The sequence below is a fragment of the Dermacentor albipictus genome, chromosome 10, assembly GCF_038994185.2.
Source record: "Dermacentor albipictus isolate Rhodes 1998 colony chromosome 10, USDA_Dalb.pri_finalv2, whole genome shotgun sequence".
In the NCBI taxonomy this organism is placed as follows: Eukaryota; Metazoa; Arthropoda; class Arachnida; order Ixodida; family Ixodidae; genus Dermacentor; species Dermacentor albipictus.
The window spans coordinates 47,055,410-47,185,638 of NC_091830.1; the positions used below are offsets into that span (position 1 = coordinate 47,055,410).

At 46.0% G+C, this 130,229-nt stretch overlaps 1 protein-coding gene and 6 long non-coding RNA genes across 7 annotated transcripts; 5 read left to right on the top strand and 2 right to left on the bottom strand.

The window, feature by feature from the left end:
• Positions 1-5,058: 5,058 nt before the first annotated feature.
• Positions 5,059-6,596, top strand: LOC139051087 (uncharacterized). The gene is made up of 2 exons (XR_011509222.1): positions 5,059-5,363; positions 5,446-6,596. It is a non-coding gene; the product is annotated as an uncharacterized lncRNA (long non-coding RNA).
• An 8,486-nt stretch (positions 6,597-15,082) lies between these two features.
• On the top strand, positions 15,083-15,798 carry LOC139050311 (uncharacterized). Its single transcript, XM_070526544.1, has 2 exons — positions 15,083-15,466; positions 15,661-15,798. The coding sequence occupies exons 1-2, from the start codon at positions 15,083-15,085 to the stop codon at positions 15,796-15,798; spliced, it is 522 nt and encodes a 173-aa protein (XP_070382645.1).
• A 44,810-nt stretch (positions 15,799-60,608) lies between these two features.
• LOC139050933 (uncharacterized) lies at positions 60,609-65,689 on the bottom strand. Its single transcript, XR_011509155.1, has 4 exons — positions 65,635-65,689; positions 64,523-64,597; positions 63,284-63,500; positions 60,609-61,060 (listed from the first exon to the last, which is right to left on the bottom strand). It is a non-coding gene; the product is annotated as an uncharacterized lncRNA (long non-coding RNA).
• A 2,982-nt stretch (positions 65,690-68,671) lies between these two features.
• LOC139050289 (uncharacterized) lies at positions 68,672-77,660 on the bottom strand. Its single transcript, XR_011508840.1, has 3 exons — positions 76,786-77,660; positions 71,945-72,117; positions 68,672-69,780 (listed from the first exon to the last, which is right to left on the bottom strand). It is a non-coding gene; the product is annotated as an uncharacterized lncRNA (long non-coding RNA).
• Positions 77,661-87,670: 10,010 nt separating this feature from the next.
• On the top strand, positions 87,671-89,273 carry LOC139050381 (uncharacterized). The gene is made up of 2 exons (XR_011508855.1): positions 87,671-88,054; positions 88,135-89,273. It is a non-coding gene; the product is annotated as an uncharacterized lncRNA (long non-coding RNA).
• Positions 89,274-100,230: 10,957 nt separating this feature from the next.
• Positions 100,231-102,738, top strand: LOC139050443 (uncharacterized). The gene is made up of 2 exons (XR_011508879.1): positions 100,231-101,317; positions 101,406-102,738. It is a non-coding gene; the product is annotated as an uncharacterized lncRNA (long non-coding RNA).
• Positions 102,739-118,342: 15,604 nt separating this feature from the next.
• Positions 118,343-121,581, top strand: LOC139050630 (uncharacterized). The gene is made up of 2 exons (XR_011508986.1): positions 118,343-119,251; positions 120,683-121,581. It is a non-coding gene; the product is annotated as an uncharacterized lncRNA (long non-coding RNA).
• Positions 121,582-130,229: the final 8,648 nt, after the last annotated feature.

Below are 130,229 nucleotides of genomic sequence, written 5' to 3' on the forward strand. Positions count from 1 at the left end.
CGCGCTGCCTTGCGCTATGTCGGAAGATGTATAGCCATAAGTTTAACAAAGGGCAACCATGTCCACACCATCAGCCGAACCAAGGCGCAACCAAGGGTATTGCTTTCGCAATCTTCCAGGCTTAACCAAGCTAAGCCTTTAGCCAATTTTTTTTCTTGTTATTGAGATCAGCTCTCTGCTTTGATACTGTTAGGCCTACACAGACGGCGCCGAGAAATGAAGGGGGTTTCATTTTAAGCTAGAAGATGGCCCCACATCCTTTGCGTTGACGATGCGGAACGCTTCAAAAACCTAATTGTTCATAAGATTACTGTTTTCAACTCCTTTCTTGCACGGCACGCAATGAGGATGACGAACAGACGCTAATTGGACGCCGAGCAAATGACGCGGTGTGGGTGAGCATGTTCAGAAGTATTTTTCTGTTGGCTATGCAAACCTCAAGGAACTGCCATCAAAAATTGCACTGGAAAACGAACGAAGCGCCAGCATTCAAATTAACGCGGTCTATATTTACGGTGCCGGAATATTTGTTGTTCAGACGTGTCACCGATGCTGGCGTCTGGCTGCGTTTTCGCACCGATTTCCTGGTCATACAGCTCTTCTGGGGCTCCGACGCGCGCGGCATTTAGCTCGTAAAAGAAAAGAGCTTGCATTCGTGGAGGATAGTCTGCCTCTCAAGCGGCGTTTAGAAGAACAAAGGTTGCGAGGTTTGGGAACGCAGGTGCTCGCACAAGGTGAATATATGTTTGGTGCATTCTTGCGCTACGACGGGTGGCGCGGACACTTAAGCCCCAACTAGACGTACGCGCTGGAACGCGGCCGCATGCGCAGCACCGCGTCTGAACGCGTACGGCGTCAGGTGCGGAGGCTGCCTCGCATGACGACGCGCATGGGCGTGAAGACCTTGCACTGCCAGGAGTCTTGCGCCCGCGCCGGAAGCTACCGCTCGCGTCACCTGCCCATCGCGCCTCACGTGACCACGCCGAACCAACGTGACTTCCGGAACGATTCATCGCGCGGCGCGCACGCAAGCACGGGCAAACTGCGTGCTTTGTGTTCTGAGTTCAACGCGGATTTCGCTCTTTTATGATGGCAGCCGCTGAAGCCTTCAGCCGTAACGGGTGCATTAGTAACGAAATGTTCATCGCCCGAAGTTCGGGACCTGACAAAGCAAGTAGCACGCGTAAGGCACAGAGCATGCGAGTGACGCTATGCCGACGGTGCTACAGGTATCGCCGTGTTAACAATACTCGGTATTAAGTCGCAGTTGAGCTGACTGAAACATTAGCAGCCCTGCAATATCTTTTTTGAATATAAAAACTAATTTTAAGTTAACATTTATTGTGCTTTATTGAGATTTTAGCACATTGCTTAGCGTGATCGTTAAGCGAAGCTCGGATTGCTTTGAACACAGGCACCTCGCAACATTGCACCACCACAGCACAGCGCCCGGCGACGCGCGCGGCAACTCGTGCATCGTTTGGGTGCGCGCCCTCTTCTACCTCCGGGCGCGACGCGAGGTCGAGTGAGCGCGGCGCGTGTGGACGCGTTCCAACGCGTACGTCTGGTTGAGGCTTTACGTCGTTATCTGCGTCTGTCGCAGGCAACAATAGGCGGACGAAAACATTTTGATGTATTCGTCTTCCTCATTGTCCGAGGCTCCAGTAACTGTGAAAGAGTTTCAGTTAGAAGTGTGCGTTGTGTGCTCAGAGACTTTTAACAGCGAAGCTGTATACCTTACCGTGCAAGGAAATTTTCGTGTCATTGGCGTGTTAAGCAAAAAAACTCCCTTACATGGGCCGATCCCGAAGATAGCGCAATGCCGGGCTGTCACGCGGTGGAGGTGAGATGCCTAGTAGAATTGAGAGGGCGCTGTTTGCCCTGCGAACCGGCCTGGAGGTGAGATTGCGTGGCGAATGGACGTCCTTGTCGGGCCTCCGTGGCGGCGATGAAATCATAAGTTTTTGTGCATGCTTTGAGCTTGATTCTGCTTTTGATTTGGTGATTTTTCTTGCCTTTAGGTAAATAGTGATTGGGTGGTTTTATTCATTCTTTTTTGTCGCTCCGTCGGTCCGTCCGTCCGTCCATCCATCCATCCGTCCGTCCGTCCGTCCATCCGTCCATCCATCCACCGGCAGTTGCTTGGAGAGCGACGGCGTCGCACCAAGGCCTATTGTCCCCGCGTATTGGCAGCACCCTCCTGGGAGCTTCAGTACGAACCTATAGCTTGCTATCAGCTTCAGTGCTTGAACTTTCAGGCGGAACTGCCAATTTTATCTACAAGGCTACCCCACTCTTGCGGGAAGCAAATCGTCATTATATTTGCTAATATTTTTTCATCGGTAGTTGGCTTGGCGTTTTCTGCCTGCAAATATTTTCCCTTCTAGATGGGTTGCCATCAAGCTTCTAATTTCAACAATGGTCGTTAGGACAGTTGCAACTATAGGATGAACTTCAGTCAGTAAAACCAAAGTTAGGCCTCGTTTCTATTTCCCTGCCCACATGGATTGCATATCCGGTTCGAAACATCAGAGCACAAAGTGTCTCCATACGGAGAGATACTTTTGAAGTTTTACAGAATATATAAAAAAATGCCTGTGATCAATAGCATAATTCGCCTAATTGAGCCGGATTATTCAAAAAAGCATGTATTAAATGCTGGAGAAAGCGGAACAAATATTCAACAAATGACAAACAACCACGAATTAATTTAATTGCGTCACGGCACAAACCGAATCAGTGAGACATTGTGAATAAAACCGCGGCAGACACAGGACTGAGGTTGCAAGAGAACGGACAGTTGTAAGTACCGCCCTGTGTTATCGTCTCCCTCCGTCCTGTGTGTTGGGCTGCTGAGCACGAGGTCGCGGGATCGAATCCCGGCCACGGCGGCCGCATTTCGATGGGGGCGAAATGCGAAAACACCCGTGTGCTTAGATTTAGGTGCACGTTAAAGAACCCCAGGTGGTCAAAATTTCCGGAGTCCTCCACTACGGCGTGCCTCATAATCAGAAAGTGGTTTTGGCACGTAAAACCCCAAATATTATTATTTATATTATCCGTCCTGTGTGTATAGCGGTTTCGTTCACAATAAATACACGGGCGTTCCCGTTACGTTCGTGCTTGAATGCATAGTAACGCGTCTTGTTAGAAAAGGGAGTGGAAGAACAGTTCATATTCACGGCGAGTTTGTCGACGCGTATCTCGAAACCCGTTTCCATTGCCCTAATTTGTTCTTAATTAGCCCACCCTGCAATCTCGCAATCTCACCGGCTACTATTCGTAAACTGATATATGTGGCATAATTTATTGAAGAATGTAATTAGCGAACCTTCGTCAATTGGTTAATTATGTGCTCCGATGCCTCGCACAGGTAATGTCCGCCCTCTCTTTTATCTCCGCAACCGGCGAGCGTCATTGACGGCAGCGCCGCGATAGCGGTGCGGGGCTGCTCCGGCCACGGTCGCTGCGGCTTCGTAACTTTTAACGCGATAGCGTTAAGGAGCTCGTGTCGCAGAAAAGCCGGTGTCGTCGGCGTCGGTGTCGGCGTCAGTGTCGGCGTCGGCGTTTGCGGCGTTGACCGTGAGCGATAAATCACGGCAGGCGCTTCATAAATAAAAAGCAACTTCCAAGATTGGCCCGGTGGGAATCGAACCAGGGTCTCCGGAGTGTGAGACGGAGACGCTACCACTCAGCCACGAGTTCGATGCTTCCAAGCGGTGCAAACGCGCCTCTAGTGAATGCGGTGTTGCCTTCGAAACGAGCCGTGGAAAGTTATACTGCGGTGTATATCGGTAATTATGAACATGTAACGTACAGAAGTAACAATTACACGAGTTGCGAAGTGCGTTTTCGCTGCATTTCTTCTGCGCTTTCCGCACACGCAGAGCCATCTTGCGGCAAACACAGAAGACCCCCTCCTCTCAATGTACGGCGCTGCCCCGACAGGAGGCGCGCCGCGCGCGCATTGGGACCACTGCCAGGCGCGTCGCGGGACTCCCTCTCCCCTGACGACGCTTCGCCGTGCTCCCGGTTTAGATTACTATCTATCTCTCTGCCCGTGCCGATCACGACGTTTGGCTGGCGTAGATCGTTTCCCCTCCGAGACACCGAGTTCTTTGGTTCGTTCCGTTCGCTCAGGCGCACGTTTCGTTGCCGCGCCGAACGCTGCGTTGCTCGACGCTCACCGCGTGATAGGTGGGCGCTAAGTCCGATGCGGGGCGCATCGTAAGTGATCGCTGTGCCGTAGCGCACTGTCTTATACCCCTTGGCGGGTCGACGGGAACGCTATCGCGTCCCACTCTTGAAGGCGAAGCTTAAGCGTCCTCCAATTTTTTACCAAGACTGGACGTACATTATGCTCGAGCTCCTCCGACGTGAGATAGGAAACGTTTGTGCCGCTCCGAAGGTAGTCAATTGGGCTGGCTCGCTCTGGCGTGACATTAAGCTGTAAAGGAGGAACTTTTTGCCAGCGTATTCAGTTCAATTTAATTTCCTTGAAGACCCTTCTTCAAGGGGTATTACATAACTTGCTTTTCTCACGTCTTCTTTCTGCTTTTATGCAATTGGGAAAATGCAGCTTTCTTGTACAACTTTACTGTATACATGTGCTTATGTTGTAGTATCAACTGTACCCACCCGTTATGTGGTGCCCCTAGCCAGCGTATAAAGCAACAGCTTCGGTGCGCGTGCGAGTTTATACCGCACAGTTTTGGCGCCCTTGTTTAAAAAATTGTGGGGTTTAACATGCCAAAACGACTTTCTGATTATGAGGCACGCCGTAGTGGAGGACTCCGGAAATTTCGACCACCTGGTGATCTTTAACGTGCACCTTAATCGAAGTACACGGGTGTTTTCGCATTTCGCCCCCATTGAAACGCGGCCGCTGTGGCCGGGATTTGATCCCGTGACCTCGTGCTCAGCAGCACAACACCATAGCCACTGAGCAACCACGGCGGGTGCCTTTGTTTGAAGCGAGTGCAACATCTCGACGATCACGTGCTACTGCTTGCGTTAGCTTTCACGTCACAGCTTGGCAGCTCATAATCAGTTCCAACATTAGCTTCGATGCAGCCGCACGGAGATGCAAAAGTGCGCCGTCAATTTCACGTAGCGCCTTTTTTGGAGGGTGTTCGCACATGCGCTACGTGATGGTGCTGAATTGTGTTTTCCCGCAACCGTCAGCTTCATTCGGGACTCCGCTTCTGTCCGCCAAGCATAAATCCCAGGACAGTCTCGGCTTAACCGATTTTCAACGCGTGCCTTCTCCGAGGTAAAGCGGCCTATCTCCGAGGCACGTAAGAGTGGCCGACGACAAGGTGTTGTGCCAACAACTCGAAGCACTATCTTGAGAGAGGATTCCCGTAAGTACCAACTTCACTTCTGAACGCCGAACAAGTATTCACCGGCCGCAAGAAACTGTTTTCTCTGTTTCGTTCACGCCAGGACAAGATGCAAACAGCCCTATACGTATCGCAAGCAAGAAACCTGCCAGGTGTCGACTGCTAATATCGCGGCAACTACGGACGAACAGCCTCACATAAGACAGTTCTCGAAGCATTTCCTAATTTCTGCGATGACACATAAAGATATAGAAACGCTATCCTGCTTGTTGCGCAAGGTTCGAAGGGAATCACTTGTGTGTCTGGACGACCTGGCGCAGTCGTGGCTTCCGCCAGTGAAGAACCTGAGCAAGGCCTACGCCATCAGCGCCATCCGAAGCACCCTTAGTGCCCTCTCCAGCCCACGGGAACGACTGAAGTGCGTGGCCATGATGTACTCTTGGCTTGCACCTTTGGGCGTCTTGAACGCTTGGATACTCTATCGCGTGAACGACCCCGCGCAAGTGAACAACCCTTTGACTGTTCTTGCGGAGCTGTCGAGCAACTTGCTGCCTGATCACATCGCGGACACGTACGGGTGTGCCGACAATGGTTGTTCTGTCTGTTTGAGCGTTCTCACGACAGAAGATGGGTTCTGGACGCTCGAACACAGGCTAGTGTGCTTTTGCATGTGGCATGGGCTCCCATTTTTGGCCGTGCATGCTCCTGGCGCGATAATCCATAAAGCGTTCTTCAGGGCCGCCCTCGCGGTGGTTCTCGTGGATCCCCAAAAGTGTGTGCATGGCTATTACGCGGAGGTGGAGTCAGCACATGCAGCGGCTTTGAAAACTTTATCAACCTAAGAACGGGTTCTATTATAACATTGAACTTGCATGCTTCAGGAGAAGCGTGCTAAGTGGCGATAGGTACGCACTTCAGCCAAGGCAATTTTGTAGGCGACGTTCATTTGCAATGCATGTGATAGCGGGTTATGTGGTAGTTCGTTTTGCCAGAGCCAGAATGAACATTGACAAAATAGTGGGCTGGTTCAGACGTACATGTACCATTGGCGTGTACTAGTGATTTCATTGTGCAGTAGAAATTTCATTAGTGGATACACTTTTCATAGGTGGTGAGAGGAATGCGCTTTGTATCAGATTATTTGGCTGTGCTCATGACAAATGCCTGATACGGCTGTCTGTATATTTGACGAGGAGATCGTTTGATCGAGATATCTATGAATGTTATTTTGCAAATAAACATTCCGTATGTAAATCTTCTGTTTTTGTACAATGCGTACAAAATTGCCCAAGGCGCAAAATAATTGTAGCTACAAATGCTCAAACTCTTTATGTTCTAAAGGCTTTTTCTTCCGAAGTGCTTGGACATAAATCTTAAGGTTGCACTAAATTTGCAGTTTCATTAATTACACTTTCATACACCTTCACCTAAAGAATGCCCGGGCAGACATAGCACGACGTTGTCGTTGGGATTGTCAAAAACCGCGCATGCGTTCATACACGGTGACCTAAATTAGTGAAACAAATACTCGCACTTTGTTTTCGGCTGTGTCAATCTTCATCGTAGGTGTCGGTGTAATTGAGTCGCCTAGCAAGACACTACTTTTAGGCTTCTAATTCGCTTTTTTATTCCTGAACACGAGCCTACGTTCCAATCGAACTTTTCATATTTTCTCGAACAGTGCAACTCGTATAAGTGAAACAGATCCTATCGGTTACTAGAAAAAATATTGGAGATAAACTTGTAGAATGCCAAATGACCTCGGGCTCGTACGTCGAGTAGGACACCTGAATCGGCTGCTAGGCATACTAAGAAAGCTCGTTGCGAATCATGCGCAAAGGTAACTGAATTGTTGTAGGAAGCGTATTATTTCGTAACTGAATGCATGGCTACAGTGTGGCGTTTCGAGCGGGCCAAGGAACCTCCGGCAAAATCACATGCGTCATATCGTTGCGCCAGGATTGCCAATAATTCCCTCCCCCCCCCCCCCCCTCCCTCACCGTGTAGTTCGGCGCGTTGAGCGTGACCTTGCAAACATCGAAGCGACAGGCTGGCACCACTGCGCATGCGCACTATTGTGCGGTGGGCGAACCCTTTTTCGTTTTCGCACAGGCGCGAACTCGGACCACATTCTTCAGTGCCTTGACTATAGCCGGGCAAGCTGCCGGTCGCCAAGCTAGCGTGCAACGCATTCTTGCTACCAGCTCTGTCATGATAGAGGGCAGTGCTCAGCGATTGAGACGGGATACTCAGACAGGATGCTGGCCGATGATCACTAGGGGATCGCTGAGGAGGCCGAATGCAGTTACGATGCATCAAAGAGATTCTCGCTTTCATGGGACACCAAAATGCATCGTCTCAGTGTCGCCAGCGCCCACCGGTGGCTCAAAAATGTATCAGCCGCTATGTTGTCCGAGTATAGCGTTTCAATCGCTGAGCGCTGTACGGGTTCTGTTCCCACGCCCGAACACCGCCGATCATACTGGCTCCGCCATAGCATCTCATAAAACAAGACACTGTAGCGCCATTGTCAATGGGAGCTTGAAGCAGTTTGGTTCAACCAGCACAGGAATGATAGCACATACATTTCCCTAAACTTCAGGCTCCTGACTTTAGAGGGACACAAAAGGCAAATACTAAGTCGACGTGGACTGTTTAAATACCTTTCCCGAAACCTCGCAACGCTTGTTTCGGGCGAAGAAAAGACTTTGTTTACGAGAAAATTGTATTTGAAGGGTCTGAATAACTTTTCCGAAATTCAAATCTTCCGCCACCCATCCCGGAAAGTGCTAACATTGCATACGCCATTACAGCCCTCTGCTGCTGTCGGGGAGTAAAACGGCGCCTGACAGACGCCAGCACTGAGCCAAGCCAGAGCGGCGGATTCACCTCTGTAGATAGCTGCTTTTTGGTCAAGTGGCGTAGACCGTTCGGGCATGCCGCGACATGACATGGAAGTTGAAATCTCTGTTCCTTGCAGTTTGTGCAACTTTTGAGCGAGGCAGCAAAAGCACTGCAGCGCTACGCGAGCAGGAAAGTACTCAAACGCGAAAGCGTGGGCGGCGCAGACTCGAGTGAAAATGAAACCTTTGACCGCACGCGACCTTGTCAACGGTAATTTCAATAAGTTCTGTTTTCCAAATATGAAATGGAACTGGACAATTGGCATTTTATTTCATCTTAAAGTACAATATGAGGATGTTTTTTGCAACGAGTGGCTGAGTACTAGCGACGGAATTTAACTGAGTGCTTTCGTCATCGGACAAGTGCTTGAATGTCCCGGGGACTCTGTAATCATGTCCTGCATTTACCTCGATTTCTCGGTTATGAAGGCTCTGTTCGTAATAACATTTATGCCTTAGAGATTCTCGAGCACTAATCTTTCACTTTAGCTTTACTTAGTATTTGCCTTTAGTGTCCACTTATGCGACTTCTTGACTTATCAATCTCATCCTGTTCGAGAAAGTACTGCGTCATAAATAATTAAGAAGAAACAATGAAATTGACTGACGGAAGGCAGGATTCAAACACCAGACCTCTAGCACAGAAGCAAAATATTGCGATCATTACACCACCTACGCACAGACAACCGGAACCGCTGCAATCAGCGGCAATTATGTGTGTTCACAGATTCTTATTGCCTCCCACATTTAAGAAAGCATAGGTTGCTTGGACATTTTGGTGAAGGAAAGCAGGAAAAGCGTAACGAAGCCAGAAGAACGTCGGAAACCACACGCACGAAGATCAGACAAAGCCGTGCACTAGCCCTCATTCCCATGGTAGCTAAAACATCGCAGCGGCAGGGTTCCCTCCCTGCCGCTTATTGTTAGAATAATAAGAATTATTGTTGGATGGCGCGCCCATTGAGATTGTAACCAAATACAAAGTATTGGTCGTGACGCTGTCAGAAGATATGAACTGGACATATCACATTGAACAAATTATGAAATCATTGTCATCTGCCGCAGGTGCATTGTCCCGTTGCCGTCATTTTTTTCCGGAGAAAGTAAAGTTGTACATATATTATGCCCTGTTTCAATCGCATCTGAATTATTGTGAGCTTGTATGGGCTACCACCCCGAAACGTAATCTTCATGCACTTCTTCAACTTCGAAAACGAGCACTTCGACATATAGCGAATGTACCTTATTTCCATTCTACTGCGCAAATTTTTGAAAGGTATAACATAATACAAGTAACTAACATTTACGAATACAGGCTACTGTATTCTTTTTGCTTCGGCTCCGAAAAGTTTCAAATAGTTTTAAAAAATACATCACGACTTGAATATGACAGAAGTGATGCGCGTACCCGCAGCAAGGACAGGTGGTTAGTACCGTACAGGCGTACAAATTACCTCATGCAGTTGCTAAGACACACGCTACCTTCACTGTTAAATAAATTTGGGAAAGAAATTATGACAAATACCTTGACTCGAAAACAGCTTAGAGCATATTTTTGTAAAGAAATTTTTGAAATGCGATCTTTGTAACTATTGTAAATGTAACTTATTGTATTTGCATACAATACATTGTATTGTATTTGTATATTGTATTTGTATTTTACTGCTGCCATGTGAGGGCCTTCAGGCACATTCAAGCTGTATGTCGCAGCTTTTCGCCTGGAGGACCCCCAACAAGTTCGTTGGAAATAAAACATTTGATTGATTGATTGATTGATTGATTGATTGATTGATTGATTGATTGATAGTAATTATTGTAGGGAAGTCTGTGGGCTCTGCGGTGAAGCTAGACTGTACGGCTACCACTTTTGACCGGCGTAACCTATGCGCGCCGCTCGCAGCGCATGATCATTTTACGGTAGGCTGTCTACGCTTTTAGGTAAACTTGTCTTCTGAGGTGCCCAGCGCAGGACAACCGCACTGAGAAGTACAGCTGCGTTGCGTGTAGCTGTGTACTCTTGTAAGCTTGGTTCCTGTTCGGTTTCCTTCGGTGTCCTCGCCATGGTCTCCAGCTACTTATCTCATATTGAATCGCTACCAAGTAATCCGGTTGTCGATTATTCGCTCACTGATACTATAGGCTCGAAAAGAAAATGACATGTAAAGCATTCGGTAATGTGGATGCGGTAACGACTACGCACCGATGAGGCGCACGTACACAGCGTCGGTGAAGCCTTGTCGTCGTAGAGTCATTGTCATTTACGAAAGTGGAGTTTCGCGGTCACGCCGTAAGACGTCAGTGCGATCAGCCTACGCGAATGCCTCTGCCCCGATGCAACCTCAAGTCGCTTTATGGTATCGCTTATGGTACGTGTAACTAGGGCCTTGTTTTAATGATACTTGATGACGCGCAATATAAATTAAGCAGTGCCAGCGACACCCTGTAGTGAACTTTTAATTTGGGTCGTGAGCAGCGGCGCCAGCGCCGCCAGCGTCATTTTCAACGGAGTGCGGTGACCCAGTGTCCCTGGGTCTCCGCACCGGTACCGAAAAATGCTGACCCAGTGCTGGGTATCGGTAGTCGCCGAAACAGACCGCAGCAAACGACGTGAACGACGAAGCAACAATTCCATTTATCGCTGAAATTCCGCCTTGACGAAGTTTTCCTTACCGCAGCACTGTCGAAACATAAACAGCGCACTTTGACCAGCTTTGTACCTCCACGGGACGCGTTTCCCATGTGTGCTGCTGCGCAGTGTAACCCGATAGCGCTGCAAGACAACTGCACAAACATTTACTGAGTGTTTCCTCGAAATACAGGTGCATAGTGACGTTGTTGCATTTTAATTTGAACAATTTTGGCAATTGTAAGTGCACATCACATTGGTGGACAACGCCACCTGGTGTCACATGCACCTTCACAACAATAATTTGTTAATTGAATGGGGAAAATTTTTTATAACATTCTAGTGCTCGATACAGTTGTAAGTAAATGAAACCTAATTGTGGCTGAATCTATGGCATCCAATCGTACGTGGTTCATCAACAGTTACCATGTATTCAATAACTAGGCTTGCCCTGTGTTGTAAGGTAGAGTTGCTAGAGAAGGCAAGCTCATATATCTGGCCTACTCTGCATTTTAAAAACATGACAAAGTAAGAAAAAAAATTATTTCTTTGCAAAAAGCAGATGAGAAACCTGAGCACAGCGCTTTCACCAAAATATTTTGAAATGTGTTCGTAGAATAGTAAGTTTGGCTAGGCTAATGCCTCACCGATGCCATTAGCAGAGCTGGACAGGTGATCCTGAACAACGAGGTACTTCGAGTTCTGTCCACGGGTGAGCACAGTCACCAACGTCACTTTCACTACAGAGCGGTTCTACTCCTGCGCTACGACTCCAGACACATGGGGGGTCTGATCTCTTCCCCATCGTGATTACCCCCGTGCCCGGGAGGAGGATGAGGACCAGAACACAGCCCGTCACAGACTGGTTCTTTTTGAGGAAGTGCTGCAGCGAGGTGGTCGATGGATGTGACTTCCTGAGTGCCATCTCGGAGTGCGCTCAGGTGGCCACTGTCCAGTGCTCTGCTCAACCAGATGCCCCTGCTCCGTATCTCCACCTTCGTGCTCAACCTTCGTGCCTCCAGGTGCCGCACAGAGCGCAGAGCAATCCGGACAGGCAGTGAAGAGCACTGGACCAATTACAGACGTGTGGATGCCTGCTGCAGACGACAATCCCGGCTCAGGAGATGCCAGAGTGGGTGAGCCTGTGCTCCAGCATCGCGGACAGGTCGAGTGGCCTTCTGGCTTCGCAACTCCTCAGGTACATCGCCCTTAGAAGGACGAGCCGTCACCCTGTCCTCGTCGCAGCCATCTCGCCAGGAATCAGCGAGGAGGCCTTTACAGAACTCCTGGCGGACCGCTTTGCTCCTCCAGTTCCACGGACTCATAATGCAAAGAAGGAGTAAGGCGTGCAGACACGGGCACAAGAGCAGATACTGTGTTGCGCAACCCTGTGAGACGGTTGACATTCGAACCACCTTTACACCAATTGGAACAGGTTAGCCGAGCAGCATGCGGACTTCTTTTGGAGGTTGAAAGTTCCTGAGCTTCAACAAAGTAAGAGGAAACCGTTTTTCAATAATTCACCAACAAACAATGTTCAGGTTCTCGGAGACGCCAACTTAAGCGATACCCATTGCAAAATACTTGCTTTACATACTAAACCCTACTTTAAGCACAGCATAAAAGCCGTTGACGTTTTAAGCCTACCGAGCTGCATAACCAGGTTTGGCCCGGAAGAAGAACGCTCGTGCTTTATTTCAGAGTGCATTGCGAGCATCAAACAATCCGATATTCATATTAAAACGTCTGAACTTGTCCGACCGTTGGTTAGTTACTTTGTGGAGCATAAACTTAGACCAGTAATATCAAGCAAGGAAGGTTATTTCGTAATTACGCTAGGTGATATGTTTTCCGTAAAAGCGATGTCAGCTATAGAAAATAAATTTCAGCTGGTAAAACTCAAGCCTTCGGTCGTTAAGCAACGTGCGGTTGACCTCCTGTCAAGAAAATCTAGGTAGGATTGTCTCTAATGTCAAGGAAGCAATATCGCTCACCTTAGAACTGTTTTTCTCACTGAAGATCTATAAACAAGAGATTCCTTTTCCTGCGTGTCAGTGTCAGAGAAAAGAACATGGCAGATCGGTGTGGCTAGTTGCCTACAGAACTGTTTAGCTTCACTAATTTTTTCAGGTATCTTTAGCTTGCGTAATTTCCAGGCAATACTTCACTTTTTGACTAGGAAAAATCCATGTGATTGTACAGCTTTTAGTATGGATTCGAAACCGCCGTGGTTGCTGAGGGGCTATGGTGTTGGGCTGCTGAGCACGAGGTCGCGGGATCGAATCCCGGCCACGGCGGCCACATTTAGGTGCACGTTAAAGAACCCCAAGTGGTCAAAATTTCTGGAGTCCTCCACTACGGCGTGCCTCATAATCAGAAAGTGAATTTGGCATGCAAAACCCCATAACTTATTTTTTTAAAGTATGGATTAGAAGACTTGTATTACTTCTTGCTGCTTGACGGTTTGGTTAGCTCCGTAAATGAGTGCATCAAAAAACAAGTGCAAGAGTCGTTGTTTATAGATAGATGCGGTGTTTGCACGGGTGAGTTTCTAGAAACTCTTTCAATGTACTTAAGTCGACGCTGGTCTGGTGGAGAGATGGCATGTTTCTGCAGAAATCAGGTATATGTATTTGATCAAAGGTTGCCCCTATCTTTACTCTAGTGAGATTGACGGGCGCTCAGAGAATGCCTTGGGTGATTGTAATATTAAGGTATTTCAGTACGTTGAACATTACCTGATTTTCTGCAGTAAGGACAAAATTGATTCCGCTGCTACCTCAGTAAGTGAGGAACTTAAACTTTATGGAGGAGGAATAAAGTTTACCAAGGAATTTCACACAGAACGTAATTCAGTTTCTAATGTATCCTTGGTCTTCGAACAAAATCACGTGCGTTAGCAGTACAACCCTAGGTCTTCGAAGCCATTGTTAAACTTTCAATGGAAGCATTCCAAAGTAGTAAAAAACGGAATTGCCATGTTGTGCTTTAAGTCTTCTCTCACCAGATCGTGCACGCACAAAATGAACGCGAGCTTTAATGCAGAGGTCTGGCGCCTATTGGGAGCAGGGTATCCTAGCGTATCAGCGGCAGCTGTGGCTGAGCCTAAACAAGTCGATTTCAAGGGGGAGAGACTTGATTAGAGAAAGCAGTAATGGCAAGAAAAGAGTAGTTGCTTTTCCTAACATTCATGCAGTATTGCACAGGCTTTAAAGAGTGCCAAGACGATATGGTGTTTGTGTCGTTTTCACTGCTCCCCATAAGCTACGTAAGATATGCGCCGTCCAGTGAAAAAGGAGCAGGTGAAAGGCAAAAACAGGACAGATAATTGTCCAGTGAAGCACATCAAGAACAATTTTACTGACTGTCGTATGGGTGTAGTAATAAAGTTCCCTTCAGCTGTGGTCATTTGTGTGAAGGCATATGGGGCGGCGTATCAATCAGAAGCTAATGGAACATAAAAGCCAATAAACCGGTGGGTGGCCTTCTAATCTTTCCTTACATTGCCAAGAGTGCCATGATTGTAACTCTACGCCTAAGTTAGATGAATGCGCGATGTTGTACAGGCATAGGAATGAAGATACGCGTCATATGGTCGAGGCATGATATCAATAATGGTGGAAGTGCGTGCGTGAGTCAGCCTTCGATTACTTTTCATAAGAAAGAGATCCAATGCCTTAACAGTCACCTTTCACGTAGACCGGCACGTGTGCGCGATTGACACGTCGTGCTTGCTTTCCAGAGCATGCGTAGATGAGTTTTGTGTCTTCTTTATTTTTTGACCTCAGTGCTTCTTTCAGTTGATAGTCGGCGCTCGTGTTGTCCGCTTCTCTCCTCTTGTGTCTGTGTCTGCACGCCTTACCCTTTCTTAGCATTATGAATCCTTACCAACTAGTTCGAATTTCTGTCGTTCTAAGTTAAGCGGACTGCTGCCATCCTGCTGATCGGACTGCCCTCTGCCATCCCGTGCACCTGCCTTCACAGCCTGCACCCAGCATGCACAACAAGCCAGGTTGCCGCCATCTGCCAGGAGCTACTGCAACTGCACGAGCTTCAGCCAGCCCTGAGGCGAGCAAAACGCTGCAGCGCAATGGGAGCAGATGGAGTGGCGCCCCAGCTGCTCCGAAACCTGGCCACCAGTGAGCAGCAGCACCCTCTTGACCACTTCAACGACACCTGGCGGTCAGAGCAGGTGCCGGAGTCGTGACATCATGACATCCATCCTGAAGACCAGAAAGCCGGCTGGGGAATTGTCATCCTACCGGCCGGGCTCCCTCAACTCTGCTGCTTGCAAGGCGATGGATGCCCCTGCTTTGGTCCAACTGACTTGGGTGGCCCATGCCCACGGCTTCCTGGCTGACCAGCAGACGGGCTTCCGGCGTCGGCGGTACACAGCAGACTCCATCGCAGTCGTGGTGTCCACCCTGGAGGACGCCAAGGCCGGCGCAGACATCGTGCTGCTCCTGCTGATCGATGTACATGGAGCATCCGACAGCTTACCTCATGCAGTCGTACAGCAGGCCCCGGACTTTCTTGGTATGTGTGGCAACCTGCTGAAGTTCCTCGCATCGTTCCTGAGCAATCGCACCATCACGGTAGGTGTGGGACGATCAAAGAGAACCCTCCCTTCGGTTGCTGCAGGCGTGCCGCATGGGTCACTTGTGAGCCCCTTACTGTTGAAACTGACCTTGGCCCGACTGCCTGCTGCCCTGCCGATCGACCCTCACGTCGCCGTGTGGTCCCAGTCTATGCAGACGACATTACCTTGGAGATGTGAGGGCCACCACAGACCCTCCAGAGTGCACGTGAGGACCTACAGCTAGCCCTTGGCACTGCTGCTACCTACCTGTGCAGCATCGACCTGACCATCTCGGCGAGGAAGGCGAAAGCCATGCTGCTTCATCCCAGAGCAGTGGCCCAGCGCTGAGCTGTCCGGCTGTACCTGGAAAATATCCGGATTCCATGGAGCACGGCAGTCACCTACGGCAACTTGACAACCCCCTCCTCCCCCTTCGGACATTCCCTTTCGTCCATGTCGCTTTTTCAGAGCCCACCTCCTGAAACATTCTGTTCCGTGGGAAAATTCGCCAAAACGTTTTTTTGGTGGGGTGGGGGGGTTCAAGCCCTCCCCTGGCTACGACAACGGTTTATGGACATTCCAGGTTTAAATGCTCCTGAATGTTGTTCTTGTGAGTGTTCTGGATGCTTTCAACAGCAAGCTCTACAAAGTAAGTATCATAAAACTTCCGCAACCAGTGGCCTCATCAACGCACAAGGAAGCCTTAAGTGGCATGTGACATCAACTGCAATTTTGACTACGCTCTTTGAAGACATACCACTGGTAGAGTCCAATAAAAATTTCTAGATGAATGCTGATGGGTCTCTCAACAGGCGGGTCATTTATGTCAGCGCATGTAAAAGAAGCCTGATTATTGATTAAGTAGCCGAAAAAAGTACACGACATTCGTTGGCATTTTGCATTGGCTAAGTAATCACCTTATAGAAGGGAAGACCCGCTGGTACGGATATATCGCCAGTACCTTCGTGCTGTTTTCTCAGGTGCTCCGACCTACAAGCTGCACCCTCTTTTTTCTCATAGAACGAGCAGTTGTGCGCTTCCGGTAAGGGCTTCCGTTAAACCTTGCAAATATGTTGCATGTATAGAATCTACGTTTCTGACTCTGTCGCGCAAGTGCCGTCATTTAAGTGTACAGATGTTATTGAGAATTTACAAGTCACCGCAAAGACGTTCTAAAGGCACAATTTCTATGCTTTTCCCTGCCAGCGTTAGTTTTGAGCCGCACGTACTTGCTACATACATCCGATTCCCGGCAGCTCTTATTCTATCTATAAACAATTTGATGAACATTTTTCTCATAATGCACAACTACTGCATTGTATTTTTGTCGTCATTGCGATGTTGCACACGTGCAGAACCTCATAAACTAAACGCTGCAATGGTTTAGATAGCCTATATGCGGAGCTGCTTCTTTCATTTGCGTGTGTGTTTTTGGACCCGCCCATTGACCTGCTTTGCCTTGTGTAGGAAGGTGTAGGAGCTTCGAAATAAACCTGCCATGGTGGAGGTGGTAACAACTTTATTGAGATTCTGCTCTGTTATGATCTGGCAGGCCCTAGAGGATGGCCCCTCACGAGGAGCGACCCTTTCGGCCCAGGCTACGAGGGCTTTTTCTGGTTTTTGATCCGGCGTTCTGAGCAGCTCCTCCCACGTCTGTTGTGAGGGAGCTGGCAGGAGCGACCTGGGAGGCCGTCGCATCCCCAAACAATGTGATTTTAGGTGGCCAATGCAGTTTTGACATACTGGGTTCCATTGCCCGTTGGTAATTATGACCAGCCAATGTCGGCTGGGGAACGACTTAGTTTGGATTCGACGCAGGATCGAGGCTTGCGCTCGCGTGAGGCAAACCTGCCGTGAAGTACCCTCGTGCGTGTCTAGTCTGACTTCATTTTCCTAATCAACGGGGTGATTACTACTTGCGACGGATCTGCTTACTACCTAAAAAATATCACAATCACACTTGAGTTGTCCCGTGAGTATTCTTTGACCATCGCTCAGCGAGCGAATCGAACTAAACTGGCGAGGCCCAATAACTGTAATCTTCTTTATGAGCGGACCAAGCTCACTTGAAAAGAGCAACTTAACGGCGCGTACCCCTATCACCGTACATCCGATCACCCCACAGCGCTACCAAGCCGTGGTAGCGTAATTCTAATACGTAATTTGAGAGTCGACTACGATTCTACGAGGCCCTACGCTTAGCTCATCGGCTGACCGACCGGCGAGAACGTGGGGCGTGGTAACGGCCCATATCACCAAGCTACTGGCGGACGATTACAAAGCGGTTACGGTGCCGTTCAATCAGCACAGTGGGTAAAGGGTTCAGCTCGTAAGTATGGCTCGAATAACCGTGCCTGCATCGCTGACGAAAAATAAAAAAACGCTGTCTAAGTACCGTGGTTGTAACTGTCGCTGAAGCGAAAAGCTAGAATTTTATCAAGAAAGTTAATATGTGCTCATTCGTTTAATTATCGCATCAATCGGCGTCAGCGCATGCGAAGTGAAGAACCAGTACTTTCGGGCGAAATTTTACCTAACTGGGACGAATATATTTTCAACGCCTATTGGCCTAGTGTTTGATTCACCTTTGTCGAGAAATTTAATCTGTACTTATTATTTATTTATCACGTAAATAGGCGCCAGCGGGTGCGCGCGGAGTGATATATGCAGACTAACAGTACTTTCAAGACAACTTAATTTACCTGGCTGAAACGAACATGTTCATAGGCTGTATACTAACATTCTTTTGTTCTTTCGGGAAAATATTTCTGCACCAGTTTGTTTATTTAAGCGATTGGGGATAGAACAATTCCCTGGTTTTATTTTTTTCGAGAAAATTATTCTGTCCCGATTCGTTCATTTACCCCGCAAACTGACGTGAGAACGTGCGCGGGAAGGGATCTATGAGAGAACCAGTGCTTTTCGGAGAACTTTTTTTTTCCTTAGCTGAAACGAATATTTTCCTGCGTTGTAGACTTACCGCTTTTCCATTTTTTGCGAGACAATTATTGTGTCCCCACTCGTTTATTTCTCGCATAAAATGACGGTAGAACGTACACGGAAAAAGATCTATGCGACAACCACTGCTCTTGGGAGAACATTAGTTTGCTTAGCTAAAACGAATATTTTCCTGGGCTGTAGATTTGCCATTTTTCCATTTTTTCGAGAAAATTATTCTGTCCCCATTCGTTTATATATAGCTTAAAATGAGGTTAGAACCCGGAAGGGAATAGATCTATGCGACAACCACTGATCTTGGCAGAACTTTATATTTCTTAGCTAAAACGAATATTTTCCTGGGCTGTACCCACTGTCCAATTCTGTCCCCACTCGTTTATATATCGTATAACATGACGGTAGAACGTGCACGGGAAGAGATCTATGCGACAACCACTGCTCTTGGCAGAACTTTATTTTCCTTAGCTGAAACGAATATTTTCCTGAGCTACAGACTTACCGCATTTTCATTTTTTTTTTCGAAAAAGTTATTCTGTCCCCACTCGTTCACTTATTGCATAAAATGACGTTAGAACGTGCACGGGAAGGGATCTAGGCGACAACCACTGCTATTGGGAAAACATCATTTTTCTTAGCTAAAACGAATATTTTCCTGGGCTAAGGAAACGTAATAGACTTACCGTTTTTCCATTTTTTTTCGAGAAGATAATTCTGTTGCCACTCGTTTATTTATCGTATAAAATGACGTTAGAACGTGCAATGGAAGAGATCTAGACGAGAACACCCGCCGCGGTTGCTCAGTGGCTATGGTGTTAGGCTACTGAGCACGAGGTCGCGGGATCGAATCCCGGCCACGGAGGCCGCATTTCCATGGGGGCGAAATGCGAAAACACCCGTGTACTTAGATTTAGGTGCACGTTGAAGAACCCCAGGTGGTCGAAATTTCCGGAGTCCTCCATTACGGCGTGCCTCATAATCAGAAAGTGGTTTTGGCACGTAAAACCCCATATTTTATTTTAGGCGAGAACCTCTGCTCTAGGGAAAACTTTATTTTCCTTTGCTGAAACGAATATTTTCCTGGGCTACAGACTTAGCGTTTTTCCATTTTCTTTCAAGAACATTATTGTGTCCCTAATCGTTTATTTATTGCGTTAAAGTGCGTCTGCGCAGTCCCGGGGACTGAGATATGTGGAGAACCAGCGCTTTCGAGGTACTTTGTTTTTCGTTGGAAAAATGATATTTTCATGGGCTTACCGTTTTTTCGATTTTGGGGCAAAAATTATTCTGTGCCCAATCGTTTATATATCGCGTTAAACGGCGTGTGCACATTACCTGGGACTGAGATATGTGAAGAACCAGCGCTTGCGAGGCACTTTATTTTTCGTCAGAAAAATGATATTTTCATGGGCTATAGGCTTACCGTTTTTTGGATTTTGGGGCAAAAATTATTCTGTGCCCAATCGTTTATTTATTGCTTTAAACGGCGTCTGCGCAGTACCTGGGACTGAGATATGTGAAGAACCAGCGCTTTGGAGACACTTTAATTTTCGTCAGAAAAATGATATTTTCATGGGCTTACCATTTTTTTCGATTTTGGGGCAAAAATTATTCTGTGCCCAATCGTTTATTTATCGCCTTGTAAGGTGTCTGCGCAGTACCCGGGACTGAGATATGTGAAGAACCAGCGCTTTGGAGACACTTTATTTTTCTTTGGAAACATGATATTTTCATGGGCTATAGGCTTACCGTTTTTTCGATTGTGGGGCAAAAATTATTCTGTGCCCAATCGTTTATTTATCGTGTTAAACTGCGTATGAGCAGTCGCGGGGACCGAGATATGCGGAGAACCAGCGCTTTTGAGACACTTTATTTTACGTCGGAAAAACGATATTTTCATGGGCTATAGGCTTACCGTTTTTTCGATTTTGGGACAAAAATTATTCTGTGCCCAATCGTTTATTTATCGTGTTAAACGGCGTCTGCGCAGTCCCGGGGACTGAGATATGCGGAGAACCAGCGCTTGCGAGGCACTTTATTTTTCGTCAGAAAAATGATATTTTCATGGGCTATAGGCTTACCGTTTTTTTCGATTTTGGGGCAAAAATTATTCTGTGCCCAATCGTTTATTTATCGTGTTAAACTGCGTCTGAGCAGTCGCGGGGACCGAGATATGCGGAGAACCAGCGCTTTCGAGACACTTTATTTTTCGTCGGAAAAACGATATTTTCATGGGCTATTATAGGCTTACCGTTTTTTCGATTTTGGGACAAAAATTATTCTGCGCCCAATCGTTTATTTATCGTGTTAAACGGCGTCTGCGCAGTCCCGGGGACTGAGATATGCGGAGAACCAGCGCTTGCGAGGCACTTTATTTTTCGTCAGAAAAATGATATTTTCATGGGCTATAGTCTTACCGTTTTTTTCGATTTTGGGGCAAAAATTATTTTGTGCCCAATCGTTTATTTATCGCCTTGTAAGGTGTCTGCGCAGTACCGGGGACTGAGATATGTGAAGAACCAGCGCTTTGGAGACACTTTCTTTTTCTTTGGAAACATGACATTTTCATGGGCTATAGGCTTACCGTTTTTTCGATTTTGGGGCAAAAATTATTCTGTGCCCAATCGTTTATTTATCGTGTTAAACTGCGTCTGAGCAGTCCCGGGGACTGAGATATGCGGAGAACCAGCGCTTTCGATACACTTTATTTTACGTCGGAAAAACGATATTTTGGGCTTACCGTTTTTTCGATTTTGGGACAAAAATTATTCTGTGCCCAATAGTTTATTTATCGCGTTAAACGGCGTCTGAGCAGTCGCGGGGACTGAGATATGTGGAGAACCAGCGCTTTCGAGACACTTTATTTTACGTCGGAAAAACGATATTTTCATGGGCTATAGGCTTACCGTTTTTTCGATTTTGGGACAAAAATTATTCTGTGCCCAATCGTTTATTTATCGCGTTAAACGGCGTCTGAGCAGTCGCGGGGACTGAGATATGTGGAGAACCAGCGCTTTCGAGACACTTTATTTTACGTCGGAAAAACGATATTTTCATGGGCTATAGGCTTACCGTTTTTTCGATTTTGGGACAAAAATTATTCTGTGCCCAATCGTTTATTTATCGCGTTAAACGGCGTCTGCGCAGTCCCGGGGACTGAGATATGCGGAGAACCAGCGCTTTCGAGACACTATATTTTTCGTCGGAAAAATGATATTTTCATGGGCTATAGGCTTACCGTTTTTTCGATTTTGGGACAAAAATTATTCTGTGCCCAATCGTTTATTTATCGCGTTAAACGGCGTCTGAGCAGTCGCGGGGATTGAGATATGTGGAGAACCAGCGCTTTCGAGACACTTTATTTTACGTCGGAAAAACGATATTTTCATGGGCTATAGGCATACCGTTTTTTCGATTTTGGGACAAAAATAATTCTGTGCCCAATCGTTTATTTATCGCGTTAAACGGCGTCTGAGCAGTCGCGGGGACTGAGATATGTGGAGAACCAGCGCTTTCGAGACACTTTATTTTACGTCGAAAAAACGATATTTTCATGGGCTATAGGCTTACCGTTTTTTCGATTTTGGGACAAAAATTATTCTGTGCCCAATCGTTTATTTATCGCGTTAAACGGCGTCTGCGCAGTCCCGGGGACTGAGATATGCGGAGAACCAGCGCTTTCGAGACACTTTATTTTACGTCGGAAAAACGATATTTTCATGGGCAATAGGCTTACCGTTTTTTCGATTTTGGGACAAAAATTATTCTGTGCCCAATCGTTTATTTATCGTGTTAAACTGCGTCTGAGCAGTTCCGGGGACTGAGATATGTGGAGAACCAGCGCTTTCGAGACACATTATTTTACGTCGGAAAAACGATATTTTCATGGGCTATAGGCTTACCGTTTTTTCGATTTTGGGACAAAAATTATTCTGTGCCCAATCGTTTATTTATCGTGTTAAACGGCGTCTGCGCAGTCCTGGGGACTGAGATATGCGGAGAACCAGCGCTTTCGAGACACTTTATTTTTCATCGGAAAAACGATATTTTCATGGGCTATTGTAGGCTTACCGTTTTTTCGATTTTGGGACAAAAATTATTCTGTGCCCAATCGTTTATTTATCGTGTTAAACGGCGTCTGCGCAGTCCCGGGGACTGAGATATGCGGAGAACCAGCGCTTGCGAGGAACTTTATTTTTCGTCAGAAAAATGATATTTTCATGGGCTATAGGCTTACCGTTTTTTTTCAATTTTGGGGCAAAAATTATTTTGTGCCCAATCGTTTATTTATCGCCTTGTAAGGTGTCTGCGCAGTACCGGGGACTGAGATATGTGAAGAACCAGCGCTTTCGAGACACTTTATTTTACGTCGGAAAAACGATATTTTCATGGGCTATAGGCTTACCGTTTTTTCGATTTTGGGACAAAAATTATTCTGTGCCCAATCGTTTATTTATCGTGTTAAACTGCGTCTGAGCAGTCCCAGGGACTGAGATATGTGGAGAACCAGCGCTTTCGATACACATTATTTTACGTCGGAAAAACGATATTTTCATGGGCTATAGGCTTACCGTTTTTTCGATTTTGGGACAAAAAATATTCTGTGCCCAATCGTTTATTTATCGTGTTAAACTGCGTCTGAGCAGTCACGGGGACTGAGATATGTGGAGAACCAGCGCTTTCCAGACACATTATTTTACGTCGGAAAAACGATATTTTCATGGGCAATAGGCTTACCGTCCTTTCGATTTTGGGACAAAAATTATTCTGTGCCCAATCGTTTATTTATCGCGTTACACGGCGTGTGAGCAGTCACGGGGACTGAGATATGTGGAGAACCAGCGCTTTCGAGACACTTTATTTTACGTCGGAAAAACGATATTTTCATGGGCTATAGGCTTACCGTTTTTTCGATTTTGGGACAAAAATTATTCTGTGCCCAATCGTTTATTTATCGCGTTAAACGGCGTCTGAGCAGTGGCGGGGACTGAGATATGTGGAGAAACAGCGCTTTCGAGACACTTTATTTTACGTCGAAAAAACGATATTTTCATGGGCTATAGGCTTACCGTTTTTTAGATTTTGGGACAAAAATTATTCTGTGCCCAATCGTTTATTTATCGCGTTAAACGGCGTCTGCGCAGTCCCGGGGACTGAGATATGCGGAGAACCAGCGCTTTCGAGACACTATATTTTTCGTCGGAAAAACGATATTTTCATGGGCTATAGGCTTACCGTTTTTTTCGATTTTGGGACAAAAATTATTCTGTGCCCAATCGTTTATTTATCGTGTCAAACGGCGTCTGAGCAGTCGCGGGGACTGAGATATGTGGAGAACCAGCGCTTTCGAGACACTTTAGTTTACGTCGGAAAAACGATATTTTCATGGGCAATAGGCTTACCGTTTTTTCGATTTTGGGACAAAAATTATTCTGTGCCCAATCGTTTATTTATCGTGTTAAACTGCGTCTGAGCAGTTCCGGGGACTGAGATATGTGGAGAACCAGCGCTTTCGAGACACATTATTTTACGTCGGAAAAACGATATTTTCATGGGCTATAGGCTTACCGTTTTTTCGATTTTGGGACAAAAATTATTCTGTGCCCAATCGTTTATTTATCGTGTTAAACGGCGTCTGCGCAGTCCTGGGGACTGAGATATGCGGAGAACCAGCGCTTTCGAGACACTTTATTTTTCGTCGGAAAAACGATATTTTCATGGGCTATTATAGGCTTACCGTTTTTTCGATTTTGGGACAAAAATTATTCTGTGCCCAATCGTTTATTTATCGTGTTAAACGGCGTCTGCGCAGTCCCGGGGACTGAGATATGCGGAGAACCAGCGCTTGCGAGGCACTTTATTTTTCGTCAGAAAAATGATATTTTCATGGGCTTACCGTTTTTTTCGATTTTGGGGCAAAAATTATTTTGTGCCCAATCGTTCATTTATCGCCTTGTAAGGTGTCTGCGCAGTACCGGGGACTGAGATATGTGAAGAACCAGCGCTTTCGAGACACTTTATTTTACGTCGGAAAAACGATATTTTCATGGGCTATAGGCTTACCGTTTTTTCGATTTTGGGACAAAAATTATTCTGTGCCCAATCGTTTATTTATCGTGTTAAACTGCGTCTGAGCAGTCCCAGGGACTGAGATATGTGGAGAACCAGCGCTTTCGATACACATTATTTTACGTCGGAAAAACGATATTTTCATGGGCTATAGGCTTACCGTTTTTTTGATTTTGGGACAAAAAATATTCTGTGCCCAATCGTTTATTTATCGCCTTAAACGGCGTCTGATCAGTCGCGGGGACTGAGATATGTGGAGAACCAGCGCTTTCGAGACACTTTATTTTACGTCGGAAAAACAATATTTTCATGGGCTATAGGCTTACCGTTTTTTCGATTTTGGGACAAAAAATATTCTGTGCCCAATCGTTTATTTATCGCGTTAAACGGCGTCTGATTAGTCGCGGGGACTGAGATATGTGGAGAACCAGCGCTTTCGATACACATTATTTTACGTCGGAAAAACGATATTTTCATGGGCGATAGGCTTACCGTTTTTTCGATTTTGGGACAAAAATTATTCTGTGCCCAATCGTTTATTTATCGTGTTAAACGGCGTCTGCGCAGTCCCGGGGACTGAGATATGCGGAGAACCAGCACTTTCGAGACACTTTATTTTACGTCGGAAAAACGATATTTTCATGGGCTATAGTCTTACCGTTTTTTCGATTTTGGGACAAAAATTATTCTGTGCCCAATCGTTTATTTATCGCGTTACACGGCGTGTGAGCAGTCACGGGGACTGAGATATGCGGAGAACCAGCGCTTTCGAGACACTTTATTTTACGTCGGAAAAACGATATTTTCATGGGCTATAGGCTTACCGTTTTTTCGATTTTGGAACAAAAATTATTCTGTGCCCAATCGTTTATTTATCGCGTTAAACGGCGTCTGAGCAGTCGCGGGGACTGAGATATGCGGAGAACCAGCGCCTTCGAGACACTATATTTTTCGTCGGAAAAAGGATATTTTCATGGGCTATAGGCTTATCGTTTTTTCGATTTTGGGACAAAAATTATTCTGTGCCCAATCGTTTATTTATCGTGTTAAACGGCGTCTGCGCAGTCCCGGGGATTGACATATGCGGAGAACCAGCGCCTTCGAGACACTTTATTTTTCGTCGGAAAAAGGATATTTTCATGGGCTATAGGCTTACCGTTTTTTCGATTTTGGGACAAAAATTATTCTGTGCCCAATCGTTTATTTATCGTGTTAAACTGCGTCTGAGCAGTCACGGGGACTGAGATATGTGGAGAACCAGCGCTTTCCAGACACATTATTTTACGTCGGAAAAACGATATTTTCATGGGCAATAGGCTTACCGTCTTTGCGATTTTGGGACAAAAATTATTCTGTGCCCAATCGTTTATTTATCGCGTTACACGGCGTGTGAGCAGTCACGGGGACTGAGATATGCGGAGAACCAGCGCTTTCGAGACACTTTATTTTACGTCGGAAAAACGATATTTTCATGGGCTATAGTCTTACCGTTTTTTCGATTTTGGGACAAAAATTATTCTGTGCCCAATCGTTTATTTATCGCGTTAAACGGCGTGTGAGCAGTCACGGGGACTGAGATATGCGGAGAAACAGCGCTTTCGAGACACTTTATTTTACGTCGGAAAAACGATATTTTCATGGGTTATAGGCTTACCGTTTTTTCGATTTTGGGACCAAAATTATTCTGTGCCCAATCGTTTATTTATCGTGTTAAACGGCGTCTGCGCAGTCCCGGGGACTGAGATATGCGGAGAACCAGCGCCTTCGAGACACTTTATTTTTCGTCGGAAAAAGGATATTTTCATGGGCTATAGGCTTACCGTTTTTTCGATTTTGGGACAAAAATTATTCTGTCACCAATCGTTTATTTATCGTGTTAAACTGCGTCTGAGCAGTCACGGGGACTGAGATATGTGGAGAACCAGCGCTTTCCAGACACATTATTTTACGTCGGAAAAACGATATTTTCATGGGCTATAAGCTTACCGTTTTTTCGATTTTGGGACAAAAATTATTCTGTGCCCAATCGTTTATTTATCGTGTTTAACGGCGTCTGCGCAGTCACGGGGACTGAGATATGTGGAGAACCAGCGCTTTCCAGACACAATATTTTACGTCGGAAAAACGATATTTTCATGGGCTATAGGCTTACCGTTTTTTCGATTTTGGGACAAAAATTATTCTGTGCCCAATCGTTTATTTATCGTGTTAAACTGCGTCTGAGCAGTCCCAGGGACTGAGATATGTGGAGAACCAGCGCTTTCGAGACACTTTATTTTACGTCGGAAAAACGATATTTTCATGGGCTATAGGCTTACCGTTTTTTCGATTTTGGGACAAAAATTATTCTCTGCCCAATCGTTTATTTATCGCGTTAAACGGCGTCTGCGCAGTCCCGGGGACTGAGATATGCGGAGAACCAGCGCTTTCGAGACACTATATTTTTCGTCGGAAAAATGATATTTTCAAATTATTCTGTGCCCAATCGTTTATTTATCGTGGTAAACGGCGTCTGCGCAGTCCCGGGGACTGAGATATGCGGAGAACCAGCGCCTTCGAGACACTTTATTTTTCGTCGGAAAAAGGATATTTTCATGGGCTATAGGCTTACCGTTTTTTCGATTTTGGGACAAAAATTATTCTGTCACCAATCGTTTATTTATCGTGTTAAACTGCGTCTGAGCAGTCACGGGGACTGAGATATGTGGAGAACCAGCGCTTTCCAGACACATTATTTTACGGCGGAAAAACGATATTTTCATGGGCTATAGGCTTACCGTTTTTTCGATTTTGGGACAAAAATTATTCTGTGCCCAATCGTTTATTTATCGTGTTAAACGGCGTCTGCACAGTCCCGGGGACTGAGATATGTGGAGAACCAGCGCTTTCGAGACACTTTATTTTTCGTCGGAAAAAGGATATTTTCATGGGCTATAGGCTTACCGTTTTTTCGATTTTGGGACAAAAATTATTCTGTGCCCAATCGTTTATTTATCGTGTTAAACTGCGTCTGAGCAGTCACGGGGACTGAGATATGCGGAGAACCAGCGCTTTCGAGACACTTTATTTTACGTCGGAAAAACGATATTTTCATGGGCTATAATCTTACCGTTTTTTCGATTTTGGGACAAAAATTATTCTGTGCCCAATCGTTTATTTATCGCGTTAAACGGCGTGTGAGCAGTCACGGGGACTGAGATATGCGGAGAAACAGCGCTTTCGAGACACTTTATTTTACGTCGGAAAAACGATATTTTCATGGGCTATAGGCTTACCGTTTTTTCGATTTTGGGACAAAAATTATTCTGTGCCCAATCGTTTATTTATCGTGTTAAACGGCGTCTGCGCAGTCCCGGGGACTGAGATATGCGGAGAACCAGCGCCTTCGAGACACTTTATTTTTCGTCGGAAAAAGGATATTTTCATGGGCTATAGGCTTACCGTTTTTTCGATTTTGGGACAAAAATTATTCTGTCACCAATCGTTTATTTATCGTGTTAAACTGCGTCTGAGCAGTCACGGGGACTGAGATATGTGGAGAACCAGCGCTTTCCAGACACATTATTTTACGTCGGAAAAACGATATTTTCATGGGCTATAGGCTTACCGTTTTTCGATTTTGGGACAAAAATTATTCTGTGCCCAATCGTTTATTTATCGTGTTAAACGGCGTCTGCGCAGTCCCGGGGACTGATTTATGTGGAGAACCAGCGCTTTCGAGACACTTTATTTTACGTCGGAAAAACGATATTTTCATGGGCTATAGGCTTACCGTTTTTTCGATTTTGGCACAAAAATTATTCTCTGCCCAATCGTTTATTTATCGCGTTAAACGGCGTCTGCGCAGTCCCGGGGACTGAGATATGCGGAGAACCAGCGCTTTCGAGACACTATATTTTTCGTCGGAAAAATGATATTTTCATGGGCTATATAGGCTTACCGTTTTTTCGATTTTGGGACAAAAATTATTCTGTGCCCAATCGTTTATTTATGGCGTTACACGGCGTGTGAGCAGTCACGGGGACTGAGATATGCGGAGAACCAGCGCTTTCGAGACACTTTATTTTACGTCGGAAAAACGATATTTTCATGGGCTATAGGCTTACCGTTTTTTCGATTTTGGGACAAAAATTATTCTGTGCCGAATCGTTTATTTATCGTGTTAAACGGCGTCTGCGCAGTCCCGGGGACTGAGATATGTGGAGAACCAGCGCTTTCGAGACACTTTATTTTACGTCGGAAAAACGATATTTTCATGGGCTATAGGCTTACCGTTTTTTCGATTTTGGGACAAAAATTATTCTCTGCCCAATCGTTTATTTATCGCGTTAAACGGCGTCTGCGCAGTCCCGGGGACTGAGATATGCGGAGAACCAGCGCTTTCGAGACACTATATTTTTCGTCGGAAAAATGATATTTTCATGGGCTATAGGCTTACCGTTTGTTCGATTTTGGGACAAAAAATATTCTGTGCCCAATCGTTTATTTATCGTGTTAAACGGGGTCTGCGCAGTCCCGGGGACTGAGATATGTGGAGAACCAGCGCTTTCGAGACACTTTATTTTACGTCGGAAAAAGGATATTTTCATGGGCTATAGGCTTACCGTTTTTTCGATTTTGGGACAAAAATTATTCTGTCACCAATCATTTATTTATCGTGTTAAACTGCGTCTGCGCAGTCCCGGGGACTGAGCTATGTGGAGAACCAGCGCTTTCGAGACACTTTATTTTACGTCGGGAAAAGGATATTTTCAAGGGCTATAGGCTTACCGTTTTTTCGATTTTGGGACAAAAATTATTCTCTGCCAATCGTTTATTTATCGCGTTAAACGGCGTCTGCGCAGTCCCGGGGACTGAGATATGCGGAGAACCAGCGCTTTCGGGACACTATATTTTTCGTCGGAAAAATGATATTTTCATGGCGTATAGGCTTACCGTTTTTTCGATTTTGGGACAAAAATTATTCTGTGCCCAATCGTTTATTTATCGCGTTACACGGCGTGTGAGCAGTCACGGGGACTGAGATATGCGGAGAACCAGCGCTTTCGAGACACTTTATTTTACGTCGGAAAAACGATATTTTCATGGGCTATAGGCTTACCGTTTTTTCGATTTTGGGACAAAAATTATTCTGTCACCAATCGTTTATTTATCGTGTTAAACTGCGTCTGAGCAGTCCCAGGGACTGAGATATGTGGAGAACCAGCGCTTTCGATACACATTATTTTACGTCGGAAAAACGATATTTTCATGGGCTATAGGCTTACCGTTTTTTCGATTTTGGGACAAAAAATATTCTGTGCCCAATCGTTTATTTATCGCGTTAAACGGCGTCTGGTCAGTCGCGGGGACAGAGATATGTGGGGAACCAGCGCTTTCGAGACACTTTATTTTACGTCGGAAAAACAATATTTTCATGGGCTATAGGCTTACCGTTTTTTCGATTTTGGGACAAAAATTATTCTGTGCCCAATCGTTTATTTATCGTGTTAAACGGTGTCTGAGCAGTCGCGGGGACTGAGATATGTGGAGAACCAGCGCTTTCGAGACACTTTATTTTACGTCGGAAAAACGATATTTTCATGGGCTATAGGCTTACCGTTTTTTCGATTTTGGGACAAAATTATTCTGTGCCCAATCGTGTATTTATCGCGTTAAACGGCGTCTGAGCAGTCGCGGGGACTGAGATATGTGGAGAACCAGCGCTTTCGAGACACTTTATTTTACGTCGGAAAAACGATATTTTCATGGGCTATAGGCTTACCGTTTTTTCGATTTTGGGAGAAAAATTATTCTGTGCCCAATCGTTTATTTATCGCGTTAAACGGCGTCTGCGCAGTCCCGGGGACTGAGATATGCGGAGAACCAGCGCTTTCGAGACACTATATTTTTCGTCGGAAAAATGATATTTTCATGGGCTATAGGCTTACCGTTTTTTCGATTTTGGGACAAAAATTATTCTGTGCCCAATCGTTTATTTATCGCGTTAAACGGCGTCTGAGCAGTCGCGGGGACTGAGATATGTGGAGAACCAGCGCTTTCGAGACACTTTATTTTACGTCGGAAAAACGATATTTTCATGGGCTATAGGCTTACCGTTTTTTCGATTTTGGGACAAAAATTATTCTGTGCCCAATCGTTTATTTATCGCGTTAAACGGCGTGTGAGCAGTCACGGGGACTGAGATATGCGGAGAACCAGCGCTTTCGAGACACTTTATTTTACGTCGAAAAAACGATATTTTCATGGGCTATAGGCTTACCGTTTTTTCGATTTTGGGACAAAAATTATTCTGTGCCCAATCGTTTATTTATCGTTTTAAACGGCGTCTGCGCAGTCCCGGGGACTGAGATATGCGGAGAACCAGCACCTTCGAGACACTTTATTTTTCGTCGGAAAAAGGATATTTTCATGGGCTATAGGCTTACCGTTTTTTCGATTTTGGGACAAAAATTATTCTGTCACCAATCGTTTATTTATCGTGTTAAACTGCGTCTGAGCAGTCACGGGGACTGAGATATGTGGAGAACCAGCGCTTTCCAGACACATTATTTTACGTCGGAAAAACGATATTTTCATGGGCTATAGGCTTACCGTTTTTTCGATTTTGGGACAAAAATTATTCTGTGCCCAATCGTTTATTTATCGTGTTAAACGGCGTCTGCGCAGTCCCGGGGACTGAGATATGTGGAGAACCAGCGCTTTCGAGACACTTTATTTTACGTCGGAAAAACGATATTTTCATGGGCTATAGGCTTACCGTTTTTTCGATTTTGGGACAAAAATTATTCTCTGCCCAATCGTTTATTTATCGCGTTAAACGGCGTCTGCGCAGTCTCGGGGACTGAGATATGCGGAGAACCAGCGCTTTCGAGACACTATATTTTTCGTCGGAAAAATGATATTTTCACGGGCTATAGGCTTACCGTTTTTTCGATTTTGGGACAAAAATTATTCTGTGCCCAATCGTTTATTTATCGCGTTAAACGGCGTCTGCGCAGTCCCGGGGACTGAGATATGCGGAGAAGCAGCGCTTTCGAGACACTTTATTTTACGTCGGAAAAACGATATTTTCATGGGCTATAGGCTTACCATTTTTTCGATTTTGGGACAAAAATTATTCTGTGCCCAATCGTTTATTTATCGTGTTAAACGGCGTCTGCGCAGTCCCGGGGACTGAGATATGCGGAGAACCAGCGCTTTCGAGACACTATATTTTTCGTCGGAAAAATGATATTTTCATGGGCTATAGGCTTACCGTTTTTACGATTTTGGGACAAAAATTATTCTGTGCCCAATCGTTTATTTATCGCGTTAAACGGCGTCTGAGCAGTCGCGGGGACTGAGATATGTGGAGAACCAGCGCCTTCGAGACACTTTATTTTTCGTCGGAAAAAGGATATTTTCATGGGCTATAGGCTTACCGTTTTTTCGATTTTGGGACAAAAATTATTCTGTCACCAATCGTTTATTTATCGTGTTAAACTGCGTCTGAGCAGTCACGGGGACTGAGATATGTGGAGAACCAGCGCTTTCCAGACACATTATTTTACGTTGGAAAAACGATATTTTCATGGGCTATAGGCTTACCGTTTTTTCGATTTTGGGACAAAAATTATTCTGTGCCCAATCGTTTATTTATCGCGTTAAACGGCGTCTGAGCAGTCGCGGGGACTGAGATATGTGGAGAACCAGCGCTTTCGAGACACTTTATTTTACGTCGGAAAAACGATATTTTCATGGGCTATAGGCTTACCGTTTTTTCGATTTTGGGACAAAAATTATTCTGTGCCCAATCGTTTATTTATCGCGTTAAACGGCGTCTGAGCAGTCGCGGGGACTGAGATATGTGGAGAACCAGCGCTTTCGAGACACTTTATTTTACGTCGGAAAAACGATATTTTCATGGGCTATAGGCTTACCGTTTTTTCGATTTTGGGACAAAAATTATTCTGTGCCCAATTGTTTATTTATCGCGTTAAACGGCGTCTGAGCAGTCGCGGGGACTGAGATATGTGGAGAACCAGCGCTTTCGAGACACTTTATTTTACGTCGCAAAAATGATATTTTCATGGGCTATAGGCTTACCGTTTTTTCGATTTTGGGACAAAAATTATTCTGTGCCCAATCGTTTATTTATCGCGTTAAACGGCGTCTGCGCAGTCCCGGGGACTGAGATATGCGGAGAACCAGCGCTTTCGAGACACTATATTTTTCGTCGGAAAAATGATATTTTCATGGGCTATAGGCTTACCGTTTTTTCGATTTTGGGACAAAAATTATTCTGTGCCCAATCGTTTATTTATCGCGTTAAACGGCGTCTGAGCAGTCGCGGGGACTGAGATATGTGGAGAACCAGCGCTTTCGAGACACTTTATTTTACGTCGGAAAAACGATATTTTCATGGGCTATAGGCTTACCGTTTTTTCGATTTTGGGACAAAAATTATTCTGTGCCCAATCGTTTATTTATCGTGTTAAACGGCGTCTGCGGAGTCCCGGGGACTGAGATATGCGGAGAACCAGCGCCTTCGAGACACTTTATTTTTCGTCGGAAAAAGGATATTTTCATGGGCTATAGGCTTACCGTTTTTTCGATTTTGGGACAAAAATTATTCTGTGCCCAATCGTTTATTTATCGCGTTAAACGGCGTCTGAGCAGTCGCGGGGACTGAGATATCTGGAGAACCAGCGCTTTCGAGACACTTTATTTTACGTCGGAAAAACGATATTTTCATGGGCTATAGGCTTACCGTTTTTTCGATTTTGGGACAAAAATTATTCTGTGCCCAATCGTTTATTTATCGCGTTAAACGGCGTCTGAGCAGTCGCGGGGACTGAGATATGTGGAGAACCAGCGCTTTCGAGACACTTTATTTTACGTCGAAAAAACGATATTTTCATGGGCTATAGGCTTACCGTTTTTTCGATTTTGGGACAAAAATTATTCTGTGCCCAATCGTTTATTTATCGCGTTAAACGGCGTCTGCGCAGTCCCGGGGACTGAGATATGCGGAGAACCAGCGCTTTCGAGACACTATATTTTTCGTCGGAAAAATGATATTTTCATGGGCTATAGGCTTACCGTTTTTTCGATTTTGGGACAAAAATTATTCTCTGCCCAATCGTTTATTTATCGCGTTAAACGGCGTCTGCGCAGTCCCGGGGACTGAGATATGCGGAGAACCAGCGCTTTCGAGACACTATATTTTTCGTCGGAAAAACGATATTTTCATGGGCTATAGGCTTACCGTTTTTTCGATTTTGGGACAAAAATTATTCTGTGCCCAATCGTTTATTTATCGTGTTAAACGGCGTCTGCGCAGTCCCGGGGACTGAGATATGCGGAGAACCAGCGCCTTCGAGACACTTTATTTTTCGTCGGAAAAAGGATATTTTCATGGGCTATAGGCTTACCGTTTTTTCGATTTTGGGACAAAAATTATTCTGTGCCCAATCGTTTATTTATCGTGTTAAACGGCGTCTACGCAGTCCCGGGGACTGAGATATGCGGAGAACCAGCGCTTTGGAGACACTATATTTTTCGTCGGAAAAATGATATTTTCATGGGCTATAGGCTTACCGTTTTTTCGATTTTGGGACAAAAATTATTCTGTGCCCAATCGTTTATTTATCGCGTTAAACGGCGTCTGAGCAGTCGCGGGGACTGAGATATGTGGAGAACCAGCGCTTTCGAGACACTTTATTTTACGTCGGAAAAACGATATTTTCATGGGCTATAGGCTTACCGTTTTTTCGATTTTGGGACAAAAATTATTCTGTGCCCAGTCGTTTATTTATCGCGTTAAACGGCGTCTGAGCAGACGCGGGGACTGAGATATGTGGAGAACCAGCGCTTTCGAGACACTTTATTTTACGTCGGAAAAACGATATTTTCATGGGCTATAGGCTTACCGTTTTTTCGATTTTGGGACAAAAATTATTCTGTGCCCAATCGTTTATTTATCGCGTTAAACGGCGTCTGAGCAGTCGCGGGTACTGAGATATGTGGAGAACCAGCGCTTTCGAGACACTTTATTTTACGTCGCAAAAATGATATTTTCATGGGCTATAGGCTTACCGTTTTTTCGATTTTGGGACAAAAATTATTCTGTGCCCAATCGTTTATTTATCGCGTTAAACGGCGTCTGCGCAGTCCCGGGGACTGAGATATGCGGAGAACCAGCGCTTTCGAGACACTATATTTTTCGTCGGAAAAATGATATTTTCATGGGCTATAGGCTTACCGTTTTTTCGATTTTGGGACAAAAATTATTCTGTGCCCAATCGTTTATTTATCGCGTTAAACGGCGTCTGAGCGGTCGCGGGGACTGAGATATGTGGAGAACCAGCGCTTTCGAGACACTTTATTTTACGTCGGAAAAACGATATTTTCATGGGCTATAGGCTTACCGTTTTTTCGATTTTGGGACAAAAATTATTCTCTGCCCAATCGTTTATTTATCGCGTTAAACGGCGTCTGCGCAGTCCCGGGGACTGAGATATGCGGAGAACCAGCGCTTTCGAGACACTATATTTTTCGTCGGAAAAATGATATTTTCATGGGCTATAGGCTTACCGTTTTTTCGATTTTGGGACAAAAATTATTCTGTGCCCAATCGTTTATTTATCGCGTTAAACGGCGTCTGCGCAGTCCCGGGGACTGAGATATGCGGAGAACCACCGCTTTCGAGACACTATATTTTTCGTCGGAAAAATGATATTTTCATGGGCTATAGGCTTACCGTTTTTTCGATTTTGGGACAAAAATTATTCTGTGCCCAATCGTTTATTTAACGCGTGAAACGGCGTCTGAGCAGTCGCGGGGACTGAGATATGCGGAGAACCAGCGCTTTCGAGACACTATATTTTTCGTCGGAAAAATGATATTTTCATGGGATATAGGCTTACCGTTTTTTTCGATTTTGGGACAAAAATTATTCTGTGCCCAATCGTTTATTTATCGCGTTAAACGGCGTCTGAGCAGTCGCGGGCACTGAGATATGTGGAGAACCAGCGCTTTCGAGACACTTTATTTTACGTCGGAAAAACGATATTTTCATGGGCTATAGGCTTACCGTTTTTTCGATTTTGGGACAAAAATTATTCTCTGCCCAATCGTTTATTTATCGCGTTAAACGGCGTCTGCGCAGTCCCGGGGACTGAGATATGCGGAGAACCAGCGCTTTCGAGACACTATATTTTTCGTCGGAAAAATGATATTTTCATGGGCTATAGGCTTACCGTTTTTTCGATTTTGGGACAAAAATTATTCTGTGCCCAATCGTTTATTTATCGCGTTAAACGGCGTCTGCGCAGTCCCGGGGACTGAGATATGCGGAGAAGCAGCGCTTTCGAGACACTTTATTTTACGTCGGAAAAACGATATTTTCATGGGCTATAGGCTTACCATTTTTTCGATTTTGGGACAAAAATTATTCTGTGCCCAATCGTTTATTTATCGTGTTAAACGGTGTCTACGCAGTCCCGGGGACTGAGATATGCGGAGAACCAGCGCTTTCGAGACACTATATTTTTCGTCGGAAAAATGATATTTTCATGGGCTATAGGCTTACCGTTTTTTCGATTTTGGGACAAAAATTATTCTGTGCCCAATCGTTTATTTATCGCGTTAAACGGCGTCTGAGCAGTCGCGGGGACTGAGATATGTGGAGAACCAGCGCTTTCGAGACACTTTATTTTACGTCGGAAAAACGATATTTTCATGGGCTATAGGCTTACCGTTTTTTCGATTTTGGGACAAAAATTATTCTGTGCCCAATCGTTTATTTATCGCGTTAAACGGCGTCTGAGCAGACGCGGGGACTGAGATATGTGGAGAACCAGCGCTTTCGAGACACTTTATTTTACGTCGGAAAAACGATATTTTCATGGGCTATAGGCTTACCGTTTTTTCGATTTTGGGACAAAAATTATTCTGTGCCCAATCGTTTATTTATCGCGTTAAACGGCGTCTGAGCAGTCGCGGGCACTGAGATATGTGGAGAACCAGCGCTTTCGAGACACTTTATTTTACGTCGGAAAAACGATATTTTCATGGGCTATAGGCTTACCGTTTTTTCGATTTTGGGACAAAAATTATTCTGTGCCCAATCGTTTATTTATCGTGTTAAACGGCGTCTGCGCAGTCCCGGGGACTGAGATATGTGGAGAACCAGCGCTTTCGAGACACTTTATTTTACGTCGGAAAAACGATATTTTCATGGGCTATAGGCTTACCGTTTTTTCGATTTTGGGACAAAAATTATTCTCTGCCCAATCGTTTATTTATCGCGTTAAACGGCGTCTGCGCAGTCCCGGGGACTGAGATATGCGGAGAACCAGCGCTTTCGAGACACTATATTTTTCGTCGGAAAAATGATATTTTCATGGGCTATAGGCTGACCATTTTTTCGATTTTGGGACAAAAATTATTCTGTGCCCAATCGTTTATTTATCGTGTTAAACGGCGTCTGCGCAGTCCCGGGGACTGAGATATGCGGAGAACCAGCGCTTTCGAGACACTTTATTTTACGTCGGAAAAACGATATTTTCATGGGCTATCGGCTTACCGTTTTTTCGATTTTGGGACAAAAATTATTCTGTGCCCAATCGTTTATTTATCGCGTGAAACGGCGTCTGAGCAGTCGCGGGGACTGAGATATGCGGAGAACCAGCGCTTTCGAGACACTATATTTTTCGTCGGAAAAATGATATTTTCATGGGCTATAGGCTTACCGTTTTTTCCGATTTTGGGACAAAAATTATTCTATGCCCAATCGTTTATTTATCGCGTTAAACGGCGTCTGAGCAGTCGCGGGCACTGAGATATGTGGAGAACCAGCGCTTTCGAGACACTTTATTTTACGTCGGAAAAACGATATTTTCATGGGCTATAGGCTTACCGTTTTTTCGATTTTGGGACAAAAATTATTCTGTGCCCAATCGTTTATTTATCGTGTTAAACGGCGTCTGCGCAGTCCCGGGGACTGAGATATGTGGAGAACCAGCGCTTTCGAGACACTTTATTTTACGTCGGAAAAACGATATTTTCATGGGCTATAGGCTTACCGTTTTTTCGATTTTGGGACAAAAATTATTCTCTGCCCAATCGTTTATTTATCGCGTTAAACGGCGTCTGCGCAGTCCCGGGGACTGAGATATGCGGAGAACCAGCGCTTTCGAGACACTATATTTTTCGTCGGAAAAATGATATTTTCATGGGCTATAGGCTTACCGTTTTTTCGATTTTGGGACAAAAATTATTCTGTGCCCAATCGTTTATTTATCGCGTTAAACGGCGTCTGAGCAGTCGCGGGGACTGAGATATGTGGAGAACCAGCGCTTTCGAGACACTTTATTTTACGTCGGAAAAACGATATTTTCATGGGCTATAGGCTTACCGTTTTTTCGATTTTGGGACAAAAATTATTCTGTGCCCAATCGTTTATTTATCGCGTTAAACGGCGTCTGAGCAGTCGCGGGGACTGAGATATGTGGAGAACCAGCGCTTTCGAGACACTTTATTTTACGTCGCAAAAATGATATTTTCATGGGCTATAGGCTTACCGTTTTTTCGATTTTGGGACAAAAATTATTCTGTGCCCAATCGTTTATTTATCGCGTTAAACGGCGTCTGCGCAGTCCCGGGGACTGAGATATGCGGAGAACCAGCGCTTTCGAGACACTATATTTTTCGTCGGGAAAATGATATTTTCATGGGCTATAGGCTTACCGTTTTTTCGATTTTGGGACAAAAATTATTCTGTGCCCAATCGTTTATTTATCGCGTTAAACGGCGTCTGAGCAGTCGCGGGGACTGAGATATGTGGAGAACCAGCGCTTTCGAGACACTTTATTTTACGTCGGAAAAACGATATTTTCATGGGCTATAGGCTTACCGTTTTTTCGATTTTGGGACAAAAATTATTCTCTGCCCAATCGTTTATTTATCGCGTTAAACGGCGTCTGCGCAGTCCCGGGGACTGAGATATGTGGAGAACCAGCGCTTTCGAGACACTATATTTTTCGTCGGAAAAATGATATTTTCATGGGCTATAGGCTTACCGTTTTTTCGATTTTGGGACAAAAATTATTCTGTGCCCAATCGTTTATTTATCGCGTTAAACGGCGTCTGCGCAGTCCCGGGGACTGAGATATGCGGAGAACCAGCGCTTTCGAGACACTATATTTTTCGTCGGAAAAATGATATTTTCATGGGCTATAGGCTTACCGTTTTTTCGATTTTGGGACAAAAATTATTCTGTGCCCAATCGTTTATTTATCGCGTGAAACGGCGTCTGCGCAGTCCCGGGGACTGAGATATGCGGAGAACCAGCGCTTTCGAGACACTATATTTTTCGTCGGAAAAAGGATATTTTCATGGGCTATAGGCTTACCGTTTTTTCGATTTTGGGACAAAAATTATTCTGTCACCAATCGTTTATTTATCGTGTTAAACTGCGTCTGAGCAGTCACGGGGACTGAGATATGTGGAGAACCAGCGCTTTCCAGACACATTATTTTACGTCGGAAAAACGATATTTTCATGGGCTATAGGCTTACCGTTTTTTCGATTTTGGGACAAAAATTATTCTGTGCCCAATCGTTTATTTATCGTGTTAAACGGCGTCTGCGCAGTCCCGGGGACTGAGATATGTGGAGAACCAGCGCTTTCGAGACACTTTATTTTACGTCGGAAAAACGATATTTTCATGGGCTATAGGCTTACCGTTTTTTCGATTTTGGGACAAAAATTATTCTCTGCCCAATCGTTTATTTATCGCGTTAAACGGCGTCTGCGCAGTCTCGGGGACTGAGATATGCGGAGAACCAGCGCATTTGAGACACTTTATTTTACGTCGGAAAAACGATATTTTCATGGGCTATAGGCTTACCGTTTTTTCGATTTTGGGACAAAAATTATTCTCTGCCCAATCGTTTATTTATCGCGTTAAACGGCGTCTGCGCAGTCCCGGGGACTGAGATATGTGGAGAACCAGCGCTTTCGAGACACTATATTTTTCGTCGGAAAAATGATATTTTCATGGGCTATAGGCTTACCGTTTTTTCGATTTTGGGACAAAAATTATTCTGTGCCCAATCGTTTATTTATCGCGTTAAACGGCGTCTGCGCAGTCCCGGGGACTGAGATATGCGGAGAACCAGCGCTTTCGAGACACTATATTTTTCGTCGGAAAAATGATATTTTCATGGGCTATAGGCTTACCGTTTTTTCGATTTTGGGACAAAAATTATTCTGTGCCCAATCGTTTATTTATCGCGTGAAACGGCGTCTGCGCAGTCCCGGGGACTGAGATATGCGGAGAACCAGCGCTTTCGAGACACTATATTTTTCGTCGGAAAAAGGATATTTTCATGGGCTATAGGCTTACCGTTTTTTCGATTTTGGGACAAAAATTATTCTGTCACCAATCGTTTATTTATCGTGTTAAACTGCGTCTGAGCAGTCACGGGGACTGAGATATGTGGAGAACCAGCGCTTTCCAGACACATTATTTTACGTCGGAAAAACGATATTTTCATGGGCTATAGGCTTACCGTTTTTTCGATTTTGGGACAAAAATTATTCTGTGCCCAATCGTTTATTTATCGTGTTAAACGGCGTCTGCGCAGTCCCGGGGACTGAGATATGTGGAGAACCAGCGCTTTCGAGACACTTTATTTTACGTCGGAAAAACGATATTTTCATGGGCTATAGGCTTACCGTTTTTTCGATTTTGGGACAAAAATTATTCTCTGCCCAATCGTTTATTTATCGCGTTAAACGGCGTCTGCGCAGTCTCGGGGACTGAGATATGCGGAGAACCAGCGCTTTTGAGACACTTTATTTTACGTCGGAAAAACGATATTTTCATGGGCTATAGGCTTACCGTTTTTTCGATTTTGGGACAAAAATTATTCTGTCACCAATCGTTTATTTATCGTGTTAAACGGCGTCTGCGCAGTCCCGGGGACTGAGATATGCGGAGAACCAGCGCCTTCGAGACACTTTATTTTTCGTCGGAAAAAGGATATTTTCATGGGCTATAGGCTTACCGTTTTTTCGATTTTGGGACAAAAATTATTCTGTCACCAATCGTTTATTTATCGTGTTAAACTGCGTCTGAGCAGTCACGGGGACTGAGATATGTGGAGAACCAGCGCTTTCCAGACACATTATTTTACGGCGGAAAAACGATATTTTCATGGGCTATAGGCTTACCGTTTTTTCGATTTTGGGACAAAAATTATTCTGTGCCCAATCGTTTATTTATCGTGTTAAACGGCGTCTGCACAGTCCCGGGGACTGAGATATGTGGAGAACCAGCGCTTTCGAGACACTTTATTTTTCGTCGGAAAAAGGATATTTTCATGGGCTATAGGCTTACCGTTTTTTCGATTTTGGGACAAAAATTATTCTGTGCCCAATCGTTTATTTATCGTGTTAAACTGCGTCTGAGCAGTCACGGGGACTGAGATATGCGGAGAACCAGCGCTTTCGAGACACTTTATTTTACGTCGGAAAAACGATATTTTCATGGGCTATAATCTTACCGTTTTTTCGATTTTGGGACAAAAATTATTCTGTGCCCAATCGTTTATTTATCGCGTTAAACGGCGTGTGAGCAGTCACGGGGACTGAGATATGCGGAGAAACAGCGCTTTCGAGACACTTTATTTTACGTCGGAAAAACGATATTTTCATGGGCTATAGGCTTACCGTTTTTTCGATTTTGGGACAAAAATTATTCTGTGCCCAATCGTTTATTTATCGTGTTAAACGGCGTCTGCGCAGTCCCGGGGACTGAGATATGCGGAGAACCAGCGCCTTCGAGACACTTTATTTTTCGTCGGAAAAAGGATATTTTCATGGGCTATAGGCTTACCGTTTTTTCGATTTTGGGACAAAAATTATTCTGTCACCAATCGTTTATTTATCGTGTTAAACTGCGTCTGAGCAGTCACGGGGACTGAGATATGTGGAGAACCAGCGCTTTCCAGACACATTATTTTACGTCGGAAAAACGATATTTTCATGGGCTATAGGCTTACCGTTTTTCGATTTTGGGACAAAAATTATTCTGTGCCCAATCGTTTATTTATCGTGTTAAACGGCGTCTGCGCAGTCCCGGGGACTGATTTATGTGGAGAACCAGCGCTTTCGAGACACTTTATTTTACGTCGGAAAAACGATATTTTCATGGGCTATAGGCTTACCGTTTTTTCGATTTTGGCACAAAAATTATTCTCTGCCCAATCGTTTATTTATCGCGTTAAACGGCGTCTGCGCAGTCCCGGGGACTGAGATATGCGGAGAACCAGCGCTTTCGAGACACTATATTTTTCGTCGGAAAAATGATATTTTCATGGGCTATAGGCTTACCGTTTTTTCGATTTTGGGACAAAAATTATTCTGTGCCCAATCGTTTATTTATGGCGTTACACGGCGTGTGAGCAGTCACGGGGACTGAGATATGCGGAGAACCAGCGCTTTCGAGACACTTTATTTTACGTCGGAAAAACGATATTTTCATGGGCTATAGGCTTACCGTTTTTTCGATTTTGGGACAAAAATTATTCTGTGCCCAATCGTTTATTTATCGTGTTAAACGGCGTCTGCGCAGTCCCGGGGACTGAGATATGTGGAGAACCAGCGCTTTCGAGACACTTTATTTTACGTCGGAAAAACGATATTTTCATGGGCTATAGGCTTACCGTTTTTTCGATTTTGGGACAAAAATTATTCTCTGCCCAATCGTTTATTTATCGCGTTAAACGGCGTCTGCGCAGTCCCGGGGACTGAGATATGCGGAGAACCAGCGCTTTCGAGACACTATATTTTTCGTCGGAAAAATGATATTTTCATGGGCTATAGGCTTACCGTTTGTTCGATTTTGGGACAAAAAATATTCTGTGCCCAATCGTTTATTTATCGTGTTAAACGGCGTCTGCGCAGTCCCGGGGACTGAGATATGTGGAGAACCAGCGCTTTCGAGACACTTTATTTTACGTCGGAAAAAGGATATTTTCATGGGCTATAGGCTTACCGTTTTTTCGATTTTGGGACAAAAATTATTCTGTCACCAATCATTTATTTATCGTGTTAAACTGCGTCTGAGCAGTCACGGGGACTGAGATATGTGGAGAACCAGCGCTTTCCAGACACATTATTTTACGTCGGAAAAACGATATTTTCATGGGCTATAGGCTTACCGTTTTTTCGATTTTGGGATAAAAATTATTCTGTGCCCAATCGTTTATTTATCGTGTTAAACGGCGTCTGCGCAGTCCCGGGGACTGAGCTATGTGGAGAACCAGCGCTTTCGAGACACTTTATTTTACGTCGGGAAAACGATATTTTCAAGGGCTATAGGCTTACCGTTTTTTCGATTTTGGGACAAAAATTATTCTCTGCCAATCGTTTATTTATCGCGTTAAACGGCGTCTGCGCAGTCCCGGGGACTGAGATATGCGGAGAACCAGCGCTTTCGGGACACTATATTTTTCGTCGGAAAAATGATATTTTCATGGCGTATAGGCTTACCGTTTTTTCGATTTTGGGACAAAAATTATTCTGTGCCCAATCGTTTATTTATCGCGTTACACGGCGTGTGAGCAGTCACGGGGACTGAGATATGCGGAGAACCAGCGCTTTCGAGACACTTTATTTTACGTCGGAAAAACGATATTTTCATGGGCTATAGGCTTACCGTTTTTTCGATTTTGGGACAAAAATTATTCTGTCACCAATCGTTTATTTATCGTGTTAAACTGCGTCTGAGCAGTCCCAGGGACTGAGATATGTGGAGAACCAGCGCTTTCGATACACATTATTTTACGTCGGAAAAACGATATTTTCATGGGCTATAGGCTTACCGTTTTTTCGATTTTGGGACAAAAAATATTCTGTGCCCAATCGTTTATTTATCGCGTTAAACGGCGTCTGGTCAGTCGCGGGGACAGAGATATGTGGGGAACCAGCGCTTTCGAGACACTTTATTTTACGTCGGAAAAACAATATTTTCATGGGCTATAGGCTTACCGTTTTTTCGATTTTGGGACAAAAATTATTCTGTGCCCAATCGTTTATTTATCGTGTTAAACGGTGTCTGAGCAGTCGCGGGGACTGAGATATGTGGAGAACCAGCGCTTTCGAGACACTTTATTTTACGTCGGAAAAACGATATTTTCATGGGCTATAGGCTTACCGTTTTTTCGATTTTGGGACAAAATTATTCTGTGCCCAATCGTGTATTTATCGCGTTAAACGGCGTCTGAGCAGTCGCGGGGACTGAGATATGTGGAGAACCAGCGCTTTCGAGACACTTTATTTTACGTCGGAAAAACGATATTTTCATGGGCTATAGGCTTACCGTTTTTTCGATTTTGGGAGAAAAATTATTCTGTGCCCAATCGTTTATTTATCGCGTTAAACGGCGTCTGCGCAGTCCCGGGGACTGAGATATGCGGAGAACCAGCGCTTTCGAGACACTATATTTTTCGTCGGAAAAATGATATTTTCATGGGCTATAGGCTTACCGTTTTTTCGATTTTGGGACAAAAATTATTCTGTGCCCAATCGTTTATTTATCGCGTTAAACGGCGTCTGAGCAGTCGCGGGGACTGAGATATGTGGAGAACCAGCGCTTTCGAGACACTTTATTTTACGTCGGAAAAACGATATTTTCATGGGCTATAGGCTTACCGTTTTTTCGATTTTGGGACAAAAATTATTCTGTGCCCAATCGTTTATTTATCGCGTTAAACGGCGTGTGAGCAGTCACGGGGACTGAGATATGCGGAGAACCAGCGCTTTCGAGACACTTTATTTTACGTCGAAAAAACGATATTTTCATGGGCTATAGGCTTACCGTTTTTTCGATTTTGGGACAAAAATTATTCTGTGCCCAATCGTTTATTTATCGTTTTAAACGGCGTCTGCGCAGTCCCGGGGACTGAGATATGCGGAGAACCAGCGCCTTCGAGACACTTTATTTTTCGTCGGAAAAAGGATATTTTCATGGGCTATAGGCTTACCGTTTTTTCGATTTTGGGACAAAAATTATTCTGTCACCAATCGTTTATTTATCGTGTTAAACTGCGTCTGAGCAGTCACGGGGACTGAGATATGTGGAGAACCAGCGCTTTCCAGACACATGATTTTACGTCGGAAAAACGATATTTTCATGGGCTATAGGCTTACCGTTTTTTCGATTTTGGGACAAAAATTATTCTGTGCCCAATCGTTTATTTATCGTGTTAAACGGCGTCTCCGCAGTCCCGGGGACTGAGATATGTGGAGAACCAGCGCTTTCGAGACACTTTATTTTACGTCGGAAAAACGATATTTTCATGGGCTATAGGCTTACCGTTTTTTCGATTTTGGGACAAAAATTATTCTCTGCCCAATCGTTTATTTATCGCGTTAAACGGCGTCTGCGCAGTCTCGGGGACTGAGATATGCGGAGAACCAGCGCTTTCGAGACACTATATTTTTCGTCGGAAAAATGATATTTTCACGGGCTATAGGCTTACCGTTTTTTCGATTTTGGGACAAAAATTATTCTGTGCCCAATCGTTTATTTATCGCGTTAAACGGCGTCTGCGCAGTCCCGGGGACTGAGATATGCGGAGAAGCAGCGCTTTCGAGACACTTTATTTTACGTCGGAAAAACGATATTTTCATGGGCTATAGGCTTACCATTTTTTCGATTTTGGGACAAAAATTATTCTGTGCCCAATCGTTTATTTATCGTGTTAAACGGCGTCTGCGCAGTCCCGGGGACTGAGATATGCGGAGAACCAGCGCTTTCGAGACACTATATTTTTCGTCGGAAAAATGATATTTTCATGGGCTATAGGCTTACCGTTTTTACGATTTTGGGACAAAAATTATTCTGTGCCCAATCGTTTATTTATCGCGTTAAACGGCGTCTGAGCAGTCGCGGGGACTGAGATATGTGGAGAACCAGCGCCTTCGAGACACTTTATTTTTCGTCGGAAAAAGGATATTTTCATGGGCTATAGGCTTACCGTTTTTTCGATTTTGGGACAAAAATTATTCTGTCACCAATCGTTTATTTATCGTGTTAAACTGCGTCTGAGCAGTCACGGGGACTGAGATATGTGGAGAACCAGCGCTTTCCAGACACATTATTTTACGTTGGAAAAACGATATTTTCATGGGCTATAGGCTTACCGTTTTTTCGATTTTGGGACAAAAATTATTCTGTGCCCAATCGTTTATTTATCGCGTTAAACGGCGTCTGAGCAGTCGCGGGGACTGAGATATGTGGAGAACCAGCGCTTTCGAGACACTTTATTTTACGTCGGAAAAACGATATTTTCATGGGCTATAGGCTTACCGTTTTTTCGATTTTGGGACAAAAATTATTCTGTGCCCAATCGTTTATTTATCGCGTTAAACGGCGTCTGAGCAGTCGCGGGGACTGAGATATGTGGAGAACCAGCGCTTTCGAGACACTTTATTTTACGTCGGAAAAACGATATTTTCATGGGCTATAGGCTTACCGTTTTTTCGATTTTGGGACAAAAATTATTCTGTGCCCAATTGTTTATTTATCGCGTTAAACGGCGTCTGAGCAGTCGCGGGGACTGAGATATGTGGAGAACCAGCGCTTTCGAGACACTTTATTTTACGTCGCAAAAATGATATTTTCATGGGCTATAGGCTTACCGTTTTTTCGATTTTGGGACAAAAATTATTCTGTGCCCAATCGTTTATTTATCGCGTTAAACGGCGTCTGCGCAGTCCCGGGGACTGAGATATGCGGAGAACCAGCGCTTTCGAGACACTATATTTTTCGTCGGAAAAATGATATTTTCATGGGCTATAGGCTTACCGTTTTTTCGATTTTGGGACAAAAATTATTCTGTGCCCAATCGTTTATTTATCGCGTTAAACGGCGTCTGAGCAGTCGCGGGGACTGAGATATGTGGAGAACCAGCGCTTTCGAGACACTTTATTTTACGTCGGAAAAACGATATTTTCATGGGCTATAGGCTTACCGTTTTTTCGATTTTGGGACAAAAATTATTCTGTGCCCAATCGTTTATTTATCGTGTTAAACGGCGTCTGCGGAGTCCCGGGGACTGAGATATGCGGAGAACCAGCGCCTTCGAGACACTTTATTTTTCGTCGGAAAAAGGATATTTTCATGGGCTATAGGCTTACCGTTTTTTCGATTTTGGGACAAAAATTATTCTGTGCCCAATCGTTTATTTATCGCGTTAAACGGCGTCTGAGCAGTCGCGGGGACTGAGATATCTGGAGAACCAGCGCTTTCGAGACACTTTATTTTACGTCGGAAAAACGATATTTTCATGGGCTATAGGCTTACCGTTTTTTCGATTTTGGGACAAAAATTATTCTGTGCCCAATCGTTTATTTATCGCGTTAAACGGCGTCTGAGCAGTCGCGGGGACTGAGATATGTGGAGAACCAGCGCTTTCGAGACACTTTATTTTACGTCGAAAAAACGATATTTTCATGGGCTATAGGCTTACCGTTTTTTCGATTTTGGGACAAAAATTATTCTGTGCCCAATCGTTTATTTATCGCGTTAAACGGCGTCTGCGCAGTCCCGGGGACTGAGATATGCGAAGAACCAGCGCTTTCGAGACACTATATTTTTCGTCGGAAAAATGATATTTTCATGGGCTATAGGCTTACCGTTTTTTCGATTTTGGGACAAAAATTATTCTCTGCCCAATCGTTTATTTATCGCGTTAAACGGCGTCTGCGCAGTCCCGGGGACTGAGATATGCGGAGAACCAGCGCTTTCGAGACACTATATTTTTCGTCGGAAAAACGATATTTTCATGGGCTATAGGCTTACCGTTTTTTCGATTTTGGGACAAAAATTATTCTGTGCCCAATCGTTTATTTATCGTGTTAAACGGCGTCTGCGCAGTCCCGGGGACTGAGATATGCGGAGAACCAGCGCCTTCGAGACACTTTATTTTTCGTCGGAAAAAGGATATTTTCATGGGCTATAGGCTTACCGTTTTTTCGATTTTGGGACAAAAATTATTCTGTGCCCAATCGTTTATTTATCGTGTTAAACGGCGTCTACGCAGTCCCGGGGACTGAGATATGCGGAGAACCAGCGCTTTGGAGACACTATATTTTTCGTCGGAAAAATGATATTTTCATGGGCTATAGGCTTACCGTTTTTTCGATTTTGGGACAAAAATTATTCTGTGCCCAATCGTTTATTTATCGCGTTAAACGGCGTCTGAGCAGTCGCGGGGACTGAGATATGTGGAGAACCAGCGCTTTCGAGACACTTTATTTTACGTCGGAAAAACGATATTTTCATGGGCTATAGGCTTACCGTTTTTTCGATTTTGGGACAAAAATTATTCTGTGCCCAATCGTTTATTTATCGCGTTAAACGGCGTCTGAGCAGACGCGGGGACTGAGATATGTGGAGAACCAGCGCTTTCGAGACACTTTATTTTACGTCGGAAAAACGATATTTTCATGGGCTATAGGCTTACCGTTTTTTCGATTTTGGGACAAAAATTATTCTGTGCCCAATCGTTTATTTATCGCGTTAAACGGCGTCTGAGCAGTCGCGGGTACTGAGATATGTGGAGAACCAGCGCTTTCGAGACACTTTATTTTACGTCGCAAAAATGATATTTTCATGGGCTATAGGCTTACCGTTTTTTCGATTTTGGGACAAAAATTATTCTGTGCCCAATCGTTTATTTATCGCGTTAAACGGCGTCTGCGCAGTCCCGGGGACTGAGATATGCGGAGAACCAGCGCTTTCGAGACACTATATTTTTCGTCGGAAAAATGATATTTTCATGGGCTATAGGCTTACCGTTTTTTCGATTTTGGGACAAAAATTATTCTGTGCCCAATCGTTTATTTATCGCGTTAAACGGCGTCTGAGCGGTCGCGGGGACTGAGATATGTGGAGAACCAGCGCTTTCGAGACACTTTATTTTACGTCGGAAAAACGATATTTTCATGGGCTATAGGCTTACCGTTTTTTCGATTTTGGGACAAAAATTATTCTCTGCCCAATCGTTTATTTATCGCGTTAAACGGCGTCTGCGCAGTCCCGGGGACTGAGATATGCGGAGAACCAGCGCTTTCGAGACACTATATTTTTCGTCGGAAAAATGATATTTTCATGGGCTATAGGCTTACCGTTTTTTCGATTTTGGGACAAAAATTATTCTGTGCCCAATCGTTTATTTATCGCGTTAAACGGCGTCTGCGCAGTCCCGGGGACTGAGATATGCGGAGAACCAGCGCTTTCGAGACACTATATTTTTCGTCGGAAAAATGATATTTTCATGGGCTATAGGCTTACCGTTTTTTCGATTTTGGGACAAAAATTATTCTGTGCCCAATCGTTTATTTAACGCGTGAAACGGCGTCTGAGCAGTCGCGGGGACTGAGATATGCGGAGAACCAGCGCTTTCGAGACACTATATTTTTCGTCGGAAAAATGATATTTTCATGGGATATAGGCTTACCGTTTTTTTTCGATTTTGGGACAAAAATTATTCTGTGCCCAATCGTTTATTTATCGCGTTAAACGGCGTCTGAGCAGTCGCGGGCACTGAGATATGTGGAGAACCAGCGCTTTCGAGACACTTTATTTTACGTCGGAAAAACGATATTTTCATGGGCTATAGGCTTACCGTTTTTTCGATTTTGGGACAAAAATTATTCTCTGCCCAATCGTTTATTTATCGCGTTAAACGGCGTCTGCGCAGTCCCGGGGACTGAGATATGCGGAGAACCAGCGCTTTCGAGACACTATATTTTTCGTCGGAAAAATGATATTTTCATGGGCTATAGGCTTACCGTTTTTTCGATTTTGGGACAAAAATTATTCTGTGCCCAATCGTTTATTTATCGCGTTAAACGGCGTCTGCGCAGTCCCGGGGACTGAGATATGCGGAGAAGCAGCGCTTTCGAGACACTTTATTTTACGTCGGAAAAACGATATTTTCATGGGCTATAGGCTTACCATTTTTTCGATTTTGGGACAAAAATTATTCTGTGCCCAATCGTTTATTTATCGTGTTAAACGGTGTCTACGCAGTCCCGGGGACTGAGATATGCGGAGAACCAGCGCTTTCGAGACACTATATTTTTCGTCGGAAAAATGATATTTTCATGGGCTATAGGCTTACCGTTTTTTCGATTTTGGGACAAAAATTATTCTGTGCCCAATCGTTTATTTATCGCGTTAAACGGCGTCTGAGCAGTCGCGGGGACTGAGATATGTGGAGAACCAGCGCTTTCGAGACACTTTATTTTACGTCGGAAAAACGATATTTTCATGGGCTATAGGCTTACCGTTTTTTCGATTTTGGGACAAAAATTATTCTGTGCCCAATCGTTTATTTATCGCGTTAAACGGCGTCTGAGCAGACGCGGGGACTGAGATATGTGGAGAACCAGCGCTTTCGAGACACTTTATTTTACGTCGGAAAAACGATATTTTCATGGGCTATAGGCTTACCGTTTTTTCGATTTTGGGACAAAAATTATTCTGTGCCCAATCGTTTATTTATCGCGTTAAACGGCGTCTGAGCAGTCGCGGGTACTGAGATATGTGGAGAACCAGCGCTTTCGAGACACTTTATTTTACGTCGCAAAAATGATATTTTCATGGGCTATAGGCTTACCGTTTTTTCGATTTTGGGACAAAAATTATTCTGTGCCCAATCGTTTATTTATCGCGTTAAACGGCGTCTGCGCAGTCCCGGGGACTGAGATATGCGGAGAACCAGCGCTTTCGAGACACTATATTTTTCGTCGGAAAAATGATATTTTCATGGGCTATAGGCTTACCGTTTTTTCGATTTTGGGACAAAAATTATTCTGTGCCCAATCGTTTATTTATCGCGTTAAACGGCGTCTGAGCAGTCGCGGGGACTGAGATATGTGGAGAACCAGCGCTTTCGAGACACTTTATTTTACGTCGGAAAAACGATATTTTCATGGGCTATAGGCTTACCGTTTTTTCGATTTTGGGGCAAAAATTATTCTCTGCCCAATCGTTTATTTATCGCGTTAAACGGCGTCTGCGCAGTCCCGGGGACTGAGATATGCGGAGAACCAGCGCTTTCGAGACACAATATTTTTCGTCGGAAAAATGATATTTTCATGGGCTATAGGCTTACCGTTTTTTCGATTTTGGGACAAAAATTATTCTGTGCCCAATCGTTTATTTATCGCGTTAAACGGCGTCTGCGCATTCCCGGGGACTGAGATATGCGGAGAACCAGCGCTTTCGAGACACTATATTTTTCGTCGGAAAAATGATATTTTCATGGGCTATAGGCTTACCGTTTTTTCGATTTTGGGACAAAAATTATTCTGTGCCCAATCGTTTATTTATCGCGTGAAACGGCGTCTGAGCAGTCGCGGGGACTGAGATATGCGGAGAACCAGCGCTTTCGAGACACTATATTTTTCGTCGGAAAAATGATATTTTCATGGGCTATAGGCTTACCGTTTTTTCCGATTTTGGGACAAAAATTATTCTGTGCCCAATCGTTTATTTATCGCGTTAAACGGCGTCTGAGCAGTCGCGGGCACTGAGATATGTGGAGAACCAGCGCTTTCGAGACACTTTATTTTACGTCGGAAAAACGATATTTTCATGGGCTATAGGCTTACCGTTTTTTCGATTTTGGGACAAAAATTATTCTGTGCCCAATCGTTTATTTATCGTGTTAAACGGCGTCTGCGCAGTCCCGGGGACTGAGATATGTGGAGAACCAGCGCTTTCGAGACACTTTATTTTACGTCGGAAAAACGATATTTTCATGGGCTATAGGCTTACCGTTTTTTCGATTTTGGGACAAAAATTATTCTCTGCCCAATCGTTTATTTATCGCGTTAAACGGCGTCTGCGCAGTCCCGGGGACTGAGATATGCGGAGAACCAGCGCTTTCGAGACACTATATTTTTCGTCGGAAAAATGATATTTTCATGGGCTATAGGCTGACCATTTTTTCGATTTTGGGACAAAAATTATTCTGTGCCCAATCGTTTATTTATCGTGTTAAACGGCGTCTGCGCAGTCCCGGGGACTGAGATATGCGGAGAACCAGCGCTTTCGAGACACTTTATTTTACGTCGGAAAAACGATATTTTCATGGGCTATCGGCTTACCGTTTTTTCGATTTTGGGACAAAAATTATTCTGTGCCCAATCGTTTATTTATCGCGTGAAACGGCGTCTGAGCAGTCGCGGGGACTGAGATATGCGGAGAACCAGCGCTTTCGAGACACTATATTTTTCGTCGGAAAAATGATATTTTCATGGGCTATAGGCTTACCGTTTTTTCCGATTTTGGGACAAAAATTATTCTATGCCCAATCGTTTATTTATCGCGTTAAACGGCGTCTGAGCAGTCGCGGGCACTGAGATATGTGGAGAACCAGCGCTTTCGAGACACTTTATTTTACGTCGGAAAAACGATATTTTCATGGGCTATAGGCTTACCGTTTTTTCGATTTTGGGACAAAAATTATTCTGTGCCCAATCGTTTATTTATCGTGTTAAACGGCGTCTGCGCAGTCCCGGGGACTGAGATATGTGGAGAACCAGCGCTTTCGAGACACTTTATTTTACGTCGGAAAAACGATATTTTCATGGGCTATAGGCTTACCGTTTTTTCGATTTTGGGACAAAAATTATTCTCTGCCCAATCGTTTATTTATCGCGTTAAACGGCGTCTGCGCAGTCCCGGGGACTGAGATATGCGGAGAACCAGCGCTTTCGAGACACTATATTTTTCGTCGGAAAAATGATATTTTCATGGGCTATAGGCTTACCGTTTTTTCGATTTTGGGACAAAAATTATTCTGTGCCCAATCGTTTATTTATCGCGTTAAACGGCGTCTGAGCAGTCGCGGGGGCTGAGATATGTGGAGAACCAGCGCTTTCGAGACACTTTATTTTACGTCGGAAAAACGATATTTTCATGGGCTATCGGCTTACCGTTTTTTCGATTTTGGGACAAAAATTATTCTGTGCCCAATCGTTTATTTATCGCGTTAAACGGCGTCTGAGCAGTCGCGGGGACTGAGATATGTGGAGAACCAGCGCTTTCGAGACACTTTATTTTACGTCGGAAAAACGATATTTTCATGGGCTATAGGCTTACCGTTTTTTCGATTTTGGGACAAAAATTATTCTGTGCCCAATCGTTTATTTATCGCGTTAAACGGCGTCTGAGCAGTCGCGGGGACTGAGATATGTGGAGAACCAGCGCTTTCGAGACACTTTATTTTACGTCGCAAAAATGATATTTTCATGGGCTATAGGCTTACCGTTTTTTCGATTTTGGGACAAAAATTATTCTGTGCCCAATCGTTTATTTATCGCGTTAAACGGCGTCTGCGCAGTCCCGGGGACTGAGATATGCGGAGAACCAGCGCTTTCGAGACACTATATTTTTCGTCGGGAAAATGATATTTTCATGGGCTATAGGCTTACCGTTTTTTCGATTTTGGGACAAAAATTATTCTGTGCCCAATCGTTTATTTATCGCGTTAAACGGCGTCTGAGCAGTCGCGGGGACTGAGATATGTGGAGAACCAGCGCTTTCGAGACACTTTATTTTACGTCGGAAAAACGATATTTTCATGGGCTATAGGCTTACCGTTTTTTCGATTTTGGGACAAAAATTATTCTCTGCCCAATCGTTTATTTATCGCGTTAAACGGCGTCTGCGCAGTCCCGGGGACTGAGATATGTGGAGAACCAGCGCTTTCGAGACACTATATTTTTCGTCGGAAAAATGATATTTTCATGGGCTATAGGCTTACCGTTTTTTCGATTTTGGGACAAAAATTATTCTGTGCCCAATCGTTTATTTATCGCGTTAAACGGCGTCTGCGCAGTCCCGGGGACTGAGATATGCGGAGAACCAGCGCTTTGGAGACACTATATTTTTCGTCGGAAAAATGATATTTTCATGGGCTATAGGCTTACCGTTTTTTCGATTTTGGGACAAAAATTATTCTGTGCCCAATCGTTTATTTATCGCGTGAAACGGCGTCTGAGCAGTCGCGGGGACTGAGATATGCGGAGAACCAGCGCTTTCGAGACACTATATTTTTCGTCGGAAAAATGATATTTTCATGGGCTATAGGCTTACCGTTTTTTTCGATTTTGGGACAAAAATTATTCTGTGCCCAATCGTTTATTTATCGCGTTAAACGGCGTCTGAGCAGTCGCGGGGACTGAGATATGTGGAGAACCAGCGCTTTCGAGACACTTTATTTTACGTCGGAAAAACGATATTTTCATGGGCTATAGGCTTACCGTTTTTTCGATTTTGGGACAAAAATTATTCTGTGCCCAATCGTTTATTTATCGCGTTAAACGGCGTCTGAGCAGTCGCGGGGACTGAGATATGTGGAGAACCAGCGCTTTCGAGACACTTTATTTTACGTCGGAAAAACGATATTTTCATGGGCTATAGGCTTACCGTTTTTTCGATTTTGGGACAAAAATTATTCTGTGCCCAATCGTTTATTTATCGCGTTAAACGGCGTCTGAGCAGTCGCGGGGACTGAGATATGTGGAGAACCAGCGCTTTCGAGACACTTTATTTTACGTCGGAAAAACGATATTTTCATGGGTTATAGGCTTACCGTTTTTTCGATTTTGGGACAAAAATTATTCTGTGCCCAATCGTTTATTTATCGCGTTAAACGGCGTCTGAGCAGTCGCGGGGACTGAGATATGTGGAGAACCAGCGCTTTCGAGACACTTTATTTTACGTCGGAAAAACGATATTTTCATGGGCTATAGGCTTACCGTTTTTTCGATTTTGGGACAAAAATTATTCTGTGCCCAATCGTTTATTTATCGCGTTAAACGGCGTCTGAGCAGTCGCGGGGACTGAGATATGTGGAGAACCAGCGCTTTCGAGACACTTTATTTTACGTCGGAAAAACGATATTTTCATGGGCTATAGGCTTACCGTTTTTTCGATTTTGGGACAAAAATTATTCTGTGCACAATCGTTTATTTATGGCGTTACACGGCGTCTGCGCAGTCCCGGGGACTGAGATATGTGAAGAACCAGCGCTTTCGAGACACTTTATTTTTCGTCAGAAAAATGATATTTTCATGGGCTATAGGCTTACCGTTTTTTCGATTTTGGGGCAAAAATTATTCTATGCCCAATCGTTTATTTATCGCCTTGTAAGGTGTCTGCGCAGTACCGGGGACTGAGATATGCGGAGAACCAGCGCTTTCGAGACACTATATTTTTCGTCGGAAAAATGATATTTTCATGGGCTATAGGCTTACCGTTTTTTCGATTTTGGGACAAAAATTATTCTGTGCCCAATCGTTTATTTATCGCGTTAAACGGCGTCTGAGCAGTCGCGGGGACTGAGATATGTGGAGAACCAGCGCTTTCGAGACTCTTTATTTTACGTCGGAAAAACGATATTTTCATGGGCTATAGGCTTACCGTTTTTTCGATTTTGGGACAAAAATTATTCTCTGCCCAATCGTTTATTTATCGCGTTAAACGGCGTCTGCGCAGTCCCGGGGACTGAGATATGCGGAGAACCAGCGCTTTCGAGACACTATATTTTTCGTCGGAAAAATGATATTTTCATGGGCTATAGGCTTACCGTTTTTTCGATTTTGGGACAAAAATTATTCTGTGCCCAATCGTTTATTTATCGCGTTAAACGGCGTCTGCGCAGTCCCGGGGACTGAGATATGCGGAGAACCAGCGCTTTCGAGACACTATATTTTTCGTCGGAAAAATGATATTTTCATGGGCTATAGGCTTACCGTTTTTTCGATTTTGGGACAAAAATTATTCTGTGCCCAATCGTTTATTTATCGCGTGAAACGGCGTCTGAGCAGTCGCGGGGACTGAGATATGCGGAGAACCAGCGCTTTCGAGACACTATATTTTTCGTCGGAAAAATGATATTTTCATGGGCTATAGGCTTACCGTTTTTTTCGATTTTGGGACAAAAATTATTCTGTGCCCAATCGTTTATTTATCGCGTTAAACGGCGTCTGAGCAGTCGCGGGCACTGAGATATGTGGAGAACCAGCGCTTTCGAGACACTTTATTTTACGTCGGAAAAACGATATTTTCATGGGCTATAGGCTTACCGTTTTTTCGATTTTGGGACAAAAATTATTCTGTGCCCAATCGTTTATTTATCGTGTTAAACGGCGTCTGCGCAGTCCCGGGGACTGAGATATGTGGAGAACCAGCGCTTTCGAGACACTTTATTTTACGTCGGAAAAACGATATTTTCATGGGCTATAGGCTTACCGTTTTTTCGATTTTGGGACAAAAATTATTCTCTGCCCAATCGTTTATTTATCGCGTTAAACGGCGTCTGCGCAGTCCCGGGGACTGAGATATGCGGAGAACCAGCGCTTTCGAGACACTATATTTTTCGTCGGAAAAATGATATTTTCATGGGCTATAGGCTTACCGTTTTTTCGATTTTGGGAAAAAAAATTTTCTGTGCCCAATCGTTTATTTATCGCGTTAAACGGCGTCTGCGCAGTCCCGGGGACTGAGATATGCGGAGAAGCAGCGCTTTCGAGACACTTTATTTTACGTCGGAAAAACGATATTTTCATGGGCTATAGGCTGACCATTTTTTCGATTTTGGGACAAAAATTACTCTGTGCCCAATCGTTTATTTATCGTGTTAAACGGCGTCTGCGCAGTCCCGGGGACTGAGATATGCGGAGAACCAGCGCTTTCGAGACACTATATTTTTCGTCGGAAAAATGATATTTTCATGGGCTATAGGCTTACCGTTTTTTCGATTTTGGGACAAAAATTATTCTGTGCCCAATCGTTTATTTATCGCGTTAAACGGCGTCTGAGCAGTCGCGGGGGCTGAGATATGTGGAGAACCAGCGCTTTCGAGACACTTTATTTTACGTCGGAAAAACGATATTTTCATGGGCTATCGGCTTACCGTTTTTTCGATTTTGGGACAAAAATTATTCTGTGCCCAATCGTTTATTTATCGCGTTAAACGGCGTCTGAGCAGTCGCGGGGACTGAGATATGTGGAGAACCAGCGCTTTCGAGACACTTTATTTTACGTCGGAAAAACGATATTTTCATGGGCTATAGGCTTACCGTTTTTTCGATTTTGGGACAAAAATTATTCTGTGCCCAATCGTTTATTTATCGCGTTAAACGGCGTCTGAGCAGTCGCGGGGACTGAGATATGTGGAGAACCAGCGCTTTCGAGACACTTTATTTTACGTCGCAAAAATGATATTTTCATGGGCTTTGGGCTTACCGTTTTGTCGATTTTGGGACAAAAATTATTCTGTGCCCAATCGTTTATTTATCGCGTTAAACGGCGTCTGCGCAGTCCCGGGGACTGAGATATGCGGAGAACCAGCGCTTTCGAGACACTATATTTTTCGTCGGGAAAATGATATTTTCATGGGCTATAGGCTTACCGTTTTTTCGATTTTGGGACAAAAATTATTCTGTGCCCAATCGTTTATTTATCGCGTTAAACGGCGTCTGAGCAGTCGCGGGGACTGAGATATGTGGAGAACCAGCGCTTTCGAGACACTTTATTTTACGTCGGAAAAACGATATTTTCATGGGCTATAGGCTTACCGTTTTTTCGATTTTGGGACAAAAATTATTCTCTGCCCAATCGTTTATTTATCGCGTTAAACGGCGTCTGCGCAGTCCCGGGGACTGAGATATGCGGAGAACCAGCGCTTTCGAGACACTATATTTTTCGTCGGAAAAATGATATTTTCATGGGCTATAGGCTTACCATTTTTTCGATTTTGGGACAAAAATTATTCTGTGCCCAATCGTTTATTTATCGCGTTAAACGGCGTCTGCGCAGTCCCGGGGACTGAGATATGCTGAGAACCAGCGCTTTCGAGACACTATATTTTTCGTCGGAAAAATGATATTTTCATGGGCTATAGGCTTACCGTTTTTTCGATTTTGGGACAAAAATTATTCTGTGCCCAATCGTTTATTTATCGCGTGAAACGGCGTCTGAGCAGTCGCGGGGACTGAGATATGCGGAGAACCAGCGCTTTCGAGACACTATATTTTTCGTCGGAAAAATGATATTTTCATGGGCTATAGGCTTACCGTTTTTTTCGATTTTGGGACAAAAATTATTCTGTGCCCAATCGTTTATTTATCGCGTTAAACGGCGTCTGAGCAGTCGCGGGGACTGAGATATGTGGAGAACCAGCGCTTTCGAGACACTTTATTTTACGTCGGAAAAACGATATTTTCATGGGCTATAGGCTTACCGTTTTTTCGATTTTGGGACAAAAATTATTCTGTGCCCAATCGTTTATTTATCGCGTTAAACGGCGTCTGAGCAGTCGCGGGGACTGAGATATGTGGAGAACCAGCGCTTTCGAGACACTTTATTTTACGTCGGAAAAACGATATTTTCATGGGCTATAGGCTTACCGTTTTTTCGATTTTGGGACAAAAATTATTCTGTGCCCAATCGTTTATTTATCGCGTTAAACGGCGTCTGAGCAGTCGCGGGGACTGAGATATGTGGAGAACCAGCGCTTTCGAGACACTTTATTTTACGTCGGAAAAACGATATTTTCATGGGCTATAGGCTTACCGTTTTTTCGATTTTGGGACAAAAATTATTCTGTGCCCAATCGTTTATTTATCGCGTTAAACGGCGTCTGAGCAGTCGCGGGGACTGAGATATGTGGAGAACCAGCGCTTTCGAGACACTTTATTTTACGTCGGAAAAACGATATTTTCATGGGCTATAGGCTTACCGTTTTTTCGATTTTGGGACAAAAATTATTCTGTGCCCAATCGTTTATTTATCGCGTTAAACGGCGTCTGAGCAGTCGCGGGGACTGAGATATGTGGAGAACCAGCGCTTTCGAGACACTTTATTTTACGTCGGAAAAACGATATTTTCATGGGCTATAGGCTTACCGTTTTTTCGATTTTGGGACAAAAATTATTCTGTGCACAATCGTTTATTTATCGCGTTACACGGCGTCTGCGCAGTCCCGGGGACTGAGATATGTGAAGAACCAGCGCTTTCGAGACACTTTATTTTTCGTCAGAAAAATGATATTTTCATGGGCTATAGGCTTACCGTTTTTTCGATTTTGGGGCAAAAATTATTCTATGCCCAATCGTTTATTTATCGCCTTGTAAGGTGTCTGCGCAGTACCGGGGACTGAGATATGTGAAGAACCAGCGCTTTGGAGACTCTTTATTTTTCTTTGGAAACATGATATTTTCATGGGCTATAGGCTTACCGTTTTTCCGATTTTGGGGGAAAAATTATTCTGTGCCCACTCGTTTATTTATCGCATAAAATGACGTTAGAACGTGCACGGAAAGAGATCTAGGCAAGAACCACTGCTCTTGGGAGATCTTCATTTTCCTTAGCTGAAGCGAATATTTTCCTATGCCATAGACTTACCTTTATTCCATTACTTGCGAGAAAATAATTCTGTCCCCATTCGTTCATTTATCGCATAAAATGACGTTAGAACGTGCACGGGAAGAGATCTAGGCGAGAACCACTGCTCTTGGGAGATCTTCATTTTCCCTAGCTAAAACGAATATTTTCCTGGGCTTACCGTTTTACAATTTTTTTTCGAGAAAATTATTCTGTCCCCACTCGTTTATTTATCGCAGTAACTGACGTCAGAACGTGCGCGTGAAGTGATCCATGCGAGAACCAGTGGTCTTGGAAGAACGTTATTTTCCTTGCGAATCTACTATTTTCCGTGGCTATAGAGAAGTACCGTTTCTACATCGTTCCGAGAAAATAGTTCGGTCCCAAATCGTTTATTTATCGCATAACTAGACGTCAGATCATCCCCTGGGATTCAAATATGCGAGAATCAGCGTGTTGGAAGAAAAAAAAATAAATTTTAGCTAAGCGGGGGCCTGCAGGTCCCTACCCAGCCGTTGGCTAATCCCATGTCGGAACAGAGAGGCCATGCTTCTCCGCTCGTTCACGGGCAGTTTTGGTTGTGGTGGCCTCAGGTAGCGGCTTCAAGCCCGTGGACTCGGGTGGCATGTTCGGCTTGCTGGACAGCCCAGCGGCGATGTTCCAACTTCGATCTTTTTAAAGCCACCTCCCAGTGGTGGCAACGCCGACGGAGAATGTCCCAGGCAGCTCCCGTAGCTGGGGCGGCGTCGGAAAGATGCGATCTCGAGGTCTCCTGTACGCTGGTATGGCCGCGGTAATGAACGCGTCGCAAGCTGACGCAGCTTGAGTGGCGTTGTTGCCGGCACATTCCCAGAGCATGTCGCAGCGTTTCTCTCTGTGCGCATGCTTTTCACGCATGGTATAATCTTCGTTAATGGTGCTTTGTTCAGTACTTTCTTTCCTGGCTGAAACGGATATTTACTTACCAGTTTTTCATTTTCTTTCCCAGGAAATTATTCTGTCTCCAATAGCTTCTTTATCGCGTAAGTCGGCCCGGCGCATGCGCGGGAATTGATATATTCGCATATCCAGCATTTTCGAGAAAACTAAAGTTACGTGGCTGACAGGAGTGTTCTGAAGGGCTACAATTCCGTTAAATGCAATTAGCGTCTATCTGTTCGTTCATTGTGGAAACTTGCATCACCGGCTATATTATCAGCTTAGGGGGAGCAGTGGTCAGGGGAGGGTGCTTTCCGTCACAGCCGCACTTTTCAGGGAAGCGATTGTACCCTGGTCGGCCTAAATTGTAATGAGCTATAGATTTATTTTTTCCTTGAAATGCAATCTGTTTATTCATCGTGCAAGTTCCCTTGATAGCGTGCATTAGCAGGGATGGTGCTGCTTGCGCCGAGGCAACGCTTTTCGGGGAAATGATTGTAGCTGGCTGGGCCGAAATTCTAGTGGGCTATAGGCTTACCCTTTTTTTTTGAAGATATACCATTTGCGCACATCCGCTTACTCATCGTGTAAATTCTAGTGAGGACGTGCATCAGCTGGGAGAATGCTGCTTGCGCCGAACTGGCGGTTCGAGGAGAAATGGTTGTGGCTGGCAGGGCTGAAATTAGTCCTTTTTTTTCGTGAAAGGAAATTTGTGCATATCCGTTTATTCACTCTGAAATCTGGCGGCTCCACGTGCGTAATTAGGATTAGTTTTGTATGCGCCGAACCATTGCATTCCAGAGGGGGTGAGTGGACCTTGGCGAGCCTACAGTGTACCAGGCTATCATGTTACCTTTTCATTTTTTTCACGAAAGCTAATTTGACTATATTTATTTGCTTGGTAATTCAATATGCATTCATAACGTTCTTGTAAAAAGAAAGATAAACCTATAGCCTGTTGCAAAATAGGCGGGCCCGGGCCAGCGACGTATCTTGTAATAGCTGGTTTCATGAATGCATTCAAATGAAAGATGCGAACAGGTTCGGTTTCTCCAGGGGCCCGTCGACGTTGTGCGTCCTGTAGGCTTGCAGTGCCCCACTGTAGCGCTTCTTCACCTCGCGATGATCAGGCTCGAGACAGCTAATCTTCAGTTGGTAGGGCAACGTGTATATCTTGTGGAAGTCCACCAGTAGAACGACCTGCAGAGATCGTACATAAAGCGCTATTTGGCCGACTGCTTTTGAGATGCACTTAAATATCACATTGGCTGACTGAATTGTGCAAATGCAAATCATTTAATTCAGATCACTTGCAGCCTAATAATTCACTTCAGGATGTATTTCTAATCGCGCTAAAAAGTGATTATTTTTTTCTCTTGAGGAGGCCTCTACCACGAATTACCTGAGCTATGGAATAAAGCCAACCCTAGGTGGAATGCGATACTCCCGTGTGTTTGTTTCTTCACACACATTAGCTGCAAAGTGGTGCGGCGCACCTTAGTGGGGACAGCGGAGATTTGATTTAGTGGTATCTGGGTTTGATTTAGCGATGGGGTAAGACTTTCTAAAGCAACACGAGGGCTATGAAAAACGCTGAAGCGGTGGTCTTTACATTAGCTTTGAGTATTTGGTATTTCTTGGTGTGATGGAAAAGCGTGTAGTGCAGAAGCATTTTCGCATTCAGCCCCCTCCAAATCTATCTACAGCAGTAGCTCTGCATTGAACCAGCAAAGTCACGCTGAACAGCAGAAGTCATAGGCAGAGTGTTTATGGTAGGTTTTAAACCGAATATTTGGTTTAAGAGAAAAAAAATGCCACTTATTGAGGAGTGAGAAAATCAGTTTCATAAAGTCGGTGGAATACAAACAAAATGAAGTAACGATACCTTGAGTACTTACCTTGGAGCTTTGGAGCTTTGATACCTTGGAGCTTGATACCTTGGAGCTTTGCAGAATTAAAGAGAATATCTGAATGCTTTATGCACGGTTCGAACACACCTTTGAAATCTTCATGCTATTGTTTCAGATTATTCGTAAGGCATATTAGCAGCCTAAAAACAACCCAGCAAAACGTAAAAGGCTAGATGACAACAAGATACATAATTTCACAAATCAAGGAAAGCTTAAAAAGTCCAATTACTTGGATATCAATCTGCGCGGAACAAATTGAGTTGTCGACCCTGACAAAGTGCTTGCAATGGACGATCCAAACGGTGAGTTCGTAGGTTAACGTGGTTGAAATAAAACATCGCAAAGGGAGCAAAGTACAGTGCCCATGTTCTGATCCCATCGTCCTTCATTCCCTTCAGACTGATTTCAACAATGTTGCAATGCAGCTTATCATGTACTGGTTTAGGGAGGTGGCAAGTTAGTCAGGTGGCAACTCTACCAAAATGGGATTACAATGTTTGATTATGCGAAGCAAATCGAAATACAACAAGGACGCGCTTTCCTGCGTTTATCAGATTTCAATTTGGTTCCTGTCTTAGCATATCCTAATATTGACCGAGCAACAACTAGCGATACAAAATATGCTTGCAATGAAACAACTTATGGGGTTTTCGCAGCGTTTTCAGAGTGCTTCCTCTGATGCAGTCAACTTTCTGATGCAATTTTATATACCACAATGACAATATTGCCTCACTGCCAGTCTGAACTTTCACACATTCACACAGCAGTGAACAAAGCTGGGCTAATTGGCGTTGGGTGCCTTCTGAAGGGCGAGGTGGCGCTGCAAGACAAAGCTATTATGGAGACAACATAGTAATCGTGTTGTTTCCCTGCTAACCTTCGTCTTGCTGCACTACCTCGTACTTCAAAAGGCGTACAAACACCAGGGGCCGTATTCTGGGCCAATGAATTTCACGGATACTTTCCCTTTTGTGTAATATGGAGTCTAGCTTCATTGGTGCAGCGCTTGTTTAGCCAGTCAGCGCCGAATGAAAATGAAATCCTCTAAAGTGATTGAACCAGAACAATGCCCTGGTCTACACTGCTTTCATTACTGGGCAGTTTTCCTGATGACTGCTTTCAAATAGTATTCGAGTATTCGACAATGCGATATCTCCTAGACCTGCTTGTTGTTATCAGCTAAAGCTCTTCAAGCCCACAATAGCACGCGGCGATAGGCAAGCAGTGTGACATCCTGCTGAGAGTTGCATCAGGTACGGAGAACAAAACTGTCTATAAAGCACCGCTTTTTGACCCCACCAACAAAATAAGATCTCGGCATGCGCTACCATATACAAAGCACCTTTTTTGGAGACAGATTAGCAATTTGAACACTTTTTAGCGAATGATGGGAGGTCATATTTTTCTTATCGATCACAGTCAACAACTCGCGTGGAAGTACCCAAGCACGGCCGAAATTTGAGGCAGACTTTGGAGCTAGCGTGAATGAAAGACTGGTTGTAAGCATCCTCACCTCAGGGAGTGTTCTTTGGTGCTCAAAGGTGATGCTGCCGATAGTGGCAAGCATGACCGGAACCCCGTATGCGTGCCACTTTCCGTGGTCGGCGGGACGCTCGGACTAGCGAAAGGTGGCCTTTGCTTGCTTGACAAATTCTTCAAAGTGGCTGAAGAAAGGCAGCAGGCCACACTTGGGGCGCTTCGGTGCCCTGGCCTCTTCTACTGCCAGGCACCTGGGCGACAAGGCAACAATGCAGCAAGGCTGTGTTCGTAGGCTGATTGTGGCGACTTCGCAGTTTTGCAGTAGTTAAGCAGCAGAATGACGGTGTGTTCAAATTATGATGGTGGCAGCAGCAAAGTTCAGTTAACCTGCCAGATTTGTCACAAAAAGTAAAATTGCCTGCATGCATGTTTCATTAAGATCTGCTCAATAAACTCCTTTAAAAGATAGCTTTACCTCAACCGCTCCTACCTGATTACATGGCAGCAAAGAAATTGTTTTCCTCGACTATCACATCAACGAATTTGATGATTTTCTTTCTTTTAAAAGAAAAAGTTCAGATATAGTGATTGTAGGAAGCATTGTTTAGACTCACTTCATTCTCTTCATTCGCTTCATCTCTTCTTTCCAATATAACGTAAATAATAAGCTAATTTCTATAGCTACTTCCTACAAATACTTACGAATTAATATCGCACCAAACCTTTCCTGGGCCCATCACATTAGTACTATATGTGCTATTGCTTCAAAATCACTGGGGTGCTTTTTTCTGACGTTCTCCCCTTTCCCTTCCCCTCGTGTGAAATAGCACACCTGAAGTATCAAATCTGTTAAGATGTGGGCTTCTCTGTGGTTGGTGTATTTTTTTGCTGTGCAGGTCAATTCACGATGAAAGATGCAACGTGCCTGCCTTTAGTCACATCTATATCTGTATCTCTCTCTCACTGTGCGTGTATATATATATATATATATATACACACACATACAAATGTGTGTGTGTATGTATGTATATATATTACATTTATATATTATATATGGCTCTCATGTTTTTAAATATATGTACGTGCAGGAGTGACTGCATGCTCTTCTCGCCTGCTCTAGCGGTGAAAAGGAGAGCCTTTCTATGTACCATAGTCAAACATTCAAAAGTTTTCGCCGTACTCACTACATCACTTATGTGGATCTGTCACAATACAGAGTAACATTGGTCCATAATACTAGACCATCCCAACATAACTGTAAGTTAGCACATACCGACATGCTGTGAAACAGCTGTTGCAAAGCCACTGGCATTTTCCGCAGCACCGCAGTGGTACAGCTGAGTTCCACCTGCATAGTGATAAATGCATATGCATGTTAGCAACTCAGTTGCTGACGCTTTCATAAGCTGTACACTGCACAATAATGTAATCTAGACAACTTTGTTGAAACAAATTCACATAATTAGAATACCATTTAAACACTAACATGACTAATTGCCCCCAATCTCTCACTCACTAAGGGATAATACTACTGAAACATCAGTGGAGAGCTCAGATTAACACAGTCCATAAAAGACAAGCTTCCTTTGAGGAAAACAGATAAAACTGCGGTTAGCTTTCTTGATCAGTTTATGTGTTAGCTTTGCTTTAAATGTCATGCAGTACTATAAAGCATGAAGTGCAGCATTTCTAGCAGCGTAAGTCGTCATCAGCCTCACGGCATAACTGATTTTTGCACTGTTTGTGTCAGTGAGCCAACACAAAGAAAACCGAATTCACACTATAATGTCAAATGCACTTGTTCTGAAAACACACCCACCAGTTCCAATGCTTCTGAAAGGAAAGGTTATATAGAGTGCGATACTGCATGGAACTACCACTTAGGACTATGTGTATGACCTGTTCATTGGAGATGCAGTCACATGCCATTTATAGTCTTTTAGAAGCATTACTGAAGGATAAATTAAAATCCATGCATATGTCACAAATTTTTCACACATCCACAGTTTGGTTATACAACTTGTGAGAAGAGACATATTTACCTGGAATAGCAACCTTTTTTCGTGCTGCAAAACATTCCTTCGATATAATGAAATAGCTTACAGCGTCATAATATATCGTGTTTCTCGCAACTACTTGCTGGCACTGGCAAAATACAGTGTTGATATCTGACTCATTGGGCGACCACACTGCCTAATACAAATGCTTCACGAACACATGTCCCTCGTAGAGATTGGCAACCATATATGCCTTAGATAGACACGATGGCGCCTTTTTGGTCAAAATGCACGTTAGAACGACATCGCCACATCATTAAAAACAAAAACCTCAGTACAAGGCAGCCGCCGACTGCATAATGTGAAATTGCAACTGATGTCCACTTACTGATGGCCTGTGTTTGAGTCCCTTCTGGCAGTTGACTGGGTGCTGAGAACTACACGTCCTTGGTTATCCCTACAAAACATACAGGGTTATGTCAAATGTTGAAAATGTATACATGCCGGCATTTCATAAATATGTCGCAAAACAAACGAGTAAACCAATAAACAAATGTGATGTGAAGTGAGTACAATCATAAGATAGGCTGTCAACTAATGCATTCCGCGAAAAACCTTGTGCACAGGAGAGACTAAAAGTATACACACGAAACTGAGAATTTATTTCGCTCTAGGTTTTTCGGTGCAATGTTATATAGTCAAATTATGTTTCTCGTGGTTGGAGCGTAATTAGCGTAAATTACGTACTAAATTATGTACCCTGCATAACTTTTCTTCAAGACGCACCTGCGCGCGCTTCGAATGAGTAGCGTTGTAAGATTTACATACATGTTAATATAGTTGCTGAAAACGGATTTCCTTTGCCCTGTGTGTTGTACAGTGAGCTACAGATAGCTACCCCCTTTTTGTATTAGCCATTCTGCGTGGCACTGCGCCTAAAAAAATTAAATTATTGAGTTTTACGTGCCAAAACCACTCTCTGATTATGAGGCACGCCGTAGTGGAGGACTACGGAAATTTCGACCACCTGGGGTTCTTTAACGTGCACCTAAATCTAAGTACACGGGTGTTTTCGAATTTCGCCCCCACCGAAATGCGGCCGGCGTGGCCGGGATTCGATCCCGCGACCTCGTGCTCAGCAGCCCAACACCATAGCCACTGCGCAACCACGGCCGGTGCATTGCACCTATACGCGCGTCAGTAAACCTCACGACATAGAAAAAACAGAAGTTCTACTCACTAATTCCTACACGTTGTACTGGGCTGTGCCCACAGATGAGGGCCAACCGGCCTAGAATGGTGCAGCAGGTTCATTGTTCACGGAACGGCAAAATACGGCCCACTCAGAGCTCGAGGCATTGCACTGGCCTCGCAACGCACCATTTCATAATCACTAGGGAAAACATACCGCCCCGCTGCGCGCGCGAAGGGCGCTGCCAACGCAGTTACAAAACCTTGCAACCATTATGCACAAATGGTCTGCAGAACGGGGGCTTCGACGGCAGAGTTCCGACTGGTGTGGTAGAAGTCTGTTGCCAGCTTTGCGGGTCAATGTTGCCAGACTGCCTCCCAAAATTGACGGCAGAAAACACCGCCAAATATAGCGAATGCAATGAGGCCGTTTCCGTAGCGCACATAGTTGCCATATCAGGAGTATAACACGCGCACACGCTCCCAGCTCTCGATAGTAGCGTAAAGTTGCTGCATAACCCGCGTGCTTACGAATGGCTTGCTTGTGGCGGGCCCAGTTCTCGAACGGTACGAAGCACTTTCTTTCGCTCCGCACGCTGTGACTGCTGGACAAGGCTTTCGCTGCATCTGAAACTCAGACGCGTTGCATAACGCTCGGGGCGCTTTATGTTTCTGCGCGCAATCACTGCAACGGTAGAAAACGGTTGCATCACCTTGCTTTGCATAGGCACTCTCCTGGGGGCTACGCTGCTCGCATTGAAGACTTTTCTGAAACTGACGCGTAGCATAACACTCTGGGTGTTTTATCTCGCTGGCTCGATCGCTGTAGAAAAAAGCACGCAGTGATATAAAGCGCCCGTAGCGTTATGCAACGCATGTCAGTTTCAGAAAAGTATTTATTGCAAGCAGCGTAAGCCAGGAGACTGCCTATGCAAAGCAAGCTGGTGCAATCGATTTCTACCGTTGCTGCGATCTTGTGCAGTGACATAAAGCGGCCCGAGTGTCATGCAACGCGTCTGAGTTTCAGATCCAGCGAAAGCCTTGTCCAGCAGTCACAGCGTGCACAGCGAAAGAAACCGCTTCGTACCGTCGGAGAACAGGGCCCGCAACAAGCACGCGATTCGAAAGCACGCGGAACCAGTGGCGTAGCTAGGTCGTCTGGCACCCGGGTGTAGCCGGCGGAAAGAGGGGTGTTTTCAGATGTATATGACGCCCCCTTCCCCCCCCCCCCCAATGGCCCCTTGCACCCGGGGCCCACGGCCCCCCGTCCCCCCTGTTGCTACGCCACTGCGCGGAACTTTACGGTACTATCGGGAGCTGGGAGCATGCGCGCGTGTTATACTCCGGAGCTAGTCACGGCCTAGTTGCATTCGCTATATTTGACGGTGTTTTCCGCCGTCACATTTCGCAGGCCGTCTGGGAACATTGACCCGCAAAGCTGGGAACATACTTCTGCCACACAAGTCAGAACTCTGCCGCTTCGACAAGGCGCGTCCGCACTGCTCCTGCGATGTGAATCCGAAACTTCTCTCTTGTATATTTTTCTTTTCCTTCGCGCATGCGTGGGGAGTTTGTTTATTAGGGCGCCTTGGCAATTTCGGTTTTGGCGCATTCGGTCGCGTACCACGCACGAACATCGGTGTGCGGGGCCGTATACGGACATTGGCCGCGTATCGGCGAGGGCATATAGGCAGTACTAGTTGGTTTGGAGGCCGTTTGAAGAGTGTCATGTATATCTCCCTTTGTCGGGCTGCGCATAGCCGTTATATTAGACAGTGCGTCGAAGGGTGCCGTTTGTAGCCAGGCTATTATACAGGACCAGACTAAGAGCGTACGCTAATCCGAGGGCGGCGAAGAACACTGTATCGAGGAGAGTTTCTCTATAAAGGAGCAGGTACGTTTACTTTAATTTTTGCAATTTTCTTTAACTTCATGCAGGAAGTTGCGCTAGGGAAAACGAATGCGCCGTAATTTAGCGTGGAATGTGTGCAGTTGGTGGAATTTAAAGTCGTAAGCAATAAATGCGTGAGCCTTGTTTCAAAGTGTTTAATTTTATCAGCTTATCATGCCTATGAACTTCCGAGCCCTACGAGGAAGTGACCAACCATAAAGTGGTATTCAGAATTAAACCTGTATGTATAAACAGGTGAATAGAATGTGTTATTTGAATAACACATTCTATTAAATAAATAAAAAGAAAAAAATTAGGAGACACACAATAATACAACGTAATATAGCCTTTTGTACGTCACTATATAGTTTTTAATGCGATAATAAAGCTGTAGCAGTACCGTGATAGGCTCCTAATACAGACATTGCTAGCAAGTGGTAGGAAATGTACCTCACATATCTTTGTTCCGAACATTCCAGCTATTAGAGGGCTCATATGCAAGTTTTAGATCGATGTTTGTCTATGTGGCTGCGCAACTGCCAGAGCAGCTGGAAAATAATTCTTTGCAAACATAAATAAAAACAGTGAGCTCATTATTGGAAAAAATTATCTTGTAGAACACAATACTCTTAAGCGAATTTATTAGGTACGAGAAATAAACTAAAGAAAAGTAATGCAGTACCTAAGCTAGTTTTTATGCGCCTTAACATCGCTGTATTTTTGTCACCGACCCCTTCGCTTATGCAGGAACCTGAATGCCAGCATAAGCACTCAGGACAAATGCCATTCTAAGTGTGCTGCGCATGCATTGGTGTTCAAGTGGAGAAGAGCTCCAGTTAACATGTCCTGCTGCACTGCAGTAGTTCTCGCACCGTCCTGGCTAAAACTTGAATCTCCTTTCTGACATCCTACCTTCTCAAACATCAACACTTAAAGCAGTTCGACCATGGATTTACCTTCACAGATGGCTTGCAGCTGAAGTCATTGTATTATTCATCCAGTTTTCTTCAGCGATATTCATTAAAACAGCATGTACTCCTAACTTGTGGTCAATTTAGGTGCAATTTTTTTTAAAACAATAAGTCTCGTCTTGTGCTTCTATAGGATTGCTACAGCGTGAACTCTAATCATATAAACAGAAGCAGTAGTACTGCTGAGATATTCTAGCATAAAACACCAACCGTGTTCTAGACAGTAGCCGGTCGAGTGCCTACAGTCCTGGTAAATCCTCGTAGAATATATGCTGTTCCTACTCTGATTCTACCTTCGACCTAAGATGAATTATGAAGGCCGGAACAAAGAATTTCTTCTATTGGATGTGGATGACAGTTGAATTCCTCGGGGTGCAGAACTCAATGGCAATTGACCGAGGAACAACACCCAGTGTAGCAGTATGCATTGTGCGATCCCACAATAGGCCAAATGTTGATGCAAACTGTCCCAATGACGATGCTGAAAAATACAGTAAAGGGTTCATTACTTCCGTTATGTCAGAATGGCGGCAATCAATTATCAAAATTATAGCATATTTCTTAATGTACACTTGCTCTTCGTAACGTAGTTTCAGCATACTACTGAACACTAAAGTGCTGGATAAAGATGCTATGAAATTGCTGCATCACAAACTAAGCAGTACAAAGCTCTTGTCGCAACCGCAACACACCATGGGCTCTTTAACGTAAAGCTATTCCAATATGTTTTTATTCCTATCTCCTGACATCAAATTTACATAACCACCGACGTCAAGCGTCGAGCAGTGACCCGCAACGTTGCCTGAAGAGCCCAATCAAGCGCTCTCCTCGTATATAGGTTACTTTTGTTTTCTTTTGAAACGAATAACACTGGCTACATTGAGCGGTTTTTCTTGTCTCACTGACTCACGAGAGACGAGGAGCGCGATGAAGTGGAGAGGGTTTGGATGGGGTAAAGCCAGCGCACTGAAAAAAGATAGCCGGACGAAGAGAGAGAAGCCGGCGTCTGCGATTAGCCCGCTTTCTCTTGCTTAGCTTGCCGTCGCTTGAATAAAATCGCGGCGACGCGCAATGGTCAGTTATAGATGCGGCTAAACGGATCCTTACCAAAGAAGAGTTTGCAGAGCCATGCCCTATACGTGCCGAAGGGCTAGATGAGATTATACGGCTACATAAAAAGTTTTGTTGTACACAAATAATCCCATGCTCCCCGGCAGGTCAATGACGTAAATATACGGCACCACAAACAACTCCCAAATGATCGGAGCCGTATATTTACGGCGCCGTCTGTACATTTAAAAGCACGCCAATTTCCTAACTTTCTTTTCTGTCATGTGCTGCCACTATGTGGGGATACAGGGAATTTTTTTCGCACGCATCCCTCTTTGTTTTCGTTTCGTGGTTTGTTTTAGAGCTATAGATATATATATATATATATATATATATATAGTTTGCTTCTGCGCCTCTTCATACTACCGCTGGCGCGTTGGTCGGCGCGCGGGCGGTAGGCGGTTCGGCTTTTGTTCCGTGAACGGTGTCGGTTTCTTGCGGTTGCAAAACTGATGGCTAACTCGTTACTAATCGCTCAAAGGACGACCGTCTCTTTCAAGCTCGTTTAGTGCTCACAGGGATGCGCATAGCAAGGATGCCGCCGTACATGCGTTTCCGCTGCTTTTTTTTTTTTACCGTCGCGAAAACTATTTGCCTCTGGTTGGAAATAAGCTTAATATTAGCGGAAGTTTGTCACACGTTGTGCATTTTGGCAGGCACAGAACCACAAGGATTTCTTGAGTGCGCGCACCTATGCTGTTCGATTACGCTATGGATGAACATATTAGTGTAAGAGCACCAACATTGGAGTCTTGCAAAATATTTTCGTGTGTTCATTTTAAGGCCTTGAATTATGTATACAAATGCATCAAACTTGTAATCCTTATAAGTTTATTTCCTTTTTTATTCCTCAATGAAGAGTACATATTGATGAATGAAGAGTACATATATACCAACGCAAAATATTTTTTTTCTCATTTTATGGTCATCCTAGAAAACTTGCGGTAAGTTTTTCTAGAAATAAACCCCTAAGAAGAATTGGTATCTGCAATAAAAGAAATTGACCCTGGGCGACCGCATATGGCGATAAAAAATCGACCCTCAAAGGGTTAACGTTATGCCTAGCATTCTTCGTTCCATCGCTATTTGCACGCTCCTTAACTTGGTCTCAAGCTTCTTTCTCAGTCTCCAATTCTCTGCCCCACATGCCAGCATCGGTAAAATGAACTGATTGTACACCTTTTCAATGATAATGGTAAACTTCCAGTCAGGAGCTGACAATGTCTGCCGTATGCGATCCAACCCATTTTTATTCTATGAATTTCTTTTTCATGATTAGCATTCCCTGTGATTAACTGACGTAGGTAAACGTGCTCCCTAACAGACTCTAAAGGCTCACTGGCAATCCTGAACTCTTGTTCCCTTGCCCGGGTATTCATTACCTTCGCCTTCTGCATATTAATCTTCAACTCCGCTCTTACACCCTCCCTGTTAAGGTCCTGAATCATTTGTTGCAACTCGTCCGCAGTGTTGCTGAATAGAACAATGTCCTCGGCAAACTGAAGGTTGCCGAGGTATTCGCCGTCGATGCTTACCTTCCCAGTTGAATAGATGTAAGACTTCTTCCAAGCTCGCAGGGAATAGCGTTGGAGAGAGTGTGTCTCATTGTCTGAGCCCTTTCATTATAGGCTTCGTCCTACTTTTCTTGTGTAGAATTCGGGTGTCCGTGGAATCTCTAGATATTTTCCAGGGTATTTACATGAGCAGTCTGAAAAAAATAAAAGAAACGAAACTGAATTCATGCCTTCTTAGATTCCGCGGCGTGCGGTGACCATCTTGGATGCTGGTACGTTTCCACGATTCCGCTATGTGCGCTGAAAGTCAAAGTCGGCTGCAGGCGCCTGCGGGCGTGTCCACTTTTCACGCTTACTGTATGACGCTATGGCCACGTGCCATGCTCAGCTGTTGGGGCACGATTGCTGCCAGACCTCAAACAGCTCCCTTTAGATCAGCCGAATGCGCACAGTGGCACCGTTTCCGAGCTAAAGTTGCGCACTGCACCACGTAGTCGTTTGATTAGGAAGACAAATTAACGGAAATAAATACCTATCCTAAATAATCGGGCTTTTCATAAGCCTGTCAGAATAGCCTGTATATCAGGCTCTTTTCTCGGTCGGTGCACTTCACTCAAGTCGAGGGCGTATTTTCGAGGCGTTCTTCGGCGAGGGAAACGTGGGGTAGCGTTCAGGAAACGCAACGGCGCTTTCAGTTAAGAAAGCGCTCGTCGCCTCGTCTTGGGGAGTCGAGGAAAGACGGTGAGTGAAGACGTGTTTAATAATACCGGGCTATGTCTCACTGATTCGCCCGTGAGCGTCGAATACGCACTGCAGGAAAGCCAACTTACACATCTGCATAGAACACGACACTACACTCAGTACCGCGCCAGCCTCGACTGGCCGGATGGTCAGTACCTGATAACGGCGTGAAGCGACGAGTTCAGAAAGAGTAGCGCATGCGCACAAAGTTCACTAGAAGAGCGAGTTACGTCTGCTAGGCATGGCGCCACCCCTGTCGCGATTAACTGAGCTTCCTTGCTTATCGCAGACAGCTGGTGCGCATGAACACTGGCTCTCTGGAAAAAACCTTTCTTGAAGAAAGATAGTTGAACGCCACACGACCCAGACGAACTGTATATATCTGCATTGCATTACGCGCGCCACCCAATGCATTCCCAGCCGTCACCATGGGTAGTTAACAGGGATAAGCGGGCTAGTTGGTGGTCGATATTGGAATGCATCATGTAACCGCACAAAAACAAGGGACAAAGAAGGAACACACAAGACAGATGCCATGGGTAGGCGGCGAACGCAGCGTACAGCTGAAAAGGTTGCCGTACGCGAGCGTAAGCACGAGTTTGATCGCGCCCGTAAGGCCGATCCCGTGTTTCGGCTACGGCATGCAGAAGCAGTGTGGGAGACGCTTGTGCAGGTGGGACAAGGTATATACAAGCTCGTAGCGAAGCTTCCATGGAAGCCCACATGTCACGAAAATGGGGCTCGTTATCGACGCCATCTACGTGTCGTGGGCACCACTAACAGCAAGGAAAACATTTAAGAAAGTGACGCCACAACCGGATATAGCAGTGACGTCAAGATCATACGCTGCTTGGCGCGAATGTTTGAATTGCTTTAGCGTCCGGCATAAAAGCCACTGCGACAGTGGCTGTGGCGAGTGTGCGACTCGCCTCAGCTGAAATGTCAGTGTCCTTTAACTATGAGGAGTGTAGTATGCCCTGATGTGATAGTACTTAGGTTATTGACGGCAATTGCTCCAGTAGCATCCTTAGGAAGGTGAGCGAACAGGATCGAAATAAATAACACTGCCAAAGAGCTTTCAAAATCAACTTCGCTTTCATTCGTCGTGGATAATGCAACCAATATAACTGACCAAACAAAACATTTTCACTGATTAAAGGCACTGTGGCCAGCACAGTCATAATGCATAGCAATCAACGCGGATCCTTTTTACAGAAACATTTGAAATGTTGTGCCACACCATGTATTCAATGTACTGAAATACAACCGGGATAGGCTCACGTATAAAATATATTGAATCAACGGACGGACGCGATCCGCCATATCTTAGCCATATACAGCTCGGCGTTAAAATTTAACACGTTGATGTGTTAATGTTGAAGTAGGAATGGTATCGACTGGGGCAAATAACAGATTATTGCCCTTTCGATTCTGCCTTTGTTTCGAATAGTCGCTATTCCTGGATACGAATGTCTTTCTAATGGCTTTAAGACATTTAAAAACGTCAAATTTGCGCCCTTATCACAAAATTGGTTGAAGAGTGCGCTAAGTTTCATCCATGTGGTCACATAAAATATCAAATACCAGAAGTTTTGAGGCTACACACGCTATACATGACAAGGAGCCATACTTTTCCAAAAACAACAATGATTCGCAGTGACCAATTAGCCTTGAGTATGCAAATAGATTGCTTATTTGTACTCCCTGGAATACCTGAATTGCTATGGCATTGTGCTGCTAAGGTTTAGAGTTCGATTCGGGCGCCATTTTGCTGAGGGAAGAATGTACGAACGCTCGTGGACTCCGACGAAGGTTCCCGGTGGTCTATAGCTTAGCCCAGACTTCACACACTACGGCCTGTGCGAAACATTGAGGTTATTGCACGTATAAAGGTAATACGCTTTGCTGCGAAGCATTCTTCGCCTTCTTTGCTATTTGTGGTAGGTAGCTTCCTGCCTCAATCCGCTTTATTAAACAAATTATTGCGCGACCGACGCAGGCATCAGACGTCGATCACACCAGTAATCCCCTCTTACCATTAGGCCACCATATGGTTTTCAAGATATTTCTTAACCAGACAACTATCGCACCAATTGGTTATGCGTTCCAGGGCCAGCTATAACCGATGATAACTTTCTGTGATTGCGCAGTCTAAGCAAAGCGCACGAGCGTGGCAAGCTTCTCGTGTTCTGTTAAAACGCCAAGTATTACCGACGTTTTGTTGCCGGTTTACCACACCAGCAGAAACCAGACAGGCACGTGAAGCCATACCTAGGAACAGGAAATAATAAGAATACTTTTCCTAAACAGCCTTTTTATTTGTTGGGAAATCAATCGCGAGCAAAAAAATTAAAGTGATCATTGGTGCGGTTGGTTTCGCGCTACGATGCTTTCTGTTGCTTGCATTCGCCGACTACATGCAGATGGCAGTAAAAGAATGTGTGCTTCGACTTCATAGCTGTGGTTGCGCTGCCGCAGAAAGTTGTTACCGGGCGTAACTCTGACGCAATGCCTGCGTAAGTCCGGGGCCACTTTCTCCTCTTCTTTCCTGGGGACAGCTCACGCTTTGAGGCACCGTGTTAGACTGCACGATCTACGGGACCAAGCAACCTTGCCTAATACTGTCGTGATAGCAGTCAACGCTAGGTAGAAACTGTGCGACGCTGTGCCGACTTCATGAATGGCGGACCCAATTATATTATAACGTTTCTTCGCTCGGAGTGCAGCTGTCGTCATTGTTTCAGTATACACTGCATGGCATTGCCACAGGCACGTAGACGTGTGTAACACGCACTCGCTGATGACGCAGTCCGCATTTCTCTAGCTGACGCCCTATTACCAATGTATAGGAACCAGCAGCCGCTATCTGGGAAGCTCGCATCAAACGGCAGGCATGAGAATTGTGCAGCTGCCGCCATACAAGCGTCTTCAACGCGGTAGTCATCGTGCGGCTGTCGTCACACGCAGGCACGCTCCCGGTCCACGCAGTACTCGCTATATACAAGCACGTTCGTTCACCTGGTATTTCCTTGCCAAACTTCCAACCGAAGCGGTATAGCTAAGTCCCTGCGCAATACATCGCCTAAGATCGATTCGCACAGTTCGTGGATTCAGCACATTTATACTTCTAATTTGTTCCTATTGCTTCCTTCGTGCATTATTTCTTTATATAAACAACGCTTCGTGTTGTACAATATCAAAAAAAAAAAAACTTGCTAACGTTGCGCACGAACAAGATTGTTAAACCAGTTTAGTTATAACCGTGGCAAATGCTTTTCATTAGTTATTAACGCGACGAGGACAGCAATTTCTCCCGAATAAATGAAAGCTATTCGGAAAGCATTTCATTCGCTTCTTTTGCTATCTGATTCTCTCAAAGGTTATTCTGTCTAGGCACTCCGTCTATTTAGGGAAGAAGTTTCTACAGGGCTCCTTTGGGACACTCGAATGTAATCATGGTACGATCGACATCAAATACATGCGAATAAACGTTCGCGTGAGTATGATATTTCTTGGTTGGGGCTAAAGAGGATCAACAGTATATCGGCGGCTAAATATTTCAGAGCCTCGCTCAAAGAAAATTTCTCGTATGCAACATTCGCGTATTTAGTATAGTGTGCAACAAAGAATGTATCGTAAAATGCGTATGTTTTTCTCGCTATGATTCATACATTTGTTCTTCATAGTTTGTCTTACGTTACCTACATTCTATTAGAAACTGCTAGGAGTCAGCTCATCCCATTTGAGGCCCGTGAATTGCCTCAATCCGTCTATATCATACGTGCCACACCATTTATTGTGCAAGAAGTCGAACCATTTTTTTACAGACGGTATTCAATTACTTCCTACACACCCGCTCGTTTGCTTCGTGAATGGAACAAAAAGGCACTAGTCGACCGTTTCAAAAATCACACATAAAGCTTTTTTAAACCTAGCCAAATGATATTTAGTTTTAATGGACAACGATGATGGACTAGGAGGTACTCACTAGTGGTCTACATCGGATAAATTTTCATCACGGGGTCTTTCCAACCTCACACCTTTTAAGATTGCAGCTCAACACTCGTGTATACATTGTTTGCCGACCTGGATATATGCAGTAATATAAAAATTTAGCTTACCGCTTCATGGCCAGCTTCAACGATTTCCTAGTCGTGCAAGTCTGCAGTCGTCGAAATGAACTATTAGTAGCCTGGCGCCAGTAGCTGGAGCTAACGACGATCTCGGGCGAAGTGACGGCAGGCTGCAGAGAAAGCATCGTCGAGGTCTGTATAAGCACCAAGCAGAAGGTCTTCTGGCTGGAGTCCCAGAACGGTCTGGATGACAGAAGCGAGTCGTTCCGCATCGAGGTCTCCAAGTGTGGCTAAGGCTAAATACGGCAGGTCACTCCACGCGTACAAACAAAGAACAGTGTGCTCTTGTTGATCAGATTCTGGCTCTGCGGTAATAACGCAGGCATAGCGGTCGTCTATGTCGGATATCGGCACGTAGGTCAAGTCCATACCAGGAACAGCTATTGCGGTTGCTATCAGCATATGTATAGTGAAGTCGGCGACGGCCGGCGGGTCCTCACCGAGATAGAACAGCGCCCACGGACGCAGCTTGTCCTGTGAAATAAGCCAGCAGTACAGCGAGGCCAAATATCGGAGCCGGTCTTCCTGCGAGTCGACGGCTTCCAGTGCGCTGCGGATTTCACAGACAGCCTCTTCCGCTTCCGTAGTGTCTCTCAGCCGAAGAGACGGAAGCACACCGGCGCCTTCGAGGCGTTGCAGTTCGTTCAGTGACAGCTCGTGGAGGTGTAAACACAGCGTGTCCAAGTCTTCCTCCGTCATAGCTGGGCGATAATAGCGGCCTCTTGGCCTTCGCGAATGATGGTAGGATGCCGGCGGTGGCTGCAACGGTACCACGACTGTCAGCCACAGCTATGCAATGGCGATGGAAACCAGCGTGTCTTGCCCAGTGTCAGAAACTAAAACTTGGCGAGTGCACAGCTACACTTTTATCTGAAGAAAAAGCGACACGTGGCACCTGGTGACGCGATTAACCAATGACCAGTATTGCCGGAGAGACTATCATTCACAGTGTCATTTGGGAGGGTGAAATGCCACCCCAAACGACGCACGCATTCTTTAATTATCTAGTATGGGTAAGTGATGCTGCGCATGTTCAAGTCCGCCTGATAACGAATATCTGAAAAAACGTAGCAGCAGAATGAATTCTCACACGTGTACTTGTTTGCCATTTTCCGCTTACTGCCTTCAGAAGGGCTAATAAATGTTACATTTTATTACTCAACGCAAGACACTCCTCTCTCTATCTGAACTTCCTCGAATGTTATCGCTGGTTCTATTCCTTGGCTGTTGTCACCAACATTTGTGCATTTCGACTTTATGCGCGCCATGAACTGTGTATTACTTTACCGAAGGCGCGCGGGAACCAGTGATAACGTTGGAACTTTCTACTAGTCAAGCATAAGAGTCGAGGCGCTTTACGCAGTGATCACATATCAAGGATTGCCACTTTTTCTCGGCGCTATCTTTGTGCAGGAGTGCTATTTTGTGTGCACTAGTTTGTCCAATAAAGGGCTCGACTCGTGACTCACCTTTGTGCCGCAGACATTACGTATTCTTCAACTTTACTTCAGCGTCACATCTGGAGGAGGCGCTTCGCTGTGGAACGGACACCGCCTGCAAACCCAAGCCGTGAAGACAACGTCCGCGTCGCTACGGACCACCCAGCTAGTGGTAGGCTCCAATGATTGCCACCAGACTGCGGACTTCTACCTGAGAATACCAACAGAATTATCACCCCGACGGCTGCTACTATCCCAATCCCAATATACAATGCAGCAATCGTGGTGCAAAAGCTCAGTTAGCCCGATATTATCCGTGGATCATTGTTTGAAGAGCCAAATAGCTGGCTGGAGGCTTTCGAAAGAACTGATACGTTTGCCAAGTGGAACTGCAAAAAGAAGCTGCGGCATGTCAATTTTTTATCGGAAGACACCGCCAGGACACTATTCGAGAATCGACAGTCCAGCCTGTTTCGGAGCAGCTTCTACCACACACTAGCGAGCGTCGTGCGCAAAGAAGGAGCAGAAGCTGTGCTTGAAGCTTGTGTGCGGCTATCGAATGATAAAATTTCTAACTTCCCGGTGAAGATGACTCGCCCGTTTCGCCACGATGACCCGAACCTGCCAGAAGTAAACAACGTTCGCTTTCTGATGAGGGTCGTAGAGCAACAACTCTTCGTTGGATTGATTCCCGACCCATCCAAGAAGGTCACATAATTTTTGACGGAAGCAGCGACCATCTAGAAGACATTGCAAATACGCACTAGGCAATGTAGCCATCAAGTGTTTAAGTCGTATAGCGAAGTCCAAGCACTAGGCTCAGACGAAAGCAGGGAAACAATCAGGACCATTGTCCGCGCAGAACTGAGCAGAATGCTTCCCGCGTTGCAACCTAAGATCGCCTCGATCTCTAACATCGTGGAAAAAAATCAGTGCCCTTCCAATCTGTGACGAAGGATGACCCGCGACGCTGTGTATGCGGGTCCCTTAATGACGAAGTGCTCCTCGGGCGCAGGTAGGCCCGGCACTGCAATATCTTCGGGATCGGCCCAGGTATGTGGTGTACTTAACGCCTGCTTCACCTTCCGCCGGTCGGCTCGTCATTGCACTATCTTCAGGATCGGCCCACGTATGGGGAGTGCTTACGCCTGGTTCACCTCCGCCGCGGGTCGGCCCGGCATTGCACTTTCTTCGGAACCGGCCCAGGTATGGGGAGTGGTTAACGCCTGCTTTCCCTCTGCCTCGGGTCAGGCCGGTATTGCACTATCTTCAGGATCGGAACATGCGCGGGGAGTGTTTAACACCGGCTCCACCTCCGCCGTGGGTCCGGTATTGGGCAATCTTCGGGATCGGACTACATGCGGGGAATGCTTAACGCCTGCTTCACCTCCGTCGCGAGTCCGGCCGGTATTGCTCTATCTCCGGGATCGGCCATGTATGGGGAGTTTTCTTAAATTTTGATTAGGACATGAAAATTTCCTTGGAGGGTAGAGGCGTACAGCTTCGCTGTAAAAATAGCTTCGACGGTCACCGGGTGTTCCCGGTGTAAAGCCGCTACCACCGCAGCCGGATGCAAGAATTACGCTACCGACGTCCGCCATCAAGTTCGACCATTGCACCCGCGACAAGGTCTTTTATGCCATAGTAGGGTCGTAAAACTTAAAGGTTATAGTATCGTCACCAGCCACGGCCACCGCCAGCTCACGCGTCAGCGGTCCCGCGCAACATCACGAGGTCGACGGAAGTTAGGTTTGCCCCGAGCACCACCCGCTGTGCTACCACCGCTCACGGTGATACCACTGCGGAGAATGGGGCTACGTCTGCCGTCGGTGCTCATACCATGATATGAGACTGCGAACGTTCACAATCAGCACGCCGCGTCCCCAGCAACGTGAACGACCTCTGGAGATTGCGGACTACCAAGCTGAAATAAAGTGCACACCCAAACGACCTTTCCGTTCTCCGCCACCCGCTCGCTATATCTCACCAATACATTCATCCAACTCGGGGACTGATCATTAGCCGTTTTCCGCAGAAAACTAAAAACTGCGAACGATGGGGGTGCGATTGCTATTCATCAAAATGCCGAAGATTCCCCGCCGACAACGCAGTAGCGACGATATGACGCAACCGGATCGAAACGTCGAAGACAACAAAATGCCGCCTAAAGAAACCGTAAGAAGATGCAACATCACTGCGACAACGCGACGCTAATAAACGTGAATTGGCTTCTGAAGCGTCTCTGGCGTTGATGTTCATTACCATCCTGTTTCCTCGCGTTTTAAGGCAACGTACAGAAGCAGTTACCATAATTGCTAGCCTATTCCTGTTTACCTGAAAGCCTAGGTGACTTATAGTTCCAAGACACACTGCTCGTAAGTGTAGACGAGTTTACAAGCTCGGACAAGAAACATGCCTGCTGGGGCAGCAGTCGCAATTCGATACCGTTAAGAGGAAGCTTTAGCTCTCGACCAACACCAACGCGGCCTACTCAAATACATCTAAAACGCAAGAATGTTTTTCTTAAATAATCCTTGGACTTGGACCAATTTTAATGAAGTTTGTTGCATTTGAGAGAGAAAGTGACTGCTTGAAGTGGAAGTTTGATTTTGGGTTGGAAGAATTCCGTTAAAAGGATTTTAAAATTCGAAAGTTTGAAAAAAAATACAAGGACAAAGTTTATAAATTGATAGCTCTGCATCAAGAACAGCTATTGCGGGTCTGTAAACGGCACCCATTAGATCACTGAAAGCCTGAAATCACTGAAATCCATCTGTCCTTTTATATCTGTTGTGAACCTGTTACGTTGCGCACAAAGATTCTGCGAAAGCTGTATTTTCATATTACTAAGTTTCTTCAAATTCATGTGTAACATGTCAAATTTGTCTGCTTCAGATGTTCTACTAGATAAATTAACAGAATCGTGATACCATTTGTCATTGCTGAAGTACGCAGTCGTAAAATTGCTAGTACTGTTTGCAGATAATGTTTGATTTTGCCATTGTTTTGTAAAAAACTCACGACATATATTAAGAGTCTGAAACAAATCGTCACTACATTTTCAGTTTTTATCTTGAATGCAACAAATCTTGCCAAATTTAGTGCATTGGTTGCCGATAAAAACGAATTATCCTTTTACATGTATTGAGATAGGAACACCCGAGCTAAAGCTTCCTCTTAAAGAGACCTTGAAACGATTCTCACTATATAGCACAAATGTACTGCGTCGATAGGGTAGCTCATTCTGATCATTCACACATTTAAGCGCTCCGCGGTAAGCGGGAAATTTATTTGCTTTTAAAAAATGTGCATCGCTACTCATTGGAGCGGTGCCGCTCCCCTGAGTTTTCAGCCGCACCGCCACAACCTCCTCCGGAATGTTTTTAACTACGCAGCGGGTGACGTCAGCCAGGCGAGCTATCCGACTAGCTGGTCATGTCGCGTCATCGCTAGTTTTTCCAATCCTGAAGCGAAGAAATCGAGTTCGTAAAAGTTGCAGTGTTGCTTAATTGCTTTTGTAAAACAAAAGCTATAAGAAAGAAAATGCAAAGCGACGTTCCAGTTACCACTGCACCCTAGTACTTACGGCGCACAGCAAGTGTCGTCTGCTTGCGTTACAATGTGCTACACGTTGACGCCAGGTGCGCGGTTAGTGTTGGTCCTGAGGTTTCTTTGCACGAGAAGAGTCAATCGCCTTTGATGCGTTGTGGGCTGCAAACCTATCGATTGGCAACAAGTCGAGCTCCGACCTTGCGTCCGTCTGCAAGGCAACATTTGAGCGGAGATGGCCACAGTGCATCGAGCTGTGCGTATGTAGTCAGCGCCAGGACCTATGCGTTTGAGGCCGTCACCTAATGCTAGAGGATTATTACCACCGAAGAGTTTTAGCTTGTCCAGTAAGCGCAGGTGGACTGGGAGTTTTGCCGGATGGGCGGAGGCACACACGCGAGCGGCCTGCGTGGGGCAGCCACCTCGTGTGATCTGACCAGCCGGCAATTTTGATAGCGTGGTGATCTTTGACGCGCGCCCAGTGCATGGGCACACGGGTACTTCTGCATTTCGCCCTCAACGGAATGCAGGCGCTGCGGCTGGTATTTTATCAAGGGAACGTGGGCTTATCAGGGCAATGCCAAATACACCATACACTACCACGGCGAGTGTGCCTCTGCATCGATAATTTTTTGTAGACTAAGCTCCCATTAGCTTGAGGAGAAGGGGGGACAAGGGGCTCGATTTTGTTAGTCCTAACCACATGAAGCCAACAGACAATGAAGCTAAACGACGCATCGGCGAATTAAACTGTGTTTTAATTGGTATGTAGAAAATAACGAAGAAAAGGAAAATAAAAGTGGACGGAAAGTTAACTTGTCGCCGGTGGGAGCCGAAACCACAGCCTCCGCATTACGGCGGCGTTGTACTACGAATTGAGCTACGGCGGCTGCAGTCACATCCATCACTAACTTGTGTATCCTATAATATATAGTTACTAGATTTAGCATATAGTTACTACATATGGTTACTGTATAGTTACTATATAGTTACTACATTTAGCCCTATGAGTGTTAGGCAGCGCCACTTAGAGACATGATGGGTGGATGTGGCAAAACACTTTTAGCCCGATAGCGCGACGCAAGGCGTGCCCTTAAGATATCAGGCACGTGCCGATAAAACCCTCACATGCTATCTAACGACGTGAAGGCTGCCAGATTCGAGACACTCGGAATGAATAAACTAGAGAAGGGGTACCAGGGGCTCCATTTTGTTAATCGTGACCACATAATGCGAGCACGCAATGAAAGTAAGGAAGCCGTCGGGCACAAAAGGCTGTTGGACATCCGCCCGTCATGGCTCTGAGTGGCACTTTACGACACTCCTAGGGCTAGATCTAGTTAACATAAATACGCAAGTTTGTTGACGCATCCGTAATTCGGAGCCTGTGGGTTGACAGCTCTCACTGGCGACAAGGTATCCTCTCGTCCACCACTATTTCCCATTTCTTCATTATTTCGTATATTCTATATTTAACCACAGGTGATTTCCTCAACGCAATCCTAGGCTTCAATTTCGGTTGCCTTTGCGCGGTCACACCCAGTGGCGTAGCAATGGGCGGGGCCGGGGGGCCGTGGGCGCAGGGTGCAAGGGGTCTGTGGAGGGGGGGGGGGTGTTGTCATCTACGTCTGAAGGCACCCATCTTTCCGCCGGCTACACCGGGGGGGGGTGACAGAACTATGGGCCCCGGGTGCCAGACGACCTAGCTACGCCACTGGTCACACCTCACATTAGCTCGCATGTCAGCCTCTGTCGGCTACGGGGATTTCGAGGTTATCGGCTGTCAGCACACTGGCCAGATCGCGCAAGGCCATGCGATGTCATTCCACAATACTGGAGGGCAACGGACACCAAACCGTTTTGAATACGCGGCCGCAAATATTTGCGAGGCACGCGACCTATAGGTGGCGCGCGTGGTAACCCAAGGCGGCTGCCCGGAAGAGGAGGGCGAACGAAGCGAAGGGCGCAGAAACGTGTTGTGTAGCACGCTGTGTTAACTGCGGCACCATGTCACTTTCATTACTAGACATACTGAGCCGCATGGAAGCGAAACTGCGATTATACAGCTCATTAAAGAAGAATAGGTACAAATTACATCCCTGCTAATGCAGTTTCTGTGGCGGTATATAGGTTGTTCCACTCGCGTACATGACAGCGCTACGGGAGAATTTTAAACGGAGCGTCAGAAACGCCCTAGTACATGCCCTACCCGATGCTTTATCGCTGTAACAGAAACGAAATAGGGGGGAAAAGATGTCAGCTGAAATGTGCGACAAGTAATACAATTTAATATCTGGACTATTCGCAGCATTTTTTTAGAATGAATCAGTCTTTCAAACACTTATATATATGACTCCTTATAAACAATGCGTACGCATGCAAGGAAAATCATTCGCTGATGTCCCTAGCAACCTTCAATTATCAGAACTATGAAGGAACTGTGAACTACGTGTTTTTGAAATATTTATTGGACTTCGTGCAAGGTTACAAGGATAAACATGTTTGTCAACCTGATTTATGCAGCCTTTCATATTCCGCTTTAACTTGAACGCGTTGATCATATGCTCACACCTAAACGCCTAATAAGCGTTCCACAAAAATGGTTGTTATCAAATGAGCTGCAGTCTTAGAATATGGCACACAAAAAAGTTTCTTGCACAATTTATCTACATTACCAGCCCCATGCATAGCAGCTCATCTGGTAACCTCTGCCATGTAAGTGCACGTGTTTTGTGCAACAAATGCGTTCGCTGACCAGTAATGTGGCGTATATTTCTCTTCAATCACAGTGTCAATACTTTGTGACTTTGCACGTTTTTTCTGTTTAACTTTCAATTGTATACATTATTTTCGAAACGGAGGAACCAATTTAAATGAAAAGATATTTAGACACTGTAATACTGATGTAATTACAGAATATACTTATGCTTTATTACAAGATGTGTTCTCAATTTCATGGGCATCATTGTAATCTGATTTTATGTGTTGGTCAGTGTGTTCCTCAAATTATTCACTCTGCCTTGTGACTGATCAATAAAGCTTTTGACCTTTTAAGAGAAAATGTTTCATGTGAATAACTCAGTGACTACAGATTACATCCCATTCACCAAGCATAAGTACAGAAGCTGTTATGAAAGAATGAAATATTCCCCACATGTAAGCATTGCGAATCCCTTCAAACGTGACCATGGATCTACATCGTGCTTTCACACTATTGGGAAGCGTACTAGCACTCTGTTTTGAAGGAGTGCAAGCACTCTGTTTGGGGGAGTAGAAACACTCGCCTTGGAGGAGTAGAAGTACTCGGTTTGTAGGAGTAGAAGCGCTCGATCCGCGTGAGTACTATTATCCCTGTGGGGAGAGTACTGGCACTCTGGAACAGTACTAGCCCTCCCTGTGGGGAGAGTATTAGCACTCTGTGGAACAGTACTAGCACTCCCTTGCGGTGGAGTAACAAAACTCTGTCAGGAGGAGTTGCCCTACTCTCTCTCAAAGAGGGTCGATCTACTCTCGAAAAGAGAGTGAAATATGGGACAAGCAGTTACTCCCTCAAGGAGAGTGCTCGAAACTCTCTTTGTTTTTAGAGTGTACCGGAGCACTACACTTTGCGTTTTCTGAACTTTCTCCTATTGTTCAAGAAAGAACATGCATGCTGGAGGGATGCACCCCGCTCAGCAGAAAGATTCCTGCCTTTTTCGTCGGCTCGATCAATGTTAGTCAAGACGGGAATTGCAAAAGCTGCCTTCCGTAACGCACTGCAATGACCGTGCGCACATGAGATTCAAATGCCCTCTGAAATCGCGGAACAGGAGCTTTCGCGGGCTGGTTTCTCGAGCGTCCTCCTACAGCTAGTGGAAGACATATAAGCGGAAATAAACCAAAGGAAGAAGCCACGCAAAACTGATATCAATACCTCGAAAATGCTGTCCTTCCCTATGAGCACGGGGTGTCCCATCTAGTGAAGCAGGCCGCGGGAAGGGCGGGTGTTTCGGTTATTTTTTCGGCCCCAGGCAACCTACCGGCCTTATGCCGAAGACACTGAGACGACCCCTCCCTCTCCCAAGCTCAGACGATACCCCCGCTCCTTAAAAAAAGCTTGCGACAAGAAGCATCTGGAGACTCTTATCAGGTGCATTGCTGGAGTAGTTTATGAAATATCCTTGCAGTGTGGTCCCTCCTACGTAGGAGAAGCGGGACGCTGCATCAGCGATCGCCTCCGGTAACACGCCAACAACATCAAACAAAAATACAGCACCAACCTGGCTCTGCATTGCAGGTCGTTTAAATGCATGCACTATTTTAGAAAGGTCACTCTCATCCAAAAGCGCAAGCGCGAAATTTTCGACACATTTTCCATCATCCGACGTGGTCCTTCATGCATCAGTTCACCATCCGACCAGTTATCAGACAAAGGAATCGCGTATCTGCAAATTTCACGCATCTCCGCCCACCTGTACTCTGAAGTCATTCTTCTGATGTTCTTCACGCCATTTATGTTTCCAATCTTGCTTCTCGGCCTGTATATTTCACGCTAACGCAATAAACATTCTTGTTGGAAGTCAGCGCCTAGGTTATGTACCTCTTTCCTCTGTCCCGTTCTTTTGCGCCCTTTGCTAAAGTAAGCTATGAGCGTTTTCCCAATGTCATCCTCGTTTTGCCTGAGAAGCTCTTTGAAAGATTCCGTTTAACCATTGTATCACGCCTGAGAGTCTCCGTGCGCTATCTATCTCGTAAAGAACTTCCGCGAAAGTCTCCGTTCTAAATAATCTTCCGCGTGAACAACACCATCGTTCAGTTTGTTTGGAGGCTTATGCGCAATTTTAGCGTTATATTTGAAGATAGATCCTTTCCTGCATTTCGCTTGTTAAAATTAAATTAAATTATGGGGTTTTACGTGCCAAAACCACTTCCTGATTATGAGGCACGCCATAGTGGAGGAGTCCGGAAATTTCGACCACCTGGGGTTCTTTAACGTGCACCTAAATCTAAGCACACGGGTGTTTTCGCATTTCGCCCCCATCGAAATGCGGCCGCCGTGGCCGGGATTCGATCCCGCGACCTCGTGCTCAGCAGCCCAACACCATAGCCACTGAGCAACCACGGCGGGTCATTTCGCTTGTTCCAGGCGCCTATCAATTAACACACAATTTACTTTTTCCTAGGCATCGTTTCTTCACCGTATCGCTGATCGGAGTACATGTTTCCTCAAGAGTTAACTTGCATAAGCATTGCTTCAGCGATCCTTCTTTATTGTACGCAGTTTTTCTTGCAGAGAATCTCCCCGTCATCAGAGTCGAAATGGCTCTACGAAATGGCTAAATGAACCGGGACGGAGCGCTTGTGGCCACGTACAATGCTACGAGCCGAAGGCTTTTTTCTTATTTCGAGCCTTTCTCTTTGGGGGTAAGTTCCTTATAGGTGTACTTATTTCCGCAAATATTTGGCTGTAGTAACCGTTCCTTGCAAGGTTATATATGGGCCTACGTTTCTGGCGTGCCAGGAAGTGGGTGGTAAAGTCAGACACATCAGGTCGGCGATGGCATAATTGCGTTAATCTGTTTCCCGGTATGGTTCTGCGTGCCAAGAGAGATTTACCGCACTGTCGCAATCACCTGCTACCTCGGGAAATGCGCATGGTTCTTTCGCTTTGTGTAAGGGGGATTTGCAATGATTCATGGTGCTGCAGCAGGCGATCGGGCCAATAATCTGCGCCTGCATGAGATACGAAGGGCTTCTGCTACGCCCAAGGTGGTGGACGCACATGCTCGCTAGGACGTGACGTGACAGTAAACGGAAGGGGGCGTTTATCGTTGGCGTACCGCAACCGCATGACGTGTCGGGTCGCATGTCCGTTAGGGTTGCTCTAAAAAGAGGCCTTTATGGGAAGCAAATGGCACATATCGACAGTCACGTGCTTCGTCTCTCGCTGATTCTCGCGTCGCAGCTTGGCACCTCCTTATCAGTTCTGACATGATTTTTCACTAGAGCCGCATCGAGATGCGATTGGAAGCATGTTTTATTTTTGCGCAGCTGTTCCCGCTCGCGCTACTTGAAGATGCTGAATTGCGTTTTCACGCAATCTTCAGATTCATTCGGGGAACAATTTCTACTGGCCAGGCTTGGTATTAATACCAGCACGCTGTAGATTTCACCGCTTTTTTAACGTGCCTTTCACGAGGTTTGGAAGGCCTTGATCCGAGGCATGTAAAAGCGGCCGCCAGCAAGACCCTGTGCCATCGACTTGAGCGCTATCCTGGGACAGCATTCGGGTAAGGGCCAACTTCACTTCTCAACATCCAGCAGGTATTCATGGACCGCAAAAACAGTTTCCTCTGCTTTGTTCCCGCAGGGCAAAGTGGCGTCTACCCTATAAGCACCGCAAGAAAGAAACCGGTCAGGTTTCCACTACTCGCACCGCGGCAGCCACTGACGGACGCTCACATCCAAGACAAGTAGCGTTTCGGAGCTTCAGCGATGACAGATAAAGATGTAGAAACGCTATGCTGCCTCTTGTACCAACTACGAAAGGATCAGCTTGGTCGTCTCGCCAATGCGGAGCTGGCCTGGTTACCGCGAGTAAAAGCGTTCTCCGAGGCCGGAACCGTCAACGCCATCCGAACCTGCCTGCAATCCGTCGCCCGCCCATTGGAGCGTCTGGAGCGCGTGGCCGTGATTTACTCTTGGCTCGTGCCTTCGGGAATTTTGCGTGCGTGGACGCTCTATCGCATTAATGGCCGCGCAGAATTCATCGACCCGGTCAGCGTTTTTGCTCGGATAACGAGACGCTTGGAGATTGAGGGTAAGATGCAGACGCGTGGTTATGTTGAGAACGGTAGCTCTGTGTGTCTCAGCATTCCGACGACAGAAGATGGGCTCATGACAATCGAGCACAGAATGGTGTGCTTTTGCATGTGGCATGGGCTGCCCGTTCTGGCCGTTCACGCACCGGGAGCAATAGCCCATAAAGGATTCCTTAGAGCCGCCCTCACTGCGGTTCTCGTCGACCCCGAGAAGGATGTGCTCGGCTTCTACGGCGACTTGGACTCAGCGCGTTCGGAGGCCATGAAACACTTTGGTAGCTTAGGTACAAGTCAGGCGTTCAATGTATGAGGTACACGTGAGGTATAAGGCACACTGCAGTGCGAAGGCCAAGCACAGTTTGATTTGCCCCTGGGACACTCCCGTATGCGAGGCGGGCATAGAAGGCACGCGGTAAATGGCTGTGCACTGTCATGGTTTGCTAGTCGCCAGGTCAACTTTAACAAATACGGGGCTGGCCTAAAGTACATTTATCGTCTGCGTGCAAGACTTTCATTATCTGCGACACTTGTATCAGTGGTGGAAAGACCGCACTTGGTTTGAGGCGATTCGGCAGATGTGATTGTAGGACTGGATATTTCGTACGACTGGTTTTATATTGCATGAAGAAATCATTTGTTCGCAATCACAAGGCATGTTCTTACGTAAATAAATTTTTCGTCGATAAAACGTTTGTTTTATTGTGCAGCGCTTGCAGAATCGCTCCCACAAGAAGTAAAATATCATATCTACAAATATTTAAAATATTCATTTTTGATGTATTTTTTCCCAGAACACTTTTATCTGAATTGCATTTCCAGTAGGACGCCTTATCGGACGGATAGTCACGCTGGAAATGCTCCTGAGAAACCTCTGGAAAGATTGTTTCTGTAGCAAGTGAGTTACTTCATTCATAAGGGCAGGCATATGGTCTGGAATTTCCATCAAGGTAAGTACATTTCGTAGAGGAGCTTCCATAGAAGCCCATATGTTCAAGACATTGACGGCTCGTCGGCGGTTTATTGGGCATAGCGCCGTCTGCTCGATGGGGCAACACATCCGGCGAAAGAATTAAAATGACTTGATTTTGATTAGAAACAGAAGTGACGTCATTAGTGTTTTCGAATGCGCGAAGTTTGTTTGGATAGCCTGTCATTGGAGCCACGTTTCCAAACTACCCGCGAAACAACTCGAAGGACGTTTCGAGATCGGAATGTGGCAAGCGATACAACAAAACGTCAGCCGTAACGCCGTCAAAATCACGCCCATTCACAGAACGTTTATTTGCAGGCCGAAGAAAGCCTCAGTTGTCGAGTACTGATGGCATCGTCAGAGGATGCAGGCCCATGGGCAAGCACAGCCACAGGAAGGCAGCCAAACTAAACAATCGCATGACGGTCGCAAGCCGGTATATTTGGCTCAACACGATGAAAAGACGAAACACACCTAGCAAACACCGAGCCACCAGAATTCAAGCAAATGTGAACAAGCAATATAATACACCCGCGATCATGGTGTCGCGGCTGTGGCGAATTGCGCGTCTAAGGCCAAGGGCGCGGGTTCCAATCCCGACCGCGGCAGCCGGATTTCGCTGAAAAGGAAATGCAGAAGTGCCCTTGTACCGTACATTAGGTGCAGGTTTCCGAACACTAGGTTATCAAAATTATTCCGGACTCCCTCACTACGACGTGCCTCCTAACGAAATCGTCGCATTGGCACGTAAAACCCCAGAATTTCACTTAAGGCAACACAAAGTGTGAGGGGGCCGTGTAGTTGCAGGTGAACTTTAGGTGACCACGCGCTCGTCCCAACAGTTGTATGTCATTGCATACGGTATCGGCGTGAAGGCACCCTTCATTAGCGGGAGCTCAAGAGAAGGCATTTGTTGTCAATGATAAGGTCAACAGAGAGTTGTCTTTCGTTTCTCGCCACATATATGTAAGCTTGATTACGAATTAAATTTCTGATCAATAAACTGACACTGCGGCTATTGTTCATTAAAAACGGTTTCTCTTTCTGAGTGTTTGTTTGGGTATCTCGTAGTCACGTTTCCAGTGCTGATCCCACTACCACCCTTGCTGATGTTGGTGAAAATTGCTTCCAGACGGCTTTTCGTCCGAAGCTTCGCGTCCCATTCAAGGTCGATGCAGATAGGGCTCGGGCGAAAAGCAGTTCACAACAAACTGTTCGCGGCATCAGTAAGGGTGGCGATTGTAGCAGAGGGTAAAACGCTTCTAGTGAACAGGGAACAAGCACAGCGACACAAAAACACGTATGTCTTTAATTAAAACGAGGCTCAGTTTGGCTCATTCAAGGAAAATGATATGCATAAACGATTTTACTTGGGCGTGTCGAGAAAAGAAAGAACTTTATTTTACTTTATCGTTATCAATAAATACCGAGCTATTGCAGGGCAAGCGGCAAAGATATGCTTGAGCGTGAGCTTACGGTATCAGGTCCGGCCGAAATTAGAAGGCAGATTCAGGAAGCGTAGTTCACCGCATTTTTTTCATCCAGGTGCAGCTGCGTGAAGTGAGTCGACTTTCGATACGTTACACGTACACCAACCACCACAAGATAGTTCAAGGCACGTGATGATTTCTTATTAATATCATCCAGAGCAGGGAGAAAGAAGCGCGCGAGAAAAAGACGCGTCTGTTTACCTTGCGCATCGCACGACAGCGGTGAGCCTCATGAGATTTCTAGGGGAAGTCGGTAACATTTATCTTCAGAGGGCAGCCTTCATTGCAGTGTTATAGCATTTGTAGTATCCAGGCACGCAAGAATCGACGGAAGCGGATGTTTGTTTCTTTTTCAACGCGTGCCGAGCTGTCACGACGTTTGCAGCCGTTCTCACTCCTGCGTGGCTGGGACTTGAAAACGTAGGATTTTCGCCTGCCGGTGCGGCTGTGAAACAGCTTGTCCGGATCGAATCAGCAGAGCACGAGGCTGTGCATGGTGAATGGTTCCACAAGGATGTCTCGGGAATAGCAAGCATCGTGAGACCAAATTGGGCAGAACCTTGAGATTTCTGATGTGCGGGAATGCGAGAGCATTACACCGCTTGTAGACCTCGGAAAGTCATCGACGAGCTCATTTTGTATGCGCATGACGTGGCGCCACTTCCTGCACACCATCACGTGTGCCGCCCAATGACACACACACACGTCAGTGAGATGGCTGCTACGTGACGTGTGCAATAAGGCACGCACTAGGCACACTTTTAGGAAGGCCGAACCGTTGAACGTCCGTGGATTCAGGGAAGCGTGTTCGTATCTGACCGCAAAGGCCCGGGTTCTATTCCCTCCCAGGCTGTAATTTTCTAACTGTTCTTTTTAAAGTCACTAATCTACTTTGTTTTCAGGAACCCGCATCATTAAGTTGACTTCTATCCAAGCATTTTTTTGACGTGTTCCTATTAATCTTTGCAGCATTGGCAATTATTCGTGACGGCCGAGTTTCACGGAGGTCAACCGCCAACACAGAGACCTAAGACTTTTGCATTATGAAAGTATGCTCGCTAAAACTGAAATATTATACAGAAAGTTATAAAAGAATTTGATGTTCCGGAACTCGTACCGTTCTCGCGTTCACAATTTAGCTAAAGGACAGATTGCCGCCTGCGAAGCAGTAACAAGATTGCGCATGCTTCTTGCATGAACTTTTGGCATATTGCCATGTGTCCGGATATGTGTGAATAAGTAGATTGTATCAGAGAGATTCTAGTAAGAGGCGAGAAGACAGTGACTTTTCGTGTTCGACGACTTGTGGTGACGTTTAGTCTATGGTGTGTCCCGTGTCAGCAAGGGGTTCGCCCAATGCGTTAGAAGCTATATGTACAGGAGAACATCGGCTAACCGGGCGTGTTGGTACGAGCACGTACTTTAGCAAACAGCGCAAAATGTGGCCCACTGAAAACAGGAGCATGACACAGGCGCTGACTTCGAATAGGTATGTTTTTTGCGGGCACACGGAATATAAAGGCAGAGAAGAGGAAGCAACAAGATAACCTACGCTACTGGCTACAACCCTCAGGAAGGCACAGCGGACACTCCTTTTATCCGACAAGGAAAGTGGCTTCGCCGCCATGCCTTCGGGCGTGTGCAAGTCAAAAGCTGAGGCCACCGTTAGAGCCTATGTCTATGAAGTTGCAAGGAAGCTTCCAAGTAGAGTGAAGAAAGAAACAATGATGATGTGCGAAAGAGATTGACTGGAAAAGCTTGTTGCAGCCATCAAAAAGAAAGGTGTACAGAACATTGAAGTGTTTTTCTCGGCAAAACGCGGAACCCAGACTGCTCGTTCAGCGTGATTGTGTGAGAACGAGGTGCCTGGGAGAAGGCGCTTGCCTGCTACCTGCAGAAATGCATTGGTCTACACGAGGTGACCGACCCTTTCTTAGTTCGTAGCTCAGCAGCTGTATCTGAGCACTCGATCTAACCCAGCACCACCGGGATGTTTGTCTTCTCCGTCGATGTGAAGAGTATCTTTGTTACTCGTTGCCCCACTCACTTCTCCTTGAAGTCATCAACGAAGGCACTGAGACATATGGGGACGTGTGCCTCCAAAATGAGTGCAGAACAAGTGTACACAATTTTCTCCACTTGCTAGTGCTATACTTGCACTCCACCGTGGTACAGTTCACACAGAAGACGTTCCTCCAAAACGAAGGAGTGGGCATTCGCTCATGTTTTGCTCCCGTACTGAGTGACCTGTTGCTAGCCCGCTACAACCATGATATCGAAAGGAACCTCCCATCGTGTCATGCCAAGAAGGTTCTCAGCTACGTCCACGACCACCTCGTCTTTACTGAGGCAACCGAAGACGATCTTGCTTCAGCGGTACAAGTCGTCTACAAAAGCATTGTAGATAATATGAATGATATCACGCTCACAAAGGAGCTACCTGAGCACAACACTTCGCGTTTTCTGAGCTTTCTCCTATTGTTCAAGAAAGAAGAGAGAGAGAGAGATGCAAATGAAAGGAAGGCAGGGAGGTTAACCAGACTTAAAACGTCCGGTTTGCTACCCTGCACTAGGGGAAGGGAAAGGGGAAATAAAGACGGAAAGAAGAGCGTGACAAAAATGAAAGCATGAGAAAAAAAATATGAGAAGGGACGAAATGGGGTCATTAGAGTCTTTCTAATAGGCCACTGTCACGTAGAAAAGTCAACAGAGCCTTGACCGACTTTTGCTGCGATGACAGGTCACGTCGGCATTCCAAAACTGACTGTTCTGAAAGTGGCCTGTCGTCAAGGCGCGCCAACGCGGTCGCTAGTGACAGCCGGTGCGCGCTGTATCGAGGACAGTGGCAAAGCACGTGTTCGATAGTCTCTTCGCCGCCGCAGTGTCTGCAAGCCGCGCTGTCATCCATACCGACTCGGAAGGCGAAGGATCTTGTATAGGCGACACCAAGCCACAGTCGGCAAAGTACGGCTGTTTCGAGTCGAGAGAGTCCAGGCGGGGGTCGAAGTCGAAGGGATGGGTCCAGTCGGTGTAGACGTGTATGCTTTAAGCTGGGTGTGTTCCATAAAGTTTTGATGGCTTCATTTGCAAGCACACGAATTTTCGTTGCAGTGTCTGTTCTTGAGAATGGAATGGAGTCTTGTAAGCCCTCCTCGTGTGCAGATCCTGCTGCTGCGTCGGCAAGTTCATTGCCCATTATGCCACAGTGGCTTGGAATCCACTGTAACGTGATGTCGTGTCCTTGCTCGACGAGGTGGTGAAGCAGCAGTCTGATTTCCATAACTAGTTGTTCGTGGGGTCCTCGGCGTAGGGCAGAAACCAAACAATGAAGAGCAGCCTTGGAGTCAGTGAACACGCTCCATTTCCTGGGTAGTTCTTCAGAAATTACACGAAGTGCACAACGAATAGCAGCAAGCTCCGCGGCAGTCGATGTAGTCTGGTGAGATAGTCGAATCTTAATTGTGGAAGGTTTTGCAGGAAAGATCACCGATCCTGCAGACCCATTCACCGTGGTTGAAGCGTCAGTATAAAGATGATGATGCTCGTTGTAAGTCTCATACAGCAAGAGCAGTGAAAGCTGCTTGAGTGCTGGAGACGAGAGTTGGGCCTTTGTTCGTATTCCTGGTACCATTATTCGAACATTTGCTCGAGCCAAGCACCATGGTGGAAACGGAACTTTCGCTGGAGCTGTATAACCTGATGGAAGGTATGCACGATAAGGCAGGACTGTTTCGCAAAAGGAAGCACGTGGTCGATCCTCTGGCAGTGAGGCTAGATGATGGGCAGGGGCTCGAGCAAGGTGTCTTACGTGTGCTCTGAGCGCTTCCATGACTATATGGGTCTTGGCTGGGAAATCGTGTGCAATGGCAATTGTTTCAGCCGTTGACGAACACCGCGGCAATCCAAGACACACTCTAATTGCCTGGGCCTGGACGCTTTCGAGTGTGCGGATATTACTTCTGCAGGTGTTGGTCAGCACAGGCAAGCTGTATCGCAAGTACCCAAGAAAGAGCGTCCTGTACAGCTGCATCATTGCATTTACTGAAGTACCCCAGACATTTCCTCCAAGAAACTTAAACACATTAGAGATATCTGTCAGGCGCTTCTTTAGGTAGGTCACATGAGGACTCCAGCAGAGGTCACGATCAATTATTACGCCTAAGAATCGGTGCGTCCTGACATAAGGTATGCTTTGACCGTCGATAGAGATATCGTATGATCTCATTGGCTTTCGGCTAAACGCGACCAATGCGCATTTTTCTGGCGAGATCTTGAGGCCTTGTTCATTTAAGTATGCCGATGTTGACGTGGCAGCTTTTTGAAGCCTGGCGCGTACTTGCGGCCGTGTCACACCAGATGCCCAGACGCAGATGTCATCGGCATACATTGATATTTTAACTGTGCTCGGAAGTCGTTCCACGAGACCAATGAGTACAAGGTTGAAAAGTGTGGGACTCAAGACACCGCCTTGTGGAACTCCATGGTGCGTATAGTATTGCGAGGTTGGGCCAGCTTCAGTGTTAAGAAAGAGAGACCGCCTATGTAAATAACTGCGAGTCCAACGATATAATGGACCGCCTAGGCCCACCGATTCCAATGCTTCAAGTATGGCGTCATGAAGAACGTTGTCGTAGGCTCCCTTTATGTCTAAGAACATTGCGACAGATAACCTCTTACACGTCTTTTGGTGTTGAACATAGGTTACCAGATCGATAACGTTGTCGATAGAACATCGGTGACGTCGAAAACCAGCCATGGCGTCCGGGTAGATTTCGTAGTGTTCAAGGTACCACTCAAGTCTGGCGAGGATCATTCGCTCCATTACCTTCCCAACGCAACTTGCCAGCGCAATTGGTCGGTATGAAGTAATCTCTAAGGGAGACTTGCCAGGCTTAAGAAGCGGCACCAGGCGGCTGATCTTCCAATCTTGGGGAACGTTGCCCTCCTGCCACGACTCGTTATAGATATTAAGGAGTGTTCTTCGTGCCCGTTCACCAAGGTGACATAGCATGCGGTAAGATATGCCATCCGGACCAGGCGACGACGACCGATTACATAGGGCGAGCGCCGCGTCAAGCTCTTGCGTCGTGAAAAGCAGAACCATGCGTGAATCTCGTGCATCTGGAATACGGTTCAATGTAAGCGAACCTGTACGAGTTGGCTGGCCCGCAACCATAGCACAGAAGTCTTCCGCCACATCAATGTCTTGTCGGCGCTGGAATAGTGCTAGGGCCTTAAACGGGAAACGCTGTTCCGGAACAGAACGTAGACCACGCACAGTTCTCCATATTTGAGATAGCGGTTTGCGGGGATCTAGCGACGCACAAAATTTCGACCACCGCTGAGCCTCTAGTTTGTCCATGCGGCGTTGTATCTTCTTTTGCATTCGCCTGGCTGTTCTTAGATCCCGAATTGACTTAGTGCGTCGATATCTTCTTTCGGCACGACGGCGAATCGCACGAAGCCGCTCCAATTCCAGGTCGAATTCTGAATACCTTGGAGAACACGTGAGTGTGCGCGTGGCTGTCTGTGCCGTTTCCTTGATAGCTTGTTGAAGTCCACAAGAGAGGCCTTTGTGACAAGCGTCCTCAATGTGGGATTTAAAGACAGTCCAATCTATTCTTCGTATCGTGGTGGACGTATACGTGTTAGACATTCCCGTGATCTTGAGGTAAGTGGGGATGTGGTCACTTCCGTGCGTTTCAATGTCCAAAAACCACTTAACATGTGTGGCGAGGCGGTGGGAGACGAAAGTCAAATCGAGGCAGCTGCTGTACGTTATTCCCCGCAGAAATGTTGGACTCGCGTCATTCAGCAGGTAGAGACCGTTGTTGGAAGCTAAGGAAGCTAGTCGTCTTCCCGTCGCGTTAACCTTAGAGCTTCCCCAAATGGTATGGTGTGCATTGAAGTCCCCGGTGATAATCCATGGACCAGGTTGTGTTTTTAAGATGTCTTCTAGCCTTTTGGTGTCAAATCGGCTTGATGGAGACAGATACACTCCCAAGAGTGCAAAGGTGACATTCCTATTTTTAACAGTCATGCACACATACTGATTGTCGTCATGAGGTTGCACCGGTTGGACGACGTAAGTAAGTTCACGGCGAATAAACACGACGACCTTGCTGCTTTTGATGTCGCTTGATGAGAATGTTTTCTCGTAGCCGGATAGTCTTATTGGATGGGATAATCTTGGTTCACAGATGACAATGATTGGAAATCGGTTAGTGAGAACAAATTGACGAAAATCGGCGATGCGAGATCTTAGACCTCTCGCGTTCCACTGAAGGATCGACGCTTCTCTGACCTCCTTACGAAATGACTGGTGATTGTCAGTCATGGCTTCACTCAAGGCTTGCTAGGACGGGGCTCAGCGCGTCGAGCACTTGTAGCCCACTTCGAGCAGATGGAGTGTCAATGCTTGTCAGCATGGCCCTGATGACATTCACAATAGATCGCAGCACCGGGATCATTTGGCAGTCGACTGTTGAAGCCTCACCAACAGAAGCGGGCTTCGATGGGAGCGTCAAGCGTGGAGGCTCCTTAGAAGACTGATAGCTTGCAAGCGTCGGCCACTCTTCCACGGGGGCAGCGTTTCCCGTCTGAGGTCTCCTTGTGCTCTCGGGCATTCTATTTGAGGATGATGGCGTTGGCACAAGCGGCGCACGAACTCCACCCTGTCTTGAGCGTTTTCGTCGATGACGACGTCGAAGCCGGATCTTTTCTGAGGCTTCTCTATGGGTTGAGTTATCCCTGACCATTTGCTTCAGAACTTCGAACTCTTTTTTGAGTCTTGGGCATTCTTTAGACGTCGCTTCATGGGTGCCTTTACAGTTGCCACACCTAAAGTTTGTTGCACGGCAGACATCTACAGTGTGTGACTCCGCGCACCGGGGGCACATTGGGGAGTTTGCGCAGGCGCCCTTAACATGCCCGATCTTGAAGCACTTGTGGCATTGAAGCGGCTTTGGGACAAACCGCCGTACGACATGTCGGAAGTGACCGACCTTTACGTGTGAAGGGATGGAATCCCCCTTGAACACAATCTTCACACAACGGCTGTTGCCGAGTCGGCATACGTGCGTGATGACCACTCCTTCGTATGCCGGTTTGATTAGAATTGGCAGGTCCGAGTTCGAAATAGCCAAGTCAACGTCGTAGATCACGCCTGCAGTGCAGGCCCCATCCATAGGTATGATCGGTCGTATTTTTATGTTCCCCAATTCTGTGATCTGTCGTAGCGTCTCCAGCGTGGTTCCACGGGTTGTGTCGACAGCTAGAACATTCTGTCGTGTGTTCAGCCGGACTTCCTTGATTTCGTTTGGCGCCTTTCCCTCAAGAAAAACAGAGAGAGCTTGCCTGTTCAATACTCGAAGGTTGACGGAAGAATCCACTGGCATGAAGAGGATGGTGTGCGGCCAGCGTTCACTGCCTGCCTGCATGGTTGACGTACTCGCTGGTGACGACGCCTTGATAAGCCTCCTTTTAGCCCTTCGGCTCCTCACCGACACGAAGCTGTCATCGGATGAGTCGTCACCTGTGATTGAGTAGACCTCTGTGTCTTCACTGGTGCTGGACCAGGTGCCTCGTTTCCTTGAGGAGCTTGTCAATGTAGTGATCTGGCCAGACGGGCCGGCAATAGGCTCTGCATCCATGGCCACAGGAGTAAGAGTCTCTCTGGGGCGTTCACTGGTGGTTGACCAGGTGCCTTGACTCATAGAAGAGCTTGCAGTTGCAGACTTCTGGCTGCACGAGTCTGCGGAACTTTCCGCGTCCATCACCTCAAGCCAGGACGCGGAAAGCGCTCCAGAGACTGATGAAAATTTGACGAAAAACTGGCTAGCTGGCACAGGTGCGTTCTAGCACTGAGTAACTTCGTCGTCGTTTTCTTCTTCAAGAAAGAACATACATGCTGGAGGTATGCACCCCACTCAGCAGAAAGCTTCCTGCCTTTTTCGTCGGCTCAATCAATGTTAGTGAAGACGGGAAGCGCAAAAGCCACCTTCCGTAACGCACTGAAATGATCGTGTGCACACGAGATTCAAGTGGCCTCTGAAATCTCGGAACAGTTGCTTTTGCGGACTGGTTTCCCGAGCGTCCTCCTACAGCTGGAGGAAGACATATTAGCAGAAATAAACCAAAAGAAAAAGCCACGCAAATCTGATATCAATACCTCAAAAAAGCTGTCATCCCCTATGCGCACTGGGTGTCCCATCGATTGAAGCAGGCCGCGGGAAGGGCGGGTGTTTCGGTGTTTTTTTTGGCCCCAGGCAACCGAACGGCCTTATGCCAAAAGCTCTGAGACGACCCCCCTCCCCCTATAGCTTAGACGACCCCCCCCCCCCCTCCTTAAAGTAGAGCTTGTGACAAGAAGCATCTGGAGCTCCTTACCAGGTGTATCGCTGGAGTAGTTTATAAAATACCCTTGAAGTCAGGGCGCTCCTACATAGGAGAAACGGGACACAGCATCAGCGATCGCCTAAAGTAACACGCCAACAACATAAAAAAAATACAGCAGCAATCTGGCTCTGCATTGCAGGTCGTGTAAATGCATCCACTATTTTAGAAAGGTCACTCTCATCCAAAAGCGCACGCGTGAAATTTTCGACACATTTGCCATCATCCGACGTCCTCCTTCATGCATCAGTTCGCCATCCGTCCAGTCATCAAACAAAGGAATCGCGTATCTGCAAATTTCGCGCTTCTGCGCCCACCTGCAATCTGAAGTCATTCTTCTGATGTTCTCCACGCCATTTATGTTTCAAATCTTGCTTCTCAATAAACATTGCAGTTTACAATAAACATTTTAGTTGGAAGTCAGCGCCTGTGTCATGTACCTCTTTCCTTTGTCCCGTTCTTTTACGTCCTGTGCTAAAGTAAGCTATGAGTGTTTTCCCCACGTCATCCTGCTTTTGCCTGAGACGCTCTTTGAAAGTTTCGGATCAACCGATGTGTCACGCCTGACAGTCTCCGTGCGCTATATTTTAGAGAACTCCCGAGAAAGGTCTCCATTCCAAATAATCTTTTGCGTGAAGAACACCTTCCTTCAATTTGTTGGAGGCTTATGCGCGATTTGAGCGTTATACTTGAAGATAGATCCTTTTCAGCGTTTGGCTTGTTCCAGGCGCCTATGGAACTGACACACGATTTACTTTTTCCTAGGCATCGTCTTTTCACCCTACGGCTGATTGGAGTACATGTTTCCTCAAGAGTTGACTTGGATAAGCATTGCCTGCGTGATCCTTCTTTGTTCTACGCATTTTTCCTTGCAGAGAGTCTCTCCGTCATCAGAGTCGAAATGGCTGATTGAATAAATGAACCGCAACGGAGCGCTTGTGGCCGCCTAAAATGCTACTGGTCGAACTCTTTCTTTTTCTTATTTCGAGCCTCTCTCTTTAGGCGTTAGTACCTTATAGGTGTACCTATTTCAAAAAATACTGACTGGAGTAACCGTCGCTTGCAAGATGATATATAGGGCTACGTTTCTGGCTTACCCGGCAGTGGCTGGTAAAGTCACACACATCAGGTCGGTGATGGCCAAATTGCGTAAATCTTTTACTCGGTATAGTTCTCCGCGCCGAGAGAGATTTACCGCACTGTCACGATCGCCTGTTACCATGGCAAATGCGCATAATTGTGCTGTGTACGAGGTGTTCTTTCGCTTTCTTTAAGGGGGATTTTCAATGCTTCATGCTGCTGGAGCAGCAGATGGGGTCAATAATCTTGAACGTGGCACATTGTGTCGAGCAGCGCCTGCGTGAGGTGCGAAGTGCTTCTGCTACGACCAAGCTGATCGGACATGCTGGCTGCGACGTGACGTCACGGTAAACGGAAGGGGGCACTTATCGTTGGCGTACCGTAGCAGAATGACGCGTCGGGGCACGTGCCGGTTTGCGTTGCTCTAAACAGAGGCCTTTATGGGAAGCAAATGGCACATATCGACAGTCACGTGCTGCATCTCTCGTTTATTCTCGCGTCGCAGCTTGGCACCTCCTTATCAATTTTGACATGACTTTTCACTAGTGCCATAGCGAGATGCGATTGGAAGCAGGTTTTTTTTTTTTTTGCGCAGCTGTTCCCACTCGCGCTACTTAAAGACGCTGAACTGCGTTTTCACGCAATCTTCAGATTCATTCGGGGAACCATTTCTACCGGCAAGGCTTCTTTAACGTGCCTTTCACGAGGCTTGGAAGGCCTAGATCCGAGGCATGTAAAAGCAGCCGCCAGCAAGACCCTGTGCCATCGCCTTGAGCGCTATCCTGGGACAGCATTCGGGTAAGGGCCTATTTCCTTACTCAACATCCAACAGGTATTCATCGGCCGAAAAAAAAAAAAAAAGGTTTCCTCTGCTTTGTTCACGCAGGGCAAAAAGGAGTCTACCCTATAAGTACCGCAAGAAAGAAACCGGTCAGGTTTTCACTACTCGCACCGTGGCAGCCACTGACGGACGCTCACATCCAAGACAAGTAGCGTATCGGAGCTTCTGCGATGACAGATAAAGATGTAGAAACGCTCTGCTGCCTCTTGCACCAACTACGAAAGGAGCATCTAGTTCTTCTGGACAATGTGGAGCTGGCCTGGTTTCCGCGAGTAAAAGCGCTTGATGAGGCCGGAACGATCAGCGCCATCCAAGCCTGCCTGCAATCCGTCTCCCGCCCATTGAAGCGTCTGCATCGCGTGGCCGTGATTTACTCTTGGCTCGTTCCTTCGGGAATATTGCGTGCGTGGACGCTCTATCGCATTAATGGCCGCGCAGAATTTATCGACCCCGTCAGCGTTTTTGCTCGGATAACGAGACGCTTGCAGATTGAGGGTAAGATGCAGACACGTGGTTATGTTGAGAACGGTGGCTCTGTGTGTCTCAGCATTCCGACGACAGAAGATGGGCTCATGACAATCGAACACAGAATGGTGTGCTTTTGCATGTGGCGTGGGCTGCCCGTTCTGGCCGTTCACGCACCGGGAGCCACAGCCCATAAAGAATTCTTTAGGGCCGCCCTCGCTGAGGCTCCCCTCGATCCCGAGACGGATGTGCTCGGCTTCTTCGGCGACTTGGACTCGGCGCGTTCAGAGGCGGTGAAAAACTTTGGTAGCTTTAGAACAAGTCAGGCGTTCAATGTATGAGGTACAGGAGAGTTATAAGGCACACTGCAGTGCAAAGGCCAAGTATAGTTTCATTTGCCCCTGAGACACTTCCGTATGCGAGGCGGGCATAGAAGGCATGCGGCAAATGGCTGTGCACTATCATGGTTTTCTAGCAGCCAGATCAACTTTAACAAATACGGGGACTGCTCTAAAGGTACATTTATCGTCTGCGTGCAATACTTTCATTATCTGCGACACTTGTATCAGTGGTGAAAGACCGCACTTCGTTTGAGGCGATTTGTGTTTGATGTGGTTGTGCGCATGATGGATATCTCATACGACTGGTTTTATATTGCATGACGAAATCGTTTGTTCGCAATCACAAGGCATGTTCCTACGTAAATAAATCTTTCTTCGGTAAAACTTTTTTTAATGTGCAGCGCTTGCAGAATCGCTCCCACAAGAAGTAAAATATCATACTTACAAATGTTCATTTTTAATGTCTTTTTTCCTAGGACGCTTTTATCGGTATTGAATTTCCAGTAGGGTGCCTGATCGGACTGATAGTCACGCTGGAAATGCTCCTGAGAGACCTGCAGGGACCTGCCAAATCTGCAGGGAGGCTGAGCGCGTACTGCGAGCGGTCAAACTAAAGGAACGAAAAGTACGACTCAAGTCGTTCCCGGCGCACGCGCGCGACGCATCGGGACGCAATGAGCACCATAATGAGACGGCACACGCAGCGGCGCGAGCGCTAATTAACCACGCCCCGGCGACAGACCGTCCGACGTGGTTCGAAACCAAGGACCACATGACAGATTACAGTGAAATCACGAAGGCCTACCGCCTGGCTCGCAGGACTCTCCCACCCCCGCACCCGAGACTGAGTCGTGCGGAGGCGGTAGTACTGAGACAGCTCCAGACCGGATCGCTACCGAGCCCGAGACTGATGAATCGTATGTACCCCGAGACATATCCGACAGATATGTGCAGAGTCTGCCGGAGGGAGACTGCAGACTACACGCACATCTTGTGGGACTGCGTCAAATATACAGAAGATTCAAAATCAAGAACACTCCCACCGCGGCTCGAGGCAGCCGCGAAGAGCTATGACTGAGACGATCGGCTCTGGGCCATCCGCAGGTCCTCGAGGCGCTCGAAAGGCACGGACCCAGTGAGCCGGCAACGGCGAGCGGAGACCCGCGCCGAGTAACGGTGACTTCGAGGATGACGTAGGCCTTTGGCAGGGCGCGCGCGCACCCCCAACTGCTGGCGTAAATAAAGTTGTCTCCAATCCAAACCAATTCTGTAGCAAGCGAGTTACTTCATTCATAAGGGCAGGCATATACTCAGGAATTTCCATTGAGGTAAGTACACTTCGTAGAGGAGCTTCCATAGAAGCCTATATGTTCAATACATTAGCAGCTCGTGGGCGGTTTATTAGGCAAAGCGCCAGCTGATCGATGGGGCAACACTTCCGGCGAAAGAAAGAAAATGACTTGATTTTGATTAGAAAGAGAAGTGACGTCATTAGTGTTCTTGAACGCGCGAAATTTTTTTAGATAGCCTGTCATTGGAGCCACGTATCCAAACTACCCGCGAAACAACTCGATGGACGTTTCGAGATCTGAATGTGGCAGGCGACACAACAAAACGTCAGCCGTACAGCCGTCAAAATCACGCCCATTCACGCCTCTGGTGTTGAGTACTGGGCGCATCGTCAGAGGATGCAGGCCCATCGGCAAGCACAACCACAGGAAGGCAGCCAAACTAAAGAATCGCATGACGGTCGTAAGCCGGTATATTTGGCTTAACTCGATGAAAAGACGAAACACACCTAGGAAACACCAAGCCACCAGAATTCAAGCAAATGTGAACAAGCATATGTACTTTAGAAGAGTTAACTGCTGGGCTAGTTGGCGATCTTGCATACTGAAAAGATTTTGCGCGAAAAAAACAACGCACACAAGAAAGACGACGACACCACGGGCGCTACTTCTTGTGTGTGTTGTTTTTTTGGCGCAAAATCTTTTCATTGAACAAGCAATATAATACACCCGCGATCATGGTGTCGCGGCTGTGGGGTTGCGCTTCCAAGCCGAAGGGAGCGGGTTCGAATCCCGACCGCGGCAGCCGGATTTAGCTGAAAGTGAAATGCAGAAGTGCCCGTGTACCGTACATTAGGTGCAGGTTTCCGAACACTAGGTGATCAAAATTATTCCGGACTCCCTCACTACGACGTGCCTCATAACGAAATTGTCGCTTTGGCACGTAAAACCCCAGAATTTCACTCAAGGCAACACAAAGTGTGAGGGAGCCGTGTAGTTGCAGGTGAACTTTAGGTGACCACGCGCTCGTCCCAACAGCTGTATGTCATTGCATACGGTATCGGCGTGAACGCCCCCTTCATTAGCGGGAGCTGAAGAGAAGGCATTTGTTGTCAATGATAAAGTCAACAGAGAGTTGTCTTTCATTCCTCGCCACATAAATATACGTGTGATTACGAATTTAATTTCTCATCAATAAACTGAAAATGCGGCTGTTGTTCATTAAAAACGGTTTCTCTTTCTGAGTGTTTGTTCGGTTATCTCGTAGTCACGCTTCCAGTGCTGATCCCACAACCACCCTTGCTGATGTTGGTGAAAATTGCTTCCTGACGGCTTTTCGTCCGAAGCTTCGCGTCCCATTCAAGGTCGATGCAGATAGGGCTCGGGCGAAAAGCAGTTCAGAACAAATTGTTCGCGGCATCAGGAGGGGTGGCGATTGCAGCAGAGGTTAAAACGCTTCCAGTGAACAGGGAACAAGCACAGCGACACAAAAACACGTGCGTCTTTAATTAAAACGAGACTCAGTTTGGCTCATTCAACGAAAATGATATGCATAAACGATTTTACTTGGGCGTGTCGAGAAAAGAAAGAACTTTATTTTTCTTCATCATTATCAATACATACCGAGCTATTGCAGGGCAAGCAGCAAAGATATGCTTGAGCGCGAGCTTACGGTTTCAGGTCCGGCCGAAATTCAAAGGCAGATTAAGGAAGCGTAGTTCACCGCATTTTTTCATCCAGGTGCAGCTGCGTGAAGTGAGTCGACTTTCGATACGTTACACGTGCACCAACCACCACAAGATAGTTCAAGGCACGTGATGATTTCTTATTGATATCATCCAGAGCAATGAGAAAGAAGCGCGCGAGCAAAAGACGCGTTTGTTTAGCCTGCGCACCGGACGACAGCGGTGAGCCTCATGAGATTTCAAGGGGAAGTCGACAATATTTATCTTCTGAGGGCAGCCTTCATTGCAGTGTTATAGCATTTGCAGTATCCAGGCACGCAAGAATCGACGGAAGCGGATATTTGTTTCTTTTTCAACGCGTGCCGAGAGTCGCGACGTTTGCAGCCGTTCTCACTCCTTCGTGGCTGCGACTTGAAAACATGGGATTTTCGCCTGCTCGTGCGGCTGTGAAACAGCTTGTCCGGATGGGATCAGCGGAGCACGAGGCTGTGCATGGTGAATGGTTCCACAAGATGTCTCGGGAATAGCAAGCATTGTGAGACGAAATTGGGCAGAACCTTGAGATTTCTGATGTGCGGGAATGCGAAAGCATTACACCGCTTGTAGACCTCGGAACGTCATCGACGAGCTCATTTTGTAAGCACATGACGTGGCGCCACTCCCTTAACACCATCACGTGTGCCGCCCAATGACACACGCACATGTCAGTGAGATGGCTGCGACGCTACGTGTGCAATATGGCACGCACTAGGCACACTTTTAGGAAGGCCGAACCGTGGAACATCCGTGGATTCAGGGAAGCGTGTTCGTATCTGACCGCGAAGGCCCGGGTTCTGTTCCCTCCCAGGCTGTAATTCTCTAACTGTTCTTTTATGCGAAGCGTAATACTTGAGCTCAACCCAGCTCCTCAGGCGCGGCGGTGTCGCCTTCAATAGCACATGACACCATGACGTCAAGATAGAGGAGAAACGGGGCTCCAACTCGCGCCGTCGCTCGCGGCGTCGCGGCGGTATATAAGCAGCTGCGCTTGCCTCTGCTAGACACTCACGAGGTGAGATGCCTCCTGGAGACAGAGCTGCTCGTTGGAATGAGAAGCGAAGGTTGCGGCGTGCTACAGAGACAGTTTCTAGGTGGCTTTGCTACGGCGCAGCGACTACGCGCCCCGCATCGGACGCGGTGAGCGTCGAGCAACGCAGCGTTCGGCGCGACAACGAAATGTGCGCCTGAGCAAGCGCCGCACGCCTGAGCCGACGCCGACGACATCGGCTTTTCTGTGACACGAGCTCCTTAACGCTGTCGCGTTAAAATAAAGGCTAGTATGCTTCTCATCCTGGGCTTAACCTTAGCTAAGCCACAGCCAGTTTTTTTAAAGTCACTAATCTACTTTGTTTTCAGGAACGCCCTTCATAAATTTGACGTCTATCCAAGCATTTTTTGACGTGTTCCTATTAATCTTTGCAGCGCTGGTAATTATTCGTGACGGCCGAGTTTCACGAAGGTCAATCGCCAACACAGAGACCTAAGACTTTTGCATTAAGAACGTACGCTCGCTAAAACAGGAATATAATTCAGAAAGTTATAAAAGAATTTGATGTTTCGGAACTCGTACCGTTCTTGCGTTCACAATTTAGCGAAAGCATATCTTGCCGCCTGCGAAGCAGTAACAAGGTTGCGCATGTTTCTTGCATGAACTTTTGGCATATTGCCATGTGTTCAGATTTGTGTGAATAAGTAGAATGTATCAGAGGGATTCTAGTAAGAGGGGAGAAGACAGTGACTTTTCGTGGGCGACGACTTGCGGTGACGTTTAGTCTATGGTGTGTGCCGTGTCAGCAAGGTGTTCGCCTAACGCTTTAAAAGCTATATGTACAGGAGAACATCGGCTAACCGGGCGTGTTGGTACGAGCACATATTTTAGCAAACAACGCAAAAAGTGGCCCACTGAAAACAGGAGCATGACAGAGGCGCTGACTTCCAATAGGTACGTTTCTTGCGGGAACGCGGAATATAAAGGCAGAGAAGAGGAAGCAACAGGATAACCTACGCCACTGGCTACTACCCTCAGGAAGGCACAGCGGACACTCCTTTTATCCGACAAGGAAAGTGGCCTCGCCGTCATGCCTTCGGGCGTGTGCAAGTCAGAAGCTGAGGCCACCGTTAGAGCCTATGTCAATGAAGTTGAAAGGAAGCTTCCAAGTAGGGTGAAGAAAGAAACAATGATGATGTCCGAAAGAGATTGACTGGAAAAGCTTGTTGCAGCCATAAAAGAGAAAGGTGTACAGAACATTGAAGTGTTTTTCTCGGCGAAACGCGGAACCCAGACTGCTCGTTCAGCGTGATTGTGTGAGAACGAGGTGCTTGGGAGAAGGCGCTTGTCTGCTACCTGCAGAAATGCATTGGTCTACACGAGGTGCCCGACCAATTCTTAGTTCGTAGCTCAGCAGCTGCATCTGAGTACTGGATCTACCCCAGCACCACCGGGATGTTAGTCTTCTCCGTCGATGTGAAGAGTACCTTTGTTACTTGTTGCCCCACTCACTTCTCCTTGAAGTCATCAACGAAGGCACTGAGCCATATGGGGACGTGTGCCTCCAAAATGAGTGCTGAACAAGTGTACACAATTTTCTCGACTTGCTAGTGCTATACTTGCACTCCACCGTGGTACAGTTCACACAGAAGACGTTGCTCCAGAGCGAAGGAGTGCGTATTGGCTCATGTTTTGCTCCCGTACTGAGTGACCTGTTGCTAGCCCGCTACAACCATGATATCGAAAGGAACCTCCCATCGTGTCATGCCAAGAAGGTTCTCAGCTACGTCCACGACCACCTCGTCTTTACTGAGGCAACCGAAGACGATCTTGCTTCAGCGGTACAAGTCGCCTACAAAAGCATTGTAGATAATATGAATGACATCACGCTCACAAAGGAGCTACCTGAGCACAACACTTCGCGTTTTCTGGGCTTTCTCCTATTGTTCAAGAAAGAACATACATGCTGGAGGTATGCACCCCACTCAGCAGAAAGCTTCCTGCCTTTTTCGTCGGCTCAATCAATGTTAGTGAAGACGGGAAGCGCAAAAGCCGCCTTGCGTAACGGACTGAAATGATCGTGTGCACACGAGATTCAAGTGGCCTCTGAAATCTCGGAACAGTGGCTTTTGCGGACTGGTTTCCCGAGCGTCCTCCTACAGCTGGAGGAAGACATATTAGCAGAAATAAACCAAAAGAAAAAGCCACGCAAATCTGATATCAATGCCTCAAAAAAGCTGTCATTCCCTATGCGCACGGGGTGTCCCATCGATTGAAGCAGGCCGCAGGAAGGGCGGGTGTTTCGGTGTTTTTTTCGGCCCCAGGCAACCGAACGGCCTTATGCCGAAAGCTCTGAGACGACCCCCCTCCCCCTATAGCTTAGACGACCCCCCCCCCCTCCTTAAAATAGAGCTTGTGACAAGAAGCATCAGGAGCTCCTCAGCAGGTGCATTGCTGGAGCAGTTTACGAAATACCCTTGAAGTGTGGGCGCTCCTACGTAGGAAAAACGGGACGCAGCATCAGCGATCGCCTCCAGTGACACGCCAACAACATAAAAAAATACAGCAGCAATCTGGCTCTGCATTGCAGGTTGTGTATATGCATCCGCTACTTTAGAAAGTTCACTCTCATCAAAAAGCACACGCGTGAAATTTTCGACACATTTGCCATCATTCGACGTCCTTCTTCATGCATCAGTTCACCATCCGTCCAGTTATCAGACAAAGGAATCGCGTATCTGGAAATTTCGCGCTTCTCCGCCCACGTGCAGTTTGAAGCCATTCTTCTAATGTTCTTCACGCCATTTATGTTTCAAATCTTGCTTCTCAATAAACATTGTAGTTTACAATAAATATTTTAGTTGAAAGTCAGCGCCTGTGTCATGTACCTCTTTCCTCTGTCCCGTTCTTTTGCGCCCTTTGCTAAAGTAAGCTATGAGTGTTGTCCCCACGTCATCCTCCTTTTGCCTGAGAAGCTCTTTGAAAGTTTCGGTTTAACCGATGTATCACGCCTGACAGTCACCATGTGCTATCTTGTAAAGAACTCCCTGAAAAGGTCTCCGTTCTAAATGATCTTTTGCGTGAGCAACACCGTCGTTCAATTTGTTTGGAGGCCTATGCGCAATTTGAGCGCTATATTTGAAGATAGATCCTTTCCAGCGTTTCGCTTGATCCAGGCGCCTATGGAACGGACATACGATTTACTTTTTCCTAGGCATCGTCTTTTCACCTTACGGCTGATTGCACTACATGTTTCCTCAAGAGTTGACTTGGATAAGCATTGCCTGCGCGATACTTCTTTATTCTACGCATTTTTACTCGTAGAGAATCTCCCCGTCATCAGAGTCGAAATGGCTTATTGAATAAATGAACCGGGATGGAGCGCTTGTGACCACCTACAATGCTACGGGTCGAAGTCTTTCTTACTTCGAGCCTCTCTCTTTAGGCGTTAGTACCTTATAGGTGTACTTATTTCAGAAAATACTGACTGGAGTAACCGTTGCTTGCAAGATGATATATAGGGCTACGTTTCTGGCGTGCCAGGCAGTGGCTGGTAAAGTCAGACAGATCAGGTCGGCGATGGCCAAATTGCGTAAATATTTTACCCGGTATAGTTCTCCGAGCCGAGAGAGATTTATCGCACTGTCACGACCGCCTGTTACCACGGCAAATGCGCATAATTGTGCTGTGTACGAGGTGTTCTTTCGCTTTCTGTAAGGGGGATTTGCAATGCTTCATGCTGCTACAGCCGCGATGGGGTCAATAATCTTGCACGTGGCACATTCTGTCCCGCAGCGCCTACGTGAGATGCGAAGTGCTTCTGCTACGACCAAGCCTGTCGGACATGCTGGCTGCGACGTGACATGACGGTAAACGGAAGGCGGCGCTTATCGTTGACGTACCGTAACCGCATGACGCGTCGGGGCACGTGCCGGTTTGCGTTGCTCTAAACAGAGGCCTTTATGGGAAGCAAATGGCACATATCGACAGTCACGTGCTGCATCTCTCGTTTATTCTCGCGTCGCAGCTTGGCACTTCCTTATCAGTTCTGACGTGACTTTTCACTAGTGCCACGGCGAGATGCGATTGGAAGCAGGTTTTTTTTTTGCACAGCTGTTCCCACTCGCGCTACTTAAAGACGCTGAACTGCGTTTTCACGCAATCTTCAGATTCATTCGGGGAACCATTTCTACCGGCCAGGCTTGGTATGAATACCAGCACGCTGTAGATTTAACCGCTTCTTTAACGTGCCTTTCACGAGGTTTGGAAGGCCTAGATCCGAGGCATGTAAAAGCATCCGCCAGCAAGACCCTGTGCCATCGACTTGAGCGCTTTCCTGGGACAGCATTCGGGTAAGGGCCAATTTTACTTCTCAACATCCAACAGGTATTCACCCACCAAAAAAAAAAACGGTTTCCTCTGCTTTGTTCACGCAGGGCAAAATGGAGTCTACCCTATAAGTACCGCAAGAAAGAAACCGGTCAAGTTTCCACTACGCGCACCGCGGCAGCCACTGACGGACGATCACATCCAAGACAAGTAGCGTATCGGAGCTTCTGCGATGACAGATAAAGATGTGGAAACGCTATGCTGCCTCTTGCGCCAACTACGAAAGGAGCATCTAGTTCTTCTGGACAATGTGGATCTGGCCTGGTTTCCGCGAGTAAAAGCGTTTGATGAGGCCGGAACGATCAGCGCCATCCAAGCCAGCCTGCGATCCGTCACCCGCCCATTGGAGCGTCTGCATCGCGTGGCCGTGATTTACTCTTGGCTCGTTCCTTCGGGAATATTGCGTGAGTGGACTCTGTATCGCGTTAATGGCCGCGTAGAATTTATCCACCCCGTCACTGTTTTTGCTCGGATAACGAGACGCTTGGAGATTAAGGGTATGATGGAGACACGTGGTTATGTTGAGAACGGTAGCTCTGTGTGTCTCAGCATTCCGACGACAGAAGATGTGCTCATGGAAATCGAGCACAGAATGGTGTGCTTTTGCATGTGGCATGGGCTGCCCGTTCTGGCCGTTCACGCACCGGGAGCAATAGCCCATAAAGGATTCCTTAGAGCCGCCCTCGCTGCGGTTCTCGTCGACCCCGAGAAGGATGTGCTCGGCTTCTACGGCGACTTTGACTCAGCGCGTTCAGAGGCCATGAAAAACTTTGGTAGCTGAAGAACAAGTCAGGCGTTCAATGTATGAGGTACACGAGAGGTATAAGGCATACTGAAGTGCAAAGGCCAAGCACAGTTTCATTTGCCCCTGGGACACTCCCGTATGCGAGGCGGGCATAGAAGGCACGCGGTAAATGGCTGTGCACCGTCATGGTTCGCAAGTCGCCAGGTCAACTTTAACAAATACGGGGCTGGCCTAAAGTACATTTGTCGTCTGCGTGCAAGACTTTCATTATCTGCGACACTTGTATCAGTGGTGGAAAGACCGCACTTGGTTTGAGGCGATTCGGCAGATGTGGTTGTAGGACTGGATATTTCGTACGACTGGTTTTATATTGCATGAAGAAATCATTTGTTCGCAATCACAAGGCATGTTCTTACGTAAATAAATTTTTCGTCGATAAAACTTTTGTTTTATTGTGCAGTGCTTGCAGAATCGCTCCCACAAGAAGTAAAATATCATATCTACAAATGTTTAAAATATTCATTTTTGATGTATTTTTTCCCAGAACACTTTTATCTGAATTGCATTTCCAGTAGGACGCCTTATCGGACCGATAGTCACGCTGGAAATGCTCCTGAGAAACCTCTGGAATGATTGTTTCTGTAGCAAGTGAGTTACTTCATTCATAAGGGCAGGCATATGGTCTGGAATTTCCATCAAGGTAAGTACATTTCGTAGAGGAGCTTCCATAGAAGCCCATATGTTCAAGACATTGACGGCTCGTCGGCGGTTTATTGGGCATAGCGCCGTCTGCTCGATGGGGCAACACATCCGGCGAAAGAATGAAAATGACTTGATTTTGATTAGAAACAGAAGTGACGTCATTAGTGTTTTCGAATGTCCGAAATTTGTTTGGATAGCCTGTCACTGGAGCCGCGTTTCCAAACTACCCGCGAAAGAATTCGATCGACGTTTCGAGATCTGAATGTGGAAAACGATACAACAAAACGTCAGCCGTAACGCCGTCAAAATCACGCCCATTCACAGAAGATTTATTTGCAGGCCGAAGAAAGCCTCAGTTGTTGAGTGCTGATGGCATCGTCAGAGGATACAGGCCCGTGGGCCAGCACAGCCACACGAATGCAGTTAAACTAAAGAATCACATGACGGTCGTAAGCCGGTATAATTGACTTGATACGATTAAAAGACGAAACACACCTAGCAAACACCGAGCCTCCAGAATTCAAGCAAATGTGAACAAGCAATATAACACAGCCGCTGTCAAGGTATCGTGGATGTGGCGTTGCGCTTCTAAGCCCAAGGGAGCGGGTTCGAATCCCGACCGCGGCAGCCGGATTTCGATGAAGGTGAAATGCAGAAGTGCCCGTGTACCGTACATTTGGTGCAGGTTTCCGAACACTAGGTGATCAATATTATTCCGGACTCCCTCACTACGACGTGCCTCATGACGAAGTCGTCGCTTTGGCACGTAAAACCCCAGAATTTCACTTAAGGCAATACAACGTGTAAGGGGGTCGTGTAGTTGCTGGTGAACATTACGTGACCGCGCGCTCGACACAACAGCTGCATGGCATTGCTTTCGATAGCGGCGTTAAGGCCCTCTTCAGTAGCGGGTGCTCAAAAGAAGGCATTTGTTGTTAATGATAAAGGAAAAGGTGGTTGTCTTTTCAATGCTCGCCACACGTATATAACTTTGAAGAAGAAACTTTAGTAAAAAATAGCCCGGCAGTTCTTGAAGTGGTGGCCTCTGGTGACGGCTCGAAGTTCTTGGACTCGAACTTGGACTTTGATTCGGAATTTTATTTCTCTCGAATAAAATGAAACTGCGGCAGTTTTTAGTTGAAAACCATTTCTCTTCGTGAATGTTGTTCTCTCCTCACGTAGTCGAGCTTCAATCGCTGCTCCCATAACCATCCTTGCTTACGTTGGCGACCATTGCTTGCTGACCGCTTTTCCCCCGATGTGTCGCATCCCATTCAAGGTGAAAGAAATCGAGGGTTCGACGGAAGCCCGTCTGGTCGGGATGAAGCATTGAAGAAGTAAAACGAAGGACACCGACCAACATAGAAGTGCTAAAAAATGAAAAAAATCTAAAAGACGTTTCGGCTTCGCTACGGAAGCCTTGTTCACAATGGGATTACTCAAGTAATCCCATTGTGAACAAGGCTTCCGTAGCGAAGCCGACACGTCTTTTAGATTTTTTCATTTTTTAGCACTTCTATGTTGGTCGGTGTCCTTCGTTTTACTTCTTCAACCCATTCAAGGTCGATGCAAAGAGATTTCGGGCAAAAAGTGGTCAAGACCAAATTGCCAGAGACGTCAGCAAGAGTGACAATGGGTACAGCGGTTGAGACGCGACTGTGTGAGGAGGGAACATACACAAGAGCAAAAAAAACGTTTGTAAATAGAACGAGACACACTTTGATTCATTCAACGAAAAAAAAATGCCTGATGAATTTTATTTTCCCGTGGCGAGGAAAGAAAGGACAAATCTATTTTACTTTATCATTATCGATAAGTACTTTTTCTCGGCTGCTCAATATCCGAGGGGGCGATGAAAAAATGTCGCTGCCTTTGGTTTTATTCAGGTGGCTTAGTGGCAGTAGTCTCACCTTGAGAAGCGGAGTTCAGCCAACCTTTATAGCACCATGTACACTTCTTTAGCTTTCATCTGGTGACTGCGTATCACCGTCTAACAAATGTTATCGCTGAGCATATTGAGCGCCTGCATGTATCGGACGTTTCCCGAATGTTATCGATGGTTATATCCGCTGTCTGTTTTCACGGAACCTTGTGTAATTTGATTGCATGCATGCGCCACGCGAAATGTGTAGTACTTTCTGGAAGACACGAGTGCACCAGCGATTATTCTGGAACCTTCGATGACTCATGTATCAAAGCCGACGCGCTTGATCCGCAAATCATATTTCTACGATCGCCGAACGTGTTCGCTGTTATTGCTGTGCATTGAGTGCAACGTGCGTTTGGGGGCAGAAGTTCGCGCAATAAATACTTAGTTTCGTGATTCACCGCTTTACCGCTGTATAATTCACCGCCGCTACTAAGTGACAACAGTTCGGCATAATGTAGCAGTCTCTTGTATATTGAGACACATGATAAATTTTTTCATGCATAGGAAACACATATACGCATACACGTCAAGCCTGGCGCGTCATGATACAGACACCAGATACCCACATATTATTTATTATTGTATCTATGATACATGCATCTTCGATACTGCCCAGCACTGCGATTGAGCAAGAAATTGTCCTTCAATCGCGAAACAACAAATGATTCAATTATTTATTCGCTTATTGTTACATTCAGTTACCCTCAAACAACACATTACCATAATTATAAACAGTTGTCACTAAAATGTTAATCACACAAAACACACAAGTACTCGTGACTTTCCCCCATGTTTGCTTACAACATGCTTATTTTATTTATTTACAGCGTAGTGAGGGGTGCAAGTCGGTAACATCAACTTGAAACAAGTTTGGTTTGACAATCCCCTCCCCACCAAAAAAAAAAGAAATAAAAGATAGCAATGTAACAAAAGCATTATTTACCAAAGTAAACGGAAGCAACATCACTACAATCAGTAAAATACGTAGATGTATAACAAAAAAAAGAAAGGAAAAAGCGGCGCGCGAGGAGATAATAGTGAATATCACTCTCATAGCATTCAAATATGAAATAAGCGTGAAAACGTGGCAATAGCCTTATAGCTGAATCATTGCGGCACAAAATACAACCAAAAGCAACAAAGACGGAAGTGAAATACAAGGGAAATATGAATTAAACCCTGGCCACTACGAAAGGCTACACATTCACAGAGAAGGGTTTGTACCAAGATATGATTTAATGTGTGCACAGGTACAACTAAGAAAAATAAGTTAACGTAGCATAAGTATGGACATTAGTGCTACAAAATCAGTAGATAATCATATAGAAAGGCATACAAATGACAAACGCACTAAAGGACTAGATGGTTGAAACGCCAAAATCCTTCAACCAGCCGACCGGTAAAGGTTTCATGGTTGATCTGGAAAGAAAGTGTTCTAAAGGTGGACAGCGCGAGGCAGAGCGAAAAAACTGTCTGCGTATTTGCTGTCAAAATATTCTGCAAGTCGTAAGAAGAGAGACAATGTTCACGTTGATGTCTCGCCCGGTCTGCCTTCTCACCTTCTACACCGACGCCAGAGCCCTCGGCTAACAGCGCAATTCCGGGGCATCCAAACGCTCATGTTGTAGTACATTATTTTGTTTTTTATTCTTTTGGCTGTGGAGTGAGCCGTTTGAGACGGCCGAAGCAAAACCTGCCAGTGCGCGCAATCTCAACGGTCATGTATCGACACGTTTCTTGCTCGACCTAAGTACCGCAATGCGGACGTGTAGGCACAATGGAGTAAAAATTCAGGAAAGGTGGCAACGAAGTATCGGGTAATAGGAAGTGTAGTAGACAAACAAGAGTCATCAGAAATAAAGCGATGGAAGACAGGGACTCGATGGTTTTTTTCTTCTTTCATTTCGCCTTGAAACTGGCGTAACGCATCGAGAGAACAGAGGTTACGCAAATACGATCGGCATGTTCGAATCGAAGAAGTGATAGTTCCGTATAGCTTTGAAACAACTGACTCGTGAAACAACAAAACATATTGTGACAGCATTACACTGCCTCAGGGATTGGCCCTATTTCCTAAGGCCAAACATGGCTGGCTTCAAGAGCTCGAGATCTCACGAAGTTGTCCTCACCCTCATCGGCGCACGCCATAACTCGTTGAGGTAAGGGCACGGAGCACGATAACTAATGATGGGAATTTCCCTCTCGCCCGCGGTCGGACAGTGTCACGATTAGACCACACCAAGCTATCTACGAACTAGCATGCCCGACGTACTATCTCCCGCAGGCAGTTAAAAACATCTTAGTCCAAACTTCGACGAAAACTGCTCAGGTGAGTACGATACATGTTCAAAAAACTGGCACACGTCTGAGGTTCTAAAAGAAATAAAACGTGAAAGCCATTTCGAGAGCGCTACGGGTCCCTTGTTCACAATGACGATGAGCGTAAGAGGGGGCGATTACTTTTGTGCTAGATGGCGCTAAATACGCGTGTGCATCTCGTGGAGATTACCTCGTGTCCGGTTATTCGAGTTTCCGGTCGTTTGCATATGTAAACATTGCAAGAGTAGTGTTCAAGACAGGCGCTTCTCTGTCGGGATAATGCTTGTAGCATCCCAATCGATGACGTGGTTAGTAGTCGTGTGATGATCCGCCAAAGCGTTTGAACTTGCATTGCCCTTCCTGACATTGTTGTGGTGCTGCTGAATCCTTCTTTGAAAATTTCCAGTTTCACCTATATAGGGTGCGTCACAACTGTTGCACTGAATCCTGTAGGTTACCCCTGGAAACCTTGCCCTTTCTAAAGGGTCTTTCACTCGGTGCGTTTGCTTCTTCGCGTATGTCTGATTTTTACACCGTATTTGCCAAAACCTGTTGCCAGTGCCTCTCTTGTGCCGTGTGCGTAGGGCACAGCCACCCGTTTCTGCTTCTTTTTCTTGTACCCTAGCGTGATTAGCAATTGAAGACCGCAGTTCTTGAGCCCTCAGAAGCTGTGCTGGGTAACCGCCGTTGGAAAAGTCCTTACTTACCACGGCTAGCTCTAGCTTGCGCAGTCCAGGCTCTGAGCAGATGAGCAATGCGCGAGAGAAGATGGATGCGGCAACGGAGCGTTTCTGTCCTATAGGACGCGCAGAGTGGAACTTGAAGCATCTCACCACGTGGGTCGGCTTCCGATACCAACTGGATTTAATACCGTTGGTGCCCATACTCATTATGAACAAGGGACTCGTGATGGTCTGGAAACGTCATTTTATGTTTTATCCCCTTTTAGCCTTACGCGAGTGCCAGTTTATTTGACAATTAAAACATTGTCGCCCCCAGTAGGGCCCCCGAGATTACAAGCTGGGCCTGCACGATCTCTGAGGCCGGGTCTTCGTGCCTGTGCGTCATTTTCGTCAGCCGCGTGCCGAAGTCAGTTCGAAAGCACTGTGGTCACGCAGATGGCGTGAATAGGATGACAGTCACTTAACTATCCGTAGGTGATTTGAATGCGGAAGCAATATGGCTACTCTAAGTTGCAATAATCACGTGATCATGATACGTGACCCCATATTTTCCCGTGTACTTCACAATTCTACTTAAATCCACCTTAATCCACTTGCATGCAATTTGCACCAATCTTAGTCCACCTTGCGCTGGTTTCTAACAAACTAAATCTGCGCGGAGCGGAGCCCTCTTGGACGTGAGTGCGGGAAATTATCAATAGCTTGTGACACTGCCATTGAGTTTCTTTAACACTTAGTTCCATTGAATGCTGTCCTGTGTTGCTTCCTCAAAAAAAAAAGTGACATTCAATTTCAGCATGCGCTAAAAAGGATGAAGGCGAAAGCCTGGGTGCTGATGAGACTTTCAATAAATTGTTTGACATTTTCATTCAGATCCATTTTTACCACCTATTATTTGTGTCGTCTTTACCTGCTCTCTTTTTTGGTCAGCTAGACATTCAGACTAGCTATGCGTAGTTAACGGTAAGTTAGAACAGTCGAGGCAAGTCTGTGAAGAATATAGACACATACGCAGGTAGGCTGAATGAATTTTTTTGCCACTTTATTTGAGGCGATTAGCTACGTGGGCTTGTGTGTATGGTGCTGTCGACTTCCTTATAGCGCAGGCAGAATGTTAGCGACAGGAAAGACAAATTAGACAAACACATAGTACCCCCTTTTCCCGACAAGATTTACTTCCAGTTCTCGCAGGCGCACTTACAATATTCAAAGCATAATAAGGCACGCGTACATTGCTATGCAAATGTGAACGAAACCGGGAAAACCATGCGCAGGCACCTTTGTGGCTACACAGATTATTTAGAATGCCGTCCGTTCAACGCTAGCAGAGATAATCGGGCTCTTTTATTGATAGAGAAATCGGTGACTTAGGGGCTGGAATTTAGTGCGATAACACCGGACGTTCTTCGGATGGTCGTCGCCCCAATAAAAGCGGCTTCCATTTCGGCAAGTTCAACAAAGCTTTGACGGGCGCGGAAGGGACAAGTACACGCCACCGAAGTGCCAGCAAGTGACATTGAGGCACGGTAGCAGAACAGGGTGATATCGGACAAGTTACCGGCTGATGCAGTGTTAAGGAAACCTCACCCCGAGTCGCTTTCATCTTCCGCGATGAGTGACATAGACGTGGGCGCGCTGACCCATTTGCTCCTGGGCATGTCTGAAGAAGACTTGCGCTCCCTGCATGGAAGCAGCATGTGGTGGCTACCGAATCTTGCCACGGCTTCGAAGATGGATGCCATCAACGCCATAGGCGGTTCACTGCGAATGTTTCACCCCATGGAAACGCGTGTCTTCTGCGTCGCCTGGTTTTATTGCTGCCTCGCAGAGCGGGAACTGATCCGCAGTTGGCACTGGTATTCCCTGCGCCCCTGTGCCGCACTGCTGACCGCTGATTTCAACCTGTACGAGCGTCTGGCGTCCGCCTTGGATTACCCCGGAGGCCACACCGTGCACGCGAAGACTGAGCGCGACGAAGCCACCTACGCTTGCATTATGACCACTGATCCTAGACGCGACACGATGGAGCACAAGGTCATCTGTTTGTGCATGCCGCGTTCGCTGCCCTACCTTTTCGCCAGAGTACCGCCGCAAGACGAGCACCGCTTCAATGTAGCTCTCGAGTTTGTATTGCAAATAAGTGTCGACAAGATCTACGCCGGTTATAGCATCCAGATGCGTGATGTGTTCGCCAGCGCCCGCGCGGCTTGCATGGCGCCGGCACCGGGGCCAACTGCCGCCGAAACGCCCCCGGAAAGTAATCTCTGACCACCAACTCCTCCTACAGAAGTGAGCTGACAGTTGCGAACGAACCCGGTGAGTGCTCTCGTAACAAACATCTTTCTGCCACGTTTCAGAAGCTTGCAAGTGTTGTAGCAGTAAGAGTGGTGAAACGGCTCCGCTTAGCGGCCTGCTAAGACTAAGATTCCCTGGAGCAGTGTGTATGCGGCTCCATCTACGTAATCTTGAGCAAACGTACAGCGATGGAAGGGTACCAGCGCAAAGCTAGGGGCGCTTCGAAGATGGACAGATAGTTATGTAGTAGCTTGTTGGCGCGTTATGCAGCAGCGGCCTTTGTGAACCGCCTTGAGGGTTGAGCGGAGCTAAGGTTCACACGCGAGTGCATGCCCCCGCTTCATGAAGCGCTGCGGAAGATAGCGGGGCTCCGCAAATATTTATGCCTGCAGAGACTTGGGTATGCTTGGATTCGTGGCCTCCTTTCTTTTGCTACATCGTTTGTGCGCACGAATCGGTGTCGCGGTTAGGAAAAGGAGCTTCCCGTCGTCGTAAGAAAGTCGGAAAACCTCCATATTTATTACCCGCATTATTTGTTTTTCACAACAAACGAATGGTCGACCGCTGAACATAGACTGAATGTATGAATATGCCTTCGTAATCGATGCATCGCCGTGGGCCATGATACCTTCATCTTTTTCGTACTTCATTAACCGGCAAAAAAAGGCTGGCACAGCTTCGAAAATGCCCCGTGGCGGCTACAGTCGCTTCACTGTTTAAACAAATATTTCGCCAAGATCTTTTTTACTCAATGTGGCTACGTTCATGGAGGTATTTTCATGCATTTGGTCTGCCTGCAGAATTAATACTTTCTTTATAGCATTCTTGAGAACAGCAGTGCCAGTGCGCGCAAGATCCTAGCTGCGAGGTACTTTTTAAAATCTCGTTCGCTTTCCTTGTTGCGCAGCAAAACGCATACCACAGCAGCTGCATTAACGCCAAGAAATTTTTTGGGCAGATCTGAATAGCGCGCAACGACTTCATGAAATATTGTTCGACGTAATACCCAAAGATATATAAATATGCATCCAAGGTCAATGAAGATTCCTTCAGCCGCAAAAACGTGAATTTTTTTTTCAGTTTTTTAGGACTTGGCTCAAGGTTGCCTGACGCAACCTGCGTTTGTGTGTTGTGTAGACGTCTCGTGCGTCGGCTAACCTGCAAGAAGTCTAAAGTAATACAAGAATGCAAGCATGATCCGCACTCTTTTTCTAAGAAAAGTTTGTGCCGCAAGCGACGACATTGGCTATACACACACACGTGTATATATATAACTTCAATTTGTCCGTCACATTTCTTGATGCAGCCTGCCTGCGAATTTCCAAATTTGTTTTTGGTTTGATCCGAAAGCTCGATGTGGTACAGTATAATTGGAGAATATTTCTTTCCATACAATGGACTATGCAATACACAACTTTATATTTATTGCAGTTTCAACGTTCTTTCTTACAGCAGGACGGCTCGTGCAGGACATAGCGAGGAACGGAGTGCCATTTTCTGAGCAAAGCCTGCAACGAGGTCCTGGACAAGAACTGGACATATGCAATCCTATGCGACAAATGCACCAACTAGATCTGCTTGGAACGTCCTATATTCCGAAGGCGACGTCGCAAGAGACCTCTGTAGGGCAGGTGGGGGAAGTGTTATTACACAGAGAAAACGGCGCTCCAGCCGAAACGAATTCCAGCTTCTCGAGTTTCGGGCGGAAAAATTACCTTCGCGAACATGCCGTCCTTCCAGTCAACACGAGACCTACACAGTATGTCATGGCTTCTGAGTGTATATTGTATCCGTGACGTGGCTGTTATATTTAACGACCAAGAATTTGTGTTTTTAGAACTCTAGCGCATCACTTCCTGTTCAAGTCGACGATCACAACTGTGTGATCCTTAGTGAGCCTAGAACAAAAGTCAGGTATTTTATTTACATTAGTCTTCGTAGTTCAACTCAATATGGGATCGGGGCGAGTCGGCATCAATTTCTTCTGGCTGCTACATTGGTGGGCGGGCTTAACATGGCAACATTTCCTACAGCGTATTAGCTAAAGTGCTCATAGAAAGATTGATCTAGGCGATCACGAGCCGCTGGTAAGCATATTTTCCCTTTTGAAACCGGTGAGCTAAATTATCAATACCGCATTCATTTGCACGCGTCTGTTGCAGGCCTTACCTTTGCAGAGCGCGGCTCTACTCTTCGAGAATTCAATAAAGCACTTGTAGTCTCCGCCGCTATGTATACAACCCGTATTGTGCTTTTATTATTTTGGACGCCTTTTATTACAAGTAAGCTGCTATGTGATGCTTCTGTGTACAAATTGCTTGTGTAATAAATTCGACACCTTTTGTTTTTCACTTGTGAGAGCTCTTAATAGATAAATAGCGCAGTCGCTTACGAAGACAAGAAAGGTGGCGGGGTGGCGGCTGACGTCTAACTACTTAATTTTTATTCCAGAATAGGTGATGTACGTTGGGAACAACCTGGAAAACTGATACTCAGTGGCATAAGATCAACTAAGTAAGCTAAAAAACGGCAGAAGGCTTAGACATGAAATATCTGCCTAATCCGCATAGTCTGCACGTGTCACTTTCAGGAATTGTAGATCTTGCTCGAAAAATAATGCACGGGAGCCCACACACTTGTATTACAGTGCGCTGTTCCAGTTGCTTTTATTTTCCTTGCGGGGTTGTTTCCACGCTTGCCAGAGATAGAGCAGCAGTCGAACTTGATTTCGCCGCCACACATTTAGCAATTTCGTGGCCAAGTGTCCCTTTCAACCCCGCCTTGCACTAGTATCAGTTTTCTTACAGCTACTCCTTCCCTCAGCGACTCTTTCGATAAACGAAGTATTTTCTGCGCGTCCTTACAGGAAATTTATACACCGCACATAAGGCCGGCAATATTTGATATAGTAGCCGCCCAGCTTTCCTTGATTATGCTGATATTTGCGCAGTTTGGTCAATTTCTCAGGAGCGTATAACTGCTCGAACAGGTTAGTGCGATAACCTAACATGTTTTTACGTCGTGCAATATGCCATGAATATACGGCATGAGGGGTAGCTTCATCACTTCTTCGGTCTGATGCTGGTTCGTAGTGGAAGCTTCAACTCAGTTGCTTTAGCTTCATGAAAATGCATTCGGAGAGTGCTGTTAGCACATGCAGCAGATACACGCAACGGACGAAGCATCGTAAGTGTTTTGGCTACGATGGCATGCGGGCGAGACTTCTTGAGGGTATCTTCTGTGAAATGTTTGGTCTGTGCTCGCTTTGCCACATTTGATTTTGCCTTACCATTTGGCAGGCTTTCTTTCGTCGTTAGGGGCTACTATTACCAGAAACAAAAATATGTGATGCTTTTGTAGACCCAGCTTTATATCCAAGAACCTATTTGTGTTGTCACATGCCAATTGATGCGCAAGAGTAAGCGGAGCGAAGCAGGTCTTGAACTCATCTAAGATTATACAAATGCTTTGTTGGCCGAAGTGGTCGCTGGGTGAATTCCCGGTTTCAAGAACACGATAATCGCGTAAGGCGAGATCTAGAGAGATATTTGCCCACGCATTGCTGGAGTTGCGGTGGTGAATCCAAGTATGAGCGCTGCTGTGTCGTTGGCTAGGATGGAAACAGAGTGAAGAGGGAAGTAAGAGCAACCGCTGAATTGGCGCGCTGTGACGCGTCACGTGTAAGTGTGCTCCTTCAGCTTTTTGTGGAGGGAAGAGCTACAATTCTTGAAAGTCACAAGCGGAGGCGGTATTGGTTAGGCAGATATTTCAGCTTTCTTGTCTTGTGCCGTTATTTTTGTCCCGTTCCTTGGTTAATCAGATGTCATTTGTTATAGGTGTAACATGCTGCTGTATATATATATATATATATATATATATATATATATATATATATATATATATATATATATATATATATATATATTGTCTGCGAAAACAATAAACAGCGCTGATAATCTATTAATGTCCAGCCTACTTGCCCAAGCCAGCACGCTCCAGTATGAATGTTTCTTCATATTGAGAAAATCTGTGTGCGACCGTTCTACACTCTTACACAAAATTACAGACATTGGGTCGTACCTTGCAACACAACAATAATCACCATCTTTCTTGTCCGCAATTCCTTTGTTTAACGATGCGAGCCCGGTACTTCAATATCATGAACGGCATGCGCGTTATCAACATTACAAGACGTTCTCGACAGGAAAGTAGCGAGCGCTACTTTTCTTTCAAGAAAGGAATCGCAAGCAAGACAGATGATGATTATTGTTGTGTGGACATTTATTGGATGATGATTATTGTTGGGTGGACATTTGCTTAAGAGTGCAGGCTGGCTACGGTGCTGTGCCAGATTTTTTTATTCAAGTTTAACTGCGGCCCACTTGACAGGATGCAGGAAAAAAAAATGCCTTGTACCAGTTTCCTAGAAAATCTAGATAATATTCTAGTGCTTTAAATGCTGAATCGTGGTCAGTCAGCATAAACAATTCTGGGGAAACATTTCACTTTGTTTTCCATTTTTTTAGCAGAATCTCGATATCACCTACGAACTTTTTGAAGATGGTCATATTTCTGAGCCTGCTTTTATTTTTTGAATATAATAGACAAGCACGCAAACATTGAAGAATGAGGTCCATAAAGCCGAGTTTCTTTCCGGATTTCACATATCAAGGATTTTTGAGTGGAAGCATTGTTTCTTGATGCAATGCAATGTACATGAAAAAGAAAATCCGTCCACCAATGTTGTGCTCACTTGATTGCATGATTAACAGGACTAGTGGCTTTACCATTGGTAGCCGTTTCCACACCTTGCTTAGAAAAAGGAGGAAAAATGAAACATGAGACGCAAGAAAAAATTGCCAGAAACGAAAACCAAAGAAGCTGCAGGTGACTCCCACAGTGGCTATGACGTCGCACTGCCAAGCACGAAGTCGCGGAATGAAATCCCGGTGCTGCGACTGCACTTTGGTGTGGAAGAAACTCATAACGGACTGTATACTGTACACACACACACACACACACGCACACGCACATGCTATTCCATTCTTATCATTTCCCTTAATCTATCGTTCCGTTATTTCATTATTTAAACAAATGATTTCCCCTATGTTGTCCGTCGTGTGAGTGCTTGTTGGCTTATGATATGACTCATAAAAATCGGGCCGGTGGGTTAACCCCGTTTCTTCACGTTTATATATATATATATATATATATATATATATATATATATATATATAGTTCTCCCTAACACCGCATTAACCTTTAAACCATTTGTTCGTCATTGAAGAGGGGCATACGCACTATGGCAGATGCCCAATAACCAACATTAATGGGGTACAGGTTCATTGAAGAGTTGTCTATACTCCCAGGTACAAAAGGCGAAGCCCAAGTTTGTCCAACGGTTCGTTTCGAATTCGAATCGCTGAGAACAGCAACCGGATGCTCTACCCAGTACAGCATGGGCTACGAAGTGATACACGTTTGTGGAAAAAGATTAGGGAGACAAATAAGTAGTCAGACACCAGGAAGTGCATCATGTATTCTAAGGCTGTTAATCGCTTTGATAAATAATTTGTACGGATCCTGTGTCAACAGAGTGTACCGGGTACCGAAAAGGAAAAAAAAAATTATGCAGATCACACGCACTGTCGGAATCGATGTAAGCGAAGCTTTCCGTGCTGGATGCTCTGATAGACGACAATTAACGGTGATATTGACGGCTAAAGCTCAATTTCTTCAGTTTAGGACAACACGTAAGTGGTGAATTGATGCTAAACGTTACCTTGCGTGCACCACTGCTGTTTGCGTAGTACACAGAACCCGCGGGGAGAGGTGTTTGTTTGCGGCTTTATTGTGCGTGATATTTTATAACCTTTGAGAGGATTGAGCGTTGTAATTGCCCCACATGGCACATCACATTCTGGCCGATGTATTACACTTCAATTTGATTATGGGGCTGTACGTGCCAAACCCACACTGGGATTATGAGGCACGCCGTAGTGGCAGATTGCGGATTAATGTTTACACTATGGTGTTCCTAAACGCGTCCCAAATCTAAGTGCACGTGTGTTTTCTATTTCGCAGCCACCGAAATGCGGCTGCTGCGACTGGCATCAAATCCATGACCTTGATTTGGTGGTCGACCACTTTCGTAGTGTCTCCTGGACCCTTCGGTTCGCTTTAACTGACGTGGTTCTGCTTCTGCACGCCCTGCGAAACTCGTCCGCTTGACAAGTTTGCGTGCCATTTATTTTTCAGAAACAGCAACGTATTGTACTGCACCTTGAACTTAAGCTTATCCTGTTTCCTCGCAACCGCTCTCGTACGGTAGTGGGGTTTACGTGTCTTCTCACGTTACCTCCCCCCCCCCTTTCTTGTACGGGAACTGTCTCTTCTCCCTCTCCTTGTCCTCTGTGCAGTTCTCTCTGCGTTCCCTCTGGCGTCGCACCTTAGTTGAAAGGGAAGCGCTGCAGTTTCTGTAATGCTTCTGACGGGAGTCACAGATAATTACATTTGTCAAACGGCGAAAGTGGCGGCGGCCAGGGAGCTCCAGAGGGCATTGGGCACATTTGGCGCGGTTTGGTGAGAACGAGTTTCTCCTGTCGCCTTCTCTTACTCGCGTCTGTCACACACACACACACACACACACACACACACACACACACACACACACGTGTGTGTGTGTGTGTGTGTGTGTGAACACGCTTTGAATTACCTCCCGACACGGTGTGCGTGACAGCAGCAGCCCACAACACTAGTAGCACCAGCAGAAGTCGTCAAGTCGAAAAAAGAGGCACAGAAAGATTCGCTTTAACAAACTTGCTTCTGCTTGCATTAGAGACCGTTCCCCGACCAACCATCATCCCCCAATCTATCTATAGTCTTCCCAGAGTAACTCCTTTCTTCCGAGAAAGCGTTCTCTCCTGTCACTTGTCTTACTACCTATTTGCATGGTCATTCACGCATCTACCCGTTTGGCCCACATAGGTTTTCCCGCAGGTCGAAGGTATTTCATATGCCACCTCACTGCAGCACTTTACAAACTGCTTGTCATGCTGTTTTGGTGCAACTGCTCCTCGAACCCTCGCTCGCGACGGGGGCGCAGGGCTGTGCTTGTTTCCGAGGGCCCGAAAGCACGACTGGGACGCCATGTGTCTGTTCGCCACCTTTTCCCCGTTGTGGGCGATCCCACGTATATTCGGAACGACGTCCGACTTCGCAGCTTGTTTTTCTTGTGCGCACGGTTTCTTGACCATGTCACCTTTGATTTTCTCCAAGATCGCTTCAGCCACTGCTGTGATCACCGTGCATAAGAACCCCGCCGAAACCAACCTATCAATTTGCTTATTATAGCTCGCACGCATTGCGTGGTGACACGATTTCACGAGAGCAGCGAAGAAAAAGTTTACGAATGGAACGTCTTACAGTTTTCGAATGCGCCGACGCATAACGAAGAAGCTCTTTCTGTGCTCGAGGCGCGTACGCCCAACATACATGCCCTTCACGCAAGATAATACTAATGTACAAAAACTGCAATTGCGCCTGCAAGCGTGGTTCATGCGTGAATACCAACCCCCGCCCCTTCTCTAAAACTTTCTAGGGCAGCGCTTACGCTATCTGTGTAAGTCAAATCCCTCAGTTTGTTAACAACTATAAAAAATCGTCAACATACCTGAACACTTTGAGTACACCCTTTGCTGTTGAAATTCGCTCGAAGGCGCTGTCAATAGAGGTTAAGAAAATGTTGGTAAGCACTGGGGCTATGCAAGATCCAATACAAATCTGTTGTCTTTGTTGATAGAACTTGCTCTCAATACAGGGAAACGTCACACCAAGGTAAAATTCTAGCATTCTCATATGATTGTCTATTGAAACGTCAGGGGAGTTTTGAACTCTACAGCACCGCTACATTCTATAGCATCTCTGACAGAAGTACATAAGGCATCGTGGGGCACAGATTAAAAAAAGTCATCATCTACTGAATACACATAACGAATGGAAGCACTTTTCTCAAGAAGCCTAACAACATCTTTTGAACTCCATATGGCGTATGGATCTTGAACTTTAGCTGGTGTAAGCTGCTTTCGGAGAGACCTGCTTCAAGCAATCTGCCACGTTTCAGTTTCGCTGACCACTATTCTGAATGGCACGGACAGTTTGTGCGTTTTGGCCGTAAAAAACACAGAAACTGCATTCCTTTTGCCGTTACCAAACTCATTCGCCAGCCTGCTCAGATCTAAATGTTTGCACATCACGGCTGCCCTGCCTTTCACTCGCGTCGCATGGCTTTAAGAGAAATGAAGTTCTTCGCAACTGCTTCGCCTGCTCCTTGTTCAAACTCCTTCCTCGGTGAGTACCACAAACCCACCATTCTTGCAGGCTTCAAGAAGCCGGAGTCTGTTTTTCCTGAAATACGACGCGACATTTCCCATATAATCTTTGCTAGGCAACGTGTCCGTGCTGCTCGTCGATCATATCAGCGCATCCACATCATCTAGTAGGAATCTTTCAGGCTTTTCTTCAGACGCCTTTCCTGCAATGCGCACATTCAGCGCCAGGAACTCATGTGCTTCTATCCATGGCTCATGGATGAATGGGTGGCATATGGCTGACGCTCCGGATGCCTTGGCCGACGGCAACTGAGTGCATGTGCAGGCTGTTTCCCCTCCCCTCCTCCTCCATTTTCCGCCTCATACTTTCACAGTAGCTTCCTCCTCCACTTTTCTCCTCGCGCGTTCTTCTTTCCTCTGCTGCTGCACTCCGGGTTCGCTTTCACCTTTCGCTGTACACGTTGGCTCGGTTACGCCGAGTTGCGACGCTGCGGCGCGCCGAACGCTCAACGTAGGCCTAAGCTCTGTGCTCTAAAAAAAAAAGGCCTCACGTGTCGCTGTTTCATGCACGAGGCCGTCTGAGACGCGAGGGCAGGAAATTATCAACGCCATGTGACGCTCCCATTGGGACTCTTGAACAGGTAATTTCATTCGCTGCTGTGCTGTGTCGCTTGCTCAAAAAGGTTGACAGTCACTTTAGCATACGCTAAAGCGACTGTCAACCACTTTGTTCACTTTATCATTGGCTAAAGTGGACGAAGGCGAAAGCTTGCTCGCTAACGAGACCTTCATTAAATTACTTCGGCATTCTCATGCGAATGTGTTGTTACTACCTATTACTTGTTCTCTCTTCACTTATCCTCTTTTTCAGTCAAGTAGACATTGCCGCTTGTTCTGTGTGGCTATTGGCACGTTAAAATGACCGTGGCAAGTCTATGAAGAAAATTAACACACGCATGTTCACAGTTTTTTTTTTATTTCACCACTTTGATATGGTAGAGTAATTACATGAGCTTGTGTATATGGTGCTGTTAACCTTGTAGCTCAGGCAGAATGTAAGGGACACAGTTTCGAGAACAGATTTAATTCTAGTTCTCGTAGGGGTACGTCTACTCCTCAAGGAAGGAAGAAAAGAGAGCAGCAGAAGGCAGGGAAGTTAACCAGTATAACTACCCTACACCGGCGGAAAGGGAAAGGGGGTAACAAAGATGACAGGGAGAACTAGGAGGGCAGGAAAGAAAGAAAGTGTTGCTGAGTTCACAGACGCGTGCGGTTCTATTCAAAGAATATTAGGACATGTGCACATTGCTCGGCAAATATGAACACAACCGCGAAAACTATGCCCAGGCAATTTTGTGGCCATGCTTATTGCCGTCAGTTCAACGCGAGCAGAGATAATCCAGATCATTTATTGATAGAGAAATTGGAGGCTTACTGGCACATGCGCTTGAATTTGGTGCGATAACACCGGACGGTCATTGGCTGGTCGTCGCCCTAATAAATGCGGCTTGGGTTTCGGTAAGTTCAGGAATGGTTTACCGTGCGCGGAAGGGACAAGTACACGCCAGCGAAACCCCAGCAAAGTAATAGCGAGGAACTGTGGCAGCACCGGGTGATATCGCACGAGTTACCGGCCGAAGTGGTGTTGAGAAAACCTTACCCCGAGTCCCTTTGATCTTCCGCGATGAGTGAAACAGACGTGGCCGTGCTGACCCACTTGCTCCTCGGCATGTCTGACGAAGACCTGCGCTCCCTGCATGGAAGCAGTATGTGGTGGCTACCGGATCTTGCCACAGCTTCGGAGACAGAGGTGATCACCGCCATCCGTGGTTCACTGCGAACTTTCCGCTCACTGGACAAGCGTGCTTACTGCGTCGCCTGGGTTTATTGCTGCCTCGCAGAGCGTCAACTTATCCGCAGCTGGCATCGGTATTCTCTGCGCCCTTGTGCAGCGCAGCTGAACGACGACATCAAACTGGAGGAGTGCCTGACGTCAGCCCTGCAATCCGCCGAAGGCCACACATTGCACTGAGCGCGACGAAGCCACCTACGCTTGCATTATGACCACGAATCCGAGACGTGCTACAAGGGAGCACGAGATCGTCTGCTTGTGCATGCCGCGTTCGCTGCCATACCTTTTCGCCAGTGTTCCGCCGTACGACGAGAGGCGCTTCCATGCCGCTCTGGAGCCTGTATTGCAAATAAGTGTCGACAAGATCTATGCCGGTTATAGCATCCAGCTGCGTGATGTATTTGCCAGCGCCGGGGCGTCTTGTACTACGCCGGCACCAGCACCAACATACGCCGAAAAGCGCCCGGGAAGTAGTGTCTGAGCTCCAAGTGCTCTGATAGATGTGAGCTGACAGTTGCCAACGAATCGGGTGAGTGCTCTCGTAACAAATCTCTTTCTGCTACATTTCAGAAGCTTCCAAGTGTTGTAGCAGTAAGAGTGGCGTAATGGCTCAGCTCAGTGCCCTACTTAGATATCACGGAGCAGTGCAAGTGGGGCACCACCGATGTAATGTTGAGCAACCGTAGTGCGTTCTAAGGCAACCAGCGCCACTAGGGTCGCTTGGAAGATGGACAGATATTTCTGCGGCAGGCTATCGGCGCGTCATGCCAGCAGCGGACTTTGTGAACCACGCTGAGGTGATGCGCGGAGTTAGAGT

Coding starts and splice junctions, on each gene's coding strand:
- LOC139050311 (XM_070526544.1), top strand. CDS start 15,083: ATGACATCCATCCTGAAGACCAGAAAGCCGGCTGGGGAATTGTCATCC. Junction 15,467..15,660: donor TGAGCAATCGCACCATCACG/GTAGGTGTGGGA, acceptor GGGCCACCACAG/ACCCTCCAGAGTGCACGTGA.